Genomic DNA, 144,179 nt, shown 5'->3' with positions numbered 1-144,179 from the left:
GCAATTCAGGGGGTTGTTTGCAACCTACTAGGGCTAGTTAAACTTTCGGGGCAAATCGCCTGTATTTTGTTAATTGTTTGAAACTCATTTCACATGAAAGATGGAGGCAGTGCATTTATTTGTTGGTCAGTACCTCCACTTTGTGATAACTTCTAGGCCTATAATTCAAATTCAGAGTTGACAGTTTGATAGTCATCGTAGCATCAGAGGAGTGAGAGGACAAATTTTTTATTTAGATATTTTTTTGTTGTGAAGACACTTCACAAAAAACACCAAAATCAGAGTCAGAAATTAATAATAATAATAATAGGCATTTATATAGCACCATCTATCTAGAAATACTATTTTCCGAGGCGCATTGTTTATTATTATTACCCCGGCTTTAGCTCGAACTGCCTTTCAGTGCTCGGTGCATTCAAGCAACTAATCCTGCCGTCTACCCGTTCACCTCACCTGGGTTGAGTGCAGCATAATGTGGATAAATTTCTTGCTGAAGGAATTGATGCCATGGCTGGGATTCGAACCCACAACCCTCTGTTTCAAAGTCAGAAGACTAATATAATCCACTGGGCCATATCGCTTCACATTATCACATCAACCAGGTGCTTGGACCGTGTCTAGTTTCCATTTACATTGAATATTTTTGATAAATGTCACATGCCCGAAGGTAATTGTCGTGTATTAGAGAGTTCAAAGTTTGGCTATGTTTGATGTCCCAGGTGTGTTCAGTCTCATAACTCATAATTGTAGTTCAATATGTTTGCACATTTGAAATACAAATCCAGTCATTTTAGCTGCATCATGGTCGAATGATTCTGACTCATCTCTTGTAAAGAGGGTTGTGTGTTCGAATCCAAGCTGTGGCATGCTTTCCTTCAGCAAGTTATTGATCCACATTGTGCTGTACCAGACCCAGGTGAGATGCATCGGTATCTGGCATTTCTGTGAGCTGCTAAGTGGGCAAACCGCGTCAGCTCAAGCTAAACAAGCATCGCAGAGATGGCTCTTGGTGATATAGGACCTTATGAATCGGATTAGATACAGAGTAATAGGGGTTTCATGAATTGCTCGATATCCGTTTTGAAAGGTAGATGCCTCTAGGGAACATCATGGAATGCACCTTGAGTGAATGTATCTACCTTTCAGCTATGAGGATCTATAGGTGGTTTCAGACCGCCTCGAAGTTCACCAGTTCCAGGTATTCTCTGATCGGGAAATTTACCCCGATCAGAAAATACCAGGTATTTTGGCGGTGTGAAAGCAAACTACGCGTAATATCCCCGAAAGAAAATACCCGATAAATAGTAGGTACTTGGCGAAATTACGAGAACTTTCGCGGGGATTTTTCCAAGGTCGTGGGTATTTTGGCGGTCTGGAAGCAAATTACGGGAACTTTTAGCCCAGCGTGTCGTTGGGTGCGGCGCCGTGCATGGGTTGCTGCTGGGCTAGTGATTTTGAATTTCGCGCCTTGCTGCTTATCAGACCATACTGCGCATGCTCGTAACTTCAGGAACTTATTCCGAAGGGTATGTTTCAGGGCGGTGTGAATGCAGGAACAATTAATGGGTATTTTTCAGCCTAAAAAAGTTCTCGTAATTTAACGGGGATTCTTGTGATCGAGGCGGTTTGAAACCACCTATTGAGTCAATGCATTCTCTTCACCAATATTTTATAGTCAATGAGTCTTGATATTTGGAATACAGTTTGCATCAATCAAGTGTTGCTAATGTTATGTCGGGCAATCCTCACAGAGTTTTATGTCGGTGGTTTTTAGATTTTGGTACAAATTATCCAACCAAAAAATTACACGGGGGCGGCGGGCGAATTCGCCCCGGAAAGTCCAAAAAGAGCCCCAGAAAAGGGCTAAAAACATTCACACGAGGGCGACTGCAAAACTCATAATCGCCCCCGTCAACACTGTATATTTCACAGTGGCAAATTGTCCATAGACTGTGTACAACGAATAGACCGTCTCGGCTCAGCGAATCGGAGACCGCTGATTGGCCAATCGCGCAGATCACGTCATGACTACGTGGTCGCCAAAATAATTCCTTCGGACTGCGTGCGAAAGTATCGATAGCGATAACAATATCCGGTCACATTGTCAACGCGGGAAATGGTCTTGGTTCGTGATCGGATCGCTTCAGTATCGATCGAAAATTATCGAGACTCGGCAATTTCATGCATATTCACGCGACGCTCCGAAACCCGGAAATCAATTGACTTTGTACACGTTGCGATAGACTCTACAAACTCCAACGAACACGATGCTATATCAACGCTAATTCGTAAGATTTTGACCGAAAATCAAGAAGTAATCGAAATTCGCTTACCTGTTCGGTATCGGTGAGAAAATAGATCCTCCGAGAATACCTTTCATAATTCATATAAATTATAGGAAAGTGAAATTCTAGGTCGATTTTGGTACGAGGTGATAGAGTATTGCACACTTGTTTTGGTGGAATACTGTGTGGGGCTATGGAAGGCTTGCACTGCGCATGCTTACTATATTTTCATTCATAAATTGGCTCTCGATCTCGGCAGTGGCTGGATGACGTCATGTAATAAGCAAAATATACACGCCCGCTAGCGTTGAACGCACCGCATGTACAGTACATCTTGTTAAAGCAGAGCCTGCCCTGCACTGCTGACCACCATCCCTTCAATGTGGCACACACACACACACCCTCACACACACACACACACACACACGCAAAAAAGCCGCGAAATAGCTCAAGAAATTGTAGCCCTGGAAAGTGGAAAAAGAGCCCTGGAAAATGAAAAAGTAGCCCTGGAAAATTTTTAAGTTTCTCCAAAAAGAGCCCTGGAAAGAAAAAAAGTAATTTTTTGGTTGAAATTATCCCATATCTGCCCATGCTCATGTACAAATGCTCATTAGGATAGTCTACTTCACTTTGATTTGGCATGGAGGCTATTTATAGATTTTTAGTTACAAAAAAAAATCTCTCAAAAAGAACTGGGATATACATGTATGCAGAAGTCAGGACATTAATTTACTCGCGTCTTGTAAGCGGAGGGCTGTGTGTTTCAAATCCCACTGCGGCCAAGTGTCCTTTGGGAAGGCGTCAATCCACACTTTGCCACTCTCCACCCAGGTGTTAATGGATACCTGGTAGGATGCAAAGCCTTTGCCTAGCAATTATTAAAGTCTTGTAACTCTTGTTCGAATAGCTCCAATTGATCGTCTATGTAGGTAGATAAACTGTCAACTGCTTAAGAACCAAATTTTAATTTACCATAATAAAAATTAATACGAAGATGAAGTGGAAATTAGGCAAATCAGGCATGAGACTATATGAGAAGTGGACAAAGTGGGTTTTATCCAAGTGTAATGTAGATGAAACGGCAATAAGACCAAATGGGTTTAGCAGTTTTAGCCCATATGGACTATAGTAGACCAATTACTTGTAAACCAAGTGAATATCAGCCGTGTGAACATCGCCAAGGTGAGATGATGTCAGGCTCTGTCTGAAGCCGACTACTAATCACCTACTTCCTGTGTCCTCCAGCGAGGGGGCAGGCTTCTCCCTCGCTCAAAGCCTGTCATCCAGCGTACTCGTCATCCCGCGATGCATCAAGAACGCTTGGCTCGCAGGGCTGCCATTGAAAGCCTTCAGTCACATTCTTGGCATGTGCTATAGTTGCTTCTCATGTAGAAACAATTGTTATCTCTCATGTAGGAATAACAACTCATGTTTTTAATGAGAAAGATTTCACATGTTGTAAGAATCGTTCCAATGATGCAGATTGAATGATGGCATTCTGTGGATTCAAAAGTACCTTGATGAAATTGGTGTCCACTGCTTCAGTGTAATTCCACTACTTGGCAATTCTAGGCAATGGACTTGACACTTAACACAGTTTCAAATCATCACTCTTTAAAAATTTACAGCATTCAAAGTTTTTTCTTCCCCAAACAGTTCTTCCTATGGTTATTAGACAGTCAGTCACATTTAACATTCAGTTATACACATGTTGACTTTTACAAAATATTGAACAGTGGTGGAGATTGAGAAAATGCCCAAGTTGCAGTGAAGGAAACAGAGACTTATTCTCACTATACTTTCTTTAACTGGTTTCCCTTAAAACCAGTTTTCGCTTTACTAGCATTCCAAAGAATGGTTATGTCCTCATCTACACCTAAACTAGTTTAAGCACATCGCGAGGTGGTATTCCAAACTGGTTTGGAAGATTGCTTCCAAGGCCGCTTCCAACGTTCCAAAACTAGATTCCACTAAACTGGTTTTAGGACTGTAATGAGAATGGGGCCAGACGTCATGTCATTCTTTATCATGTCCATTATGCTCATTTTCTCTCCAACTGTCAGTAGTAATTTGTAAAGTTCTTTGTCTCGGCAGAACTGGAGGGTGAAAAGAAAAAAAAGTTTCTGACTACATGTAGGATTCACACTGAAAAGCCTGGTTGAAATGGACTTGGACATTAAAAACAAGTAATTTCATGCTTATTTCAGTTTGAAATAATACAAAAAAAAAGTAGCAAGTAGACCAAAAGGTTGAATCAGTTGACAAATTGGAATAAGACCATCTGAGCCCCGTCTTACAAAGAGTTATGATTGATCCGATCAATCATAACTCTAAAAAACTTGCACAATGTCCTCTGTTTGCAAAAAGAAGCGCAGTGAATTTTCAAGAAAACAATGAATGCATGAATATGCATCATAGCTAAAAAATATTATGAACAAACATGCATAATAGATGTTGACGTTGCTGGCCGTCAATAATTACGATTGATCGGATCATTCATAACTCTTTGTAAGACGGGACTCAGGTATAAACAGGCCGTAGACAGAGTGGTGGGGGACCAATCGGCGATATAACGAATATGATACCTTCATCACATATAGTTATACGTCATTGACAGGTTTGATATATGTCACTCATCGACCTTGTGACAGTTGTGTAATGACAAATACTATAGATGTATGTGCTACACCGCAGAGGCGTCATAATTTCTGACATGTCTACCATCAGCATGTGTTGTCATAGTGTAAGAATGTTTGTTCATTCATAACATGTACAGAAAGGAAGAAAGGGGAGTGGAATAGATTAGAAGTGAGAGGGGGGGGGGGTTGATGGAGCCCACAATGTGAGAACAATGCACATCTAGAGATTACATGTAGTTGCTATCTGAATTTCTATTATTTAGAGGTGAATTGAAAATCTATTGATAAGTTAGGAGAAAGTAAAAAAGGAGAGAGAATCAAAGGGATCTACAGAAACAAGAGACAGAGAGGCCGTTCTCATTACGCTTTCGAAATCTAATTTACTGGAAACCGATTCTGGAAACCAGTATGGAAGATCGCTTTGCTAGCGTTCCCACTTGATCACACGAAAGTGGTTTTCAAAATCACTTCACGTAAAGCGATCTTGTTACTATGGAAACGCTCTCAGTGGGGTGACACATTTCGCGCGAAATTCGAAACTGCAGCGTAAGCATTCTACACCTGTCGTGTGGAGTAGCGCGCTCAAAATGTGCGAAGATCGTTTCCCGAAGAACGGTTGCGTCCTCATGCTAAAACCAGTTTGACGAGGCAAAGCGATCTTGAAAACTACATTGCGAGGTGGTTTTCCGAACTGGTTTGGAAGATCGCTTCCAAGACCGCTTCGACCGTTCTCACTACGCGTTAAACTAGTTTCCACTAAACTAGTTTTAGGAACGTAGTGAGAACGGTGTCAGAGAGAATAAATGGAAAGGAGTAGAAATTAAGGAGGAACGAGTGAGAAGAAGCATGAGGAGGAAAAGAGGAAGCAAGGGAGAAGAAATCGGAGAGAAGTAGAAGAGGAATGATTGAGGAGAAAAGAGCAGAAGAAAGGTAGAGGGGTAAAAGTGAAGATGAGAGGTAAGAGATGGGAATATTGTGGGGACAAGAGAGAGAAAGAAAGAGGGGAAAGAAGAGAGAGAGAGAGGAGAGGAAATAGATAGGGGAAGAAAAAGCAAAAAAGGAGAAGGGGAAGAGGATAAAGAGGGGTAAAGAGTGAGAGACAAGAAAAGAGCAAGGGGGAAGAGGGAGAAAGGAAAGGGAAAGAGGAAGATAGAGCAAGAAGGTAGGAAGGCAGGGAATAGGGAGAAGAGAGAAAAAGATATTGTACTTTGATAATATTTTGTTTGGTACAATTATTGTATTTGTTGCTTGATGAGAGACACTTTGGAATAGTTGGTGGCTGTTTGTGGGATTAAGTTCGATTATAATTATAATTTTTCCAATCAAAACGTATCCGGTCTCTACCCACTTATAAAGCAGAATTGAATTGAATTGAATTTATTGTCCAACTAAATGGAAATTTGGTGCTCGCTGGTTACCAACAAATTTACAAATACAATGTATACCAATAAATGATTGGTACTGTATTGATAGAAAAAGTAGCAATTATTGCACTGATCCATCTCAAACAATTATTCTTGATATTAATGTTTTATTGTGTTGGAACAGTTGGATGCAGAATGTACAATAAATTTGTATAAATATCTTTTGTTGGTCATTTATTATAGAATATCATACTTGATAACAATTATGACTGAAACATGAGACATACGTGTACATGTATATTTGTAAAACTTAGATCCTCTCATTCATTTGTTGCTAATAATATACTTTTTTTTTTGTACACATGAGTGGGTATAAGTACACCTAAAAAAAGTGTACCAAAAATTAATTTGGCAGGTGGTATCTGAATTTGAAAGTAAAAAAACCATCATATTGTACTTATAATTTATATTTCAAACCTGCACTTCAATATTACACCATAATCAGGAGAAATACATGTAAGCAAATGAAAAAATGTAACAAAGGCCTATGATAACAAGTATAATATAATTCCACATGAACTATACTGTATTCACGATTTTGCTTCAAGATGGGAAATTAAAAAACTATATTTTCTTTTTGCCTTTTCATTCACTTTGTATGTATATCGTGGATGCAAAGTTGCCAAAATGAAACCACCATGAAATATTCATACAGTATTCAGCGTATAGTAGAACCTTATTTCCAAAATAGACCGTATAAAATCATGTTTGTCTATCTCTGTTCTCTATTGTCACAGATAATTTCATTTTGTGATGAGTTGACCAAGGAGAAACCACAACCTGTACTGCTGGCTTCACCGATATGAATGAGCAAGCACTCGAGGGACTTGGGTCTTTCGCAACCGCCGAAGATCGCAACAGGGTAAGAACAGATGTAATAGGGATTGAAACTGTATTCAAAGTGATTTTCAGCCTGTATTTAAGTAATTTCCCAGAAATGATGATTCATGTTTTAGTCAAATTGGGAAACATGTTTTGCAAAAATGCATTAATTAACAAAATTTATAATCTTTATTCTCACTGAATTTTGATCTTTGACTTGGTATCATGCACAGCAATTTCATTGGATTTTGAGACCTTTGACAAACAAGAGAGGATCCCCTTCCATATTCCTGTAAGTTGCTGTGCAAAATTGGAAATTTGAGGGGGGGGAATGTCTCCCACCCTCCCGATCGCTTCTCATGATTGCTATACTTTGACCCCTGAATAAAATTCAACCACGGATCATTTTTATACATATGTTTGAATGAATGCCGAATATAATGGAGTGAAGTGAGGTCATCGACTAATAAACATGATTGCATTCCAGCCCTCGAGATTTGGACAGAAAAGGGCTCAAAAGTCTATATTCTTGATAATGATTATATTTGCTGGAACATGCTTTAACATCGTGATTCTTTGGACAGTGGTTATTTTAGTTTGAACACACTTGAAACAGAAAAAAAGTACAGTTTTTAAGTTGCTTATTCAGAGATGCCTGCTCAAAAATATTTGAAAATATGAATCATATTTATTGTCATTCCTTGTATTGGAAAAGACATTAGAAATCTCTTTCCGGGAGAATCCTGTCCCTTTCAGCACTGTGTTATTGATTGTTTTTAGTTTGAAAGAAAAGAAAAACTTCATCAACTTTGACATGGTGCATATATGCTTTAAGTTTAGTTTTGTTTTGTAGGGAATTAAAAAATCATGATAGATACATGTACACTGTATGGAGTGAGACCCAAGAGGCAATGACAAACAAGATCAATCCAAATGGCAATTCTCTATTATTGAAACGTCTTGCGGATGCCTCTCGGGGTTTGCCCAAGTGCCTGGAGGATGAGGTGAAGTCCTCCAACAGGTAGAAAGCGTGGGAGGATGGGAGGCAAGGCAAAGGGAAACACTACATTGTTACTGAGAAATAGACAATGAAACAGATATTGTAAAGTATACAGGAAACTTGAAGAAGGGATTTTGTTTTAATAGAGAGAGGCAGACGGAGAAGAGAGATGGATGAGAGAGAGAGAGGAGGGAAGAGAAAAAACAATAGAGGGGTTATCCTTGAGTGATTGTGGGTGAGCAAAAGTGAGTCATGCCTTATCCAGGCTGCTGCCTCATCTGTAGTAGCAGTAGTGCTGTGGGCATCCAACCTACATGTAGCTAGCAAGGTGATCAGAGAGGCCCCCTCTGTCTCAGTCACTCTTCCATTGGAAGATGTGCTCTGCCACCTGTTGATGTAGTGACAGCACGCCCCTCAGTATCTCACTTGTTTGGGCAGTAGTTGCTTTCCAGACCTTCCTCACGCAATTTAGATTTCAGTCCTGTCACTGCAATCCTATCAAAATGCTTAAAATCTTGATTTAATGTAAAAAAAAGACTTGTTATACACATATCAAACCATCTTTATCGTGGCACATGAGGCTAAACACAAGGTATAAAAGGGCATCATGAAATTGCCTTGAGGAAAGTACAAGTTATGGTGTATTCAACCCCTCAGATTTTAATTGAATCATATAATGTGTGAATATGCTTCTCAAATACATTTCAATCCATCATTTCCTGTAATGGGATCAGTAACAGACAAACGAATAAATACGTTTCCACAACTTCTTAAAAGTAGAATTACAAAATAAAAGAGAGACGAGAAAGAGAGAAGAAAGACTGAAAAAAGAACAAGGTCTGTATGTGTGATCTAACTTGTAGCAGCGGGTCTCTCTCTCTCTCTGGATTGGTTGGCTTGATGACTGGACAGTCGACTCATCCTTTCCACAAGAACCTCGGCCGCTCTTTTATCGTTCATGCACCTCACTCGCGTCATGACTGGTCCTCGACAGCCAAACTCTCTCAACTCTCAGCCGACGCTGATTTTACTCTGAAATGACAGGGCCTCCTCTGGACTACACTGGATTCTAAATCTGGACCTTAACTACCAACTGTGACCCTTTTTCTTCTTGGTTGTCGCTCAGATGTTCAAGGGCTGTGCCGGTTCACGTATTTCATTTGATTATCGTTTTTTGTTTGACCACTCATGTTTCCTGTACAGGCCTTGGCGTACTTTGAGCAGTTGAAGCAGTCTGACAATGGATGGAAGTTATGTGCGGAAGCTATCACTCAGGGGGTCTATGAGAATGATCACATCAAGTTCTTCTGCTTTCAAGTTCTGGAACACTTCATCAATGAACGGTAAGTCAAAGTATATTTATTTGCCTTGTTTTAAGGTGCTCAATTATTAACCTTCCTCATTAATTTTCTGTGGTAAGCTCAAGTCCATATTTTCCCTACGAGAAAAGAAAAATTCTTGGAATGGCATGGGTAAATTATTGGTCTTTCTCACCAATTCATGTCTTGTTTTTCATCTCTGTCTAGGAATTATATCATCAATTGAAAGGTCAGTAATAGCAAGGTTTTGTGTGAAGGTATATTATGTATATCATACAGATTGAACTACATCTCTACGATCCTTAAACAAATATTAACCCTCAATAGACTGGACTATTTCGACACCTAAGAAGACGGGGGGGGGGGGGGAGGGGGGGGGGGAGGGGGGGGGGAGGGGGGGGGGCTGATTCAGCCCCCCATTATGATCTCGGTCTCTAATTAACTTAATGCCCCTAACAAATACTCTTTATACTCTTTATATCTGATCAAATGTACTTCAAAAAAATTTCAACATCACATTTCTTTTATTGTTTTCAAAATTTCTTATGTATTTCTTTGTTTTTTGACTTTTTGTTTTTATTGTTTTTTTTTTCAATGGAAATTGTCAGGGAGTTTATTTTAATCATAAACAAGATGAAATTACTTGATTATATTTATAATTAGGAAATGAAAAATATTGATACATTATGAATTTTGGCTAAAAACACTTTTTGCATTGGATTTGTATACAAATTCACCTTTTTGAGCAATTTGGGGTCTGCATGCACTTATGAAATGTTGTGTGATTTCGGAACCACGTACCCGGGGGGTCACAATCATGGTCTCAAAAGTTGTGAGAGACTTGTCGTGAGAGAAGTGAAAGGTCAGTGAGCGATGTGGTCAAATAATTTTGCACGGCGGATTTATCACAAAGATTACAAGGGGGGCTGAATCAGCCTCCCCCAGTCTTATTAGGGTTAAAGGAGAATGAAACTCTTGGAGCAAGTAAGCTTTTGTGAAAGCAGAAAAATCAAAGAATAAGATCAACAAAAGTTTGAGTAAAATAGGACTAGCAATAAAAGAGTTATGAGCATTTGAATGTTGAGATCACTAATGCTATGGAGATCCTCCCATTGGCAATTTAGATTTGTCATGGAAATGAAATAAATTTCTTGAATCTACCTATGAAGGAAAAAATGTACGAGTAATCCTAATCTATCACAAAGTTGGATTCTCATTATGAAACTCTTCTTATACGACATATCTAGCCCCCTCAAAAATTTGGGCCCATTACGCCACTGTAGATGAGTCATTTTTTATTTGCTTTTAAGACAGTGCCCTTTTCGAAAGAAAAAGTGCCCTTTTTCCTTGTGCCCCCCCTACTTTCAACTTCGCTCCGCTGCCCCTGAAGAGACATCTGCAGGGTTTTTTTGGGGTCATTTTTGTTACCTATATTGATGACTCTTAAAGGAGAATGAAACTCTTGGAGCAAGTTAGCTTTTGTGAAAGCAGAAAAATCAAAGAATAAGATCAACAAAACTTTGAGTAAAATAGGACTAGCAATAAAAGAGTTATGAGCATTTGAATGTCGAGATCACTAATGCTATGGAGATCCTCCCATTGGCAATGCGACCAAGATCTGTGATGTCACACACGTACAACTCTCCCATTTGGACACTGAAAATATACCCCAAAACATCTCTTTTTGCTCATTCTAATCATATGACAAACGATTCATCAATGATATAATGTTGTGAAACCTCTGTACTTGTCATCTCATAAAGAGAACACCTCACCTTGTGATAGACTCTATAAAGTGAGAATATAAGTGAAATAAGTACTATAGTAATGAGGGAGTTGTACGTGTGTGACATCACAGATCTTGGTCGCATTGCCAATGGGAGGATCTACATGGATTAGTGATCTCAATATTCAAATGCTCATAACTTTCTTATTATTCATTCAATCTTCCTCAAACTTTCAACAATATTTTTCTTTGATTTTTCTCTTTGAAATGGATTCAGCTGGTTTCAAGGGTTTCATTGTCCTTTAAAGCTGATATACTGTTGTGCTAAAAAAAAAAAAATTAGCGAACCCCACCACAAAATACACTCCTTCATGCTGAGTGTTGAATGTAATATTTTATCACCTGTCTTCACAATTAAGTACACAAAACTTGAACACTATAAATATGGTCATTTTCTGGTGGGGCTCACTATTAAATTTTTAAGCGCCATTGTACCACAGTTGCTTTTCACTTTGCACCAGCTCAAGACCTAAACTACTCATCTATTCTTTAATGAATGTGTTGCAGAATGATGGCTGTACAGTTTCTTACATTTTTATTGCAGATATGTGACAGCTGACCCTGCCGATCAACAACTCTTGAAACAAACCCTGATGACATGGCTTCATATGCAGGTATGTCATGCAAGTAATCCTTGAGAAAATTTTGGTAGCAGTTGCTTGGGAGTCCTTAAGTCACTGTCTGCTTGGCCAGCCCTGTCAGTTTATAGGTATAACCAAAGTAATAGATCCCTATTCCACTTTCTTTGCTTTTTTTTTGGGGGGGTACATACTCTCTTCTGGGTAATAGGTCTTTGACATCTCTGTTCGTGTACTTTCAAAAGCAAAGTATAAAGAGTCCTATTTCACAGTTTTTCATACGTATCCATACCCTTAGATGGGGGATCATATATCATTCACTTTCTCTGCTGTTGTCAAACTGTTTCACTCTTCACTATCTTCGCTCTTTTTGTCTCTAACAAAAATTCATAGTAGAATATGCCCCCAAGATGGGAGGGGGGGATAGGATTTAACCAGGGGCGGATACCCGAAAAAAATTTGACAAGCAAAAAAAAAAAAAAGGTCTTCAGTTTCAAAAGAGGGGGCACACCTCGGTTACAAATTTTAATTTTTCTTCTCAAAAGGGCATGTGCCCCCTGTGCCCCTCCCTGGATCCGCGCCTGGATTTAACAAAGTATTAAGTCTGGCTTTAAATCTTTTTGAAACGCCCCCCCCCCTCACCCAGGACTGAAACATCCATGAATTTGTATATCCTCATTTACCGTGAACCAGTCAGTCGTTCAATCGCATATTTTTAATAACCATTTTTATCCAACCTATCTTCCAGACAATGGCCACCCAAGAAGAGAAGAGTTTTGTCAGAAACAAGGCAGCTCAGCTCTTCTCCCTCATGTTCATCAACGACTTCCCACACCGGTGGCCGACATTCTTCTCTGACCTCCTACAAATGCTTCAGGTCGGCGAAGCGGCCATCGACATGTACCTAAGGGTACTGCTGGCCATTGACACCGAGGTCGTTGACCGGGAGATCATCCACTCGCAAGAGGTATATTTTCAGGTTTCTGTAACTGAAAGAGATGCACACCATCTTTACAATTGATTTTAAATTTCTGTGAAGTAATACTTCTTTGTGCTTTTGAGTTATATATTTTATGTTGCAGGGTCAATAATACCACATTCCGCACCTGGGTCTTTAATGTCAAGTCCACCCCAGAAAATTGTTGATTAGAATCGATAGAGAAAAATCAAACAAACATAATGCTGCAAATTTCATCGAAATCGGATGTAAAATAAGAAAGTTATGACATTTTCAAGTTTTGCTTATTTTTCACAAAACAGTTAAATGCACAACTCAGCGATATGCAAATGAGAGAGTCGATGATGTCCATCACTCACTATATCTTTTGTTTTTTATTGTTTGAATAATACAATATTTCAATTTTTACAGATTTGACAATAGGGACCAACTTAACTTAACCATAAACTGTTAAAATAATGGTAATATCCACATATTCAGGGAGAAATAAAACTTTGTTTCACTTGACAAGGAGGAGAAAAATGGAATATTTCATATTTCATATAATAAAATACAAAAGAAATAGTGAGTGGGTGACGTCATCAGTCTGCCAATTTGCATACCGACCAGGATGTGCATATAACTGTTTTGTGAAATTAAGCAAAACTTTAAATGTCATAACTTTCTTATTTTACATCCGATTTTGATGAAATTTTCAGTGTTTTGCTTGTTGGATTTTTCTCCTTTTTTTCAAATCAACTTTTTGTTGGGGTGGACTTGTCCTTTAAAGAAATATCAAAACAAGAAAAAAATAGGCTGAACTAAGCCCCCACTCCTCCCTCCAAAAGAAAAACAAAATAAAGACTGTATCCACCATTTAAAAGTCCATTGATGCACTGATTTTATCCAATGTAGATACTCAAGATATTTGAGCAATTTGATAACTTGAGGGTAGGGTATACATATCAAACTTATTTTGCCCTTGAGGTTATGAGAAAAAGATAGTTCACTATTTGTGAATGAAAGAGTTTATTCATTTATTTGGAAAATGTATGTCCTTGCATACATGTTTGTATTTACAGAATCTCAATCACAGATTGATGCTTGATGTTATAACATCATAAGGTTGATGCTATAACATACCATCCACCATCATGTTCCTTATTCCTCCAGTATAAAATATCTGAGAATGTATATAGACTATTACAAGAAAGTGCCTCTCTCTTCCATAAATTTCTTGTCTTTAAATCTTTCAAGTATATAAGATGATCTACTTCTATGTTACATTCATGTGAGATGTAAACTTTGATGAATAGACCTTACACATTGATGTCAACGCGCCGTCATGTTAGAAGCTGAACCAATTACCTTGCATGCATTTAATGATTAGCAGCTAGGGCATCTCTGACAAATCTGTTTTGGCGTATTCCTATATCTGAGGGAAGGCGCTATGAGATTATGATAATAATAATGATAATAGGCATTTATATAGGGCATCTATCTAGAAATATTCTATTCCGAGGCACGTTGTTATTATTCCGGCTTTAGCTCGAGCTGCCTTTCAGCACTCATGCATTCAAGGAATTAATCCTGCAGAGTACCCATTCACCTCACCTGGGTTGAGTGTAGCACAATGTGGATAAATTTCTTGCTGGAGGAAATTATGCCATGGCTGGGATTCCAACCCATGACCCTCTGTTTCAAAGTCAGAAGACTAATCCACTGGGCCACAATGCTCCATGGTGTCATGTGTATAAGGTCTGTCGAGGTTATTTATATCTAAAAGTTTTCATTTGTTTTGAAATTGTTTTCCAGGAAACAATAAGGAATAATCAACTCAAGGATGATATGAGAGAAAAGTGTATCCAGGACCTGGTCAACTCTTGGTTCCAGATACTTGTAAGTAATTGAAATAGTTAGAGTATTCTGGAATTGATGCATAATTTACACATAATTGATTGTGACTTAGCATACCAAAACGAGAGCCTTGTCAGAACTGAACATTTTTTAGAAAGGATATTAATATTTTCAAGAAACGATCTTAGCTTTTCACATTTCCACATGTGTAAAACTTGTGTCTCATTTAAATTCTGGAAACATGGGTAATTTTTCAGTGTATAAATTTGTGTTCCATTTGCAAGGTTTGAAAATTGTGCAAAAGCATGTGATGAATAATTCAACTTTGCATGTGAACACAGAACTTTGTTGAAAATGTGCAATATTGTCTGATTTAGCTGAGCATTAAAATGTATTTCTTTGAAAATATGAAATTTGACACTAAACTATTAGTAAACTTGAAAAAAAAATCATAATCTGTGGTATCTTCGTATTCAGCTTTCTTATGCCAGTGATTTTCTGCAAGAATAAGAAGAATATCACAGAGGTTTCTCAGGTCAATTAGTCATGCCCATCATAATAGTCCCTCCGATTGATACACTATAAAATAGTGCCTCACGAGATCAAAGAACGGCCTTTGAAGAACAAGTGTGATCACTCATTGATGTCATCTGTTATGTAACGCAATTGGCCGAGGGCCGTTGTCTGATGTTCAAACAGTAGTGATATTTACGTGCGTGTGTGTGTGCCAAGTCATGATTCACGGAGAGAGGGTGCGTCTCATGGGGGCAGTGTTCGAGGGATGATGCCATCCCTCGATCAAGAGGACCTCAGAAAGACGAGACCGTCGTGAAGTGATCGATTGATTGATGGAAGGGAAAGACAGCGTGTGGCCTGTAGAGAGATCGTGTTTCAGCAACACATATCTGTTCCAGATTCCAAGAAATAGAATAGATAGGATGTGGGAAGTGAATTGGAAAATAGAAATTGAAAAAGTAAAGGAAGAATTAAAGTAAGCCGGAAATGCAAAGAGTCGTGAGCTGTTGTCAGATATACAGTTGTGCTCAATAGTTAGTGAAACCCACCACAGAATGTGCTCCTTCATGCTGAGTGCTGAATGTAAGCAACAACACTTCAATGTTTGGCGAGCCCAGAGAAACAAACTTTATTGAAATTTAATGGAATATTCTATCACTTGACTTCACAATTAGATATTTTAAAGCTAAATTACAGTAGTTGCAGTAAAACACTAATTTCTTGAGAAAGTCTGTAAAACCAAGGTTAAGTATGACTATATCATCGTGGATCTAGATCTGGTACAGTTACATAAACTGAACTTTGTGAAATCATAAAATCTAAGCTGAAATACGATCACACTGAAGATCGCCAGCACAGATAGGCACACGTGGGACAGTGTATTATTATTGCTGGAATAAAGACCTGACGGAAGTGACCGAATCCGCGCTTATTTTGCTTATTTCTCAGCAATTACACAATTTCTTCCAGAATCCTTTGGCACATATTTTCTATTCATACAAACAGACACTTGGGTGGTCATTATATTAGATTCTGTAAAAAGTCATTTTGAGATTGTTACCAGAACTGGAATTTACCTTTAAATGTGGCAGAACTTGAAAAAATTTTCATTTTTCTGGTGGGGGTTCACTAACTTTTGAGCACCTCTGTGTGTCATCCATTCCTACAGCGAGGCAATTATCATTGTTTCATCAATTACAAGAGGTAGTGACTTGGTGGATTTAGCACTGATGAACTTGAGTTCCTGGTTAATGATGTATGTCTTCAGTAAAAGTGTTTAAAAAAAAATCTTATGTTCGATATACTTTGCCAGGGCCCCGGTTATGAGTTTATGAATCCTTGCAGTTTCATTGAATTTTTTAATACAGCAGACTTGTCAGTTGTAAGTTCATGGTTAATGATGTATTTCTCTAGATAGTAAAAGAATGTAGAACATTCCAATGTTGTTTATTCTTCTTCTTCCTTGTCCTGGTTTCATGAATGGCAGGTTTGAAGTTACCATGATAAGATTCTGAAGTCCTACAATCTGATTTGCCTAGAACAGATCACCATATATTCATAGCATTTGGTATTGATAAAAAATCGTATGAAACATTGCTCTACCTACCTACACTAGATCAAAGACACCTGTTACTCTAAAAGATATTAAGTTTTTATATTGAACATAGTTTTATTAATAAATATGAAGAAGTAGTTTAGAAATAATGTAACAAGTCCAGTGTATTGCTGTACTTGGGTTACACAAGAATAAACTTGTGTTATGCATTCTATAAGCTTCTCTGTTATAGTTGACACAGACCTTAAGGGATACCATTCTCCAGTGAAATCAATTGTGTAATGAGGGGTCCTGTAATAGGCTTCGTTAGACTACTATTGATACATATACCTTTTTGATAACACAATTGAAATTACATCTTGAAGTTTGGTCTGAATTGTATCGTTGAAACAAACTTATCCACCAATGATTGTCAAATTTTTAAATAGCACAAGTGCAGAAATTACCTACTATTTAAGTTTTGTGCGACATTGGGCTACACATATTCAACCACAACTGTAAACCATGATTTAAACCAGAGCTAAGGTTACAGCTTTCAAGCAGTTCCACCTGAAGATTGAACCACTCTCTCTTACACTCGAGGAGCAACTGCCTTCTCCCCCACCCTCAACCCTCTCCCCCTTATTCCTCCCCACATTTCTTAGAATAACATCCCCTTATTATCCCTTGAGAAATACAGATAAGTGAGAAGTATCAAAGGAACATCAAACCAGTTCCTCAGACCAACTTCTATCACCAAGTGCACAGGAAACTAAATTAGGAAGCTATCCATTAGATCGTAATCTTCAATTTGGTTCCACTACATTCGCAGAATCCTGCTACGAACCAAGAGAGCAGTTGGCATTTACTTCCCCCAACAAGTTGTGCTGTTTAAACAGAAGGGGGATGATCGGCCAACCTTCCCCTTGCCAGAGCGGATCAGAGAACCGTTTTCTTGATGTTCATTGTGCCAGGGAGCTTTTTTTTTGTATTGTGCGGCTTAATTGAATTTCCTCCTTTTCTCAACGACTTCCTCCCTGTCTGAAAGGTGTTTCGAATGCTGTAGCCGTTAGTTGCAGGAGCTGTCGGAGTTGATCGGCAGTGCCAATTGGGAAGAAACAAGGGCTTATATTTGAAAAGGGTTATGCAGGGTTCAGCCCCTTTGTGTCCGGAATGATTTCATCACTTCGCTATCGAATTACGGAGGCAAGCTCCTCGGGGGTTGAAACAAAAATCTGTTGGAAATCAGAATCTTCCCCCTATCCCCTCATTTTTGCTGATTTAACTTCAAAGGTATTGAGATATTTTGTGTCCTGTCATTTTTTTTTTACTTTGTTTGTTCCTTTCCATGTTTCAAGATCATTTTCTTAACCGATTTAGTCCTAGGACAACTCAGCCAAAGGTCTTAAGAAAATGTGTGATTGAAATAATGTGGTGTTCTACAGGTTAATTCTCATGATAGAAGATTGAGAAACAATGCTTTTCATTATCATGTCTGGTCATGCTCAGTGACACATTATTAGATATGGAACTTATCTAGATAGGTCAGCAAAATTTTAGTATGCCTCTATGAAATATGTAACTTTGTTGATATATGTTCAGTGTTTTCCGAGTAAAACCAAGCTCTTGGGATGTTTCTATTGAGAAGTGTTGCATAAATAAAGTTTTGTCAGTTTTTTTCACTGACTAATTTGCTATCAGCCAATCAGAAGGATTTGCTTATAACAATAAAGAATGACGGAATCAATACTGAAACCCAGATATTGTGAAAATCACCAACATAGATAAGAACAGGGCACATGCATTGTCATCATTGCTATCATCATCACCATCATCACCATTACCACCATCATCATCACTCATAATCATCATCGTCTTCTTCTTTGTCATCGTCGTCATCATCATTAACATCATCATCACTCATAATCATCATCGTCTTCTTCTTTGTCATCGTCGTCATCATCATCATTAACATCATCATGATCATCATCATTATCATCATCATCACCATCATCATCACCATCATCATCATCATCGTCATCATTATCATCATCATCATCATCATCGTCATTGTCATCATTGTCATCATCTTCCTAATAGGATCTAGTATAAAAAGGACGGTTATTTTGCTTAAAAAGGCAACCCATCTCATTTTTTTTTTGTAGATCTCTCTTCTATTTGATGACTGTATTAAACACTATTGTAAAAATCTATTACCTCAAATCATGCTTTGGGGCTGCATGCTATGGTACACTAAGAGTTCAAGGTGAACAGTTATTGAGGGATATCAAGAGGATTTGGAGGATGTCCCGAAGCATATTCCGTATTTCCTGTCTGTGATCTCCGACAAGAACCTACTGGCTTTCACAATCAATGCTGTGTCTTGTGCCCGGGAAATACTCCTGCTATTGTCATGGTCTATTCTTGAATGCATGGCTCATATTCTCCTGTATGTGTGGGTTGTTTGTGGCTACATTGGACCAGTAACTAAAGACCTTGTGAATCTTTATGGTTGTGTCATTAAATCAAAAGAGAAATGTTTATATATTGTCATACATTATATGATTTATGGGATTATAAGAGTGAGGAAAAGTTTTCATTTGTAGACAGTGATATTTTTTGTTGTCTACCAATTTATCCATGGTTTTTTGCCTTGTGGATCTTTAAAAAAATATATTATTCATCTTATCTTGAATCATACAGTATATGAACATTGGACCAGTAAGCAGGCAAACAAGCTCATGAGATATCATAAATGACTCATTGTTCGCTATTATCAATACTGCTATTCAAGCAATAGGAACAATACTTCCTTAATTGAAATTTCAAATATAACATATAGATGCATATAAATCAGTGGTCACCTGTTTTGGAGTGTAAATAAAAAACTCTGTATTGTAGTACAATATCAGGAATTCATCTTTTTGAATAAAAAGGAGTTCTGGAAAATTTTCAAACATATCTTCCAAAAATGCATTATTACATTGATATCACTGTCACAATGCCCCTTTCTTACAATGAAGAATTATATTTCTCATATAAACACATTTTTTTTATCGAACAGAAGAACTATGAATCTTCAAACCCCGAGCTTGCCTGTCTGTGCCTGGAAGTTGTCGGCGTGTATGTATCGTGGATCGACATCGGTCTGATCGCAAACGAGCGTTTCGTGGGTCTTCTACTCCATCACCTGTCCATCGATGTTCTCCGGGAGAGCGCATGCGATTGCTTCCATGAGATCATTGAGAAGGGCATGGATCCTGTCGCCAAGACGGAGCTGGTGGAGTCTGTGACCAAAGTCTTGCAGGATTCCGGCGTCATACCACCATCAGGGGTAGGTCTGATCATTGCCACAGAAATGCTGAGTGATGGATCGTGAGTCTATGTGAATCTGTAGTCTTGGAGTCATGACCACCCCTGTGCTTATGACTATAATCATAATGATAATGATAATGATGATGGTGATGATGATGACAACGATGATGATGATGGTGATGATGATGATGACGACGATGACGTTGATGATGATGATGATGATGATGATGATGGTAGTGATGGTGATGGTGATGATGATGATGATGATGATGATGATGACGATGTTGATGATGATGACGATGATGACGATGCATGTGCCCACCTGTTCTTTATCTATGTTGGTGATTTTCAGAGTATCTGGGTTTCAAACTTTATTCCATCATTCTTTAGCATTTGATTGATGCAAGCTAACTCAAAACTCACTCAATCTTTCTTAATATAGATATATTGACCATAGCTTAAAGTTTTCTCTTAAAAATATTGTTCATTTTCATGATTCAAGATTAGCTCTAATGCATGTTGTAACACATAAATGTATTATGTGCTTTCGTTTATAATTTTAACACAAATTGATATGAATATAATAAATTTCTGCTTTATTTTCCTTCTTTACCAGGAAGAGGACATAGACTTTGTAGCAAAACTATCCAAACTCACCAACGGCATCGGATGCAACCTCATAGCATCCTGGCAAAAGTGAGTCCTACCTTCATTTTCATGATCCAAACTTTGCATCGGATATACAAAATGTTACTAGTGTGAAGGCCACCGCACACCTTACGACTGGTCCGCGATCTGATTTTGGAATAAATCACATTTTGCTAATTTTTCTGAAAATGTAGATAAAAAGTATCTTTTTATTTTAGGTTCAGATTAACCGAAAGAATACTAATATGAATATTTTAGGAGATTGCAAGCCTTTATTTTGGAGTAAATGCCAAATTAGTTTCAAATTGTAGCCAATCGTACGATTGATAGGACATCACTACGACTAAATATCAAATTTGCTTTTATTCTCCTACGGATGATAGCATCGTCACAGAGCTGAACATAGGTATTCGTTCCATGATTTAGAACATTGCACAGTTAGATATTCCATGTCTCGGTATGAGCATCAAATTCTACTACGTTATATTTCAAAATCGGGTTGCAGACCAAGAGTAGAGTGTGCGGTGGCCTTTAGGTGTATTTTATGGGTAACCTAATTGCTCTTGTATCAATTTTTTAGGATAGATGGTGAAGGTTTAGGTAATAGAATCCTAATCTATCTCACCGCGTTGATCCTGAATCCAGTCTATGCCAAGACTCGCCAACTGTTCACACATAGCATCTGTTATTCTACATCCAATGTTGGCTAAACCCTGATTGGTTTCAAGCCATACTGGTGTTGATCTTGTTCCAATCGATAATTTGCTTCAAGGCAGTGCTGTTGATCAAGGGATAATCAAGTGATATTAGTGAATACTGGACTTGCAGAACGATGCAGTGGCAGATGGTAATAGAGTACCTAAGTGTGACATCAGTTGCCATGGTGTCATGGCAGGCTGGTTCTAAACAGAGTCGCAGCTGACGATTGTTTGTACACATTTGTATGACTTTAGCTCGTCTGAGAAATTCGGTTGCAAGCGATCAAATTCCGATAGCAGCCATTTTCTCCTATCAGAAACACACGCTTTCATTCGGCGGAATCATTTGTTTAGAACCAGGCCGCCATGACACCATGGCAACTGACGTCATCGCTTCGGTACTCTATAGAATTAAAAGCTCCCGAGTTAAGCATACATGCTGGTGTAATGATATATCCTCATTCCTTATTACATCTGTATATATATGGGCATACCTTTTATTATGTGCAATGGAGACATTTCAAAATCAATTGGTTTGATATATTATTGCTATGATATAGTGATAAGATGACTTTTTTGACATCTTTATGTTATCATTGAACTTTTTGTCTTGTACAAAGTTTCAAGAAGGCAATTCCATAAAATATGTATGTCCGACCCCCTATGTGTGGGACCTTCATGAAATTTCTGTCTCTGATTTCTTGTTCTTTTGACAGTATGTTATGTTCTCAAAGGACCATGACTTGGTCACTTTATAAAGTGAAGTAAAATGTGAGAGAAATGTGGTCGGACATACAAAAAGGTTGATCATCTTATGGAATTTCCCAAGAATGAAAACTTTATCTCAATCAATTATCTGTGTTTAACATTGGTATTCCCTGCTACATGCATTTGTTAGTGGAAGCATTATGGTGTAGTGGTTCTGACTCTGGCCTTTCAATTAGAAGGTTGATGGGTCTAAATCCTACTTCAGGCATTAATTTTCTATCCACATTGTGCTGCACTCAACCCAGGTGGGATGAATGGGTACCTGGTAAGATTCAATCCTCCAAAGCTTTTAGCGCCTGTGTGGTGGCTCAGGTACATCCGAGTATTGTGCAATAGAGTGTAAGCATATAGCACCTGTGCTATGTAAATTGACCGATAAGTAAACCTTCCTGATCTTCAGTTCCGTTACCTCTGAATATTATGATGTAAAGACTGCATCGCTAACATAATATCTTGTTTCCTTCTGCTCTTTCCTTTCATAATCCTTTACAGATTGGTGAAGAGTAAGAATTCTGTTGGAGCACTGAACACATTACAAGCCATTGATAGTAAATTACCCCTACTCTTCATGTTTCTCGGTCATGAGGACGATGACATCTCATTAGCTGTATCAGAGTTTGCCAGGGATTATATGGGTATTTTAAAACAGGTCAGTATGAGAAATTAGATCCCATTTTATTTCACCTGTGGTAGTTTGTAATATCTTTAACTGTTGTAATCAACATCCGATGACCGGGGTAGTAATAATTACAATGTAAAGTGTTTAGAAACAAAGTGTAATAAGCGCTATATAAATGTAACTTTAGCGCTATATAAGTGTAATAAGCGCTATATAAATGTAACTTTTTATTATTATTATTATTATTATCATTAATCATCATCGTCATCCACCAGCTTCTCCACCTCTTCCTTATTTTCATCATCATCTTCATGAAGATTATGACTTCTCATTAAGATGTATCAAGAGTTTGTTAGGGATCGTCTAGGCATTTTAAACCCCCACAGTATAAGAGACACTTCTGTTTCATTTTCCTTATGTGGTTTTATTTTCTTATTTATACTGTAGTTATCATAAGCTGTAGCATGAATTTCTGCATCACCATTATGATCATAATCATCATCATTCTTCATTACCTTCCTCCTCCTCCTCTTCTTCATCTGCATGATCCTCCTCATCTTCCTTGTCATCATAACTCTCATCATTGTTGGGATCATCCTCCCTCTCCACCTCAACATCTTTGTTATCTCTATGATCACTTTCTTCGTCAACATCATCATCTTCATCATCACCTTCATCATTATCATCATCTTCATCATCTTCATCATCATCTTCATCATCATCATCATCATCTCCTTCATCATTATCTTCATCATCATCTCCATCATTATCTTCATGATCATCATCGTCGTCATCATCTTTATCATCATCATCATCATCATCTTTATCATCATCTTCATAATCATCATCGTCATCATGATCTCCATCATCGTCATTATCATCAACCTCTCCCTCGTTATCAATGTCATTCATGATCACCAATGTCATCATCCTGCTGTCCCACCATTTCCACCTAATGAACATCATCATCTTCTTTCTTTCCTTCCTTATCTTTCTGTTCTTCCACCTCCTGTTATCATCATCATCTTTATCTTTCCATTCATTCATAAAATGAATAATTATCATATGAATATAAAGTGTAAGGGAAAATCTGAGTAAAGTCATATTGAGTTCAAATTTATCTATTATTTCAGACCAGTTTTACATCGTTAGTTCTTGAAAATGGTCTGAAATTCAAGACAGAACATTTGAACTCAGCACGACTCAATCTCAAGTCTTTTCCTCTTGTTGAACATTTGAACTAAACATGACTCTCTCTCGAGTTTTTTCCTCATGTTGAACATTTGAACTCAATCTCGAGTTTTTTCCTCATGTTGAACATTTGAACTCAACATGACTCAATCTCAAGCCTTTTCCTCATGTTGAACATTTGAACTCAACATGGTCTCAAGTTTTCCTCATTGTTGTCAATTCATATGTATTTAATATCATTATTTTTTCATTTTTTACAGATTGATACCCTGAATGAGAGCCAAATTGCCAATGCCCAGAGGCTTCTCCTGATTCTCTTTGACAAGTTCCGTTACGACGAGACGTACAACTTTGATGCCCAGGGAGAAGATGAGATTATGTTTATAGACTACCGCCGTCAGCTGAAAGTCCTCTTTGACAACCTTGCACAGCTCAATCAGAACATGGTCCTCTCAAATGTCCATTCTGTTGTCATGGAGACATTAGGGTATGCAGAAAATTAATTCTTTCTTTATTTGTGTTGTCTTGGAGACATTAGGGTATGCAGAAAAAAATAATTCTTTCTTGATTTTTTTGTTGTCTTGGAGACATTAGCGTATGCAGTAAAAAAATCATTCTTTATTTTTTGTTGTCTTGGAGACATGGGTATACAGAAAAAAAATCATTCTTTCTTGATTTTTTGTTGTCTAAGTGGTTGCTAAATGATAATTGGCATAGAACTGATTACAAAAGGCCTCATTGTTTGAATTCCATGAAAATACCAATGTGAGATATCAGTTGATATATATTTAATACTGGTGACTTTATTGTAAAACAATTCAAATGATCACATCTAAAATGTCACAGTACCCAGCAGTCCAGTCAATTCTGGGGTACATGCACACGTAACCCACTCATAGTCGCATGAACGCAAATCTCATTTACATACGAGTGGCTTTTTGTATGATAGCCATGCCAAAAACTTGATGTCAACATGAAGTAATTTTGTTCAAACAAATGTCCCCAGTGAAATTTATGATCTCAATATATGAAAATGAAAATCCATATTTTATTGTTCGAAATAGACAAAAATTTGTTTTGCCCAATTGATCATGGGCCCGGCAGCCGCTGTGCAGCGCCAGATCGACAAGGCTCTATCCCTTTAATCATTGAACTCATAACAGGGTAGCAGCAACTCCCATCTTTTAACGTCTTTTGGTCTGACGCGGCCGGGGTTTGAACCCATGACCTCCCGGTTGTGAGAAGGACGCTCAGCCAAGTGAGCCAACACACCGGTTGATATGTAGTCATTTTCATTCTATTTGACAAAGTGATCGATTTATCCAAAGCGCCAACTCTCCATCTTCTGATCAGTTACATTTAATTTGGGTATTTTTCTCTTTTTTTTTGTTATTAAAACAATTTATGCATTTGTACATCAGTGGAATCATTTAAGAAAAAATTTAAGACATGTATTTATTCTTTTGTTTTGGTGTAATAATATGGAGAGTTGTATGGAAAGTGCATAGAGCTGAGTATTCTTTTATATGATTATTAATGCTTACTGAAATATTAATACTTTTTATGTTCCAATTTTTGTATTTTAAAAAAAAACCTGATCACAGACAATGGAGGAGTAAGAAGTTCACGGATGTTGAGTTGGCTGTGAGATTACTGTACATGTTAGGTGAGGCCATTCCTGCCAGAGAAGGAAATCACTTCTTAGGAGACTCTGCCAAGACAGAACCCATCAAAGAAATGATGAGAATGGTAGGTCTATGGGAGCAGTTCATGAAACGATGATTTTCACTGACTGTTATAAGCTACCAAAATCCTTGCTTCTGATTGGCTCAGAGCAAATGTGTCAGTGAAACTGTTTACTATTTGTTTCATGAAACACTTAATTTTTCTTTATTTTTCAAAATACTTTTTATAGGTCAGGGATTTTTTATTGTCAAGACATTTGAGATACTCTCTCTAAAAGCTAACATTTCAGGGGAAATTATGAAATCTTTTGGAAATTCATGGAAATTGTCAGTATTTATTATGTTTATTCTATATATAATTGATCATCCAATCAGTTGCAAAGTTAGGCTTGCCATGCTTGCATTGTATAGCACCCACAATGATAAGTCATGGTCAAGTCATGGTTCGCTTCTTCAAAAATGATTAAAAGTCAGGGATTATTTAAAATCTGTAAAATCTGTAGGCGTATAGACCCAGCAATTTAAAGAGAGCTGAGAGCAAGATTTCCACTAAATATAACCAAGCTTTGATGAAATTCATTTTCTTCTTATATCAACCAATAGCTTTCTGATATAATCTTAGAGGGTGCTTCAAGAAAATATTTGGAATCAATTGCCAATTTTGGTTGCAATATTACAATTAATTAGATCACTTAAAAAAAGGTAAAAGAAAGTAGTTGCAGCAAACAATTATTTAATGGGAAAGTCTTTTAAATCAAGGTTAATTGTCACCATATTATTATACATGTATATCTAGTTCTGGTACATTAATATACTCTTATCTTTGCGAAATCATGAAATCTTAGCTCAAAATCGGTAATTCTAATGATCACTAACACAGAAAAGCAGATGTGGGACAGTGTATTATTATTGCTCAGAAAAAATACCCAACATTTGGTGCAATTCCGTGCTCATTTCTCAGCAATTACGCATTTTCTTCCATAGTCAGTTGCCACTTATTTTATTATCTATACATACAAACACTATGGTGGTCCTTTTACTGGATTCTGTTTGAACTCATTTTGAGATCATTACCATAACTGGTATTTATCTTTAACTGAATCAAATCAGTTTACACTTCTTGTTTCAAGAAGCTTATCAGCAATCAAAAATTTTCAAATAATTGCAAGATAGTAATTGATAACAAATAAATTTGTAATTGATTGCAAGTTTTATTTTTGCAACACCCCATGAGACTGTCATCCTTTCTTCTTAATCTCTCTTTTGAGCTCATAAATAAGGACATGATAATATTTTGTGTGTCATTCACTTAATCTAAAATGGTATTACCATTCAAATCTGTCCTTTCATGTGTGAGGCTTGTGTCCAACCTATCCTGGAATAAAGGAGATAAACATTCCATGATCATTCATCTACAAGACCTTGTCATGCCATATACACCAGCTCGTAGCCTGAGATCATCACACCAGCAACTTCTTAAGACTCCCAAGACACATGTAGCATATGGTGCGCGAGCTTTCTCTGCCTCAGCACCTTCTCTCTTGAATAATTTGCCATTAAAATTAAGAATTATACCATCACTAGAGACCTTCATATCTAAACTGAAGTTTTATCTTTTTTTAACAGTATTAGTTATTGGCACTTTGACACTCATCCAAACTTTCTTATTCTTTCTTTTCTTGTGCGTCTCGGAATATAATATTTCTAGGTAGATGGCGCTATATAAATGGCTATTATTATTATTATTCATGAGATTTATTTGAAAAAAATATGTGGTGATTTGATTTGATTTGTTTTGCATAGTGTTCATTTTAGTTAAGATTCCTTTTCTTTCTCTCTTTCAGTTGGTATCATCAGGTGTAGTAGGACATTCTCATTGGGCTGTCACATTACAAGTAAGTGCTGAAATGGAATCGATAAGTTGATCTTGTATCCGTATGATGTGAAAATAGAATCAAGAATCTTTGGATGGTCCATTCGGAAGGGATGAGTGGTATTGTATATTCTTTGTCATGCCACATGAAGATATACAGCATCACAAGTTACTGGATGCAAATTCAAATGGCTCATTACAGAGGTAGTTATTTGCAAAAAAAAATTTAAGAGCAGAGAATGATCTTCATTGTGAATTAATACAGTTTAGGGGCTCAAAGAAAAAAAATTCCTGGAATTGGCTGTATTTTGATAATACATTTACTGAAAAAGAAATTCCAGACAAATATGAAGTTTACTTTAATGGAAGAAGGAGAGAAATGGGCTAGTTACAGTTTGTTCCAATGCAAATAAATTTAACTATGGGATTTATAGGATGTCATCAATCAAACACAAGCCAAGGAGACCTTTTCATCCATATAGTAGTTTTGAGGGTTTATATTAACTTTGTCTGTCAACAGGTAGTTGTTATACATTTCAGTCTAATAATCTTGGTATGTAGGGCTTTTCCTACTCTAAAGTCTTTGTAATTAATAATCTACTAACCTGGTTACCAAGGTGTACGAGGCAGTTGTCTACTGTGAGTTCTTCAACACCACTATATCCCTGATAATCTCATTAAATTTAGTTTCTTTTTTTTTTTTTTTTTTTGATGGGTGTACTTACCTTATTCCTATTGATAATGTTATCTTGATGTTCTAGAATTATGAGACAGTTGTCTCCTCAAAACCACCACATCTGTGATATCCTAGTAAGATCCTAGCCAAATTTAGTTTCTGAAATCCTTTTTTTTTCATTTGTTTTGAACTTACTGAAGTCTTATCTTGATTGTTTTCTTTATGTTCTAGACCTATGAGACAGTTGTCCGCTACGAGAAGTTCTTCAACCAAGAGCCCCAGCACATCCCTGATATCCTAGTCACGTTCCTAGACGACCGAGGTCTGAGGCACCGTCATCCCACGGTCAGGAGCAGATCGGCATACCTCTTCTCCCGTTTCATCAAGTCCCTCAAACATCATCTCGGGAACTTCACAGAGGAGATCCTCAAGAGGATACAAGACCTTCTCATCATTGTATTACCGGTAAGAGAAAAAAAATCATACTTACCTGCAAAGTGTTCCTATTAAATAGAAATATCCATATTTTGGGGAAAAGAGAAATTGAGATTGCTACCTGGGGCCCCGTTGCATAAAAGTTACTACTATGGTAACTTTGCCATCCGATGATAACTACCATGGTAACGTTGATCACCAACCAATCAAAATCAAGGATTCCATGCAAGTTACCATTGGATGGAAAAGTTACCATAATGGTAACTTTTATGCAACAGGCCCAGGTGTTCCTTTTTTTGTGTGAAAGTTTTTATGTAGTATTGAATAGGATATATAAGAATGTTCATATTTTCTGGAAATTTCTTAGTAATCTGTTCCCATTTTCTTGCTGTCAGGTTTGGCAGATATGGATTGTGTTTGTTTCTGTTCTTTTTCTGGCTAGTATGTGATTTGATACCCAAGTCAGAAAATGAGAATTCTACTTAGACTTCAGATTGGATAGTTTTTGGTATTCAATTTATGATATGTCTACATATTGTACCTTATAAGATTATAAATAATTAAGAAATCATGCCTGGTGGCAGTTTATCATACGAAAAACCTGTACCGAATCCTGGTCGATCAAGAGAAAACAATGACTTAATTTAGACAGGAGTGTATGGGTAGTGGCTGCTTTGCAGACTATTCATAGTCTTCCGCATCGATCATTGCACATTTATCATCACAGCAAAGATGTAACTGCAGCTTCCGCCTAGATTATAGGCTACCTTCCCCCATGCACAGGATTCCTGATTGTTGCTCAAACTGCTTTGCTTTACAAAATTATCTCCAGAAATGCAGACCCTTCATTATTAATTTATTGTGCTTGATATCATTATTACACTAGCCGTTCACACATCTGTTTTTTCTTTTCCTTTCTACACAGGAGAATGGTCATCCGCCATTATTGACCACAGATGACCAGCTGTTTCTCTATGAAGGAGCAGGAATCATAATCACATGTAGTGCCTTTGAACCTGAGGTCAGTACAATGATTGTTGTGTAACTTTATCTGTCGATAATTTCATCCCAAGTGGAAATAACAAATTGAGCCAGTATTCTGAAGGTTTATGTTTTGTATGTATTCATTAATATTTGTAACAGAGATATTGACTCCTAAATTTTTTGAATCTTTGTACAAATCAGATAGAGGCTGCACTTTGCTTTGAGGTCGAGGCAGAAAGAATCTCCCATTTGAGAATATGCTCGTGGTCAGGGGCGGATCCAGGATTTCCCAAAAGGGGGGGGGGGGCAAATTTTACGGAGGATATTTCGTCCTCGAAAATATTTGACAAGCAAAAAAAAAAAAAAAAAAAAAGGTCTTCAACCCCCAAAAAAAGGTTTTCAACCACAAATTATGAAAATTATGGGTTTTTTTCGTACCAAAAAAATTTGACAAGCAAAAAAAAAAAGAGGGGGTACACCTCTGTTTTCATGGCATTTTTACATTGCAATTTTTAAATTTTTCCCCTGGATCCACGCCTGCTCGGGGTTGCATCTGTGCTATTATTGTCACAGCTGAATTTTAAAGAAGTAATTTTGATTGATTTGAACAGTGTATCCTTGCAATAACTTGCTAATGGACCGATGTGCAAGTCAGTAATTTGTGATTTAGCCTTGAGCCAAGGACTTACCTACTCTTTGATCACTAGACAATTAAGAAAAGACATAAATCCAACAGTACCAAATCCCAGAATTGGAGGGTGTTTCACAGAGAGTAAAGTCTGATTATCATTGATTCGCACTGGAGTGTGATCCAACGAGTGTGATCTGGCCAGTGCAATAATGCATTATTTACCACATGCTACTTAAAATCTTTATTTTCACCTCTTGAAACACCACCCCCTCCTGATAATTCCAGATGCCATGTCCTAAAACCCACTTTTTCTTCGAGATATCAGTTTGATGAACAATTTTTTACAGGGAAACAATACAGGGGCTGTTTCATCAAGGTTACACATGACTTTACGACCGACCGACCGAAATTAGGTCTCCATCATATTTAATCTGATTAGCCAAAATAGAAATAGTAATATTGATAAATTGTTATTATTACAAATTATAGTCATTTGTCTTAAAAAAAACATAATGAGGAAAAGTTTAGCGTTTTGTTAAAGGGGAATCCAGCCTTGGCCATAAAATGATGTGTTGGGACGGAGAAAAATCAATTAAACAGAATGGTGAAAGTTTGAAAGAAATCAGACAAACAATAAGAAAGTAATAGCTGCTTTAAAATTGAGATCACTAATACTATGTAGATTTTAAATTGGCAACTGGGTAAGTAAATTATGACAAGGGGCAAGGACAACTTTCCCATAGGCCATGTACTTTATTATCAGGGATTTGTGGTTTTCTCCTAAGTGCCCATTCCCCTGGGGCAGTAATCTAAATATAACCCAGGTAGTATATTGTTTTATGTCCTCATGGAAGAAAAATATAATTTGAAATAAAACTTTTGGGAAAAATGACATTTTAGCCATAATATGTATTGGAGTACATGGAAGGGTAGTCCTTGCCTTACATCACTATGACATCACATATGCGGCCAATTTGAAGTCTCCATGGGTAAAGTGATTACCAATATTTACAACTTTTAAAGTTCATAACTTTCTTGTTGTTTGTCCAATATTGTTCAAACTTTCACCTATCAACTTGTCTGATTTTTCTTTTCCTTACAAAAACATTTTTTTTATTTGGGTTGGATTCCCCTTTAAATATCAAGAAAAAGACACTACTTACGGTTTTGCACTTGATACATAAAGTCACATGTCATGTAATTTGTAAAGAAGCCTTGAGTCACTTTACAAACTCTTTGTTTTTGTCTCGCCTGCATAGCAGAGCGAGACTATAGGCGCCGCTTTTCCGACGGCGGCGGCGTCAACATCAAATCTTAACCTAAGGTTAAGTTTTTGAAATGACATCATAACTTATAAAGTATATGGACCTAGTTCATGAAACTTGGACATAAGGTTAATCAAGTATTACTGAACATCCTGCTTGAGTTTCAGGTCACATGACTATGGTCAAAGGTCATTTAGGGTCAATGAACTTAGACCATATTGGGAGAATTATTTTCAAAATCTTAACCAAAGGTTAAGTTTTTGAAATGACATCATAACTTAGAAAGTATATAGACCTAGTTCATGAAACTTGGGCATAAGGTTAATCAAGTATTAGTGAACATCCTGCACGAGTTTCAGGTCACATGACCAAGGTCAAAGGTCATTTAGGGTCAATGAACTTTGGTCAAGTTGGGGGTATTTGTTGAATTACTATCATAACTTTGAAAATTTATGGATCTAGTTCATGAAACTTGGACATAAGGTTAATCAAGTATTAGTGAACATCCTTCCTGAGTTTCAGGTCACATGGCCAAGGTCAAAGGTCATTTAGGGTCAATGAACTTTGGCCAAGTTGGGGGTATTTGTTGAATTACCTTCATAACTTTGAAAATTTATGGATCTAGTTCATGAAACTTTAAAATTAGGTTAATCAAGTACCACTGAATATCCTGTGCGAGTTCCAGGTCACATGACCATGGTCAGTGGTCATTTAAGGTCAATGAACTTTGGCCAAGTTGGGGGTATTTGTTGAATTACCATCCTAACTCTGAAGGTTTATGGATCTAGTTCATAAAACTTAGACATAAGAGTAATCGAGTATCACTGAACATCCTGTACGAGTTTCAGGTCACATGACCATGGTCAAAGGTCATTTAAGGTCAATGAACTTTGGCCGTGTTGGGGGTATTTGTTGAATTACCATCCTAACTCTGAAGTTTATGGATCTATTTCATAAAACTTGGGATATAAGAGTAATCAAGTATCACTAAACATCCCCTGTGAGTTTCAGGTCACAAAACCAAGGTCAAAGGTCAGTTAAGGTCAATAAACTTAGGCCATGTTGGGGTAATTGTTGAATTGCCATCATAACTTTGAAAGTTTATGGATAGAGTGAATGAAATGTGGACATGGGTGTATTTGACAAGTCTTAAGTCACCGTTCAAATGTCATCTATGGTCAATGAACATGGTATTATGTCATTATATGAATGGTGTGTTTTTGAATGATTATTTTATAGTAGTTTTCAAAGTTAGCACTGCTGCTATATTAAATTGCGTAATGCAGGCGAGACTGCCAGAGGCGTTCCACTTGTTGTAATAATCAAGATATATGAAAATGGTCTAGTTTTTCAGGAACTGAATAGAGCGAATCAGTCAGTAAATTAATTAGCCAAACACCAAAACAGAATCATATCGGGAATTCTATGGAAAACTTCATTTTTTCTTCTTCAATTTGTTGTTTTATTTTGCAGAAGAAGCAGATTCTTCTGAGGAATGTACTAGCACCCATCATAGATAAGTTCAACACCCTCTATCCTAAGTTATGTTCAGAGACGGACGAGCAACGGCAAGTCCTCTTGGCTGAAATCATTGCTCACTCCATAGCATGCACCAGGTAAATATACTTCAGATTTACCCTTTTTTAATACCCTGATTATGATGCAGGGGGCGGACCTAGGATTGACTGGTGGGGGGAAGGGAGGGGGTGGCAACAAGTTGGATAAATATGGTCTGTTTTTTATTAAGATGATTATTGCTGATATCAGCAATATATATTTTACTGGGGATATTTGAGTCAATATAGATACAATGCCAAGCAAATTGATGATGCAAAGTGCAAGGGGTCAAGTAGTGCAATTGCCACAATTTTGTGAGTACCTTGAACTTATTCATTTTGTCTCCAACACTACCACAAGGGCATAAACAAACGCTGTTTCCTTGAACTTGTTTTATTCAGTTGACTCCTGAATTCTCAAAGGATTTACAGTTTGCTTGGAATTCACATGGAAAATGTCAATCTCAAACAAATTTCGTAGGAATACTGACGCATCATATATTCTTCCTACTTAGTCTACAAACAGTTGGCCTACTTCTCAAAGGCTAAACCCATTTGGTCTACTATCGATTGGTCTAATTGCTATTTAGTTTGCATTTCACTTGGTGTAATACCCAATTGATCTAATTCTCATTTAGTCCAATGCCCAGTTGGTCCAGGACACAATTTGAGTGTATCTGGCAATGAGGTTATCTATTACATTACTGAGGAATAAATTTGTTTCAGGCACCAATTTTCCTCAAGTTTGTCACGAATAGCAAATATTTGTGAAATTGTAAATAACCCTTTTCTCTGGTGATTTATCATGAAAACTTTGGCTCACGGCTGTCTGTTTACAGTGAAAACAAATCCCAAGGCCTGGCTGTCATCTCAGTATTAGCAACAGTTGATATAAGCTACGGAAATATTTGCTTTTGATTGGCTGTTCCGTGTGAAAGCTTATGTGGGAACATTTTTAGTCATAACAAGTATTGCGCAATAGCGCCGGGTGTTCCCCAACAGGGCCATGGCCCAGTCTTATGAAATGTTGGTAACAATTGAAATCGAATTCATTGATCTAAATTTCCTATCTCTATAAGTATGCAATTTGAGATCGATCCCAGTTTGAATCTGTTGCAGCTCATTGTTAAACAGGGCCCCCAGCGTGTTGCAATGCCCTTCTACCTACCACAACATAACACCAATCAATGCCAAGGTTGTGACGCAGAACCAAAGGAGGCTTTTATTTCTTCCTGGGCTTTGAAAACCTCAAAGTTCATCAAGAGTCATAGCAATTTCTTTTGGACGATGACCATGTATCATCAGTACCAGCTTTCGAAGGTGTGATTATGAACACCTTATTGTTATGAATTTTTTTTTTTGTAATTATCTATAATCCTTTGTATAATGAGTAAAGTCATAGCAATTTCTTTTGGACGATGACCTTGTATCATCAGTATCAGCTTTCGAAGGTGTGATTATGAACACCTTATTGTTATGAAACATTTTTTATTTTATTTATCTGTAATCCTTTGTAGAATGTGTAAAGTCAAGTAAAAACATGTTTTTAAATGAAGAAACACAACATTTTTCAAATACTTTGATATTGTTAAGAGACACTCGTGTGATCCAGTTGGTAAATAATACCACAATCGTATTTGCCTTGAGGCAATTTTTTTGTTTAAGATATGATTATCAAACAAATATGAATTACATGTTTCACTCATTTATTCTCAGGACTACAAACAGAACATTCAACATTCCTGAAATAATTTATTAAGAAGTTGTTTTCATATAATAGTCACAAAACAGCAAATATGCTGTATACTTTAGCTCTTGGATATATGTATTTTCACACTTTTGTGTATGCGTGTAAAATCACTGGAATGTGACCCTTTTGCATCATTGTCTTTAATATGTGGACTCATTCAAACGATTCAATATTCAGGCCCATTTGGTAAAATCAGGACATTTATTTTGAAGTCATAGATTTAGTGCTTTTTATGTACAAAACAACTCATTTCAAGGCACAAAATGCCGAAAATTTCATCAAAATCGGATAACAAAGTTATTGAATTTTAAAGTTTAACAATAGTTTGTGAAAACAGTCGTCATGAATATTCATTAGGTGGGCTGATGATGTCACATTTCCACTTGTTCTTTTGTATTTTATTATATGAAATCAAGTTTGTCCAAATTTTGTCCTCCAAGAACTAGAAAAATTTGATTGACAACTGATTTAGTGCATTTAATATTTATTACTGCAACTTATTTCATTATAAGGGAGACATATTATTCACCCAAGTATGAAATAATGAAAAAATGATGATTTTATGTAATAACATAAGAAAACGGAAAGTTGGGATGTGATATCATCAGCCCACCTAATGAATATTCATGATGACTGTTTTCACAGAATATTGCTAAACTTTAAACATCAATAACTTTATTATTTGTTATCCAATTTTGATGAAATTTTCAGCATTTTGCTCCCCAGTTCTACTCTTTGTATTAAGATATAAATATTTTCAGCCCGGACCATCCCTTTAAAGCACAGTAATCACACCTAATAAGCTAGCCTTGTAATTGCTTGGTAATTCTGTTTGAATTGATTTATGAGATTAGAAAAAAAAACTCTTGATGACCAAGATGCAAATCCATTCTCTCTCCCCCACATCTAGTCGCACCAGTAAGGCATTCCATTCCCAGCTGACCATCAAGCAGTGCGGCGTGGAGAACTGCTACACCGAGGCCTTGGACGTCTTCCTGAGGGCGCTAGACGTACCCCACCAGCACGGCATCGTCCATGCCTCGGTCAGGCAGTACCTGCACAGGATGGTCGTGTGCCTGGAGGAAGCAGTGTTACCGTATGTACCCGTGGCCGTTGAGCATCTCCTGAAGAAGTCCGAAGCGAGGGATCTACACAAGTTCATGCCCCTGATCAACCAAATCATCTCAAAGTTCAAGGTGAGAATGGGGGACTGAGGGGCATGTTTAGTCCGCTCTACATTTACATGGGGGTGGGATAGCTAAGTTGGTTTAGTGAGGGGTTTTGGTTGGATTCTCACCTGTGGCGCTAGTGCCTTTTTTAAAGGCATTTATCCTCCTTACCAGGACCCTCAGAGAGGGCCTCAAGCCTTAAGTCCTCCAGATGCAATCAGATACCACATACCCACCAAAATGGAGCATCTAATCCTAAACTATAAAGAATACCAGTGTAATAGACTTTTAGCACACATCTGAAAGTTATCAGTCTGAAACCCTGTTTTCATAAAGCTTGTTATTGATAGCAAGTTACAAGCTACTGATAATGTGTAGAATTATACTATTTGTCATTGATTAACAAGGTTTATGAAACGGGCCAGAGGGTGCATTTCCTTGTATACTTCAATAGGCATCTTGGGGTTGTTTCATAAAGAGTTGAATATGACTTTAAATGGTTGCGAATGAGCCTATAGCACTTAATCTTGGCGATTGATATGTGGCAGTACGCATCCCCTGAGCGTGATGGTGATGACGATTACGATGTCAACAACATCGGTGACACTGATGATGAGCTTTTTGCCCAATGTACTTTTGTGAATTCCTTGTATTTTTTCAAAGACACCCTATCCCACTCTTGCCTATCTGTATAGTGTTTTATTAAATTAGTTTGCCCAAAGAGTTTTCAGATAGTTCAGGGAGGTGGGGGGGGGGGGGAGTACACATACTTTCCATGTGATTTTATTATCACTTGGCCTTCAATTATTATTTTGATAGATGGGGTCAAAGTACTCCTTTATTATTGTAGTATCATGTGCTGTGTACATGATATTGCACAATATTCTGGTATGTCAAGTTGGTACATTTCTTCACTGACTACAATACCGATAACTATTTCACATCTGATCGATACGGGTACCTTCCGGTTCCCACAGCCAATTGGTTAAGTTTCCCATCAATCTCACTTTTATCTTTGAAAAGCATGACAGGTCATGGGGATTTCAAACAACCATTTCATGTTTCATCAGATCTAGACAAAGTATGATGATAAGTACTATCTTAGATGATGGTAGTTTCACGTTCCAAAACAGAAGAGGTCGAGTGATTCCAATTGATGCATATACCATGTCATGTATCTTCTATCAGGGCCCTGTCTTACAAAGAGTTACGATTGATCCAATCAATCGTAACTCTATGGAAATCCATCAGTGTCATAATTTTTTTAACAGGAAATGTGCAAAATGTCCTTTATAAACAAAGGAGAACATACCAAACTGTCAAGAAATCAATGAATTTACGGATATACATTCATATTTAGAAAAAAAAATTGAGCAAACATGCATTGAACATGTTGACTTTGCTGGCTGTAAGACGGGCCCTAAAGTTTGCTTGTGTGTAGTACTGCATCTCAATTCAATTTCATTTATTAACCAAATAAAAATATTCAAATACAATGTAAAATGACATACATAAAATGCATAAATGTAGCAAAACATACATACAACAACAAACAAATATAGTTTATAAATTGATGTAAACAAAAAAAAATCAATATATGGTAAGAGACAACCAAAAAGACTTACATTTTGTAGGCAGGTGCCCCTTTACAGGTATGAAATTCAACAGAAATAATTCCATTCATCTGTCCATCGTTTGATTTTGTAGGCAATTCTGCCGACCCTTTCATGCATACATGTTGATGTTCTTTCCTGGAACATACTCAGATGTATGGAGCTGGCTTTCATTGGAACCTTGTCACTAGGTGTTCCACTAATCTGTTTGTAATGAATGAAATACTAACATCTATGTAATAGACCAGGGGAGCGGCATTTCATCATCATTTATTGTTTGATTGGCGGAGAAGCACTTAGTGTTACTACGGTAACTGTCAGATGAAACTGACTTTCACATTCAACATATCCTTTTCATTAAACGCTCCACAGAAAAATAATGGATATCTAATTCAGGTTGTCACGAGCAACCTCAATTCAGAAAAAGAAAGATGATTACGTTTACCAAATAAACTGGTTCATCCAATCAAATTGTATAACAAACATATAGCATAGAGTTCTATCATTTCTAAGATAAATTGGTTATGATGAAGATGTGCACTTTTTCGCCACTATAACATGGAAGCATTTCATGAGACAAATAATCACTGATTTAAACTGACACGTTAAAAGCTACTGAAATCCTGGCATCTGATTGGCTCAGACCAAGTTAGTCAGTGAAAGTCACAGACAAGTAGCTTTTTGAAAGACTCCCCGGAAATGACATGTAAAACGGCTCAAGTGCTGCAGTAATATCTGTTGAATGACTGCAAACTACAATGAGACAAGCAGATTTTAAAAGAATAACAAAAACAGTAAAGAACATTGTCATTTTAGATTAAGAAAGCAAAGTGCTGAACTGTTTATGCTTCCTCTTTATAAACTTTATGAGAGTTAAATTTTTTTAAGCCAAGCATGGATCACAACAAAATGACAAATGGGAGTAAGGTTCATGTTCCAATGTGGTCATATGATTTCTCAAGTCATTAATCAATGATGTAATCTTAGTTCGAAAACAATATGTAGATAATTATATGAAAACAATGATGTAAACATGATGTAAATATTGGTTGGTTAGAAACATCCTTGACTCTATTTCAAACTGATATCTTGTCACATTGTTATCATGTGCGTAAGAAACTATTGTTATATTGTATCGCAAAAACAATGAAATAAAATGAGATAAAATGCCAGGTATAAACAATGGCTTTCCTATGTGATTTAGGCACAATGCCAAATTCACATTGTTTATACATGTTACTGTATGGTTACAATATTTGAAGATCCTCATGAGTTGATCAACATAATTATCATGATGGATTTTAACTTGTGGACAAACAAATCATCAAGCCTTGGTTTAGAGTCTGGATTTATTTTGTAGTATAATACTTTATTAATGCAACAAAACATCAAGGTTATTGTGAGGAAGTAATTAAAAAATGCTACATGTAGTAGGCAAATATACCTTTAGTCATGACAATATGATATCTGTGTTATATTGTTATTAAAATCCCATCAGGTATTAAGGTGCTTGTCTGCAAAAATGAAGTCCATGTCAAGGTCGTTAGTGGTTTCCACTTCATGTTACATTTTACCCCCATATTGCCAATTTGAGATTTGAATACATGTAATCTTGAATAGTTTTCTCCTTTTTTTTTATAGATTTCCATAGCTTTGTTATTATGTGAATTTTTAAAACAAATTTCTGTTTTATGAGTTTTCTAACTTGATATATGTCTAATGGTTGGATTCCTCTAAAAAAATCATTTTAAAAAATGATTGGGGATTTGATTTGCTGTAAAATGCTGTCTATGACTGTTACTATGGTAACTGTCAGAGAATGACAACTTGCCAGTTCTGATTGCTGACAAGCTTCATAGAATTGAATTTGAAAATGTTCTCCTTTTTCTGTTTTATGCACAGAAAACTATTATCCGTTTCCTGCAAGCAGTGTTCATGCCCATCGTAAGGACCATTGACAGCGTCCTGAAGCAACCGGCTGAAGAAGCAGATACCCAAGCCACCATAGACAAACAGACGTTGAGGAGATGCTACTTCCAGTTCCTTCAGTGTATCGCTATGAATGATTGTCTGGAGGTCATCAGTCACCAAGGTAAGTCTTTAGCAGACCATGACTTCTATAGTTACATTTTTTTTTCATAACTCTTTTATTGACACACATCAGTGTCCAAAAGAATTCTCTTTTTTTTTAATTGTACATAGGCCTACTGATTTATATTTCTGTATATAGTGGCATTGGTTCTTTTATAACAATTTGCTAACATTTTGAACATAACTTATTATCATTATTATTATTATTTTTTTTTGCCAGAGGTCAAATTGAGTAGCACATCAATGCATTCAAACTGATCTGCTGTAATCCCTCTGGCTCTATAAAATCCTTTGTGCATGTTTTATTAAAAGATATTAATCATGTGTAGTTGTAGTTTCTATAATAGATTATAATTTGTAATGATTAATTATCTCATTGTATATATACTCATTGAAACTGAAAGGTATATTGTAAGGGAGATTTTATCATTTACAATACAATATGTTTTGTTAGAAAAAGAAAAAGAGGATTTATATATTTAAGATCCTTAATTAAAGTTCACTGTACATTACTTCTTTTGAGGAGGGCAAAGTATGATTTTTTTTTCATGGGGGGGGGGGGTAGGTTTGGTTACTTCTGGCTTAGATATAACTTGTTCTTAAATCCAACCTTTAGTTTTAGTTGTAATCAAGAGTTCAAGTGAATTATATCGCAATGAGATTGGTTGTTATAAGCAAGGTTCGTTGTTAGTAATGCAGTAATTTAGTTTACAGGGGGGGAGGAGTAGCAATTGAATAATTTTCAGTGCTGGAAAAAGAAATATTTTCAAACTTTTCCAAGTATTGTTCAGAAAACTGGCAATAGTTTCTCCATTCTCACATTCCTCCTAATTCTTATATCGTTGTTGGGCTGTTAAAACCTTGTACCGGGTATCTCTAAATCTAAAGATTTTTAGGACAGTCCCCTCAAAAAGCTGTAGTTTATGATTACGGCTATGATGGCATATTGTCAGGAAACTGTCTCCTAATTTTTGTAGAGAGCACTTTCTATTCAGAAGAAGGTTGTTTTAACTCTAGTCTATAAATAAAACCTGTGGAGACTCAGATAATCAACTATATGGTATTAAAGACAAAGTATTGATACTCGTAGAATGGTACCCTTGTTTCACATTCACGCCCATTATAACAGTGTTGTAGTTGATATTCTTTAAATAAATTTTCTTTGAATAGATAGTACCCTTAGAAATAAATAATAATCAAATGGTGCTTGTGATTATGATTGATGTGTATTTTTTCCCAGACAAAAACAAAAATAGAATCTCTACCAGGAAGTATTATTGCCTGTGTCCCTGTGTGGTGATATACATGTATCTATAAAATAGAATATAGAAAATATATGAATTCTGAAGAAAAAAATATGTTAATTACAAAAAAATAAACACAAGAATGCACACCAGGAAATGTTAATTGTGTGATAATGGTTTTGCATTGAATATGAAATGAAAATGAATGCAGTGCAAAAATAGAATTTATATTTGTCTCAGGGGAAATAGAAAATTAACCATTTAACATGAACCAGGAAAACTTTGAAAAGAGGGAAATGTTGCTTGCTTTGTTGTTGATAACTTTAATGATGCAATATGGACTTTAAAGTAATTGAATCTTATAAGTAGAGCCTTTTTTAAATCAAATTTAGAAGCATTATTCAATTTGTAAAATACTTCCTCACTATATCAAGATTGATGGCATGTTGCAATCAATTGCAGATTTCTGGTGTAAATTTACAATTGATATCAAATAATGTAATTAGAGCACAATTTTTACTGCTTATTGCTTGAAGGAGACCAGTAAAAAATAAAAATAAAAATTGCCTTACTCATTATATCACAGCTTTTAAAGAAATTGAGTTTTTATCAAACTGATAGAAGGAAAGGTCATTTTGCTGTATTGTTGAGCTGATTATGAAAAGGCTTAGAGTTCCTTGAATAGCTATTGTTATAATTAAGGTCAGCAGTATTGGTTTATTATTGTCTCTGCCATTGTCAAAATGACCTTGTTGATAATAAAGGTCAGTTTATATAGTACGCTCTATATTTGAATGAAATACAGTACGAATTACACGGACACCCACAAATTTCCCCAACCAATTCTACCACAAAATGATATTGTTGTAAACTGTATTGTCACGTTAGGAATTGAAGGAAACCGAGAGAAAAACAAACATAAATGTAGATTTGGTTATATTATGCATTGAACAAGGCATAGTTTTTGTTTGTGTGCTATTTGTTTATACCTTCAATTGTATATTTCAAACTTTCTTTTATATCCTTGATAACAAATTTTTGCATAAGGTCTAGATATTTATAATTCAATTTTTACGATTACTGCATGGGATATAACATCAAGATATTAACAATATATTGCTGTAGGCATGCAGTTATAGATATGCATAATACAAATTGTTGTATATGTTTTGTTACAAGGCTCAGTACTAAACAGTAATATTGGCGATGTATATGTATATTCTCAAAAAATTTCTTGATGGCAATAAAACATGGGGTAGAATATGATGGGCCGTATGGCCTGGTACTGAATTGCATTTAGAGTGTGGTTTGTGCTCTTGTGAATAAATGAGGGTGTTTTTTGTAATGTTGTAAATAGAATTCATGACTATTTTGGTTACAGCATAATAGCATCTTTGATCGAAAATGTTCACGCTGCTTGCAGTTACAAGTTACCACAACAGAACATATATCCATATTTCCTCCTCAAAAGTAGAACTTTGTATGAATGAGTGAAAATTTCAGTGATATTACACAAAGAATTTGAATATTAAATGTGCACATGTTGTAATGAACTCTTTGACAATGATGATATTAATGGTCTTAATGGTGATGTTGATGATGGTGACAGTGATATGATGATAAGGAGAATAATGATTATGATGATGATAAAAATAAAACCGGTAATGATACAAAGTAATGATAAAAAATAAAAAATAAATAGAAGCAACATTGATGGTATGAATAAGCAATGATGATATGCAACACAATGATGGCTATGATAAATGTTGATAATCATTGTGATAAATTGTGATAGCAGTACATGCAACAACAGTGTTAGAAATATCAAATTATTTGAAATTATTTTTGTTTTGTTTCATTTCAGAACAACCATGTTTTGAAGAGGTATTACTGAGTGTGGTACGTGCTACGATCGAGGAACCTGACCCCTCGGTGAGTATTTTAATTTTCGTTCATGACTTATTGACGGACACTTCTAAACATTTTTCTCCAGGGAGCGATTCATGAAAGAATTTGTCGATCGATCTTTTATCTGACAGTTGCCATAGTGACCAGGCTTCTCGGCCAATCAAAACCATGAAAAGTTGTCAGATCTGACAAGGTGTCAGACAGCAACTGTTGATTAAATACTTCTCATTCTCCGATCTTTTGATAAGATATTGATGTCAGCTTTTATGTAGAGAAGATTATTACATGCTGACCCTAGAATTATGAAAATGAATCAGAAATAATGGTTACCGGTATCTAATTACATAATTGGAGCCAGCCACAGGCTGTCCTAGTGAAATGCATTTTTTTTTTGTCTGGCCAAAGGCATGATGTAATGTTTGTTTGTTATTAACCTGGATGGGTAAGCATCCAAATGGTATCAAATTCCCCATGAGGAAACCTTACAACATTGCATTAAAACCTATATAATCTGTCCCCATACTTCTTCATCTACCTCTTATGTTATATCGTCTGTTTCTTCGCATATTTTTCTTTGAATAAGAGTGCCGTAAAACCCAAACAACCGCAACAACTTTCTAACTTATATTTTGTTTACACAATTCCCAGCACTTTGGATATTTTCTTGGAAATTAATAACGAAAGCACTAGGAATAGACTTCCGAAACCTTTGGATTCCATCTTATCCAGACTGTCTGGATTTTTCCCCTCCAAGTCTGTAACTTGTTTATTTGTTTTTCCTGATGAAATTGCATAATATGTTATGTATTTTATGTGATATCAACACAGGGAAGGAAATTAAGTTTAGAATCGCTATCAGTATGAACTCGTTTCACTTTCAGTAATTCTTCCAATTTTGGGTTGTGATTAGATTGTCTATTTCGACCAGTCCACGCCTGGTGCTGATAAAAGCAATGCTTTGATAGAGTTCACTCTCTAGCCCATGACCTTTCAGTAATACCTAGTTAATCTTAGTATAGCTTTGATGCGAAACTAGTATTTACACTGAAAACGGTGATGGTCATCTCTCTATGTTTTATGTAGGATATGACTTATATCCTTTGTTTTGAGGGAGGGGATTTATTGCGTATTAAACAAAAAACCTAACTCACTGTTTGTAATCACTAAGCAGTTTTAAAAGATTCTCTTGTAACCTCTGTGGTTTCTCCCAAGTTGGAAGTTGCAAAAATGTCTCTTGCTTCTGCTATTTTTCTATCGAACTTGAGCAATAACATGATCTCATCATGGAATTTCAAATGTTGAAGCCATATGGGATTATATGTAATTCCAAGCCATGAAATCAATCGTTTTCAGGGCCTTCTGGCTTGACAAAAAAAAATTGGATTTTATAAATGTCCTTGTGTAAAATCATTTGATCTATCACTTTAATAATGGTAGGTTGCCCAGCCTATGACCCTTTAAATTGACTGTGTGATGTATGTTAGGATGTAAAGATTTTGTATGGGGCAATACAATTTGTAATTGTAGATTTTTTCTGATAAGATGTGGGAGAGGGGATACTCGAGTAGTTTGTAGTATTGAGTAGAACGACTCTTTCAGATAATTTTCAAGATTTAGATTATCTGTGATTACCAAATGAAAATTTATAATTGTAGATTTTTCTGATAAAATGTGGAGAGTGATACTCCAGTATTTTTGTACTATGGGGAAGGAAAATTCCTCTTTGAGAAAGGTAGTTTTCAAGATTTAGATTTGTGATTACCAAATATGTGTAAGTACAGGTATCATTACCAGGTAATATATTATCGGTTTTGAGGCTAATGGTCACAAATATTCAGGAATCTTGTACCAAATTGCTCATTTTAGATAAAAGATACATTTTTTAATCTCAATTTTGAGCCCCATTCCCCTCCCTAGTAAAGTAAAAAAAAATATTGATTATAAATTATAGCCTATGATCATCGCTGACATGTTTATTTTCATCATTGATGTTTTCATCTTTGTTCTATTATTGTAATTTATGTAATTATTATCATCGTCTTTATGATTATTCTGTAATGTTATCCAGATGATCAAGACTTGCTTCAACATCTTGAAGAGATTGATAGAGTCTTGGGGTGGGAACGGAGGGATGCCTCTCTTCAGAGATTTCATCTACAAGTACGTCGTCCCCGCCTGTTTCTTAGCGCCGCTTCAGAAGACCTTTGACCTCGCCGATGCACAAACCGTCTTGGTAAATGAGACTTTTATTTTCAAGAGGGAGAGAGAGAGAGAGAGGGATTACAAAAACAGATGAAACATAGCCAGAGAGAAAGTGAAAGAAAGACAAGTCTTTAATAAAGAAAGATTATTTAAAGAAGGTATAAGTAATAGGGGTTAAAACAGAAAGGAAGAGAGAAGGATAGAAGCAAAAGAAGGATGAAAGAAAAAGAACAAAGGGAGGAGAAAGAAAGGTGCAATTATTATTTTTATTTTTTAATTCTGGTATTCAGAGGTAGACAGAAATGGACTACCTTTTGCACAAATTAAAATTGTCCTTATAGAAAAAAAAAAGATATTTTAATAGACCAGTTCGTAGTTACTTCATGGACAATTTTGGTCAAATGACCTTTCATTTCGTTCATTAAGATAGGCAGATTTCAAAGCAAGATATGTATGCATGCCTTACATAGCGGGATGATGAAATTGAATAGACCAGTTGACTAGAATAGCACATCAATGAACACTCTATGAAGGTATTTGTTGCATTTCTACTTTGAATGCATATTAGAGGATGTTGTACAATGTACTTGGCAAACTGTGAAATATACTAGTCATTCGTGGACGCATTTTTTTTTTGTGGATGTGAATGAAAAACACAATTCATAAGAATATATGAATAATCAAGACATCGAAGTTGGTGCTTATCTCATTAAATTTTAAACCGCCATGTCACTTTCGTACAAATGACCTTCCTCTGATCATGCGCAGAATCTTCTGATCATGCGCAGAGTGGAACTACGAACTGGCTTATTAAACATTACCCGAGTTGAGAATTTTTTATTAGTCCCAGTATAAATACAACCATCCTTTAAAAATGAAATGACATGAGTCAATGAATTGTAAAATTAAAGTTTATAAGAAGACTTACTTGTTTGTGAGTTTTAGGCCATATATATTGGATATTAGGCCTTGAGATTATGAAAACTTATCCAGCCTTGCATAGATTACTATTGAACGATTCAAGTGTTCCATAAATGGAAAAAAAAAGGAAATTGCATAATTGAAACTAATCACAAGACCTTGTTATTGTGAATCATACTTCTGCTTTCTTTATCAAAAATATCATTGGCATTTATAGTAAAATAACTCTTATGAATATTGAAAATTAAGTAATAATAAAACAGTGCTTTCTCTTTCCCAATGACAAATCTCTTGACTATATTAGTTGATCTAATGATGTTTTTCATAATTTTCTAATTACCCAACAAATAAATGGGTTATTAAATTATATGAAAATGACTTGTACATTAATGATCCATTGAAGTATGACTTTGAATACTATTTATATCATTACGTATGTCTGATTGGAATTTTCTGGAAATGTAACTATACAGTAGCTTATGTTAGAATGTAGGCTGTATTCAACAGACAATCCATTACTCTGTACACATTTTTGTTCAAACTATGGTTTCGTTCAAGAGATTTTTCACCACTTATAAAAATGAAAAATTTTCAAATGAAAACATGGATGCTGGAGATAGAAGAAACATTGAAAAATGGTATCATTATATTCATATGACTGACCAGTAGTACTTTATTACTCCCACAAAACAAATTGAAGTTCCTTATTTGTTTTGACAGAAGGATCAAAGATGTTGTGTGGAATTGCCCTGCAGCTTAACATCTATCTATCCACTCTGCCGCTCTTCACCCAGGGGTAAATGGGTACCCAGTAGGATGTAAAAGCCATTGCAGTATGCTTATCACTTGAACTCAGAGGCCTGTATTCTTAATTCGGGTTTAACTTTGACCATGGTCTAACTCTGTGCTAAAATTATGTGAAGCCAAACGGTCCAAAATTTTGTTTACAGTGAATGCTTCTCATGTTTACTGTGCTCTTTACCAATTTGTTAATGGTGAAGACAACTGTCATACTTATCCTTCCCACGCGGTTAATAATGTTTTGGGAGTCAAATGAGCTGATACATCGAACCTCTACTGTTACAGATTTGTGTAACAACTGGCTTTCCATAGTTAAACCACAACTTAAAACCAGAGTTCAGATTAAACCCGAGTTCAGAATACGGGCCAGAAGCTCTTGCTGGAATGCTTCCAAGGGAGCGGATAAAGAGCATACTTTGGGTGAAGGCCTGCAAGAATCCGATGACCGGGTTAATAATATATCTGTAAACCTATTAGAGATGTTATTGTTGTTCCAATGTATTATTAAGTGCTATATTAAACAAATGAATATATTTGTTGTTGTTATTAAATATTATTTCCTTTTCTCTTCCTCTAGGCCTTGGGTGAAGCCTCAACAGTACTTAAGAGTATCTACACTAAGGATGGATTGAACCTGATACAGTTTCTCCAAACGGAATGTTTTTTGTCTCTGCCAGTCCATGTGGACACGGACTCCGCCCAGGTGAGTTCACACAATCCTATTATTTTGTTTTTTTTGTCTTTCTGTCTGTTTGGATTATTTGTTGAGTGTAAATGACCATCTGCTGTATACTGTCAAAATCAATAAACTACTTACTATATAGGAGGAATGATTCCAACATTGTAGCCATGGTGCCAGGATGGTAGACTCCTTCTCTTCTGAAGTATGCTTTTTTATAAATATATACAGAGTATACTTTTAATCTAATCAAGCATGGATAGATTAAAAATATTTGCCGCAAAATGATGGGGGTGGGTGTAGTATTAATTCAAAATTTTTTTGTTGGTATGGATGATTGTAATACAGTTTGAAGATGCGTCAGTAACTGAAAACTTTGTGTCAGGACGGTAGACTCCTCCTCTTCTGAAGTATGCTTTTTTATAAATATATACAGAGTATACTTTTAATCTAATCAAGCATGGATAGATTAAAAATATTTGCCGCAAAATGATGGGGGTGGGTGTAGTATTAATTCATAATTTTTTTGTTGGTATGGATGATTGTAATACAGTTTGAAGATGCGTCAGTAACTGAAAACTTTGTCATGCAGCTGTGTCAGATGTTGTTTGAAGGTTTGCATGGTGGTATGTACAATCGCTGATGTGGTTTACGGTACACCATGTGAAGTGTTATAGAAACAGTGGATAGAAGAAGAGAAGAAATGGATAGGCGAGAAAGTGGAGATTTGAGAGTAGAGTATTCTTTCTTGAAAGTAGTCCTGAAAAGGACTGTAAACCAGGAAAGATTGATGAGTTGAGAACAGCTTGAGTAGTAGAGCTAATGAGGAGATGCTGGCTTGAGTCGGCGAGTAGAGATGATGAGTAGTAGAGAGACTCGACGTTTCGGGCAGGTTGACTGTCCGTCTTCAGGAGTGTGTTTGTATGATTCTGTGTTTTGGGATTACGGAATGGTTAGCTGGATTGCTTTGAAGTTGTGTTAAAGCTCAGGGACTTAACAGCTTGATAGATTTAAGTAACAACTTCTAGCCCTGGGGCCCATAACACAAAGCATAGTAATGACCGTATAACTTTTTCTACGATTGATTCCATTGACTGCGATGTACAATCAATCGTGAAAATCAAGCCTATGGTTGATTGCTAAACTTTGTGTTACAGGACCCGAATAATGTCATGATGATGATGGCCATAATGGTGGTGGTTGTGATTTTGGTGTTGGTAATGACGATGGTAATAATAATAATAATAATAATACATATGATTTATATAACGTCTTGTCCATTTTGAGTAAATGCTAAAGGCGCTTATAAGAGAGCAAAACATAAAAGTAAAGAGAACTAAGAGAAGTACAAGAAAGGGTCAATTACAAATGAGGAAAAATGTCCGTCTTCAAACCTAGTACCTGCTGGTGAACAAATGCAATTTTAGGTTGCCCTTAAAGGATATTGCAGAGTTTGAGTTCTTCAGCTCCTGTGGTAGTGAATTCCACAGGGCTGGTCCGGCATGAGCAAAGGCTCGATCGCCCCAGGATTTATTAGATTGTGGAATATGTAAGAGACTAGATTGGGATGATCGCAGTGTGTGTGCAGGTTGATAGTGGTGTATAAGCATGGACCTATTACGAATGGACATTCAACGAGAGCATTTTATGACCACCACCTGTTTCCAGCTGTCAAAATTGCTGTCTAACCCTTAACTTTCTCTTTACGCGGTTTATACGACGACCGCCCGGGGCGATTGTTTACACAAGCTCCTTTCGGCCGATGATCGTCACCGATCGATCACTGGCCCTCTTTTGACCAAAGACGGTCATGTTGTAGCCCTGATTGCCAATAGGGAAAGTCCCTACATTACCTAGAATGCAATGCGCAATTCATATCCGGTTTTTCAGTACATTATTTTAGGCTGTCTATAATGTGCGACTGTCGTCTGTCCATCAAAAAAAATCCCGTTAAATTTCATCAATCCTGTGGAATTTTATGCCCAAATGAAAATCAACTTCTGACCGAAGGTAAGCGCTTCTATCGACATCAATACTGTCCGAAAAAGATGAAATTTTAACGTTTTTCCGCAGATTTTTTCGTCGAATTTCAACTGCTTTTTTGTCGTAGATATACGGATCTGCAAGGTGATGTCAATGCATTTCATTTCCGGTTGTTAGCGATGTACGTAAAAAATACGTTTATGCATGCCTGTTTTCTTGTTTCTGCTATCATTTTCATAGCGCTAACGTTCGCTGCTGTGCGTTGCTTTTGATAAAGTGAACGAACAACATCGCAATGGGTAGGAGCAGCGTACAATTGATTTCCGCTGTCCATCAGTGAGAGCGTGTTTTACGACCGGCTTGATGGGTGTCAGCTGCCAGCGCTCTGTTTATAAAAGGATTAGCGGCGACGGTCTTTGGGTCAAAGGAGGGGATTCGTTGAATGTCCATTCGTAATAGGTCCATTGTATAAGAGACTTGTTGTGATCGGGTGCTGATCCATTGATATGATAAACCAAAAGTAGAATTTTGAAAACTATGCGATCCTTTATGGTCTTCATCATGATGGTGGTTGAGGCGGTGGTTATTATGATGACAATGTTATAATAATGGCATTGGTTATTTTGATGATAGTGATGTCAATCACCATCATCATAGGAATTATCTTTTTTTTTTTATAATTAAGTGTTTTATTGATTTCATGATCAGTAAAATAACAAGCAAAATCATCTTAGGAATTATGATGATGATGATGATGCTGGATGATTGTTTCTAAGTGCACTGCTTTAGTTTCCTTTGCCCTGTTAGAAAAGATATCTAGCTTCTTATTAAATACCGACGGCATAACAGCACTCTTGGAATAGCATCTCCCTTTTAGTTGCAATTAATCGCACCCTTCCAATTGAAGATATGGCAATACAATCAAGTTCAGAGTAAAATCCGACCATGTTAATATTTATTGCGTATTAAAAGTCATATTTCATCCTAATCTTCTATAAAATTGTTTATAGTCATCAGGCTAGTCCTTTTCAGAATGTTGGATTTCCTTCCTCCTTATTTTTTTCCATGAATTGATGTGTTTATAAGTCTCATTGTATTTCAATGAAAGCCCTGTCCTTGTATATATACTTGTGGTAAGCACTGACGTTATCTTCAGAGTCTGATACAAGTAATAGTAATAGTATGAAACCCTAATTACATTCTCTTGAAATACAACTAAAAGAAAAATCCCCTGTGTTATGCTTTCAGTTTCAGGAAATTTGCTCACAATTTTGTCTTTGTTCTGGAGTAATCTTTCTCACCCAAGAGGTTTTGAATTAAATTTCCTCTTCACTATAAGATTTGTTTTCCTCATATTACTCAGTGTATCACCTCCAATTAATTGATATCTTTCAGCACAGTATGGGAAACCATTTCCTTCCAGGCTCAAGGCTTGTAGAATTCAATTCCAAATTTCCAAATGAACTTTGGTTGTATTTTGAGGAATTGGAACAGATGCATGCATTAAAATCTGATGATGGCTGAGTTTTTATTGATACTTTTTTTTTCATTATTTGGAAACAGATTAAAGTGGTAGCGATATTCAAACATCCAGCGTTTATTTTAGGAAGTTCCTTCTGGAATCAAACTAAAGTTTTATTTTATGATGGCATTTTTTTTTATTACAGTATGGTTGCAATCTAAATAGAATAGCTGGAATTATCTTTGGATGAGGAAATGTAATAGCCCATATGCATTTAACATTTTTGTGTTAAAAAAATTCCTCGGAGCAGGTGGATTGTATTCAAATCCTGGCACCTCATGTGAATGTTGGCGATAACAATGCTATTTAATGGAAATAATACATTTTTTAAAAGGTTTTTTAAAACAAGCTTCTTCTTCCCTCATTGGAGATGGATTGAGTCATAGAAGGAAATGATTTCTTTTAAGTACCCATAATTGGAATAATTGTCAAGAGGCCAAGGTATAATTTTATATTTCAAAATGTTGAAGTGTTTGCAGATGTATATTCTCGGAACAATTGTTAAACTTAGTGCCATGTTATAAATATTTATTTGGCCCAAGAATGTAGTACAGGGGAGGAAATTACATTTTTTAGGGGTTATTTGTTTCCACATTGGGGTGATTGCTGAATTTCTTTTAAAGGCTACATAAGTTGTGCAACCAGCAATTATACAGTAAATGCAAATATCAATATGCCGCATACATGTAGACTTTTAAATTTTTTAGATATTCTTGAATATTGTTTGTGGCAGATCTTGAGGTGATTCTAGAAAAGGCGGTCATCCCAAAGCATTCCATTTTCACGGGGAAACTTTGGGATGATTTAGATCATCATGAGGGCAAAATCATCCATCGCTCTCATGTATTTTTTGTGCTGTTATTGTATGATATTTGTGTATTTACTAATTTTCATGAGAAGAGAATGTTTATAAACTTATAAAGAAAACACACCCACACATTTTTTAAGTATAATAATCTATAAAATACAATTTAAATATATTGATTGAAATTGGGAATTCCCACTTTAACACATTTAGACTTCAGTTTGTGTGTTTAAGGACCACCCTGTTAATAACATGTGCACTGTTGTACATCTTAATATACCCAACTTTGCTATGTGGGTGTGTCAAGATAAACCCACATATTGGTTCCTTGGGTGTGACAACTTTAAAACATTCAGGTTTTAAAAATCAGTTTAATCATAAAATTGATTGATTAAATGATGATTCAAGATGAATTACATGCTTATCTCTTTCAACCTATGCCCTTTGGTTACTCATTGTAAAGAATGCGCAAAATAGATGCACAGAAAGTATATAATTATGTACTGATAGATAAATGCATTGTAGTAGTGTTTATAAAATGGCATTTTGGCATAGAATAAAGAGATTAGAGTGACGAAACAGGATGTGTATTAAACTTTTAAAGCTTTTGAAATGCCCTTAGGGCTTAGGTGGAGGTTGGGAAATACTTAAGCAATTATTCTAATTAAAAAAAAACCCAAGTGCTATCCTGTTAATATTCATTTGTATACATTGCCAGGAAATGACAGCCTCTTTTCTCCTTATTATTGTATAAATATTTAAAAAAGATTAATTAACGATATGAAATGTATGGTATTTGAGGTTAGTCTGTATTTATTGATAATATCCGGTTTTAAGAAAGCTCTGGAATTAAAGAGAAAATCCTTAGCTTTTATTGGTAGCTTAAAGTAGAGTTACTGGTACAATGATTTTGTTTTCATTAATTTACGATGACATGGGTCTGGTAATGCAGTGTTTGCAATCGATCACAAATTTGATGGAAACAAATTCTGATTAGTTATTGGTTAAAATTTTGCACAAAAAATACATGCAACAATGTACTTGATTGGCCATGGCAAGTTTATTTGATCGCTACTTCCATGCTGAAAGGACACGTCCACCCCAATAAAAAGTTGTTTTTAATAAAAAGAGAAAAATCCAACAAGTATAACACTAAAAATTTCATCGTAATCAGATGTAAAATAAGAAAGTTATGGGCCATTTTCAAAGTTTTGCTTTATTTCACAAAACAGTTATATGCACATCCTGATCGGTATACAAATGAGGAGACTGATGTCATCCACTCACTATTTCTTTTGTATTTTATTATATAAAATATGAGATATTCCAATTTTCTCCTCATTGTCAAGTGAAACAACAATTAATTCCTCCCTGAACATGTGGAATTAGCATTGTTTAATACTACATGTATATGGTTCAATCAAGTTGGTCCTTATTGTCAAATCTGCAAAAACTGAAATATTGTATAATTAAAACAATAAAAAAGAAACAGTGAGTGAGGGACATCATCGTCTTTCTCATTTGCATATCACTGAGTTGGGCATATCACTGTTTTATGAAAAATAAGCAAAACTTTAAAATGTCATAACTTTCTTATTTGACATCTGGTTTTTGTTGAAATTTTCAGTGTTATGCTAGTTTGATTTTTCTCTTTTTATTCAAATCAACATTTTTCTGGGGTGGACTTGACATTTAAGGGACTTACATGTAGACCTACAGTCAATTGCAGAGGTTTGTTCGGTACTAGACAAACCTCTGCAATTGACTGTAGGTCTGAATTTTTGGAAGTTACGATCAAGTAACACAAATTTTCAATTCTGTTCTATGTCATGCCAGCTTACCTTCCATTTATTCTGTACAAACTTTTCAATCTTTGATTTTGCTGGAGTTTTTTTTTGTTTCAATAAAAGTTTATTTATTATTGCAATGGTGAAATTGAGGCTTCACCCAAGTAATGTACAGATGGGGGGGGGGGGCTGGGGGAGGGCAGGAGAAAAGGAAAAAGAGGATGAAATGTGGTATTGATTTCTGAATATTATGTCAAAATCTATCAAAAAATTTAATTTTTGTTATAAATAAAAAATTTAAATTTTTCCTTGCTTGCTTCGCTTGCTCCCAAATTTTAAAAAAATAATTAATTTTGGCTGATATCTTGCCCTCAAAATTTTTGGCTCATTACGCCACTGCCTTCACCTATGTGGAAATTTGTTAAAATTAGTAATCACTATTCATCATAACCACTTCATTTTTTATCAAATTTTTCTCACTAGTTAACCAATATCTCTGCTCTGCTTCTTTATTATAGCCAAGAAATAAAGCTAGGATTGACTATTGTTGTAAGCTTTGTATTTACTCTTTAAAAGTAAAGTTTGTGGTTTAGTGTAGGAATGTATAAAGTGACTGCTTTCCTGTTCAGAGTATAAAGATGTATAGAAATTCCAAAGGATGTCAAATGAAAACTGAAAATACTCCATACACGTAGGTTAATAGTGATTTCAACATCCACCGCATTAAGGCCTTTTTTATTTTCTTCAAAGAGAAAATGAAAGATATGGTGACATTTATCTAATTTGTGGTTCCAGGTTTACCCATCAGTGAATTGATTTGAATTTCAGGTATGTGTAATATTTTAACATATAAAGAAATCTTCCCTGTAAGTAGGAGTGGCTATAAATGGGTGATTTTGGGTTTTACTCTGGCAACAGTTTTTTTGTATTTTACCTTTAATATCTCAACATGAAAGGACAGTAGTTTTTGTCTCGGGTCCGAGAAAAAAGTGTGGCGGGCCAAAAGACAAAATGGAAAATGGCCGCCAAAAACCCCCAAAGTCTTTTTCTCTGGTTTTGGCGTCTATCCTTATGTTTTGGGGGCAGGCAATTTGTTTTTCCTAAAATTAGTACTTTTAAACCATTATTTGTAGAGTTAAAAGGTGATTTTACTAAAATTTACCAATTTTTAAACCCTTTTCCAGCCAAAAATTAGGTTTCATCGTCTCGTGGTTCTTGGATAGTAGACGATACTAGTTGACCAGTAGTAAGCAGCTTAATATAGAGCTCTATATTGCTTTTGATATAAGTAAAGGATTTGTGATTTATCCTGTGATGGATGGATACCACTTTCATACTGAAGCGAAGTGTAATTTACTCCTGAGTAACTCCGGATTGAGTTGATACGCTTGTACTGCGGACCGACATGACACCCCCTTTCAGGTGTATCCGCAGTCGTTTCCATGGCTCCCAATTGAGTTTGCGCCATATGTGTGGTGCGCAGGATCTCCCCCAAGGGGCGATGAATGGAGTTACGCACAAGATAGGCGATACCGCACTCCCCGTGCGGACTAATTAATCCGTTTGTAACCATCTTCTCGAAGTGGTTTGAGTACTCTGCTTTGAATCTGGATCGAAATAATCCTAGAATTTTCATACTGCCCTCCAAAGTGGAGTAACTCCTGGACTCCAGAATAACTCCACTTCCGCTGTCAGTATTAAAACGGTATAATACTTTCTTAAGCATACTGAAATATGTTTGCAGAAATAGTGCCTTTATGCACTTCAAAGCAGAAAGAATCAAGGGACATTAATGAAGATTTTATGCTTGTTAAGATCTACATGTACTTACAATCAGTTTTGATCTAGAAAGATCATATCTCAACTTTAATGGAACCAAACTTTAAAATCTGAATCTGCACATGCGCGTAAAGTCATGGACTTTGCGCACATGTGCAGATGTACGTAAACAGTATTAAACAGGTGCCAGTTTAATACTGGCACCTGTATGAAATGGCCCACTTTGAACTGAATTAGCATTGTTTATTTGTATGAATGAAATCGGAATCGATACTTTGTGGTTTTTCTTTGTAAGCGATATTTCCGGTTTCAAGTGTAATAAGAGTTAAAGGTGTAGTGTGAAGTTACTCTTTCCTTTTTTTCATGATATGTACAAAAAATTGAATAGAATCCAACGTAAACAATCATCTGGAAAAATAGGGAAAGTAAAAAAAAAAAATAGAACAGGATAATTATATAAAAAAGACATGAGCAACTCTACAATAAAAAACATTTACTCTTTCTGTTATATGTATTTCCTAAAACTTTTACACCGGGTGATTTAAGATACAAACATCTTAGTTTTCCTACACTCCTGCCCCTACCCATGGCGTAATTTCCTTCAGCAAGAAACTGATCCACAGTGTGCTGCACTCAACCCAGGTGGATATGTGCGCAATATAATAATACCCAATATTATTATAATCCCCCAAACAGGCCTGAGAAGTAGTGCATATATTCATTAAATGTTTTGTCTATATTAAAAGCCATTTCTTGGGCAAGGAATAGGCTGGAAATTTCAGAATAATGTTGAATGTGGCTTGCACTATATTGATGATGGGGGTGGGAAATTGTCCCTATTCGAATAAAAATGATTTAAATACTTTATTGAAAGAGGGCGCTTAATGACTTCAAATGTAAAATTGATAAAGAACCAATTGATGGAATAAGTATATAAAAAAATATGTAGGGCTTAATAGTCACTAATTATTAAGTACTAATTATGATTCACATTATTGAACATTCATGTAGACATGCACGTTTGTGATAAATGACAGCTTTGATCACATCACAAAGTCAATATTTCTTTTGTAATCTGTATTTTTGCAGTAAAAAAAAGAGCACATTGTTTAAGCATGTCACTCTAACAAGTTGTTTAAACTTTTTTGTAATTGTTTTAACTGTTTAAACAACTTGTTTAAAAAGTTTGAACAGTTGTTTAAAAAGTTTAAACAATAGTTATTAGAGTGATGGGCTTAAGCCGCTTAACTAACATGCTTAAAATTGTAAACATTGTTTTTACAGCGTATAATATTAAATACGAATGTTTCAATTGTGTAGATGTAGTAACAAAGGAACTATTGACAGACTCATAATAAGTTCCGATAATGTCAATTTCACAAGGAACGGCCAATAAACCATGTTTTAAATTTATGAGGCCAGAATTTTTTTTTAGATTGAAATGCAAAATAAAAGGTGAATGTGGCATCAATGACTTGCACATGTGCAAACTACCTGTGCTGTGCGTAAACTGCATTGTGAAATAAAGTTAACTGCATTATATTGAAGTCAACTTTCTATGAGTTTGAAAAACTTTGAATATCTGCCTTTAATATTCAAATCATTTTTTTCAATCCAGATTATGCAAAACAAGTGTGCATTCTTACCTCTTCTAACTCGTTGAAGTTGCACGGATTTTTTGTGATTCAAATTTATTTGACTTTGGTAATACCTTTTAGAATATTCAAATCATAAAACATGTCTGAAAGGGGCGCTGTGTATTGATGAGCTCCATAATAGTAGAACTGCACCCTATTAAAGTCCTGGGGTGCAGTTCCGATGTGTGGAAATACCCAATTGCGCAATCATTGGGTAGATTACGTAGTGTCTACGTTTCACCTTGCTAAATTATTCTGGATCGATTTAAGGCCTTGTAATCTGATTATATTATACTTTGAATAGAATAACCTTTAGGTTATTGAGATAAGCTGAGTTAATCTTGTCACGCAAGCCGTTTTCGACTGGATTGATATTGGCAATCGCTACACTTTCAACATCACCGTTATAATAACCCATTGCCTGCGGCTACCTTGTTGTCCATGTATAAAGTCTATCAGAATTATAAAGAGAATTTTATATTTAATGTGTTATAGAATGAGAAAGGGGGATAAGGGGTACTACGAGAAGAAGTTCTTTTAAGGCCAAGCTCATGCCAATAGCAAGACGATTTGAATAAATAGAGAAAAAGATCAAACAAGTATGATACTTGAGATTTCATTAAAATCACATATAAGCATGGTAACAGAAGGGAATTATAATGTGTTTTGCAATAAAGGAGTTAATTTTTTCTGTAACCTATCCTTCCTCCATTGTTCTTGGTGGTCCATAGAAAGTGAAGTGTATTTATTTTAACCACAATTTAAAAATCTGATTTAGAAAGTACCTAGTGGCTCTAGAGCAGCGCTTCTCAACCTTTTTTTACTCGAGGACCACTTTGACCCTCAGATTTTTTTGAGGCCCACCTACCAAAATTAAAAAAAAAACCCGTCAATTTTGATGAATAAATTTTGATGAGAAATTTGAACACAAAGCTGTGAATCACATTTGAAACAAACATATTGAGAACTAATCTGCATTCGCAAATGTCCGGTAAATGGGCGACAATTGCATTGAAACCATCATAGTGTGCATGTGCATGCTTTGCAACATGCATGATACCCTATAAGCGTGCTTCAGTTTTGCTTGACCCGCCATAGACTGATCGGACATACCATATTCGGACAGGTCTGTGAAATTATACAACAGTTTTTCTACTATTTTTTTTCTCACCCTGGAGCTTTTCGCGGCCCACCTGAGAGAGCTCCGCGGCCCACCAGTGGGCCGCGTCCCACCGTTTGAGAAGCGCTGCTCTAGAGGAAGGTTATTGGAGAGAGGTGCATTTTGTGCAAGAACCTTAGAACTAGGAGGTTAAGGGTATTTCTGACTTGGTAGGGAAGGGACATATCAAGTAAGAGGAGAACAGGAAGGATGAATCACAAAAGGGCATTGTTCATCATCAGATCACTAATTAATTTATGAAAAAAGAATAAGCTAATTGGATGTTATATACTGTACATACATGCAATATCAAAAAAATATGTAAAGTTAGTGTGTAGTATAGTATATTTTTAGGTGCAGATATGAAGATTTATTTATGTACAGGTAGGGGAATTCAGTTGATGTTTCTTAACAGACTTTTATTAATCAGACATATTTTTTTATCTCTAGCATGTCTTTCATGTCTTTTTATATCTCTAGCATGTTAAATAATTCATGGCTAAATATAGGCTGTCTGGACATGGACAGCCATAAGAATTTTGAAAATATATTGCACATTTGCAAACACTTTCATTTATTAGGTTAACCTCATTTTTAGGATGTCCTGAATGCCCCTGATGTTATTAGAAGCACAGATGTTATCGTTCATCCGTGAAAAGTTCATGGTGTTTTAAAGAAAGGGAAATTTCCATGACGCACGGCTTGAAAAATTTCATCACTTTGATATCATGCCAGGAGGAATGGGAGATGCCAGGTCTGGGAGATGCACTCCGAGCGAGCTCCGCTGAGTGTGCATTGTCTTTTGAGGCTCATAGAATTACCCATGTCATTGTTTATCTCTAGATACCATACTTAATGTACATACACAAAACTAATCTTGTTTTATTTCCATCCAAAAGCACATAGAATCATCAGCAAATAAAGAAATCTTTACCTCGTGATCATCAATAGGAATGTAACTATGTTGATTTATTTTAATAAAACATACAAAAAAAAAACAATATATATTTTTCTTATTTTATTGCTCTTGCAGCGAGTACACCTTTTAGATTTTCACAATTTTGTTTAGTGTATGGATACAGTGGGGGTGGGGTTGGTGGTGGTGATGATGGTGGTGGTGATCATGATGATGAAATTGAACGGTTTATGTCCACATGATAATTATTTTAATCCAAAGAATTTTCACAAACTATGCTAAAGTTCAAATTTGTGAAGTACCTTTGAAGTTAGCATTTTCCAACACCGGCAATTTGTCACATATTTAAACCCAATATTAATAGACCGTGTCTCATCACCAGATTTATTTCTGCACATTAAGCACAAATTTTCTTCTTTGAATATGATAAGCAGTGATCTTTCCCCATATAAAAATGATTATTGATGATCTGTGCAGAAATCTATTATAATGTATTGGATATCACAAAACTAGGTTATGGTAATGCAGGATTTCAGGAGCTGGTAAGAGTATGTTATTTTTCTTGCCACTGATATTTGCTTTGTGAAATGAAGTACCCCAGGTATAAACTTTTGAACTCTGAATGTACCTTTTCTCCTCCAAATGTATCTTTTTACAAATACTAATTCATTGACTGATGATTGATTCCATTCAAACCACAGAATGCTAAATTAATTTTGTTGGTTTGTATTTGATTATTCTTGGATTATTTATCTTCATGGCTATCATTAGCAAGTTTAAAGTCACAGAACTACTTTGATGGCCCTTTGCAGAAAGAGTTGTGTTTCAAATGCAACCTCAACAAATATCAGAAAAAAAAGAGTTCAAAGTGCATGATTCATAGGCACTAGCTATGTTTAAAATAGTGAATATTCTTGAAATATGCTTAAGCTTAAGTCACAAAAACCCTCAACAAATGTGATGGTGAGAGCATCAAATTGAAAAAAAAACATGTTTTCCGTGTTTGCAATCTGATTTTGAAGTTTCAGGTGATGATTCCAACAGAGATGCAAATCTGAATTCGCTCACACTTCTACAAACTCATTAAAACATTCTGAATGAAACAGGCCATTCTCATTATGCTTTCTAAAACTAGTTTACTGGAAACGCATTCAGGAAACCAGTTTGGAAGACCGCTTTGCTAGCGTTCCCTCTTGATCACACGAAAGTGGTTTTAAAAATCACTTCACGCAAAGCATTCTTGTTGCTATGGAAATGCTTATAGTGGGGTGACACGTTTCCCGCGAAATTCGAAACCGCAGCATAGGCATTCTACACCTGTCGTGTGGAGTAGTGCGCTCAAAATGTGCGAAGATCGCTTCCCAAAGAACGGTTGTGTTCTCACTTATGCTAAAACCAGTGTAACGAGGCAAAGTGATCTTGAACACTGAGGTGAGGTGGTTTTTCGAACTGGTTTGGAAGATCTCTTCCAAGACCGCTTTTACCGTTTTCACTACGCGTTAAACTTTTTTCCACTCAACTAGTTTCCAGTAAACTAGTTTTAGGAACGTAGTGAGAACAGCCTCAAAGTTTTGCCATTCTGAAGATCAATCACATTTAGAAATGAGCGGATGGGTGGGCTGTTTGATATCACCTCGGATGTGGGGATTCCCCCATGATGTATAATTCTACGAACAGATGGTGTTCATTCATTGGTATATAATGGAAGTCAAGCATACCATAAAACAAAAGAAAAAATGTGGAAATATTAAATGACTGTCTTGTTCATCTCCGGCTTTTTTTTTATCTGTGCCAGGAAGCATGAAGATGATTTGATCATCATTGTCCTGTTGGAGCCATATTATGTTTGCTTGGGTATCAAAGGCATCCCATTAAACAATGATATTTTCTTATCTGTAGCAGATTTAATGAGGAACACAAATGTAAAGAAATAAATTCATTTCCAATGACATCAGTATTGCACAAAAGCAAATTGAAACTTTTTCTCACACCCTTGCTGTAATATTGGTCCAGTCTTAATATAATGCAATTACATTGATATTGCATTTTAGCAAAAATAGCATTACACATTTGGCTGAAGAGGCAATCCTGTCACATTGTCACCTGTAATACATATCAAATTCATCAAACCATGTTCAATTATTTTAATGATCATCATTGAAATACAGCTCCACGAAGATGATATAATGTCTGAAAGCAAGTTCTTTTTAGTTGACAGATTCGTTAATTAATTAAATTATTCTTTGAATGATTACCAATAAATGAATGGCTCTGAAATGATTCACTTTTCATTCTTTCCAATTGAATTGTTTAATAGTCATTTACAGTTCAATGTCTTTTGCTTTCCAGACATGATATATAGTAGTTCTGAGTTGTATTTGTGATTATATTTAATGCCCTTGGCTCAGTAACAGCCAAAAGTAGTAATGATATCAATTAAGTGATGAAGAAATAAGAAGCATAAGAAAAAATAAGAAATAAGAAAAACAAAAATAGATATGATATTGAAGGGATGCTCCAGGCTGAAAATATTTATATCTCAATAAACAGAGTAAAATTTGCTGAGCAAAATGCAGAAAATTTAATCAAAATTGGATGACAAATACGAAGTTATTAAATTCTAAAGACTTGCATTAGTTATTTCTTGCAACTTATCTCATAATAATGGAGACACATCATTGACACACTTATGAAAAAAAATGAAAACAATTACGATTTCATGTAATAACATAAGAAAAAAAGAATAGAACTGTTTCTCCGAAAAATGCAAATCTCTGAAATTCAATGACTTTGATATTTGTAATCCGATTTTGATCAAATTTTCAGCATTTTGCTCTGAATTTTACTCTATTTCTTTAGATATAAATTTTTTTCTACCCGGAGCATTCCTTTAATGATGATATTTGATAGGTGCCTACCTGCCGCTCCACCCTGTTTAATACAAAAGGATGAATATGAGGACATTTCATGTTTTGTGACTTCTCTTTTGGGAATGTCTGGAGTTCAGATATGGTGTCTAGACGATGTCTTCAGGCAAAAATCTTGCTGTAGATGCAAATTTGAGCGAAGAAAAAAAAAGGGGGAACCTTGAAGTTTAACTTTTAATTTCCTTGTCTGTATAATTGTGTTTGTTTTACATTTTCTTAATATCACAGGCATTTTGTCAAGCTCTTCAAGAAATGGATGGCAAAAATTTCAAGAGTTTTTGTAAGGTAAGTAAATTAAAAGATTGGAATGTATCATGCAATTAAACAGCACAAAATAAATGATATACAGTACATGTTTACTATGTATTGTTTATCATGTATCATTCCATGGGGAAAAAGTGAGCAAAACTGAATTGTGAGTCCATTCATAAATTCATTTTGTTTGTAAATCTTTCTGATGCATTGTAACAATCACACTTAAAACCTCAACTTAAATTTATAACAAAATGACATGTACCATAAAGGACCAGTCCACCCCAATGACAAGTTGATTTCAATGGATAGAGAAAAATCAATTAAGTATAATCGGATGTAAAATGAGAAGCTATGACTTTAAAATTTTGCTTGTTTTGAAAAAAAATATAAAAAAACTATTAAAAACGAATAGATATATATACCCTGTATTCTTTATATTAATTATTCTGATTTCATCCGATGATCTGAAATATATTGGCATTGGTTCAGGTGATGATTGCCCTTTAACTTCATTGCACAAAAGGCAATAAATTGTTAAATTTTCTGAATATCTCATATGACCTCATGAGTTTCCAGCACAGCTGAAACGCTGATATGCATGTAAGGCTGTGGTTTATTATGCCTTCTGAATATTCTAGGCATGACTGACAAATTTGTATACTCAACAATTATTACTTTATTTTTCTTATTAATCATTATAGAATCAAAAGTGTGAGGCTCAATAAAATTACAATATAAGACAACTTCTTTTGTCAGCCACAAATAATAGCTGAGTCTGAAATTAGCCAGGTGCAAAGCTAGGTCTAGATTTGATCAGCTGCTCCAAAGTGAACGGATTATATTCTTGTCTTTTTTCATTGGGTTACATGTTTGTCTATTTGCCCACCAGGGACGTGTTTCATACATGTTGACTCTGAACTGTAGAAACTTTGCGTTTGATAATTAAACTTTAAATTTAATCATTTAATAAAGTTTTTATCAGATTCTGTCTGGTACTAGCAGGTAAATATCTCTGTCAGTGTCTGGATAGATACATGTCAAGCACAAAATACGGGGGGGAAAATGGATGCAACTGCTTGGCATCAAAAGATTTATAAAAAAAAAACTTCAGTCAAGTTTGGTTGGAAGGATTATGATATTAAGGTAAATGATAAAAAGTGTTGAGAAAGTGGGCTCTGTTTTTTTTCCATGTTCAAATCTAATATCCCCCCCCCTGCTACTTTTAAAAGAATAATATGTGTAATGCACTCTCTGTGTTTTGTTTTTTTTTCTTTTGAGAAAAATAATTTAGCCCTTTGAAAACTTAAATTCCAAATTTAATGATTGCATATAATATGGGCACCACTGGAATAGTGACTCACTTTTTTTTTAGGGGGGGGGGATTGAACATAATATGAGTAACAATGAGTTTTAGTGTATGAACGAAACTCAGCAGCATCTCTGCATGATTCAAATGTTTTTAATTAGAAATGTGTAGTTACGTGACCACAGTGTGAAGCCATGATAAAGTGTGGTCAAACCATGGACAATGAACCAATGTGACAATGGTATGAATCATGCTTCTTTGTATGACTATTGTATATACTAGGGCAATGCAAGAATACTTTGATATGTGGGGGAGGGGGGGGGGCAAGATGAATAATTTGATTTTCTCAATTGAATACAAGGGGTATTATGAACTGACATAACCTCTCTTTTTAGTCCTCCCATTTTCTTCCCGATTCATTCTCCTTTTTATCCCTTTTTGTCAAATTTTTCCTCCGCTACTTCAAAAATCTCAGGAGTGGTGGTTCCCCGGCCCCCTGTAGCACTGCCCCTGAATATCTGTTTTGACCCCAAAAAGTACAAAGTGAAAAACAATCCATGAGCCATAGTGTCCAAACCTCAACACTGCTTCAATTGCTATCTTTAGGGCTGTCTGCACCAGCCCGATCTTTCAAATTAGCGCGCTATTTCTGACCTGGCAAATTAACCCGATCTGAACAATATCGAGATTATTTGTAATGGAGATGCAATTATCGCGCTAGTTCGCTGGATTAATCTCAAAATTGCAATCCCAAGTCAACTTGGGATTAATTGCAAAATAGCGAGCTATTTTACGAATTATCCCACTAATTCGCAGGTGCAGATGCACTCGGGATTATTTATTCATGGCGTTAGACCATAATGCAGGGATACATCGCTCTTCTTGCGATGATGGAGACGGGGGTTTCTTGAATCTCGAGATTAATTGCGAAGAGGGCCGATCGGGCTAAAATCTCAAGATTGAGCAAACTCGGGCTGGTGCAGCACCACCTTTTTAGGCCTGCTTGTTCAAGCAGCAGTAAAATGTAGCTGCCAATGTAATTTGAGATGCTAGGAAAATAAAAAGCATATAACATTTTGCATGTATGACTCATGGTTCATGATGGTTGTTTAAACTAGGGAATATTATAATTGAATTAAATCTAATTGATGATAGTTAAAAGAGATTTGTTTATTTTATTTTGAAAAATGTGATGATTTATAGCATTCATTAAGAAATAATGAAAATTGCCAATTAATTTAATAGGTTTGCATTATATCAGTAAAAAAATTGTTTATGTGATTATTGAATATTACTGTACATAAATTGTGTGTACATAGAAAACAAGGCAAAATTGCTTGTTGAAAAACAATTTTTTTTTTCTTTCACATTGGATATTATGAGCAATTTCCTAAATATTGAAGAAAAAAAAAGAAAACACTAACTGCAAGAAAAAAAGAGAAAATTATGTATGTTAATCTTAAGCATGTGTCAACTGTGTTTGAAATATGCACTTGTAATTCAAATTGTCACCTAGTCAAAATTCGTAAGACATTGTTAATGTTCCATGAAATTGCACTATGCTATTTGAATGATTCATAACGTAGGTGTGCTCAGGTTGGGAGTGTTGCAATTCCATCATCTTTCATCTTTCCCTCATCGTAATGCATCTTTCTTGGCACAAGGGCGATTCCGATAATGAGGGCACTGTTATTAAAAAAAAAATTGTTTGTTTCCTTCGGGCTGTAATAACTTGGCTAGTCACGAAGAAATTTGAAGTGATCCGTCTTCAAGAGCAAACTTCCCCCGCAGTTTCCTTTCATGGCTTGTCATAAAGTAACATCCAAGTGTTGGAGTCGGTCAAACAATCAAACAAGAAACTCTTGTTTGACCAAAAAGCTGTGGTCTGAACCACATCCCTGAAGATTGATATCAATATTCATTACAATGCTATTTGAGAGAATGAACAAATAGTTGGGATACCCTGAAGACTGAGTGACTCATGTAGATAGTATGATTGGGGGATTCCCCCTGTCATCACTCAGACGGAGAAAGAGAGGATTGCATCAGTTTGCTCTGTGGAGATGGAGGATGTCAAGTTAGGTTTTTGGATCCTGTGACTAAGAAATAAGGGAACTTTTTGTTCACCTTGTCATTAAGCCAAGTTAATAACGAAAGCATAACATGAGAAAAATATTTACTTTCAATGAAAATGTTGTGAAAATCCATCAATTTAAATAAATACGGTGTTACAAATTTCTTCAGTATTGTTTTTATGATGTCACATGAGGAGAAATCCCCCCCCCCCCCATGTGTCCTGTAATATGAACTCCATAAACTTTTATTTTAAGGGTTCCTGTTGATTGAAAATGTTTTCAGAGAATTGTGCTTGAAATAAAGTGTATGATTATGCATTGACAGCAACCAGTATATCCTCATTTTTTTAATGGCATTTTTTAAATCCGTAAATCAACGAAAACTCATGAATATATATCTCTTATTTTTCTGCTGATTACCATAGTGAGCTTAATGTCGGGGTGACCTCCCCCATTAACAGAGGTTTTATTTCGTACCATCGTCCAAAATCTAATATAGTACAATCATACTTTTTATTCTTAGGTTGACAAAATATAAAGGAAAATTATAATGTTGCAAGAAATTGGAAAGAAGATTGGAAGATAACACTGTATACCTCTTTTTTTTTCAACAAGAAGGTAGTGACTGGTAGGGTGACACGACATATGCTCTGGCGACAATTGCTCCGGGCTTTATTTCGTCTAAGATACAGGGTTAAAGTTGCAATACGGTTTTACATGTTAGGTTTAGGATAAGGTACAATTGGTAATTCGATTAGTGTGTGGAATTTACAGCGGAGCAATTGTCGCCGGGGCAAGTGCCATGGGACCGACTGGTAGGCCTGTACTTCTTTAGTCACGATTTTAACATTGATTCTTAGCATTTATTCCACAAGCAGTCAATCTGAGCACCTGGCCCCCTTGCTGGTAGAGTTAAAATCAATTGTTAATTGATTTTCAACCAATCAAAAGCACAGATTTGGGACTTGTACTTGATTTTCTAATGAAAAGTTGCTTTTAAACGCATATATCTTTTTCATGCAACAGAGCCCATCTTTAGGACCAAAAAAATATGACTATCTTCTAATATTTTTCAAATTATGAACTTTCATCATTACTTTTCCATCAATGATAATAAAAACAAACATGGCAACAACCAATGAAGTCAATTTTTCTATGGAAGTTTGAATTTTACCACATTGAGCAGGAAGAGTTGATGATATTGTTCCAAGGATGATTGATGAAAAAATAATATTTGGTTTTTTTTCTTTTTGTCTTGTTTTTTTCTTTCAGATGTTCTTTGAATCTGCCAAAAAGTCTGTGATAGCTTCATGACATAGGGAGAAAGCTTAAAGCCAAGTTAATCTTACTCTGGCTATCTAAGAACATTACAAGGCCTCGGAGCCAATCCTTTTAGACTTCAATGCAAGCCTGTAAATAGAAAGTTATTTTAAAGCATTGTACGGTGAAGAAGTCGTAACCAGGGACCTGCCTGCAATCATCGATTGATGTGAATATTTTTGTAAGGAGTGCATCTCTGGCCTTTGCTGCAAAGTATGATGGACGTTTTACCAATGTCAAGTTCATCGTGAGTCAAGGACGAAGAGTGAGGCCTTGCGTGAGGATTGTGTGGACTATGACGATGGCAGGTGATGACTCACTGATTGGCTTTGAGTCATACTTGAGGCGAAACCACAGGGTTCGCACATGTTCATCACTCCTGCTGACAAGTCATGGTGAATCAGACGGGTCATGATGCATATTAATACATATATGCATGAATCTTTTCACTCCTTTCATATGAACCATGAATGTTGCTGCCGATTTCAGAAATGATGATTCTGTATTAGTATAATTCTCTTTAATGAATACCAAATGGCTTCTTTTTTTTTATATGGTGATTATTTTATTGCACACCTCATTGTCTCAGAGAAATAAAGTAGAAATAACAAATTTAAAAATGGCAATCAAAGGATTCATGCTGAGTAGATGACGAATATTATTTGTGAACCAATATTTTTGTTATATTATGTTCAGTACTCTTTTATTTTCTTATCATTGCATTCTTTTTATTCTTCCTCTTATGAGCAATATACTTCGTTTGCAAATGCTAGCATTGTGCATGGTAATGTTTTTACTACATCATTATTGTACATGTTATGTTTTATATTAGGAAACATATAGGACAAGGCATTATTTCTTGTGTAGGAACTATATCATTTGTAAACCTTGCTTTTAGATAACAACATACTTTTGAATAGGTCAAAGGAAATGACTAGTTTGTTTTTTGTTTTTTTAGTCATTTAATGATTAATTCTATTTTATTGCATTCTGTTGCAATTTCTTTCAGGTCTTAGATCAAATCAGCAAAAAAAAGTACTTTATTGGAAATGGTTTAGTTAATTATTGCCACTTCATGAGAAATATTACTTCAAAATCCTGGACCAGTTTCCACAATGAATAACAGTTAAATGGATCGCAGTTGAAAAAAAACCGACCCTTGTATTCATCTGTTTACATACTTGGGTTAATCAGAATATGAATTGCTTGACAAGTGGTTGCTAGATTGGGCAAATGTAAATGCCTTTAAGAAGACTTGCTGAAGTAATTGATCTTAACAAACAAATACAGTCATATATGTCGTAGTCACAAAGGCCTATGAATGGGGTCTAGGCTAGCCTTGGCCCAAGTCATATGTGCAAAGTCTACGGGGGAAGCTTTCTGGCTGCTTTTTGATTTGGAATTATGGTCTCGACTCCATCCTGGGGAAAATAATTTTTTATTCACACATGGAATTTTCATGTCTCAGAAAGTTGAATTATAGTTGTAACATGGACCTACTCATCCAATATGCAGGGAAAATGGAGTAAAAAAAGTATTTTTTAAGCTCTCTCAGTCGTAGTATTATGTTACTTGCCAATGCCATGTGTATTTTTTTTTCAACGTAAAATCATGAAATATATATGTTATATATTCAATATTGACGATCATCTTATGAGATGCTAAGAGGCAAAATGATAATAAAGTATTTGATTTTTGGATCCACAGTATGGTAAAATAATTTGACAACCAATTTTATTTATTCTTGCATTCAAGATATTTTTGGTTGTGGTCTTTTGCTATTGATATCTGAAAAAGAAAGTAAACAAATTATACATTTTCTTCAATGATTTGATTATATGTAAACATTAAAGGTATGTATTATGAAGACAATGCAAAATGTATTTGTATATCTCTTTAGAATTTTCATTTTTTATTATATTTTTTTTCAATATGAGAAACACATAATGACAGCTAAGGGAAATTGGTCATACCTCATTCTGACGTCTGTCTATCCACTCTTTGTTTACGCTGCCCATTTATTCTTCCTTAATTGACATCTGAAATCAGTGCAAATAATGGACTTATATTGTAATACCTTTCCTGTTTTTAAGAAAAAATATTCTTCATTGTGTCACAGTCCATAGAGCAGGGGTTTCAGATTCTGGTGACCTGGGTTTGATTCTCATTTGGTGCTCTAGTGCCCTTTGGTGTATAAAGGTAGTCCAGATGCTGGACCTTCGAGATTTTGTTTCCTCCACACACTGCGCTCTAACCACTGTTCGCTTTTCCCATTGATCGCGCGATCCCCCAATTTCCCCTAGGGTTAATTTGGGGATCGCGCGATCAATGGGTTAGTGCAGTGTGTAGGAAAAGCGAACAGTGGTTAGAGCGCAGTGTGTGGAGGAAAACAAAATCTCGAAGGTCCAGCATCTGGACTAGTATAAAGGCAGTTCTCCTCATCACCAGGGCCGTCGGAGAGGACCCTAAGCTGTTGGTCCTCTCGTTGCTTGCTTACAAGCATTCATGCTTTCTATTATGCTTTTCTCACTGCACATATTTTCCTTCACCCCTGGAAATTGGTGGGGCTAAGGGGGGTCTTAGCCCCACCAATTTCCCGGGGTTAAGCTTAGGCCACTTCGTGTTCACACTACGTTTTAGAAAAGTGGGCTAGCATGGTAATCAGTAAATAGTACGGACCTATCTGGCCCTGCAAACAAGCAGGGTTAGCCGGCTAATTGCGGTGCTAGCACCACAATTGCGTTGCTGAGAGATGCAGTGTGAAACAAAACCGGGCTAAGGAAGAGTGGGGCTAAGCATTAGCCAATCACAGAAGTGGAACTTGCACGTTAATCACGCTCTGTGTGGCAAAATTATCAATATTCATGAGCTGTGTGATAGTCCGAGGTTCAGGCATTAACCCCCGCTAAGCAAATATTATTGGGTTAAGAAAGACAGTGTGAAACAAAAAAAAGATAGTATGGGGTTAAGGAAATGCAGTGTGAAAAGTGTATAAGTGATCAGGAAAAAATCACCACCACCACCATTTACATTTCTAACAAAGTGGTTGCATGTCGACTATGTCGAGCTATGCAAGCAGAAAGGCATAGGGGCAAATGGCAAGTGCCCCCTCTCAAAAAAAAAATAGCACCCCCCATTGTGAAAGTGTCATTGATGGCATAGTTAACATCGATGTTAGTATTTATGCAGCAAGGTCCATGGCCCTGTTACCCGTTTCCATATATAGCTTGTTAACAGTGGCAAGTTACAAGTTTATATTATTAGTAAATCCTGCAATTTCATTTTCCATGAGAAAATTCCTCAAAGATTTATGGTTATTGTCATAGATGAAAAGTTGTATGAAACTGGGTATCCTTTTTATCTTAGTGTTTTATTATTTGTAGTCATATCGGCAAAGATCTGTATGTCGAACTTTGCAGATGACACTAGCAGTAAATCAAATCTTCTGGTCTTTTCACATCAAGAACATGTATGAATTTTCTTGTTCTGGCTTTTCAGTGAGTCCTGAGGTGCCTTAATTCACACCCGCCAGATATCACAAAATTCCTGCAAATTTGGAGATACTTTCACAGGAAGGTCAGAGACGGCCATTTACAAACAACTGTTGATGTGATTATATGGAGCAAGAAGAAGCCATAACACTTTCAATAAGAAAGCAAGAGTCATATTGTCTTGTTCGTAACTACAAGAACTTTATCTGGTTCACATATGTGTGAATGCACTTTTAAGATAAATTATCAGGTATTATGAGGTCAGAACAAGGCCTTAAAATCTACAGATGGGGAGAGTATTGTGATTGGACAGATTTTGAATTTTCCTGTTACAGCTCTTTTGGTTGATTGTTGCACATTTCTGTCACCACTGAACAAGTTGTCTAGCCTCTTGACACAGTATGCCAAACTTGACCTTGGGATACGTATTCGGGGGCAGACCCTCAAGTCGGTGCTTACTCGGTTCTTCTTTCCTGTGGAACCATGGTCTTGATGAATGTCATCATGGACTTTATCGATCCATGATTTGATCCATTGTACTTTCCAGTTCTTGAACCTTTTTATATTTTCATTGGATCTGGAAATGCCAAATGGTGATTATACTTTCCACAATTACATTGTGATGATGTCCTAAAGGGTGAACTGTGGGACCATTGTGCTGAATTTTACTTGACTTTTGATATCACTTATATTGTGTTAGAAGTGGGGATATAAGTCAGATGAAGGTAGCAAGAATGATGATGTATTGGCTTTTTTTGGGGGGGGGGGGGTTCCCCCCCCCCCCTTTATGATGTTTCATAAGATCATTTGAGGGAAAGTTAAAGGTGTATATTTTCGATTTTATTTTTCTACTCTTTAAATATAAATGGGACTGACACTTGTGTTTCCATTTCCATTTTAAAAAGCTTTGTTATTTAGAAGTGTGTAATTTAACAAAACTGACAAAGTTTAATACCTAATTGAGGGGGGGGGGTCCCTTTCCAATTAAAAGTAATTAACATATAATCAAACTCATCACAATTCTAACCACACAAGAAGGCATGTGATGTTTGACTTATGCCAATATATTAATTTATTTTTGGAACCAAGCCGAAAACATGTTTGTGTTCTCACTTGCATTAATCCATTTAAATCTTGTTTTAAATCCATCCAAGCTTCACTATTCTGTGTGGGTGTTGTTGTTTTTTCCGTCTATATATCGAGCGTTTGTGTTTTTGCTTGTTCAACTATCAATAAAATAAATTCTCGACTCTAACCATGTGTAAACTTTCAAATACCAAATTTAATTTTTTTACATTGCATTGCCTAGTTTATCTCACAAGCCAGTAGTGAATATGAAAATAAATTACTAATTTTTAAAACATTTTTCTGTATCCTACACTAAAAGCTTTCAGGACATGGCAACAGTAATTCAGACATAATAGCTCAAATTTACCATGTTGCTTTTGAATCTATCATTTTATGTAGCATTTCATGCTTTCTGTTATTGTTTGGGGCCACTTTTTATTATCAGACCCTTTCTCAATTAACTCATCAAGCTTCATTATTCCTGCAATGTGCATAAACCATGGTTCTAACAATAAATTCAAAACCACCTCTGTGAATTCAGGCCAGTGAGTAGTTAGCATTTCATAAAGTGTATTGGTGGTGATTTTCACTGATGACTTTGCTGTCAGCCAGTCAGATACAAGGAATATAGTAGCTTGTAACATATATTAATCAAAATCAATGACAATTCACTTCATGAAAAAGATTCTCAGGATAAGAACATGTATGGAAAATTTGGCTTAGATGAACTTTCTAGCGTTGGGATGTAGCTTTTTCATAAACTTTTTCATCACTTAACATTTTCACTTGTCACTCATACATCATTACATCTTTTAGATATCTTTATAGTGCCATGAATTTTGTAGGCTTGTAAGAAATGAACTCAAAGACAACATGATTTTACCGTATATGCATGATTAAAAAAACTACTAAATTCATGCTTGTTAATTTATGTAATAAACACTTACATAAAACGCAAATTAATTTCTGAAGAAATTAAGAGTTAATAAGTTATTGAAATTTGCATATTATTTTATTATCGAAAATATGTGATTTTACATTTCAGTTCCACACAGTCGTATGGAAATAAAGTAAATGCAGAAAATAAAATCATCCGTAACCAAGTTCCGTAGATGTACTGATTTTGATTTAATCCTTGAAAATGCCAATCAAATCTCGACTGGAAGCAGTGTTTCTTCAGTTATGTCAATGGTGCATCAAGTTTGTCTGATTATGTGTTTTTGTCTCGATTGTAAAAAGTAATTTTCTTGTTATTTCATGCAATGAAATAGCTATCATTGAAATATTTTAATTTTTAATTTTGCCCCAAAGTGTACCTGATTCTATGGATTCAGAGCTGTAAGTGAAATACAATGCAATTTGTGGGCAAACTGTCATATATGATTTATATGTGTATATTTCTTTTCCAAGCTTTTTTTTCTGTAAATGAATTAAGAATAAAATGCAAAGTGAAATTCACTTTTGACCATGAATGAGTGGTGTCTGTTAGTCTTATATGTATGTTATTCATGTAACTGCTTAAAATGCTTCCCTCCTCAATTTCAGCATGCCCTCATTCTTCTTCATTTCATTTTCATTTATTCTTCCACTTCTCTTTCTCATCCTCATCTCTTTCTCATCCTCATCTTCCTCTTTTATTATTTTTTCTTCTTTTTCTTGTAGACAATCCACACAAAATGTTCTCTTTCCAAATTACGTCTTCCTTAATAGTATTGTGCGCATGACAAATTTGATGTGAAACAGTGGCGTACCTAGGATTTTCCACAGGGGGGGGGGGTCAAATTCGTCCGCCAAAAATTTGACAAGCAAAAAAAAAAAAAAAAAAAAAGGTCTTCAACCACAAATAAAGGATTTCGTACCAGAAACAAATTTGAGACAAGCCCCCCCCAAAAAAAAAAAAAATCTTCTACTACAAATAAAGGATTTCGTACCAGAAAAAAAATTGACAAGCAAAAAAAAAAAAAGGTCTTCAACACTCGTCAGGGGGGGCAGGGATATGTCCCTTGCATGGGTTGTGACTCGTCAGGGGGGCAGTCTGCCCCCCCCCGTAGGTACGCTAGTGATGTGAAACCAAAGATGTGTTCTTTCATCCAATATCTCAGGCTGAAATATAACTCGGTATGATTTGTTTTTCTAAATCAAAATCAATTTTGGATTATTTTCCATACCAAAACATTCAATTTTTTTATTGACCGATCCGGTGATCTTGCCACATTTTATCTATGAACTCACAATTATTAATTTTTTTCTCCAAGAATAAAGAAATAGAATTGACTACTGATTTGATGCGACTACTTTATTACAAGTTAGATATTGCAATACATATGCATGGAATAAAATAAAGACAAAAATTGGAAAAAATTAACATTTCATATATATAACAAAAAAGCATCATCATGTCGCATATTGCACAGACGTAAATCTGAGGATTGGGATATACTTCCCGCTCCCACGCACAAACTTATCAAGAAAAAATAAATAAATTACAGGAAAGTAGTGAGAATTCATCTTTACTGCCACCAAGTGCTATGATTAGCTAATAACTTGTTAAATAATCCTACCGCCCCCCTCCTCCATCCCCAGCACTTGTTTCGTCGCTCCACTTTCTCGCCCTAATAATTTGAACTTACACCATACACTTTATTGCACGATTTCTAAAGGAAAGCTAGCTAAACTAGGATAAAAAATTAAGAATCGTTCGAAAAAGATAATGTAAACTACATCCGTAATAAGGATTTTCTGGATAATGCTTAAACATGTTAAAGGTCTAGTCCACAACAGATAAAGTTTTATTTGAAGCAACAAATAAAATCCAACAAGCATAGTGCTGACGATTTCATTAAATTCGGATGTAAAATAAGAAAGTTACGACATTTTAAAGTTAGGCTATACTTATTTTTCACAAAACATTTATCAGCACAACTCAGTGATATGCAAATGAGAGAGTCGATGATGTCCCTCACTAAATTTGTTATTTATCCTTTGCATTATACGATATTTAAAGATTTGATAATAATGACCAACTTCACTGATCCCAAAAATGTTAAAACAACGGTAATTCCACATGCTCAGGGAGGAATAAACATTTGTTTTTTAGAAGTTATTTAGAAAAATGAAATACAAGAAAAATGGTGAGCATGGTGAGTGTGTGACATCATCAGTAACCCTCATTTGCATACCGACCCGCATACCGATCAGTCACTGTTTTGTGAAATTGAGCGAAACTTTAAAATGTCATAACTTTCTTATTTTACATCCAATTTTTCAATAACAATTTTCAGTGTTATGAATGTTGAAGTTTTCTATTTTTATTTAAATCAATTTTTGGGGGTGTTGTCTTATAAAATTAACCTATTTCAATGATTTTCCGAATTCCGCTCTCCCAAACTGAGTTCCTAAAATAAATTCAGAAACGCGCCTGCGTTACAGCTGACCAACTTAGGGGGTAGCCTTTGGGCAAGTCCTCGCGCGCTACTTGTCCGTCCATTATAGGGTTTGGAAAATAGACTAGGGCACTGTGCATTAACAGGGTTGATGGCTGGTCCGCGCCTCAGATGCTAGTTTTTGTATTCAGATGCATTTATGGCGCATTCCGCGAAATATCAGAGCCGAGGGCGTTGGCCAAAGGCTAGGGGGGGGGGGGAACTTTCACCTCCTCATTTTATTCTTTTATTTATTTATTTTTCTTTTTGCGAATTGCCACGAAATTCATTGAAAGTTTCCTTGTATTTTCGCAGGTATAGCCTACTCCTTTTTTTTTTCTTCTTAACCATAACATATTTCTATTTTCATCTTGCATTTTGTTTGATCAGTGAGTTTCGGGCAAGTATCACATGTTTCATCCCCATTTTGTTAGTTTTGATACTACAATACAAATATAAAGTAAAAAAAATCATATTACATACTTCTTTTCATATTTTGAAAGGCCTGTTTGTTTATTGTGCTCCCTGTTCCTCTTTAATATGTAAACCTAAGTTGAAACAACTTTAAAGGTCAAATCAACCGGGGGGGGGGGGCACTTACATTGACGAGTGGATACCATGCGCGACCCAAAAAACACGTAAAAATATGTCTTTTTCAAGATAGGGCACGTTACGTACGTAACGTGATAAGGGTGTCAAAAACACACAAAAAATGAAAAAAGGGTATCTATTTCGCTCGGAAAAATATACGTGTTTAGGGTCAAATATGCGGGGATGATAAAACAAAATAAAAATGTTTTATAATGGATGTCCTCTTTGCCCCAACAATACGTGTTTAGAGTCCGATTTGCCATGTTTGCGCGAGGTGTGGAAGGTGGGGCCGTACTAAACCAAAATAATGGTGTGTATAGGTAAAACCGACGACCGACGGACCCTTGACATAACAATAAAATATCGCTGTACTTGTTTAGAGGGTTCATTTCAGGGAACACTTGCCAAGAGTATCATTTTGTTTCCAATACTTGTTAAGGGGTGCATTTTCAGAATATGGAAAATACATCGCTGTACTTGTTTAGGGGCTCAGTTCTTGCACTTGCACACTCGCACACTTGCACTTGTACTTTCACTTTTATCAACATGATTATAACTTCCTCATTTCAATTTTTCTTTCCCTATATACTTTTTTGGTAATATTCCTATTTTGTGCAATAAAAGATAAGTCTCTTTTATTGCACTGTTTGTCTGATTTTCCTTCCCCTTTCCTTTGAGGCCTTTATCAATTTCAAGCTCTAAGCTTAAGATGAAGGTCTCCCACATTTCAAAATGTATTATGTCGATATATGTATATATATAATTTTTTTCTGCTATTTGTTTTTATGATTAAAAAAAATAAATTTATCAGGTATAAATATATTTCAATTAGATTGTTAGATTGTATATATGCATATGTTATTAATTATGTAATTTGCTTATTGTTATGTTATGCTAAGAAAAAAAAATGATTACACTCAGTGTATATACTTTTGTTATTGGAATGTGAAAATAAATAAATCAAATCAATACTTGCCAATAGTATTTGTTTCCAATAGGCCTACTTGTTAAGGGTAGGGTTTCACACGCCAATACTTGTTAAGGGGTGCATTTTCAGAATATGAATACGTGTAATTTTAGGGTGCTTTTCAAGACCCCGTGGTCGGGCATGGTCCGGGGGCATGGTATCCACTCGTCAATAGAAGTGGCCCCTTCGGGAGTCAACCATAGATAAATGTTGATTTTAATCAATGTAGAAAAATCAAACAAGCGAGCAACGCTGAATTTTTTTTTCAAAATCGGATGAAAAACAAGAAAGTTATGACAATTTAAAGTTTCACTTATTTTTCACAAAACAGTTATATGCACAATTCAGTGACATGCAAATGAGATAGTTGTTTTTTTATTGTTGAATTATACAATATTTCCATTTTGACAGATTTGACAAGAAGGACCAACTTGACTAAACCATGCAGGGTGGAATAAACTTTTTTTCACAGGACAACGGGGGAAAAATTGGAATATTTCACATTTCATACAAAAGAAAAATAGTGAGTGATGTATGGTCCCCTCATTTGCATACCGACCATGATGTGAATATATTACTGTTATATGAATTAATATAAACTGAAAAATTCTTACATTACATCCGATTTTGATGAAATATTCAGCATTGTGCTTGTTGGATTTTTCTCTTTTTATTCAAATCAGCTTTTTGTTGGGGTGGGCTCGTTCGCTACCCTCTCTTGCACTAGTGTAATTTAATGTGGAGCATGGACTCGTATTTTTTTAGTGATAATCAAATTTATCAAAATCATTATATATCCTTTTAAATACAATTCGTTGCCTCTCTGTGACCTACACAGAGTACGCTGTGTGTACGTGTAAACATCCGAGTTTCAATTGCAATTACGCACGATTGAAAATCCCCCAACTATCGGACATTGCGCAATGTCATGTCGTGACGCACGGGGACTTACCCATTATACAAGCCTGGGGGCGTGTCCAAAGAGACTTCACCGACGTTGATAGCATCAAGGGGCGAAAAAATATCATTGAAATCACTCACAAATCGATACTTGACACACCCCCTATAACATGTGCGATGAAACGTGTTGGTGAGACATTACGCAGACTGTGAAGTGATGAAAGCTTATCCACCCTGGGATATGAAAATATACCCAGATAATAAACGAAATTAATGTTATATTGTTAATACGCTACTCCCCCTTTGAACTTTATATCAAAAATGAAAAAGAAAAATCCGGGGGGGGGGGAATATAAAATGCAATCCAGCATATTCTCACTTTACCAACCCGTGTTCTGCGTATATATCATTACTTCGCTCTGGGGTAAAATGAGCTGAAAATGTCGAGGGATAGAAAATGACATACGCACAACAACGAAAAATGCGAAAATGCAAACGAGCAAAATTAATAATGAACCTTTTTACTTCCGCTGAAAACATATTTATCTCTTTTTAGCTTTTATGTGTACCAAAATTAATTTTAAAATCTTATCATAAGAAATGATCTATTTCATTAATCATCTTTAAAGTTAAACAAAATGCATTAACCCTAAAAGAGCCAGGTTATTTGGACCCCTTTTATAGCCGGGGGAGGGGCGGATTCGCCCCCCCCCCCCTGAGATTTCTGCCTTCGATCGCGCGAGCACCGCGAAAATTTGCACAGTGGTAGTATAAATAAAATCTACAAGGCTGTATGGTTAATTTTTTTTAAATAAGATTTTTCATTTAATAAAATAATTGCTAATTTATGCATGAAATAAAATATCTGCTCTTATGTATTTCTGTGTTTTTACTTTTTGTTTTTTTATTGTTTTTTCGATGGATATTGTTGCAGACTTAATTCTGTCATAAACAAGACAAAATTAATTAAGTTTAATCAGTAAAAGTATAAATAATGATACATTTATGAATGTTGCCTCAAATACACCCTTGCATTTGATTTGTACATGAATTCACGTTTTTGAGCAGTTTGTGGTCTGACATTCACTTATATAATTATTGTTGCGTAATTTCGTAACCGCGTACCCGGGCATCGCAAATTTGGTCTCAAAAGTTGTGCGAGATTTGAAAGTAAAAAGTCTGCGAGCGACGCGGTCGAAAAATTTCGCACGGCAGATTTATCGTGAAAAATGTAGGAGGGGGGCGGGGGCGGGATCCGCCCTCGGGCCTATTAGGGTTAAGGAAAAAGGTGTTTGATCAGAGTGACCTTGTTTATATTTCTGTCAATGTCATAGGTCTACCAGCAAGTTAAGCTTTATATTTGATATTATATGTCGCATGATTTGAAGAGCTTACGATAGTGGTCTTCATTAGAACCGAAGAATTTCGACATTAATCATTTTAATAAAATTAATCAAATTTTTACGAATTTCAACAAAGAATTGTCTCATCTTGAAGTAAAATGAAATACAAATGCATAGAATTAAATCGAATTCCAAGCAGAGCTTGTTCATTTGTTAATTTTCCTTGGCATTAAATATATTTGGCGCATGCGAATGAGACTAGCATTTAGGGACTTCCCAATTAAAATTTCGCAATCTTGATTTCGAGCATTTCAGCTGTTACGATCGTGTTATCAATGGACCCTGGATATGCAAATGAAATTAATTCCACGACAGTAAATACGCTTTTCTTGTTTTAAGAAAACGTATTTGGTGGGAGTGGAATAATTACAAACACGCCCTCATGACAGCAAATAAATGGCATAGTTCTTTCTCAGATTTCAAAAACATTAAAACGTTTGTTTGTTAATTTTCAAGAGTATTTTTCTTACAATTGAGGGTATATCAAGGTCTGGGACAAGGTTAGCTCTTTAATTATTTTTTTTCGAATATTTTAGAGTGAAAAAAAATCCTAATCAGATAAACATTAATTTGAGCAATTTAATACATGGACTTTTAAAACAATCGTAAAAAAAGTTTACTCTTATAGGTCGAGGTCGTGTAACTTTATATTACCCCCATAATTTAATTGATGAAAATAAGTAATCTTGCCCCCCCCCCCCTTCTTATAAAAAAGCACCATCCCGGAGAGTGTCCACGGAACACCCTCCTTGGTGTAACAGAACACCGCGCATTAGACCCGAACAGTTTTCCTTTGTTTACAAATTTTTTGTTTGTTTTTGTTTTACAAGGTTGCAGTAATCTTGCCCCCCCCCCTCTCCTCCTTATAAAAAAGCACCATCCCGGAGTGTCCACGGAACACTCTCCATGGTGTAACAGAACACCGCGCATTAGACCCGAACAGTTTTCCTTTGTTTACAAAATTGTTTGTTGTTTTGTTTTTACAAGGTTGCAGTAGACTCGTTGTCTAATAATAATTACAAGCAGTGAAATAGATAAATCAAACCAAAAAAGATTATATTAAACAAAAATGAAATAGATAAACAGATGAATGGATAACGAGAATGTATAAATCAATTAATAAATGAATAATACTAAATGAATAATTAGTGCCTCAGTAAGAATAAAAAAGAATCAATTGAAAATATGAAATTGGATAATATTCAACGAAAATGAAATTGCTACAAAATAAATGACATGAAAAATGAATGTATTGTACAAAATTTAGATAAAAACAACGAAATGCGTTTTCACACGTTTCAATCTAACCGTTGAATACTAAAGAAATAGTACTTACCAAATGGGAGCCTAGGGGGAAAAAGGGCGCCATGCATCCCCTTGTCATGCTTGTGGTTTACAGCCAACCACGGAACTAATTACATTGTAATTTGAAATTTTTTTTTTACAAATTCATGATTCCTGTGAGGATCCCGATGCATGCCCTGACTTCACGACATATGACAGAGAAGTGACAAGTCAGATGTGGATATAAATGTGTAGAAATTCATTGATCTCTTTCTCATTTAAAATCATTTATTTATTTTATTTTTTTGACATGGCGTTGATGAATCATCACATTGACACACTTTTAGATTTCTCAGTGAACATGACGTACGCTGTATATTTTCATGCATCTTACCATAACCATGATAACCATGGAGCCCTGGAGTTGAGAGTTCCCTGCCAAATCATGGATCCTTCTGGCCGAAGGATCGCGCAATATTATTGACATTGTAGTCTACATATATATAAACCGAATTGACAGAAGATGAGGGATTCCTGTTTAAAAGAAAAAAACGTATCGGAGAACACTTCGAAAGAATGTTCTTGTGTTTCTGTTCAATCAAAAGATACATTGAATCAAGGTTAGATGCGTTATCTCCTGTCTAATACATCATGGGTCTGAAAACGCAGAATAAGCATACAGGGGAATCCCCTCGAATCCGAGTATTTCGCAATACTAGTACATCCGAATTCTGCGGTCACACAGACGTGCGAAATCGACACCATGCTGACCGAAAAGCTATTGTGTTCGTTGGAATGGGATCCTTGGTGTGACTGCAGCACAATTGTGATTCGCAGGTTCGCGAGCATATTGATTCAATGGACAATGGATATCTATGGGAACATATATTTACAAGGTTACTCTGCTCTGTTGATAAAAGGTTCGATCAGTGTCTGTGCCTGCAGACTAACCGACGGATGGACCGACGGATGGAGATATGGAAGACCACAAGGGCCTGAATGAAAAATGAAAAGAAGCCAGGTGATGAGGCCCCGATGAAAACTTTCGTGTTTCGCCGTTTGAATTAGTTTAGATCATCAAATACCAGTGTAAGGATTATTTAATAATAGCGATAAACGAAATATATTTTGATATATAACAGACATCCAATATGATTTTCTTTTGCGAATAATGACTCACCAATTTAGGCCTTTATATTCATCAAAACCACAATAACTCCCGTTATACAGGCAAGATGCATCCATGAGGCAAAACTGTAAAATGAAATCGAAGCTCGTACCTCGAAACATCGTCATCATCATCTTCATGTCAAAGTTTGTACATATCACTTTACACTTTTTAGAACATAATTTATGTGCATTTGGAATTTCATATACTTGTTTCAGCTGGATGCTGTATATAAGTCTCGAACCACTAATATGGAAATTTCGACTGGCGCCCCCTGCAGGAGTGCGATAATAAGAACATGGAGATTCTAAGCATCTCTGCACAGAAAGTGTAACTCATCCTTATCGATTGCACAATCATCCAAATATGACAATCGGCCCAGGACAGTTTGTTCGTAAACACCTTGCAGATGACAACTCTTTATCTTCGCGTGTCAATCATCAATTTTGTGAGGCACTCATAAGCCAAGTGATATCACCAATCACATTCAATGATACATCCAATTCACCATCCAACCCTCATTGTCATGGGATACCTCGCGTAGACAGTCTCACCCCGGCCTGACGAAATTGACCAAAAAATGCTCATCTCGCTGTTGCCTGCAGGCTTCAAGTATATATATTTTTAAATAATAATTTGTGCAGCAATCAATTAAGTAATGTAAAGACGATAACCATGGCAACCGTCGTATAAATCGAATGCGACATAGGACAATGACCCCCCCCCCCCTCATTCTCTCTTTCTTCCTATCTTCAAATTGTTTCAACTTTGATGTTAGTTAAACATATTGAATGTTGTCAAGCGCTTGCCTATTATAGCAACATCTTCCCAAAAGAAATTAAGGTTATCCTTCATACACAATCTATCATTACGGGTTTATTCACCATGCAAAACATCCCGTCAACAAATAAACCCTGAGCAGAAAAATAAAAACAAAGTCCTTTTTTCTCGTGCAAGTTACTCGATATCGCGTTCACCGGGGTCTCGCTTAGTCTGCAGGCACAGACCCTGATTGAAACTTTGATCAACAAGCGTGTCTCCACGCAAAATACTAGCACATATAGAACTTGCTGTTTCAATTAAGTTCTGAGCGAGAGGACCTTCAGTACACAAGGCAGAGTAGGCTGCAATTCAGACCCTTTACTCGAGTGAAGGGTTTGCACAGCAGACTGGGCCTCGCTCTACTCAGATTGGTTATTGTCATGGGCTTCTACAAACCACGCCTTAAAACGTGTCAAACAGCTGAATGCGGGGAGTTTGGCTGATCGGGAGTCTCGGTGTCTTTTCGAGTTTTCCCTCGCACTGCACTGGATCCAGATGAAGGTAAGTCCGTCCTATTTCCGAACTATTAGTGTAGAAATATAAGTTGATATACCTCCATGCATTGAGTATAGGCATGTTTTTAAATAAAAAAAACATTGTATTTGTATTTGAGATCAGTGTTGTATAAAGCTAGATGATCTTGGATGATTTAAGTTCAAATGTTTTCTTACACATGTCAATGCTTCCTACAAAATTAGGAATGGAAACGTAATTATATGAAACTTTGTAGCTATATATCGCATAAAAATTATAAATAAAAATCATGCTTTATAATAATACTGGAACATATCAATTATATATTCCTGTATTGGTTTTATTTTAGCTACTGAAAGTTTAAGGAGACTAAAAGGTTGATATGGCCATAATGATGACAATAATAATGTTCAATGCTCATTTTACTGTTGTAGACAATTATTAGAAAAGTGATAACGTTTGCATAAAATAACGTACTTTCTCTTTTTATCTTGTATTTATCAGGTTTTCAGTGCCTCGGTTCAGATGTCGGTAGTGTTAGCTCGGTCCTGGATATATTATTCAGTTATGATACGATATGATATGAGGCCCTGAATCTTTATCTTCAGCCTGTGTAAGCCGGGATATAGTTCTTGACAAATTAGGATCTCCTTCACCACGACTCCCAGGAATTTATGTAGAGTACTATCTAATATGGAATCATTCATTACGTGTTTCATCTGTATCTAATACATGCAGCTTGGTGAATTTCGCAAAAATTATTTTTATCATAAATGGCCGTCGGAGAATAACGCAACCACGTGCAAACTACGTTTAGAGTTACTGTATTCGACAGCTTTTAGTGGAGCAAAATACAAGATAAAGTAAGTATTAAGTTATAACTGGTATTATCACAGTGGTAAGATTTTTCCTGTCATTAATAAATGTGATCTCCCAATGTCGTTACATTACTACAGGGCACTGTGGCAACGCGCAACGGTTCATGACGGTCAGAAGTAGGGTCTACTCTCATTTGGTATCACATCTAAAAATAAAAAGTGGTCAATCATTCCAACAGACTTAGGAAAGATGAGTACCTATCCCTTTATAATATTCAGGAAGGGTTTATTGAATTTTGAACGGTCAAACAAGAATAAAGAAAAAAGAGTACGATGGTGATTCGATTAACGTATCATTCGTTAATATTAGAAACAGTAAGGGACACAAAATAGAACCATGTGGGACTCCTTGTACAATTCGCAAATGGTAGCTTTATATAAACGCGCAGTTAGAACTTTGGTATGGCAGTGTATCCTATTGCCGGACACCTTTATTTCAGTGCTTTAAAAATGACAACTAGAGGAAATACAATCAAGAAAAATTCACACTTGCTATTCCAAATATTATGAAAATTATGAATATGATAAAATTATTTTATATTTACCAACCATTTTCTTTGCATCGCACTTGCCGCATACCCCTCCACGAAAAACAATTATTTTCGTGCGCGACAATTTATATCATGATTCCGGACGCGCGCCGGACGGGTAAAGATATCCTTGATTATAATGATGTAAGAACAAATTGTGTGATTTTTTTTCTTCTTATATCATGAGTAAATTCTAAGTTTTTATTTGCTTTTGTATATCGAATCTGAGCAGATGTTGGTAATAAATTCGTGTTTGATAACTTATTTTATTTTTTCTTGTTAGCTGCATGGGCTGCATGTTCCATGGCACTTTCCAATAATAATATGCTCGCGTTCGTATCGTGACGCTCTTCAAGTTCTATCGATGCGCTTCTATCTATCGACGGCTCTACTCACGGTAAACCTCGCGCACGGGTACCTTGAGAACTAGCCGTCGACGATCACCCACAATACACCACACCTCATCATTCGATCGAAGGAGTGGACGAGATTGAGACTGAAATTCGGAAAATCAGGCCCATATTTCCGTTAGAAAATAAATTATATCAATCGTTAATGCAAAACTATATGTTATATGATATTTTAAGCATTTTCTGTCATTTAAGAGATAAATAAGGTAAAAGTTGGATTTTTTCGCCTTGTTTTTGCAATCTTGTTCTATGTATTGCTCTGTGAAATTGAATTGCGGAAGTCTTACGGTACGAAATTGTTTTCGAACGCAGTAATATGCGCGTCCGGAATCATAATAGTGTCCTGTAATACAATACGTGACTATATATATATTTAAATTTGGGCATAAGAATGGGATTATTGCCTCGATTTGATTAAATTCAATTTTCATTTTCTTTTCAACATAAAATAAAATAATATAAATCAGATACAAATTAACGGATTAACATTTTTTTTAAGTGTACAAAAACAATGTTAAAGACAATCATTAATGTACGAAAGTAATTTATTGTTGTAACTATAAAACGATCTGCATTTTCTCCGGACCTGTTTTTTTTAAAGATAATTCCACAATTCAGCCAAGTAACTCCAATATCTAAACCTATATGAAAATTTCTCTCCGGATTCAATATCCCCATTTTCATCTCTATCACATTGGTTACATTTTCCTTCTCTCTTTTGTATGTTACTTTGATTTCAATGTAATTTACAAATAGTTTTGTAATTTATTGGGGAGATTTGTCCAAGCGTTATGGTCCTTTTGATCCCTCCACATGTTTGATATCTGCGTATGTCAGTGATTTTCGTTTGTATTATTTTTTTCATAGTGGAAATAAAGTTGAATTCGAATTTCAATTTGAAATGTCGTTCAATCGGCTTTTAACGGGATTCGCAGAAGCAACATCATCATCCCATCCTGTAAACAATGTCTTGTTAAGTTTCATGATATCCATTTTTTTTTTTTATTCTTCTTCAATCTGTGAGCGAGGTATATTATTATCAATGGAGTCTATCGAAATTAAGAAGTATTTTCCTCTACATAATCAGAACTATAAATATACAGGCCTATGTAAGAAAATATATAAATGCAAACAACTCTCTTGTAAATAATAAACTACACACACACACACACTCACCCTCACACACACACACATATATATATATATATATATATATATATATATATATGTGTGTGAAGTTATACATGTACTACAGCTTTGGCAACTCTTTTATTTAAATATTGTGTGAAAGAAATGGATGAAGAGAACAATGGTAGGCGTAGCTTAAATCAAGGTTCCCCAGAGCTATCTACCCTTTTTGGAAAAATTGGTGATGCCGAAAAAAATGTCTCTGCCGGGAATCGAACCCGGGCCCGCAGCTTTGAACGCCGGTGCCTTAACCACTAGACCACAGAGACGGGTTAGTGGCTAGGGCGACCCCGATCCGATTGACCGTCAGATAGACAGATTTTCGACACCATACCAATTGTAATTTCCTTTGTCGGGTGAAGGTGGGTTTTGAACAATGACAAGCCGCCATGCCTCAGCTGGATCAAAGCTATTGCTTTGATACAGTACACGTATGGGAGAAAGTATACAAATGTGTGAAGTTATACATGTACTACAGCTTTGGCAACTCTTTTATTTAAATATTGTGTGAAAGAAATGGATGAAGAGAACAATGGTAGGCGTAGCTTAAATCAAGGTTCCCCAGAGCTATCTACCCTTTTTGGAAAAATTGGTGATGCCGAAAAAATGTCTCTGCCGGTCTGTCTGTCTATCTGACTATCTGACGGTCATGTATACCATGATTATTATGATCATTACTATTATTATTATTGTTGTTGTTGTCATAATCGTCGTCATCATTATCACTGTCATCATCATCATCAGTGTCACCTGGGGTGGGGCCTTTTTTCTCTGAACCATACGTTATTAAACCAAAAATCTGGTATGATGATGTATGCATATGAATTGGGAAATCATAAATTAAACTAACGCGTTTGTCAGGTTTCAAACATGTTGCACAGCTACTATATAAAATTTTGATCCGCTTTCTATTTGTATTTAATTACATATTGTGTGATTTCACGATTACCATCTTTCCTAATATTTCCTCTCTATTGGCTTAGCCCTTTTTTATCGTTTGGTGAAGACCTAGAAGGGTAGCATTCACAGCAAATATTTGGATTCTGATTCCTCCGTCGAGTGTATACTGGATTTTATTTATCGAATATTTCAAGGTTTTTTTTTATCGCAACTTACGTTTTATTCAGGCGCAGAGGGCAACCTACAATTTGCAGGAAATCATTCGTTGAGCCGACTCGAGGCACAAATTGCTTTTTTCGATTTTGCTCTCTCGTTCAGCATGAGTGGGAATTGTTCGAGTATTGCAGGTATAATTTTCGGGAAAGGTTTTTTCGAAAGAAATTGGAAATTTTGCAACGGCAATAACATATGTATAGATAGAAAATAAATAATTGACAGTGATGATGGAGACGGTTGTCCATCACTATTTCAAAGAGTGCTCCAGCCCTGGCAAGTTGCAGAGACCTGTTAAAAGAGATAACGTTGATGCAGGCAAATTCGAATAAAGCAGCGTTGTATAAACATTCCTCGACATACAACTTAGAGCAATGTATAAGGATTCCCATCTTTTTTCCCTTTTTTTTTTGGGGGGGGTGATCTTTTGTATTCTATGCTCATCAAACAGAAGTTAAAGGGACCCTCATTTCTCTCCCCCTTACCACACCAGTGGTGTTCCGTAGTTAACGATGTGTGTAAGGGGCCCGGGGGGGGGGGGGGCATCGAAAGGTGGCGTGTATAGTGATCGACGTACCGTGGCCGGTATCTAAGACTAGATATTTGAAAGTCCGGGGTTGGTACACTGAGAATTCAAAGTACCGAAAAATTTGCTAAAATGTTAGCCCCTCTTGTTAGAACGATTTTATCTTATATAATATCACATAGGTCGTCGATCAACGACCTTTATCGTTTTTTTTTTCATATGTATTAAATGTTTAGTTTTGTTAATTTTCTAATAGAAAAAAAAATGAATATACAAGAAATAATAATAAAAAAAAGGAAAAAATAAAAAATAAAAATAATAATAACGAATAAAATTGTTACCCTACTCTTTATACAGTGAGTGGCAAAAATAGTCAATCATGACTTATTGCCAAATAAAAACAAGGAATGGAATGGATGGGTGGAATGGGGTTCGATCTCCGGCTAAGGCACCTATACCAGTGAGCAAGGTATTAAATGTGCAGTGCTCTTTTATCCTGAATTCAAATAAACACTTATTAAAAAAATTGACCGGGAATGAAAAGCACCCAGGGCTCGTGATGGAATCGGCCCCTTCGAGCACCTCATGCTCGGGGGTTACACAGTCCCATTCTCTCTCTCTCTCTCTCTCTTTCCCTTTCTTCTCTCACCCCAAGAAAGTGGCACCGACCGGGGGCATTGCCCCCTTGTACCATACGCCAATAAGGAGAAAATAGCTTTAACTACATAATCAACAGACAATGATTTACAATTCATAGTGCCTGCATCGAATATTGTTTGCTGCTGGATTTTTTTAAAATATATAATGGAGTACTTTGTGAGAAATTATGTTAAAGGAGAATGAAACCCTTGAAACCAGCTGAATCCATATCAAAGAGAAAAAACAAAGAAACATATTGTTGTTTGAGGAAGATTGATTGAATAATAAGAACGTTATGAGCATTTGAATATTGAGATCACTAATGCCATGGAGATCCTCCCATTGGCAATGCGACCAATATCTGTGATGTCACACACGTACAACTCCTTCATTACTTTAGTACTTATTTCACTTATATTCTCACTTTTATAGAGTCCATCACAAGGTGAGGTGTTCTCTTTATGAGAGGAAAAGTACAGAGGTTTCACAACATTATATCATTGATGAATCGTTTGTCATATGATTAGAATGAGCAAAAAGAGATGTTTTGGGGTATATTTTCAGTGTCCAAAAGGGGAGAGTTGTTCATCTGTGACATCATAGATCTTGGTCGCGTTGCTAATAGGAGGATCTCCATAGCATTAGTGATCTCGACATTCAAATGCTCATAACTCTTCTATTGCTAGTCCTATTTTACTCAAACTTTTGTTGATCTTATTCTTTGATTTTTCTGCTTTCACAAAAGCTAACTTGCTCCAAGAGTTTCATTCTCCTTTAAACATAACAATGAGAGCAAAGAGCACAAGCTTTGAATGTTCGTAACATTTTTTGAGGGAGACGCTTTCAGTATAAAAAAACGGTTAAGAGTCCACGATCTGTACTTGAGCTCCCTGCATCAGCACTGTCTATTAAAATCTGAGAAAAGGATGTGTGGGATATCGTAGTTTCTTCCTCTATTCGATGGTGAACAACTATGATATTTTACACATAATGATCTTAATTGTATGAATGAAATTGCTGAATCTCTTATCATTGAAATTCGGGTAACCACACTCTAAAAACATAATGATCGCAGTATTTTATATACCTCCTAACTCCAACACAAATATTTTTTTTTTGATACTTTCAAGATTTTCTACAAAATCCGTTTTTTTGTAATAAAGATTGTATGTAGTATAATGATTTTAATATAGACATATCTAAATCTAATCACAATAGGTCACATTAATTTTTGGATATCATGCTTTCATCATCCTTTTTACCATTGATAACAAAACCCACCAGGGTTACTAACCAATCCGCAATCCTTATTGATAATATTTTTGTAATGTTTCTCCTTTACCCGAGTCTGGAATAATTTTATCTGATATTTCTGACCATTTCCCAATATTTTCAAGATATCCGTTTAGGTTAGCAAAAAAAGATACCCCGCAACATAAATTCCGACGAGTAACACCAAATAATTTACAGAGCTCTCCAAGGCCTTTGACACTATAAATCATGAAATACTTCTCTACAAACTTGAAAATTACGGAGTTCGTGGGAAGGCCTTGGAGTGGTTCAGAAACTACCTCGCAAATCGTAAACAATTCGTAAGCATAAATTAACAAAATTCTTCTCTACAAAATGTTAACTGGGGTGTGCCCCAAGGCAGCCTCCTGGGCCCACTTTTATCTATAATCTATATAAATGACATCCAGAACTCCTCTGAAATATTATCTTATGTCCTTTTTGAAGATGATTCAAATGAAATGGTCTCATAATAGACAACAAATTATCTTGGAAAACCCACATTGATTTTATATGTCATACAATTTCACGCAATATTGGTGTTATCAACAAAGTTAAGTTTTTTCTTCCAACTTCCTCCCTAAAAATGCTTTATTCAACATTAATTTTACCATATCCAAATTATGGAGCAATTGTTTTGGGAAATACACACTCAACCTACTTAGATAGAATATTGCTTTTACAAAAGAAGGCGTTGCGTGTTATTTTCAACTTGTCCCGGAGATCCCACACAGATCACCTGTTTTTCAACAATAACATTCTAAAAATAAAAACACTGTACCAATATAACTTAGGTCAATTCATGTATCAATTAAACAATAATATGTTACCACCCATATTTAATTCTTCATTTAACAAAAAAACAAAACTCTTCACAAATATCCCACACGTCAATCAGATGAATTCCATTTATCACTACCCCGGACCATCCTTGCAAAATCAATTTGTACTTTTGAAGGCCCTAGACTCTGGGGAACTATTAATAATAACATTAAAGAATCACCATGCCTAAATTCTTTGAAATATAAGTTCAAAAAGTTTCTCCAAGATAACCATTGAATTAACTCTTCCTCACTCAAACTCTTTACTTGTATTTTTTAAAAATCAAACATGAATGTCATTTGTCGTACACTTTTCCTGTTGATCAGCGAGGTCCGTTGGTGAGTACTGGGGCTGGATTCTAGAGACCTTTAATCTCTCATTTTCTTATTTCCTTTTCTATTTCTATTCCCCCTATTTCTTTTTAATTTAACTGTTGGGTGTTTCATAAAGCTGTTCGTAAGTTAAGAGCGACTTTAAGAACGACTGGTGATCCTTTCTTGTGGTAAATAGTATATTCATTGGCGACGGTTTAGCGCGTAAGAAAGGATTACCAGTCGTTCTTAAAGTCGCTCTTAACCTTACGAACAACTTTATGAAACGGCCCCCTGGTTTATGCTCAAGTTGTTATTTTGAATTTATATGCTATGTATATAACTTTATACAAGAATATTTATTAGGAGGCTGCACTCTACAATCTCCGCTTTTTAGCAGCCTTCTCCATTTCCAACCTGATATGTAATAATCTTGAATATAATTTTTGTACAGGGATAGATGAAATATGTTTTGAAAATGGAAATAAATGAAATGAAATGAAAATGAAATGGTGCATTTTCATTCCTACCCCCTCAACCGCAAGTAATTTCTTTTATTTTCTCATAAATACAATTCATTCCACTTTCGTGCGTGCAAATGCTTATGTATTTTTTTCATGGGGTGTGGTCTCCCCCAAGACCTCGATTTAGATATCAGGACAATTTCATCGTAATTATCGTAACCGTCATTTAGTAATGATGGCCATCATTTTTTGCTATTGTTTTGTTACAATTATTATTATTATTATCGGTATTATCATGAATTATTATTATGGTCATTAATGAATCAATATTATTCATCATCGTGATCGACACTTCATCTACTTTGGTGATGATAAGGATGATGATAATGATGCTGATGAAGATGGAGTTAGAGATCGTGAATATGATGATAAGACAAATTGCAACCATTACTGTTCTGTCGGTCATCTTTATCGAGTTAAGCAATCATTTTTCCCCTGGAATGTTTCTTTCGTGCAAAACAATTTTTTTTTAATCGTTCAGAATTGTGTAACGGGGCAACAGGCTGAGTTGGGTAAGTTAACATTGTCTAAATGCAACTATTTACCATCTTTCACGAGTTTGCGCAAGAAATTGTCTGAAAAAATCGTTCTTTGTGCCCTTTGAATAAGTAAAATCGTTTATGCAGGAGTTTCATTAAATTGCAAGCTTATTGTTTCTCAAATTTTTACGTTTATAAAAATTATATTTGCGCGATTTCGAATAATCTTTTTCGTTCCTGAAATAATCATCACTATGAAAAGAGATAAAGAAATAGACAGTCATTAATTGCTCAGCTGAAATTAGAAAATCTTCTCTGATCATGATGATGAACACCTTGGAACTTATAAGGTATTTGATGTATGTAATCAATGACAATTATTAATGGTTTTTACCTGTCATTTTTACTTTCAACAACAACAACCAGCAACCCCGGATTAACAGGGAAAAGTGGTGCTTGGATCAGATGCTTGTCCCCACAGCCTGCATGTCGACCAAACTCCTGAAATGGTCCACTGAGTTCGAGCAGTTTCCTCATTGGTCTAATTGTACCAGGGAAAAGTGGTATCTGCACCAGATGCTTGCCTTCACAGGCTGTCGACCAAGCTCCTTAAATGGTCCTGGAGTTTCGAGCAGTTTCCTCATTGGTTTAAACGAAACAGGGAAATGTATGCCAACCAAATCATGCAGATATAAGCGTCCATACCGCAAACCAACCAAGCTCCTCAAATTGTCCAGGACGTACTAGAGTTTTCTGTTGGGTTATGAACTCCGAGAAAATGGCGTCTGCAATAGATGTCTCAAGAGATCGCCTGCCGACCTAGCTCCTCAAATCGTCTGGGAAGTTTAAGAAATTTCCACATTAACTTTGCGGATACATTCAGGGAGGGCTACAAGACAATGTAAGAAGGAATGACGCTTCGGGCTTCAGTTGCAAATAAAGCCTGAACTACGAGAAAACAAATCTCGGAGATAGGAATAAGGATGAATCTTAGCTCTGCAATTGGCAGTTGCAGAAAGATCAGAATGACTAAAGAAAGAAAGGTTTTGTGTAATGCTACGTATAGATCCAGGAGAAGAACACTGCACTAGGGTCGGATATAGGAAAGAGAATCCTTCTGTTATGGAGAAGTTTATCTCAGTGCTTCTGTCTACAATTATTGTTTTCGGATAGACCGAAAGGATTAGAAAATAAAATGTTACATGAAGAGATAGTAATTTCACGAGATTTATAGAGACTTTGCAAACGAGATGACCATTAGATAAAGTTCCAGCTGTTCGTGCTGATAGATGCAGAAGGGCCAGAATAGGATACTATGTGGGTAGCTTGTAATAGCTGGATCTGAACTATACGTGCACATCTATAGGATATTATGTTCAGATGATCGCGGCAAGATAGTTATCATGGAGGTTCTTTTCATAAGTATGCAAAATAACAACGAGATGATTGGCTACTACATTCAGAAACGAATTCCTTTTTCAATGATCCCAAAGAGCAAACACATCAAACTCGCCACTGTCATCTACTCATGATGTACATGCACATCTTCCACCTACGTCACGGGAAGAAAGATCCATACTGGGTACTTCTAAGGATTTAACAAAGAAGATAATAGGGACTCCTCCCGTCGTGACTAACGACGGATTCAAGAACATATAAAATATATATTCTTAAATGCCCTTCATGACAAATCACAACCAAGAAGCTTTTGTCGAAAATCGGTGAATCAAAACAGCAGTTTTGTCCTGGATTACGATTGCGATTTTTCGTCAGCTCCGAAAAACGTAGAGGACGTTCCGTTTCACCAATTTTCGTCAAAGACCACCCATCTGTTCTTTTTCATTCGACAAGCATTTTCACTATATTATCTGTGTTCTTGAATCAGTCCCCGTTGCAGTTGCGAGAATTCCCTAATGCCAAATCATGGACTGAACCAATGGGTAAAAACCGGTATAAACTGATTTGCATGTACAGTTTATATAAACTAAAAAGGTATTTCAAATAGTAACCATCTTTATTTCGAATAAGAAACATTGGTTCGGAAGTTGGACTCACAGATAGAATTTGCAATATCATCAATTTGCAAGTTCCCGTCCAATTTTAAGTTTTTTTTTCTTTCTGAAATTATCAATATTTCTTGCAATCTGTATAGGGTAGTTGTCAGGGGTGTAGATTTGTGACGTAACGCTTTTTCGAAGAAGAGGAAGACATGATCAATCATCTTTATGAACCAATTCGATGTTGATATATGACAGTGCTTACTGTTAATAAATTCATGTAGGCCTACCTACAACTCGTAAATGTAGAAAAGACTCAAACTTCATAAGTGTGGTGGAAAACTTTTTTTTACTAGGACAGTGCCAAAGTTTGCATGCATGGTCGTATGAAGTGTGCGTGTGGGAATGTGAGCAATTCCTCATCCCCTGAACTAAAATTATTTAAACCTTTTTTCTCTCAACTTTTCACAAAATCCCACCCTAATAGTGCATCAGAATCTTTTATTTCACTTTAAAAATCCGCTCTCTTGTTTAGCTCACTTGCTTTTAGCAATGCACTCATGGGCATTCATCCCGATATGATATATATCACATATTAATTAAGTGTGGCAAATAAATTCATTTTGTTTTTTTATTACTTTACCCACTTCTACTTCATAGAGGTAGAAGTAACTGGAGGCATGTTTAACAACTATAGAGGAGCTAGATTGGATGTATAGTTGTGTTTACGGCGGTGAATTCAATTTGTAATACTATGCTCATGATGGGTGTAAAATGGTGACCGGCATTGGTCTGTTGGCCTCTCTGTGAAGCTCTAGAAATACCGAACTGAAATGCTTTGATGATGCCCGAGAGAACTATTCACAGTATCTTAGGATTTTTTTTTATTTCGTAGGAGTTATATGCTTTAAGCATCCAAGGTAGATCCAAGTCTTATGAAGTGCTGGAGTTGGCTGCTTTGTGTTATTTTTGTCTGTTTGAGGTATTGTATCTAAGATTTTTTTTTTAATTAGCAATAGTTAAAAAAAAAGAAGAATAAAAAGAGAAGGTAAGAAAATTACTTATTGATAAAAAACCGTTGACACTGAATTTAATCTGCCAGATATTTGGACCAGAAAAGTGGGTCCAAGTCCGTCTATCATACAAGACAACCATCACCGAACAGATTGATATTTAAGTTCTCTCGTGGTCCCTGACGCTTTAGTTTCATGAACAGGATAAAATATCAGAGGCCAAATGACTGTGCCTTGGGGTACATCTCAAATTACATGGAAGGTATTTGATGCTTCCTCCATCAACCATCACTCTCCGAGTCCTTATAGCAGGGCTAGTGAGTCATGTTTATCCTAACATGTAATTCTACTTGTGACCAGTGATAGGATCGGTCATGGTGCCGATATCTAACGTGGATCAACATCAGTGTCTAGTCTACACGTGATTGTTTGGGCGTTAGTATAACAATTCCCACAATCGGGATGTAATTTGACTATTGTTCAATATGGAAAATAGTTATGAATTTCCAAGTGTTAAAGTGAGATTCTCTTGGGCGGTGTAAATATGAAATATGTTTAGATAAAACGGACATATTGGTAGACTATAATATTAGCCTATATTGTCACTGTCACTTAAGAGTATCAAATTATGTAATTTCATTGTTCATGCCACTGAAGGATCACAATTATTGGATTTCCCTAAAGATGGAGCAAGGATCGACTTTACTATTGTTGCCAAATTAAATACCTGGCATTTCCGCGATAAACTCAACTTTTTACTTTGATATAATGCTTGACGGGTCCTATTTTGCAAGCTAAGTCCTGGATTTGGAAAATAAACAGAATAAACAATTGATTTTCGATAGTTTAATATAACAATATAAAAAAGACAGATACTAATATGACCTAGAATAAACCTTGAGGGGAAGTGGGCTCCTTCGGCAATACCGTATCTGTTTCATGCTCGAATGATGGGCCTAAACCAAATTTTAATTTTAACGGAATTTTCTTTTTCATTTACGTTAAGGTTGTTTGAAAAACCAAAATAATTGTAAATTTAGAAAATCACGAATTTTGAATCAAAAGATGATATGGTAGTTTGTTATTGTCTCTTCTCTCCATGAGGACAGGGGTATATTTGAAAAATCGCTTTTGCGTATAAAATGAATGTAGGTGAGGATACGAATTTTCATAAAACTTTAAAAGTTTAGAAAGGGGCTATAATGAGGTTGATATTGATCATTGAATCAGTGACAGCGGTGGGAGGGGGCAGTCGGGGAGAGGGGGCATATGAAAGCCCCTCACCTCCAAAAACAAATGAGAATCAAAGGCAAAGTTTCTTTATTACAAAGAAAAAATGGGGACGTGAAGAATGAATTAAGAGAAATCAGATAAATGGGAAATTTTTTCCGCCTATAGAAACTATGTTTTAATATTTGCTTTTCATATCAGGGACTACTAAAACTCAATTTTCTATTCAATTAAGCTTTACGAAAATGTAAATTGAGTTCTCGAAAATACGATCGCATGCCCGTAACCACGTAGCCAGTGGGGGTCCCTGGGTGGCAACAGCAAACAAAAATGTGAGAAAAAGAATAAAATAAGATAAGAAAAGTGAATGAAACAATGGGCTTATAACATCCCGTTTTTAAATCAATATGCTCAAATTATTCGGCTTGCTATTCGAGTTTCATTATTTAGTTTCAGGGAGATTCGCAATTTCGCATTCTGTTCATGATTACAAAGATTGATGAATATCAAAATGATCACTGAGCTCGCGCAATGCGCGCTCGTATTTTGATTAGCGAGATATGTATCCCATTCCTAAATTCCAAATAGCAATCTTTGATTTATCCACTTTTCAGATCTGAAGGACTATATCAATTTTTTTTCAGGGCTTTGCATTTGCGTTAATTGTTTAATTATATACTCACCCTGTACATGATTACAAAAGGTGCTTAAAATGTCCGGTTGTTAGGTCTAAATCCACCAACCAAAATTCAGCTCGCGCTTCGCGCTTGCATCATCATAGTAACAAAAAGTCCACTTCATACTGGTCCTACATGTTAAGCAGTGCTTAACATGATTAATTTGATCTTTACGCTCGCATTAATTTGTTTATTGAGATACACAGCTCTAGCTTCTTTATTTAAAAGCGTGATTTAATTTCCCGGTTTAGAGACTGGACAATCTTTTCTTTAGAAAAACACCCATTCTTTCATGATTACAAAAAAGTTGATATAATGTCCCGTTTTCAAGGTCTAAACCTCAAGAAAGCTCGCGCTTCGGATTTGCAACAATTATTGATATATGTTGTTTTTTATTTAAAAATTCCCTAAATTGTCATTTTTTTCCAGATAGAAATAAAAAAAAGCTCGCGCTTCTAGCTCAAATTAATAGTTATAACATCCTGATCATTGGTACAGAAATTGCTTAGAATGTCAAGCTTTCAGGTCAGAATACGCTGTATCACTATTTTTCAGCTCGCGCTCGCATTATTTGGTTGGTGAGGTATGTATCCTCCGCATGATTCACTTGCACAATCGGTCCTTTTCATTTTTTTAGGTCAGTACATGACAAATTTCAGCTCGCGCTTCTTGCTCGCATTATTTACTTAGATACGCATCTACAACACCCTTACAAATATTGCTCTGAGCGTTCACTTTTCAGGCCTGAATACATAAAATATCCAAAAATTTGAGCTTGCCCTCGCATTATTTAAGCGGCCGATCGAAGGAAATGTAGTTGAATTTGTTTTCTTCTCCCCCCCCCCCCCGTATTGGCAAAAGCTGGATTCGCCCCGGGGAGAAAGAGAACTGATAATGCAATTTTCACTGTTTATAATTTGGACCCCCTCATATAAAAAAATCCTGATTGCGGGCCTCGATCCATTATTTCAGCAATTAGGATAGACCAATCATTTTAATATAAATTGAGTTAAGGGTCTATATACTATTTTACATCCTATAACCGATGATTCTTCCATGAATCTTATGTCCATACATTATCCAGTTACAAAATAATGTCAAGGGGTAGACATTTATCTATATATATATATATATATATATATATATATATATATATAACTCTTTTATATTGTGTGAAAGCAATGGAGCACACACACACTATATATATATATATATAATATATTGTAAAGAAATGGATGAAGAGAACAATGGTAGGCGTAGCTTAAATCAAGGTTCCCCAGAGCTATCTACCCTTTGGAAAAATTGGTGATGCCGAAAAAATGTCTCTGCCGGGAGAGACATTCCCGGCAGAGACATTTTTTCGGCATCACCAATTTTTCAAAGCGATCAAAGCGATTGGTACATATATCCACGCCTCTCTCGTTATATATATATATATATATATATATATATATTAGTGTGTGTGTGCGCCATTGCTTTCACACAACATAAAATAGTTGCCAAAGCTGTTGTACATGTATAACTTCACACACACACACACACATATATATATATATATATATATATATATGCGTATATATATATATATATATGGGGTGCTCTTTATAAAATACCAGGGAAAGAAGTTTGGTTTAGTTTTTTTAAGCAGGGGTGCCTCTCGTTTTAACACCTTTACCAACGTCCCTTATGAAGTTTAACCAAAAAAAGAGAAAAAAGTCTCCTGAGTATTCTATTATGCGCTTGTAGACTTACATTTTTTGATTTCTTACTCTTTCAGATTCTGAAATTAGAGTGTTCGGTGATTTTTCTTAAATTTGAGTTGACGCTCTGTAACTTCGATTTCTTGCCAACGTTTTTTACGGACTTTTGGAAAAGGTAACATTTGGGTTTGCTAAAATGCCATTTTCAGTTTCATATAATCACGATATAAGAGCTAACATGCAGAAAGGGACTAAAAATCTTTTTTTTTTTATCATTTTGATTTTTTTTTTGCATGTTTATTATAAACATTCACCATGTGCATCAATTTTGAAGAAATTTATTAAAAATGGACATGAAATTTACATTTTCATGCAAAAAGGACTTAATCCGCCCTTGCTCAATCTTCATAAATCAATATTTTCATTTCACCCAAATATTTTTCCATTTAGTAAGTTTTGTTCCTATGTTTGAAAATCATAAATATACGTATGTTATAAAAATGACAGTTTAAAATATCCAGCAGATTTCTTTTATTTTTTATTTGAATTGTTATATATATTTTGAATTTAGTCCCTTTTGCATGAAAAGTCAAGAGGGCTAATAGATCTACAGACGGTTCGACATTAATATAATAGTTCTTCCCCCCTCCACCACCCATCCTATTGTCAGCTTAGATGTTAAAATGGTGGTTTACTGATCTGTTTACTACTTACATGTATAAGTTTTGCCTGACATAGCAAGAACTTGAAATTAGTTTTTATGCAAAAGAGACTAAATCAATAAAGAAATATATAAATGTAAAAGAATCATATGAAATAAGAGACACAGGGGCGGCGATCCTGAGGGGCCGGGGGCACAGTGCCCCCTACATTTTGAAGCCTTGAAAAAGCATCCTTTCTTTACGCAAGGAAAATGTCCCTTACGAACGTATAATGTACCCCTTTCACCCGTTTTAGGTGTTACAAAGTGCCCTTTCTCGTATGAGGAGGACTCGTTTTAGGTGTTACCAAGTGCCCCTTCTCGTATAAGTGCCCCGGATAAGTGCCAATTTTTACAAAAAAGTGTCCCCTCTCGAACGTGTTCTGTGCCCCTTTCACTTGAGAAGGACCCGTTTCATTCCTTTAGCATGTGCCCCTTTGCCTTCTTATAGATGTTCTTTCTCGTATCAATTACCCTTTTTACCTAAGAAACGTATCCCTCACAAACGTGCTCTGTGACCCTTTCACCTATATGAAGGACCCGTTTTATGCATTAACGAGTACTGTTTTGAAACAAGAAAACAATATTCTTATTTTTATATGTTACTACCAATAAGATGAATTACAAAAAGTCCCGTAGATTACCTTGGATATCAAAATCCATATACTTCGGTCAATAAATCGGAAAAATAATCTGTATTATAAATATAAATCAAAAGGAACGCAAAAAACCCAAAGCAATATACACATCCTATTAAAACACTTTAACTAAAATTATTTGTATTGAAAAGAAAAAATACTTTGAAAATAAACTACAAATACATAAACATGATATGCGAAACACTTGGAAATTCTCAAGCAAGCTATGAATGTCTCAGAAATATAGATGTTATATCGGAAATTAGATCTAACGACGAGATCATTCAACAGCCTGTTTGCATTGCTAATATATTTAATGACCATTTTTCATCGATCGGAAATAACATCGCGAAGAATATAGCGCCCTCAAACAAACATTTTGCCGAATTTCTTGGCAAGATGAGGCTTGTGAGGGCGGTAACAAAGACTCTGTGTGCCGTTCAAAATAGTAAAGAGAAACGGGGACAACAAACACCCTTGCGGAGCCCCTACATTTAAAATTTTCTCACCTTCACGAACAGCTATTGATCTGTTTGTCATAAAATCATCTATCGAAAGAGATTGATGAAGATTAACATGCATAATATTGTGTAATACCTTAACCAGATACTGTGGTATGGTTGTTTTGAATGCTGACGAGAAGTTAATGAACAAAACTCTGGCATAATGTCATTGCCTCTTCCAAATGTTTACAAAATGTGTGTGTTAAGAATGGAAGAGCATCTACAACACTTCTGTTCCTTTTATATGCAAATTGGAGGGGGTCATGATACTCTATACAGTGCCTTATTGAGACTTTCTTCATCAATAATTGTTCAAAGCACTTCATGATTATATAGAAGTCGGTGCAACAGGTCCGACACTTGGTTTTTACTTTTTAGGAATTGAAATGATCTTAGCCCTTTTTCCAGAGATCTGGAACATGTGAGGTACCGGGTGAGGTATCAAGAGACCACTGAAACAAAAGACAGAGAATTGGGGCCAGTTGTTGTGAGCATATTTTAAAAAGTCTGCCAGATATGCTATCAGGACCCATGCATAGACTTAGTTGATATGTGCAAAATGGGTTAATGGGAAAGAGGCAAGAGGTGTAGGTGAAAGTACCATTTACCAGATTCATCTTGACTGTCTCCATAACCATTCTAAACATCAACAAGTATTATTTCACTTACGCATTCCTCCAGACTCCGAACAGGAGAGTTTCTCTCAAAACGACAATACAACTCATTTAAGTTCTGAACAAACTTTTTAAAAAGGTGACACGACATTTGCTCCGGCGACAATTGCTCGGGCTATATTTCGTCTAAGTTATATAGGGTATATTAAATAGGGTTGCAATAGGGTTTATGTTAGGTTTAAGATAGGGTATAGTGTTCAATCCACGGTTGAAGTTGATCGTTCCATTAGTGTGTTAATAATAATAATATAAAAATTTATAAAGCGCTTTATACGAAAGTTTCAAAGCGCTAAGTGTTGAATTTACAGCAGAGCAATTGTCGCTGAAAATTATTTTTCCGTGTTAAGTTATAGTTTATTTACGTTTACCATTCATTTACGGAATCCATAATATTTTGAAACGGACATGGATATCTTGTTTAGACGTACTATGAACATAAGAGGTGTTATCGTCTGCGTGGTTATAGTAATACTACAGAGCTTGAACCAAATCATCGATAAATATCAAGAACAGGAAAGGTCCAAGAACGGACACTTGCGGTATTCCTAACGGCACAGATTACTCATCTGAGAGAGTGGCTCGTATAGCGACTCTTTACATTCTTTTATTAGATAAGAATAAAACACATAAACCATTTATCTGAACAGCCAATGGGACGTATCAATGCTTTGGGTCAACGTAAACACACATATAATTCCCCATGCCCCCCCCCCCCCCAGTGTATTAACCATAATCTTATCATTGAGGGGCACCAAAATGACGTGACTAAGACGTGTGGGTGCCCATTTGATCTTAAGGTTAGGGACGCCCTATTGATGATCAACTTTTTTCAAGTTCTAAGGGGTCATGTATTCGAGCTGTCATTATTTTGTTTAGTGAGATATGCATAAAGTTCATGATTACTAAAAGTGCCTAAAATGTCTCGTTTTCAGATCTTAATCTCCTAAAATGTTAACTCATGCTAAAATGCTCATATAATTTTAAATAAACTAACATGCTTATTCTCTTCATGATATTGAAATAGTTATGTCAAACAGTGATTAATGTGGATTTTCTGAAAAGTATTTTGAAAAATCAGCTTGCGCTTCATGCTCGCCTTATTTATTTAGTGAGATACGGATCCTGTTCATGATTTAAAAAAGTAATTGAAATTACCAGTTTTTAGGTCTTCATGTAAAAATAATCAACTCGCTCTTCGCATCCGTATTCACTGATTGATGAGATCACGCATCCTCTTCATTACTTCCTACATTTTCTTAATGTCTACATTTTAGGGCTGAATATCAAAAGATTCAGTTCGCGCTTCACGCTAATCGTTTAAGTGAGATCCGCATCCTGTTGATGATAACAGTCAAGTCTTTCGAATGTGCCCTTCCAGGTATAAATACATAAAGTATTTCAAAAAAATCAGCTCGTGCTTCACGCCTGCATCATTCCTTACGAAATATCTAATATTACTGTAAGAATAAAGCAAGAACATGCACCTTAACTATAGTCTTTAGGGCTACCCCCCCCCCCCTCGTGCAGCCGATCGGAGACAATGCTGAATCCGCCCCTAAAACACTATTCATTTATTTCATTTCATGGTTTTATTTCAATTAAAACAATCATATACATACTTCAGCTAAAAGGTTGAAATGTATATGCATTTACAAAGGTATAACCATTTCACAATACATGCAGCATAAAACAATAATGTAATAATGATAAAACTTATGGTACATTAATAAAAATTCAGTATACAATATGAAATTATAGTGAAAGGTGCAGTGCAGCATTTATTTAGGAGATTGATAACATTAGGTATTGTACTATATGTTTAAAACGGGAGGTCCTGCATTATTGCGGAGAATCATGCCAACAACATTTCTTTCCGGTAACATATACATATACTGCAAAATCATAACAATTGTTCACGCCTATCTTTTAGTGTATCCAGTTTACATCGTTTTAAGGCATCTTCATAATTTAAATAACTTTTGCCTTGGATAATTTTACAAACTTTTTTTGGATTCTTTTTTCTTTATTTGTACATGGTCTAAAGTTGAACTTCCGTTAACAGGCACACAATATTGTAAGACAAGGCGGATATATCCGATTTTGAATTTAAGTCAGAAATTGGTAATTTATATTTTGTCACTAATCTAAACATATAGAGCTTTTGATTGCACTTTTTTAACATTTCATTTATATGAAAGTCCCATTTTGAATTATGTTGGATACAAACTCCTAAGATCTTTAAAGGATCAACGTACGGCAGTTCTGGTTTTCCAATATGCAAAAACTGGCAAAAGGGTGCATTTTTTCAGTTAATATGTTCATTGTTATTTACTTATTAGGATTTAGCTTCATATGTTGACTGTCAGTCAATTCTAAAACCATCTAATACATTTTTTAATATTGATTTTTTTTTCAAGTACAGTTAGGTCATCAACGTATTCAAAATATGGCAACATTGTTTTTGACAAGCATCATTAAACATAATAAAAAATAAAATGGGTCCTAATTTCGTACCTTGGGGCACTCCGGCATGGGTGGTTACATATTCTGAAAATTTGTTCTGGTATTTTACACACTGATATCCTATTTCTAAAAAAAAAAATAATCCAATCAATAATAAACGGCCTAACTCTTAGATTAATTATTTTTTAACTAAAATATTGTGGTCCAATTTGTCAAACGCTTTGGAAAAATCAATACATAATAATTGATATAGATTTGGGTTTCTCACAATTTTCTAAAATACTTTGTAATGATTTGATAAGATAATGCGATGTTGATAATCCAGGAATGTTACCACACTGGTTAAAATCAATACAATGAGAAACATCTTCCAAAAGCCATTTTGGCAATAAAAGACGGATAAAAGTTTAGTTCAGTTAAAGTATAGCAATATTCCTATTCACCTTGAATACATGTATATATAAATAAGAATAGTTACATTATTATGTAAAAATGTTACCTTTTTCATTGTATTTTATACACGTTTAAGAACAGTTGGTCTATCACTCATGTCTGGACCCCCCCCCCCCCTTCCCTCGGAAATAAAAGATCATGTTAGCATGTTTTGGTGCATGTATTCTTTTTTTTTATGAGAGCGCCGTTAAAAAACCAATCAACAACAACAAAAACACGGCGCTAACTCGCCAAAACTTGGTCCAGCTGTGTACAAAAAATGCTGCCAACCGAAAATATAGCTGAGGTCAAATTCACATAAAAGAAAATATTTTTCTTTAAATCACTAATTTGCATCAATAAAAATTGACAAGTAAAACAAAAGAAGAAATTAAGGTCCGTTGCCCCCCCCCCCCACATCCCCAAACACCGGATCTACCCCAGGCCTGTTGATAACACCATGGACCTATTACAAACAATTTGTTAATATTGCTGTTATATACCATGTATACAGTCAGTCGGCAGGTCCCAAGAAAGTGGCTTCTTTCATCCAAGTGATATTCATGACTTGAGATGTTTTGCATATTTAATGAACTTGATGCGGACCAAAACACTTCTTTTCATTCGGTCATTGCTGCTCTAATTGTGCATCAAATTTCATGATTTTGATATCATTGTAAAGAAGAAGAATCATTCTTTCAGGTCATGTGTTTGAATTTATTCGTAGATTTTGTAATATAGGTTAAAATTTTGATCTAAAATATGCTACAAAATAATTATTTTCACCTGACGAAAGCTGCTATTTTCACACTTTATTTTTGTTTGAACCCAAATGATTTTTAAATCATGATAAATCTGAATATGTGTGCTTTAAAATGGTATAGGTTTCAAAATAAGAATTGGTTTAATCGGGTCAAGATCACACTTTTCATTGGCCAAGTACATAAAGCAGCTTGAAAACAAGAATACTGTACTCTGATTGGTCAAAGAGACCACACACTGGCTAATTCCAACGGTTCCAGTGCCTGGGTTCATGGGAAAGTCACACTTCCCATGTGGTAATCTCCTCAAATTTCCCGCGTCTGTTGTTCTGTGAACCTTATCCAGCCAATCAGAACTCTGGATTTCATGCAAGTACAAAATTTCAGAAATCTCGTCTTGTACCTTGGTGGGAAAAGTGTGATCTTGACCCGATTAAAAGGTGCCGCATATCAAAAGTGGCATTGTGAGAAAGTACAGAAGTTCAGCTTTATGGTGATATATATATCACTGAGTCTCAAAATAAATTTTTTTTGCACAATTTGCAAAAGAACACAGAGGAAGAAAATTCAGTTTTGAGGCACATTTTCAGGCCAGAAATTTACTTATTTATCAAAATATTGTATACAAAATAAATGACCAATATGAAAGAATAACATTTACTCTATCTGATGTTGCAATAATATTTCATTTAACTTGAGGTTAAAACAGGTATATTCTTAGAGAAAGAAATTCTCACGAATCACGAGATTTTGCAAGGAGGAGGATTCAGCCACGAGATGATTTGTATGAATCTGGCCTTTTTGCTCATTAGAATAGGGACCTGCGGTCTGACTGTAGACGACCGGTGCAGGTTTTGGTCCGACTCCTCTCGTCTTGCCGAACTTCCACAAGTGAAGTAGCGCCATCACATGTTTTCATCAAAGCAGATTATCTGTAAGAAACAGGGAAATGGTTAGATACATTTACCTAAATGAAGCTTATATACGTTTGAAGAATTATGAATAGCTTACTTCCTTCATCCAGTTTTTGGGGCATAGTAATTTGATGCAAAGTCAGATTTTTCATAATCATCCAGGTTATTTCTTTTTCTTCTTGAATTGATTATATCATTCGGTTCCTGATAATAATCCATAAAAACATTTGCATTTTTCCCCAAAACATTCAAACTGATCACATTTGGTTGTTTCATTGAGTCCGTTCTTTTTTTATTGAGGAGAGTTGTTATGAACAATCCCATAAACACTTTAGAACTCATATGCACATTCATAACGTAATTGTTGCTGCAACCAGCGCATGATTATTTCATCATTTTATCAAATACAAATTGAGATTGCACAATCAATATATTTACTCTCAAATTATAACGATGTCACTAGACGTGCTAAATAACATATTTGGCAGGAATTTATATCTTTTATTCATAAATCAATAATAAATTAACATATCAGGCTATATAATAAAAAAAGATATAAATTAATACATTTTAACTGTGACAATCGAAGAGATAAATAAAACTGACAAAGACTGATAATTATATATTATACATAAATCATGTTAAATAATATGTAGGGTATAATACAGGTGTCAGCTAATATAAGCAGAAAACTGCTTGAAGCAGTAGCATCCAACACTAAAATATAAGGATTACTAAATATATATATATATATATTTTTTTTTTAAATCATGAATTATGATTCAAATCATAATCCGGAGTGCCATAGGTTACTAACCGCAACCGGTCAGATTTTATTTTGAATCCATGAAATTTGTAGTCATGTTAATTGGCTGTTATATTATTGAAGGAACTTCGCTATATGATTGTCAGTTGCTGCTTGAAGAAATTGATGAACAAGTTTATAAAGTTGAGCTGAAAAATAAATAAGATTTTTAAAAAATATTTATTATTGAAGTAATAAACCCATTAGTGATGAATATGTCAGCAGCAATAAAATTGTCTTGAACTTTATCTTGTCCTATGACATGACATTAAATGAAGAGCATATATATTAAATTAATTGTTGGAGTAACGATTAATTATTGCGTCGGGAAACTATGATGAAATATTCATTAATAGAACATACTAATAAACGTAGCATGGAAAATGCATGTCATCCTCTGAAGAAAGCACTCGATAAATTAGTTTTTTCCAAAGTGAGTTTTTGCCATTGTATCTCTATTTTACATGAGCATGACAAAAAGGACTTTGGACTGTAGTATTATCAGTGACTATACTGCATGTGATTGATCACAATGCGTCACAATGAATAAATAAAGTATACGTATATATATATAATACAGCAGTACATTATAAGGCATAAATTGATAAAATCTTCAGGAATCTAACTATTTTACTCATTTACATTTGGTGAAACAAAGATTGATTAAAAGCCTATATACATTGTCATTTCAATTACATGGACCACATCCAATGGAAGAAGATAAAATCAATTGAAGTAAGTAACGTTATCATATTCTTGAAAGTGAAATACACATGTCTATCCCTATCAGTATAACTTAGTTTGTAATTAGTTATGTACTTTTCTCTGACATATTTCGATATATCATGGTTTAATACACTAGAATTTGGACTTCAAGTTTCGCAAACCGCAAAATAGATTTTGATAAAAAGAGGGTTCACTCTGTGTTATATTTAGAAAATAAAATCCCCCCAAAAAATATATCGTATAATAATATGAAGTCTAAACATAATGTATCGGTGTTCTGCTCGTATTGGGTGTAGTTTGTGTGTAATCACTGACCCCTTATTGGATAACTGTATATAATTATGGACATTTAGAATTATTCTGCCACTACAATTTTGATTAGGAATTTTTGAAAGTCTGAAGTAACATTATTGTATAAACAATTAGTGATTGTGAGAAGGGTTTTTGTTCGAATATTTAGTACTTGGTTTTCATTTTTCATTATTTTTTTAAGGAGGGGCAAAACTGCGCGTAAAACTCAAGTAGGCCTATTTCATTTTGAACTTTTGAATATTCCGTTGTTCTTGCTTTTTGTGTTTTTTTCCCCTTTTTCACGATTCATGACGGGCCGATACTCGTTGATTTATCTCTCTTTTTTTAAGATCAGGGGCCCATAACACACATCTTAGCAGTCTTCGTAGAACATGCTTTAATGATTGATTTGTATTGACTACGTAATCATGAAGTTCAAGCGTACGATAAATCGCAAAACCTCTTTACGGTGCTGTGCCATCTGCTGTGATTATGTAATCATGGAATGTGCAGTTACCCTGAATATAGGGAAAAGTCGGAAATGGAATTGTTCAAAATTGCATTGTTTTCTAATTAGGTCTATTACATTTGTTACGACAAGCATGATAGTGCAGCGAAAGTGGAAATCCTTATCCGTATCCACACCAGTGGCGTACAGAGGGGGGGGGGGGGGGGCTTGGGGAGCTCCCCCCCCCCAATAAAATATAAAAATAAACACGACCAAGAAAAAAAAGCGAAAAGGAAAGAGAGAAGGGAGAAATATGATATCATTTTCTGAATATTATGTAAAAGTTTTGCTTGCTCGCTCGCAACGTTTTAAAAAGATTTTACGCGATGTGCCATATGGAGCCCCCTCATTTTTTTTTATTTTTTGCTCATTACTCCACTGATACACACGTACCACCAAAACCGACTCCGGGTAGATGAAACTATTTGGAATGTCTACAGCGGTCGGTTTCATTGGAAAGACTGCAACGTAATGACTGTTTTTAATGGTTTTGATTGTTTATCATTGCACACACCCACTAACCTTTTATCAACGATTCCCCAACTGTGACGCGCCAAACAAAGCTCAAAGTCAAAGTTGACGTAATAATACATGTATTGTAGGTTCACTTCATGATGACGTTAGAAGTATATTTTGCATTGCTATTGTGTGTATTTTCGTATTACATATGTAATAATGATTTACTCCCATTATGCCCATGATCTTGATTCATTTAGTGATTAATTAGACTATGATTACTGAACATAAAAAGGGCGTTTTCGAGGTCGTTTAAAGCTCAACTCCTTTCAGAAAGGAGGTTCATCTGAATCTTAATGCAGACCCACCCAAGCGGCCGAACAAGTCAAAACCAAAACAAAAATCATTCGGATGAAAAAGGCATTTCATGTTTTTTTTTAATAGGTTTTACTCATCGAACTATACAAATATGAATATGAGATAGGCGGTGCCTACGAAAAGTTAATTTTCTTTACACGAATGGAAATAATGACGATAATTCTAAGGTCCTGAAGGAACCATGATGTTTTCCTTTATTATAAAAATCTTGATTAGTGGCTGGGTGTTCATAATCATTATGACAACATTAAAAGAGGCTCACGGTTCGTCATGCTTGTGTTCAGTCTCGATTCCTAAAATATATCTTCTAATAACAAATTTTCTGTGTACTCCTTCAGTCCAAAATGACATATCGAGGAGCGTTATGGTTGGTTCTTTAGTTTTTGATGGAGGTCTCATCGAAAAAATTCATTCATTCATTCTTTCATTAGAATGTAAGATCAAAGCAATGACGGATCTAAGGGGTTAGGGATTTTACCCCTCCCCCCTTGGGCTCCCTAAAAAGAGGGGGAAGTCAAACTCCATCACAACCCCCCCCCCCTCCTTCCCTGCTTACGAGGGTCGTGCAAGCAGAATATTGGCTCATCTCTGGGAGGGGGTTATAACAGGTGTGGACCAAGAAAAGAGCAGAACTCAAAATGTCTTCATTGGGAGGGATAACTTTGTTTTTCTTTTGCTTGTCAATTTCGGTTCAGGAGACCAAAATCCCTTCATTTTTAAGTGATAACCTTTTTTAAACCCCTTCTTAGCTAAAAGGCTGGACTCGCCACTGCATCTTTTCATATACCTTCCATTACCTAATTTTAGGAAACGTACCTATTTTGATCATGCTGGCATTTGTATACTGAGTATTGTTCAATTTTCAACATTTATGTGCCCCCCTCCCCCCCCCCCAGGACACCTTGTCACGACCCGTCGGCGTGCTGAATTATCCGATTGCAAAACCATGAACTCTTTATAACAAAAGTACATACAATTAAAGGACCTTTTTAACCCCTCCCCCTCCACAAAAAGGTGTTGATCAATCCTATACATTGAATCGGCTGAGACATATGTAAAATTAAGTGCAAGGTTGGATTGTGATAATATTACGACAGTCCTATAAAATTCATATAATTGAACGTTTAAATATAGGTTTTTCCGTCCAATTTCATCAAAGTTGGACTTCAATTACTAAATGGGCGTTCAAGCTCGAACGAATTTTGTCAGCTCCCTGCACCCATGGTTCATTTTCATTATTCAGCATTCAATTAGCTTTTATACCGTTCTTGTAGAAATTCAATATAGGGATAAATTCGTTCTAATTAATGAAAATTGTCATTTGATGTCGCGCCATCATGCAGAATGGTCGTTCAATTTCGCCCTCGATACCATTTTCAATTTCATCTAAAGGAGCATACAAAAAAATAATATGACATGTTTCCGTGTTGATTTTCCATCACCTCATATTACCTTTTTTTTTAAATATATTTTTTTTGTGTTGTCGATAACTGAATATCATTATTTCTGATAATGTATTCAGGATATGGTTATAAATGTTTGTTTTCGTATGTGGGTGACTTACGGTGGTTTTTTTTTTCTTGTTTCTTTATCTTCCTTTTCTTTTTTTTTAATTGATTGGGTTTGATTGGCCACAGTCGTGTATAATTACTAAATAGTTTTGAACGTGGAACAACCCCCCCCCCCAAAAAAAAAAAAAAATATATATATATATATCAACGAGCTCTTGCTTCGAAGATGGTTTGTCAGAGGAAATATAAATTTCGGTAATTGGTAAAGATCAAACACTTTCTTCGGCTCTTTTGCATGTTTGTAATCATCGCATGCCAACAAAATTAAATTGAAAACATTATTAGACTTGTTAAATGTTGATCTCAAATATCATTCAAATTCGTCCCAAGCTGTTTTATTACATTATTAAATCCGATGAAATTTTGACGAAGTTGGACGGGAAAGCCAATATTTAGCATCAGACACTAAAGTTTTACGTCATCATGAAACCAAAACATTGCGGAAGCAATTGCATTGTACTTTGTTCCGCTCTGAAGCCTGCTTTGACAAGTCGATGGCTGTAACCAAGGCTTCACAAAAAAACAAACATATTCCATGTGTCAAGATATATATGTTCCATTGAAAATGGATATCACGTCGAATTCTCAGGATTTAGGGGAAAGAAACGGGTATGTCCTTTTCAACTTTCTTTTTTTTGGTTTGCTTGTTTGTTTTTGGTTTTCGAATTCAGTATCATTTTCTTTGGTGTGTGAATCATCGGAAAATTGTCGGAACTTTGAACTATTCTCTTGGTGTCATTGTCATTATAATAGTGACTGAGGTTTCATGAGTATTATATGGTTGCATTGGGTATCATGACATACATTTCTGCACTTTCAATTTAAAAAATTGGCTTATTTTCTCTTTATTCTTTCTTCATTATTTTATGTACTATCATTATAATGTTATTATTATTGTCGTTGTTTTTGTTTGAAATGCTTTTGCTATTGATATTTTTTATTTTTATTTTATCATAATCACATTTATTTGTTGTTTTTATGCTTTATTACTTATTTATGGTTGCTTATGACTGATAATGCTGTTATCGTTCATATAATCATGTATGATTATAACGATGTTAACGTTGTTATAATCCTAATACTGATTACTATAGTATTCATATTGAAATTGTCTCTTTCGAAATTAATTTGCATTATTGTATTATCGTTCTTGATACCATACCCACTGTTAACAACGTTCATTTCATAGAATGCGTTCGTCTATTTTGTAAGCAAATACTAGAAATGAGCCACTTACATTTGTTACTGTTAGTGTAAATTCACATAACTATTGTAAAACAATAACTTACTCCCATTTGATGGTTTATCAATTTATTGATTATTTATTATCGCGTCTATTTGAATTTATGAATATAATGAAATTATATTCAACTACGATGCTTTTCAAGTGTATCAATAAGTAATTATTATGATCAACATTTTTATTCTCAATATGTAAATTACATTTGTAAAACCAATCAGAAATCCGGCAGAAATCAACCCATTCACATTTTGTTATGATTTGTGTTCTCCGTGGAATTTAATACGGAAGTAGGATTATGACAGCGGCATCGTGATACATATATAATTTCTATATGGATATTAATTAAGCTTTAATATCCTTCTTGTTCGTGAAATACCATTTTATGTTTTTGTTAGATACGTGTGTTTAATTATGTGATTGGTGCTAGTGGATGAATACACCCCGAATACACACAATGTTTTTGTTGTAAACCGGTCGACTATTACCGCATCGTATAAAACGACAAAAGCCATATTATATACTTAAATGTATGTCTTCAAAATACAATCGAACAGTTAGGCTACGTACTTACCATGTTCAATTGCGTATATCCGACAATACATTAAATCCATTTTATAGCCAAACTCAACATGATCAACTAGATAAATCCAGAAGTGAATCTGCGCGAGGAAAAAAGGTGTCACATTTCCACACAGAAATCTAGAGCAGAAACGGACAAGCATTACCGTGCACGTAGCGAGCGCAAGCTATTGGGAAAATGCATGCTGAAGGAGACTGCGCGGTTCCATGTAGTGAGGCCCAGTGCAGTGCCAAGTGCAGTTCGATTCGTGGGGAATCCCCTAAAATAGACTAAGCTCTTCAGACTCGGCAGAACATTTCGAATAAAATGCGACTGTCGGTTGCATTACCAACTCCTTAATTTTGAAATTATGACATATATCATATTCAAGTTTTACATTACATATGTGATATAATTGAAGTATAACCAATAATGTTTTCAGGTTGATTTTATGTGATATGAAACCTGTTATATCAATTGGGTCTGAATAGCTAAACTATGGAAATTCAGATCGACCAATGAGAGCGAGCTTGTTATTGTTTGAAATAACATGCAATTGAATTTGATAGGAAATTTATGGATTTTAATTTTCGCCGGGAAATTCAATCATCGAATATTTACTGGTACGGTAATTATGATATATTTCTCATTGTTGCTATCTTAATTTTTAGACAGGCCTTATCTATTTGGGGATATGTTTGAATTTTATTTCATGTCGCTCTACAAAATTCCCTAATCAGTTTTGGAATAGTAGTCTAGTAGACCGCTGCACACATGCTCAATCTGTGGACAGAGTAGATCATAGAGTTGTAAATACACTCGAACGTACATGGACCCTACCACAAATGGATAGACTAATTACGCACATGCTCAATCTGATGGAAGTTCATCGAATATTTCTAATGTATGATGGACTTTTAATAGAACAGTAAAGGATGATTGAAAACAATACTATCTTTAGCACTAGCGTACAGATGGGAGAGGGGTGAAAAATGATATTATTTTCTGAATATTTATGTCAAAATCTATCACAAACTAAAAGTGTAGAAAATTTTGTTTGCTCGCTCCGCTCGCTTGCAGCTTTTTATAAATTTTATGCGATGTGTCATATCTAACCCCTAATTTTTTTTCCGAATTTGATATACAGCCCTACCATTCCAGGGGCCGCGGAATGGATTTCAAAGAGTTTGGGGACGGGCTGGGGGCACTTAAAAAACACAGATTGTCTTTTTTACCATTCTGTACACGATTATTGAAAAACAAAGTGGGGGCTGAATCCCTGCCTCCCCCCCCCCCGTTCCCACCCCCTGCATTTGGGTATTTTGTTTAATTCTTTCCATGAAAGCCTGAGATACACGTATAAACTCCCCTGATAGCGTTACATAATTATGTTGCATCATGTTGCATCGGGTGTATGTTTTTTATGTTGTACAATTTGAATTTGAATATGGAAATAAATGAATTGAATTGAATAGAATGAATTGAATTGAATAATAAAGCATATCATATTGATAATCAATTAAAATGTACGCCCTCTCTAAGCTATGTGATTGTTAAAAAGTAGCATAAAAAATATCTATCTCCGAGTCCCGAATTAAGAGAGTGTATACTGTGCGTCAGTTGGTTGAGGGAAGTGGTATAATGAGCCAGAGATTGACGCGGGCACAACAAAGTTTGGGATCTGTGACAAAATTTCTTAAAAGCTCCGAGCGAGTGAAGCGAGCGAGTAATTTCTAACTTTTTAAATCGGGTTGCACCCAAAGGCTGCCTTCATTGCGCACCTGGTGAAAAGAGCGATGACCCTATTTTTATTTTATCTTATTGATTATTTTATTGGGGGCGGAGGGCCTTGTCCAAATTTCGGGAGACGAAATTTCATCCATTTTGGACTGATTTTTTTCTTTAAAATTTTCAGACTGATTCATAACCAAAAATATCCCCATATCGCATTCAATTAATAGGATTATGATGATTTTACAAGTACCATGGGAAATCAAACCAGAATTATTTTTGGATGAACACTAGAAATATTTCATATTTTACATTATATAATGAGATACTTTCACAGAGCAGGCTTCAAATTAAAAACTCATTCCTTAATAATGTATAGTGGTGGGGGAGTGTTCTCAGTCAGAGGAACGTGCACTGGGTTCGAATCCTATATAGCCATGGCGCGTTTTCCTTCAGCAAGAGGTGAATGGAAAGCCAGAGTGTTAGTGCACCATTGAATTGGAAACCTGATAATTGGCGTCTCATAAACATGCTATAGGATATAATAATATTATTATTATTTTGATTTTTATATGCTATGTAACTACAAAAATATTTATTAGGAGACTGCACTCTACAAGCTCCGCTTTTTTAGCAGCCTAGCTCCTCCATTTCCAACCGGATATGTAATAATCTTGAATATAATTTTTGTACAGGGATACTTGAAATATGTTTTGTTATTTTCATATGTCAAAAAAAATATAGTAATATTATTATTATTATCATTATTTGTATTGTTTGGTTAAACAGAAAATCTTTTCTTGCATGGAAACACAAAAGAATTTTATCAAAAATTTATCATGTTGTCATGCCAGGTGGGTGTTTCATAAAGCTGTTCGTAAGAGCGACTTTAAGAACGACTGGTGATCCTTTCTTGTGGTAAATGGTATATTGAATTGGCGATGGTTTAGCGCGTAAGCGCATACATTCGTATTTCCGAAGCTTCGTTATTCCGAAGGTTCGTATTTCCGAAGGTTCGTAATTCCGAAGGTTCGTTAGTCCGAAAACGAAATGAGGTTCATAATTCCGAAGGTTCGTTAGTCCGAAAAAGAAGTGAGGTTCGTAATTCCGAAGGTTCGTTAGTCCGAAAACTGAATGATTAACTAACCTTATTTCGTTTTCGGACTAACGAACCTTCGGAACAACGAACCTTATTTCGTTTTCGGATTAACGAACCTTCGGAACAACGAACCTTATTTCGTTTTCGGATTAACGAACCTTCGGAACATCGAACCTTATTTCGTTTTCGGATTATCGAACCTTCGGAATAACGCCACAAATGTTCAGATTAACGAACCCTTTTACGTTTTCGGATTAACAAACATCGAGGTATAGGCAATTTGCGTGTTTCGGAATTACGAACCTTCGGAATAAAGAACCTTCGGAATTACGAAGTGTAACCGCGCGTAAGAAGGGTTCATCAGTCGCTCTTAACTTACGAACAGCTTTATGTAACGGCCCCCTGTGGCATCTTTCTAGCAATGCGGTTGGTCAAAAATGACTTTTCTTCAAAAGTTTCACCTATATATTGAATTTGTTCGTAAATTCATTTAGTCGATTTGAATTTATTAAATGACTTATTTTGAATTTGAGTTTGTTTTCACTTCTGCTTTCAAGCAAAAAAGGGATATCGACACTTTACAAGCATTGTCTTTAGTGGACCCCCCCCCCCATTTCATTTCCATATGCTCTATTTTATACGGCTTTTCTTTAAAATGTCAATGTATGAATTATATTTCTTTATGTTTGGAAGGAAATTAAATGAAGAATTGATCCATCTCGTTCAATCGGAGAATATTAAGATTGTTAGGCCTACACTGTTAAAAAAACACGATTTTACAGAAAAAAGAGAAGGTTTTGCAGAAAGCAATAACGGAATCATTCTGTAAATTCATAAAACAGGAATTTTCTGCAATTTAACAGAACAGGTATGTTTAAAAACGGGGAAAGTGTATTTTATTAAAGGAAATTTGTAAGGTTCCATACACCAAATACCAATTTTCAGTAATTTTACAAATAATTATATAATGTATAAGATTACGCAATCTGGTAAGATTACAGGTGTTCTCGATCGAGACTCTGCTGCGGGAACTTCTTTTATAGATTTTCTAACAGTGTACAATATAATGCATGGACTTCATAATAAAAAAAACATGTTTATGGACAAAAGTATATAGGAAACGCCATCGTGAGTAGTCTTATATAAGGTTAGTTTCGAAGCGAGTGCATCTGATTGGCTATGAGTGAATTCCATATATTTGTGTATGTAAATCCTGTCGAGCTATTCAAAATCATTTTGTGCCAGTTTTCATTGTTTATGTCATCCGCAACGTCATGGTAATACATTGATGACGCATGGTTGCGTAAACATTCACGGCTGATTGTGCATGGATTGCGAAATAACGGATGGGATGGAAAAGTACCCATCTTTCTATTCGGAAATGCAATCAATATAATCGTTAATTAGGAAAAGGTTTCACAACGCAGCAGTATATTAAGAACAACAAAATGACGCAGTGAAAGTCCCGCTAGCCTTCCAATAAAACGACATTATTGCAGTCAATAAGGAACCTACAGTATTTTATAACAGGTTTCCGTGATTAAAAATAGCATATAATTATAGTTCACAACTTCCCAATAGACGGCACATCCGTAAAGGCCACATTTGTGAGAAGATTGTATACATTTTGTATTTTGTATCTGTAAAAATCAGTATAATTAGGCCATATATATTATACAGGAACTAAGGAGAGTAAATGACAAGCATAATAGTAATACAGAAACTGTATAGAAATCGATTACTCACTTACGGATATGATGACAACTGAGCTTTCTCTTATTTTGCACCACCGAGTTATCTTTTTAAAAATCGTGAGATGACGTCTATATTCATGACCATGAAAGAAAGGCAGACAATGCTCTTATCGCGGTATTTTTTGACAAATGCGACCCCGCATTCATACACAAAGCTACTCCCACGATTATTTCTCCCACCAATGATAACAAGGTTACTATATTTGGTCATAGTCTTATTCAATGTGACTATATTTGGTGAGCTATGAATTCTAACATTACGTTGGTTTACCCCCCCCCCCACATCCGTCCTAGATCTATTTCGTAAAGTATACATAAGAGACAAAAGAGGTGAACATTCCCTCCCACTGGGCGTTGTGGCGTGCGCCCGTAATCCAAGCCGTGGGGAAGTAAAGTTACAAATTGATGCAGAGGTTCGAGGTTCGAGTCCTGGTCACGTCTTTGGGTTGGTGACGTTAAAGGTCGCTCCCAGACGTAAATAATCATATCTGATTGATACACGTCTGACAAAACTCAAAATACATACATACATCCCCCCCACACACACACACGCACACACCTCCCCGCCCCTTGAATTCTTGTTTCTCCACGATTATGCATAAAGGCATGAAACATTATGGTTAAAAAAGGGAAAAGCTTGAAAGCTTTTTTTAACATCAGTTTTCATTTAACGTTTCACAATGCCATCATTGTCATTACCTTTATTAACGTGCTAGGAAAGTTATTTTAACCCACTACCATGACGACCTAGCTGACGTCACGAGTCACATCGCCTATTAGCGAACGGAGAACCATTATCGCTTAGTGATAAATATCATAAGTAACACATCTTTTTGGACGTGTACAATGCGGAGTGATCTGTGACCTTTTGCGTCGGTCACTCATACAGAAGAGATCATCATATACGGGATCACATATATGAGGCCTGACATAATTATATGGTTTGCGGGATTTCGCAAAATATGATTTGTCCGTGGTTATTTCCTCCTGATCCATTCGCAATCTCATCGGTCATGATTTTTCATCTTAAAGTTGGGTAAGTCATAGGAATTGCTCAGGATAATTTTGTCAAGTTCATAATTATGATAACAAGGAAATTATTTGCCTGCATGTTTGCATATTATAGAGTCATGGTCAATTTCTATTATGTATTGTTAATTCTTTGTTCTCTGATTTTTATTCATCATTCTTATCTTCATTTGACAAATAAGCAATAATGATAATAATTAAGGGGATGGGCTGCATCCTGGTTCATCGATAATCGGTATCAAGCGATTGGCGCCAAAATCATGACACCTCTTTAGTCACGATAGAGAATATCCGGAAAAAAAGGAATCGAAACGTCTGAGTATTTCATACATCGGTACACGCAATTATCAGTTTTAAGTCCGACATCAAAGAGGTACTATACGTATTCAAATACAACAAAAGCGTATCTCTCTTTCCCCTTGCAGAATAGAATAGGTTAAATAAATGATTTGATGCTTTCGGTATCGAAATGCATCAGAAGGGGAAAAGGGTCATGTGAAATTGAACTGCCTTTCGCAAATATTTAACATCCCTTAAATTATGAAAAAAAATGAGGTATGTAGATAAGGGGCCATCAAGATTCATTTTGCAACCAGTGCCGGACATTCTATAATAATGATAATAATAATAGTAATAATAATGATGATAATAATAGTAATAATAATAAAGATAAAACTTATAACAATAATAATAATAATAATAAAGATAATAATAATAATAATGATAAAGATAATGATGATAATAAGCATAATAATAATGATAATGATAATAATAATGTTGATAATAATAATGTTGATAATAATAATGTTGATAATAATGATAATAATGTTGATAATAATAATGATAATAAAAATGATAACTCTTCTTTACCCAGGGTATAGCCACTCTCAGCTGTAAATTGTTCTTACAGCAGTGGGCCCTGCATAACATAACACACAGCAAAAACTGTGGTGTTAACCGGTGTACATAGAGGACCACACCAGTTATTTTACTCCGGTGTTAAATTGATGGTGTTAGTTTAACACCTATAGGTGTTATTACAACACCTTTGGTTGTTGCATTCACACTCTTTGGTGTTATGTTCAATCTCTAGGGTATAATTTTAACACCTCGGGGTGTGGTCCTCTACTAATGCCTAGTTGACACTTTCACGATTTTCGGTTCCCGCATAGTTCACGCACTGATATTGCGTCATGCGTGCCAATGCGTCGACACTTGCGGGAAGGGGCGGGACGATGAGCGGCAATGCGCAGCAATGCGTGAAGAGCGAAAAAAAATTTTCAACATGTTGAAAATTTTGCCACGCACTTCCCGCATTGCAGCAGTGCGTGAACTGTGCGCAAACTATGCGCAAACAAGTCGTGCCAATGCGTGCCAGTGCGTGGCGTAAAAACAGTGGGTACCCCACCCCCGGGGTAGTGGCACGCAGTTCGCGACTAGTTCACGACAGGGTCGCGCATACTTTGCGCATAGGTCAAGCATACTTCACGCATAGTTCGCGAATGACATGCGCAAAATTGTGAGTGCAGACCACGTGATCAATGTGAGTCGTTCTAATCAACGAACGTAGAGGGTGTCAACACGCGAACGTTGAATATTTAAATTTGCGCTAGATACGTCACAGAAATAGGGTGTCGAGAATATTTGCTGAAAGCACGTCGGGACAGTGCGTGAACACTGCGTGAACTATGCGCGAACTATGCGCAAACAATGCGCAAACATGTCGTGAACGTGTCGGGACATTGCGTGAACTGATATAGCCAAGTCGTGCCATAAATACCGTGTTTACACTTAATCGGCAATTGGTTCTGAACCAATTGCCGATGCAGAATCGGCATTTGGATTGCGTTTACACGTTGTTACAGCTCACGGTTCAGAACCGCGAGCCGATGCAAAAACTTGAAATGATACGCATACCTACAATATACGTCATAATAAAGACAACGCTGGATCAGTGCGCTAACAATTACGTCACAATGGTAAAGTAATTGAAATGCGCACAAATTGCCGGTGCAGAATCGGCTTTCTGTTTACACGTAGTAAAAAAGCCGATTCTGCATCGGCTCGCGGTTCAGAACCTACTACTTTGGTGGTGCAAATTGCCGGTTCTGAACCGCGAGCCGATTCAAGTTACTCGCGTTTACACGCTATGAAAAAGCCGATGCTGCATCGGCTCGCGGTTCAGAACCGCGAGCCGATTCAAATGCCGATTAAGTGTAAACACGGTAAAAGTGTCCCGCACTGGCACGCATCAATGCGGGGCAATGCGGGCACCACAATGCGTGCAAGTGTCAACCGGGCATAACACCAACTGGTGTCAGTTTTAACACCACAGTTTTTACAGTGCATGCTATTATTACCCTTCTCCATTCTCATAAGTTGAGCGCCCGAGAAGAAGGCAGAAGGTCCCATTTTTTAAGTCTTTGGTATGACTCGGCCGGGGATCGAACCCACGACCTTCCGTTCATGAGGAGAGTGTTCTCCCACTGAGCCACCATTCTGATGGCAGATATGCATGTAAACGTGTATTATGTTACGATTACAAGATAAGAAAAAAAGTCATTATTCAGCCACAATGCACGAGGTATTTCCAGGACTCATTTTCTCCTTTTTTGTTGTTGTTGCTTATTTTGCTTTATGAATATTTGGAATCGTGTATCGGAATGCATGCAAAAAACAGCATCAACAAAAAAACAAAGACAGAAATCGCAGTGGTTTAGGATTGGTAAATGAATGGCAACACAATGATCCCCTGTTTCACAGTCCCGTATACAATTATAAAATTATGTTACTATGTAAACATGACTTTATATAATTATGATGAAAATTATAAGATTCCATTAAAAAAACGATTTGTTTAAGCCAATAATAAATAAATAAATTAATTAATAATATACTACATGTATATCGAACGATATTCTTTCCATCTGATTGATCAGAATGGGTCTCATACGTAAAGGGAATTGGGTAAACGAGGAATAAGGAAGCATTTTTTTTTTAGTTTCAAAGTACACGTATATGCACCGATGCACATTCTAAAAGCAAGTAATTTCAACCACTCCCTTGTAAAATCTCGCCTGAAAGAAACAGCCATTATGGTTAGATCAATAATTGTCGCTTCCTAATATAAATGGTGACATTCTTGATATCCTCATATGGGATGATAATGGGATGAGCCTCTTGTCATGATGGTATCTCCATCAGTTTCGGAGATAATATCCTGATGCATCACGTTTTCTGTTGCTAATGGGTAAGTCATAATCTTCAGTTGTCAAATGATAGATCCTATATTATCTGGAATTATTAGGGGATATTTTCCAGCAAGGTTTTGCGAACATACCCGTGTTCGGGCACTATCATGACTATGTCACGTTCACATAGAGTTAAATCTATGGTTCTAGAATATTCCCATCTTCTGCCCATGATGTCAACGATTTTGAATCACAATATTTTTGGGATGATGAGTTGCATTTCGCAATTATACGATTTGACAATTTGCTTTGCGTATGAAATACCTAATTCAGCAGCAAAAATATTTATGAAAGTTGGGTTTCCATTTCTTACTAATAGTGTCCACAACATAGATTGCATAGACCGTTCCAGGAATTCCAAAAGGAGTTATTTTATCAAGTCGAAGGCCTATTATATGGCTACATGGCTCTTTACCGCGATTATTCCTGGCGATATTGGCGTAAAGATGGAGGCTTGCCCCCCCCCCCCCCCCCCCCTCTGTAAAAAAAAATAACATAACGACCGAGGAAATGAAGAGGAATTGTGTAAAATATGAAATCATTTTCTTGATTTTGTATCAAATTCTGTCACAAAAGTTCACTTCATTTTAAAAAAAAATCAATTTAGAAATTTTCCTCCGTACGCCAACTTGTGGTGAGACTCCTTTTGAAGACCATGAAATATCTAAAAATCGTGTTGTAATTCAGGGATGATTGATTTTGTTAGAAAGAAAGATAGATAGATAGATACGTAGATAGGTAGATAGACAGATAGATAGATAGATAGATACGTAGATAGGTAGATAGATAGATAGATACATAGATAGATACGTAGATAAATAGATAGACAGATAGATTGGTTTGTTGAAGGATTATCTCGGCCAATGCCCGAAATTGTGATCTATTGTACAGACGTGTAAATTACAAACAGGCTTCATACAAAATATCATGACATTTTCAAAATGTTGAAGATCTGACAATTAAGGCTTATTATGATAATGCATTATGATCCCCGTAATTGTTATATAAGAAGCTTCTTTGATGAGGGGAATAAAATACATATATGATGCCTTTTGTTTCATTTACATAATCTTTATCAGTGGTTTGCCAAGCCGGAAGTGGTGGGAAAGTACCGAATATTGGCGGCGGCAATAAGGCAATACCGGATTTCAATGCGGTAATTGTGAATTTCCCTATTACCTATTTTCGGCATTCTCAATGCTTACATAAATAAGTGCTGGTATAATAAGTCTTGAAAGAAACATTGCTAAAGATGGCCACTCATAAAGAGAATATACTCGATGAAAACGTTCTTCTGCTGTATCAGTTTATAGGTAAGATTTACAAAAACTATAACATTCACGAGAATGTCTATGTAGCTTGATTCACATTATATTCACATACTACTACTACTACTATACTACTACTACTACTACTACTACTAATAATAATACTAATACTACTACTACTACTACTACTGATACTACTATTACTACTACTACTACTACTACTACTACTACTACTACTACTACTACTACTACTACTACTACTACTACTACTACTTCTACTACTACTATTTCTACTACTATACGTACTACTACTACCACTACTACTACTACTACTACTACTACTACTACTACTTCTTCTACTACGTACTACTACTACTTTACTACTACTATTACTGCTGCTGCTGCTACTACTACTACTACTACGTACTTTTAGTATACAACTGTTTTCTAAAGTACGTACTCTTTTTATTCTCCTTCTCCTCCTCCTTCTTCTTCTTCTTTCCCTTCTTCTTCTTCTTCGTCTGAGCTTCTTCTTCTTCGTCTTTTTCTCCTCCTTCTTCTCCTCCCTCTTCTGCTTCAGTGCTGCTGCTGCTTCTACTACTGCACCCCCTCCCAATCCGCAAGATGACATAGAAGTGGTGTCATCTTTGTCTAAATTTAATTATGGGTACGATTTATACAACCCATCCACCCATTTCTTTTCAACACCTTTCTTTTCTCTTCCTTTGCATTCCGCCCTTATATGCCCTATTTCTTCAGTTTCAATCACCTTGAAAATTCATGAGGGCGGTCGTCCCCATGGTGCCCCCTGTGTAAAGAAAACGTGTTTGTATAATTAGAACAATCCAGCATGTTCCTCTGCCAAGAGTATAACATACCTGACCTAGAAACTTGTTTACAGGAATCCAGAATGCGCCAGTTTGTGGGTACTTCTAAAAAAAAATCTAGAATATTCTATTGTCGGTATGTTATAAAAACAAAATCCGCTGCATATGCAGGCAGAGCCTTATCTAGACAGCATACAGACAAGTTCATAACTATAAATTCGTTAGCATCTGTGGAATCACCAATTTCTTACTCATTCTATGATTCGGGGGAAATTATCGCTCATCGTCAACTTCGCCGAGGATCTCATTTTTGTGGGAAAGTAATTGTACGTATCTCAATCTTCGATATCGTCTTTGTCGTCATTGATGCCTGCCCGAGTAACATAGTGATTTATATTGGAAATAAACTTTTCAAGCATCTTGATCTGGAACCATCTATCGTCACCTAATGGGCACCTAATTTCTTTGGAAATACGTGAAGACTCGTGACAAGGCTCCTTCGTTCTAGCCTCTTGGAAATTTTCTCACTCATGATCAACTTCTGTTTGTAAATAATACTGCGTTGTTGAAATTAAAAAAGGGATCCGATAATCATATTCAACACTGACTGCCATAATTTCTTACTGAACGTCCGACTTTGGAGGATTGCGCTTAGATGATCCGACTTTCTCGTAATGCATGCATTATTAATGAGGAGGTGCGTGGCCGTTTGCGGATTTTCCCCCTCTGGGGTAGGGGCAGGCCAATACATAAAATAGTCAAAAACACATGTGAGCGACGGAAGAAAGCGATCGAGCTTAATAGCATCGAAGACATAACTTTGCATTAAAGTTGAAGATGAGGTCAGTGGAGGATTTTAACATGATTTTTTTTTTTTTTTGGGGGGGGGGGAGTTTGCAATTAAAAATATATGTCTTGGATTTTTTGTGGGGAGGGGGAACGCTGCTCGCTGCCCCCATTGCTGCCTTATGCGATCCGTTGCGATCCGAATTTCAAAGTAATTGTATTAACATTTGATATGAACATTCCAGTTAATAAGAATTAGCGATCAGAGTTCAGATTGGTGGTAGGACTAACTGAAATCGAAATTGACTCAAGTTCGAGCCTCTTTGTAGGAATAAATGCAAATTCAATTCCAAATCGTAATGACGTCATCATTGGCTGCAAATTAAGTTGAAGCCGATTTAGACATTACTCCGACTACATGGCTTGTCGCAAAGTAAAATTATGATTTTATTATTCCTAACGTTGGGCCAAACTTCAAATGAAATAATTTTACTTCTTGAACTTTCAGAATTATATGAAAAATATGCGATTTACATGTAATAACAATCGCGTCGTACCGGATCGCATAGTGTAAATTATATGTTTTCCATTTCAACCAAGTTTACAATTCAAATTCTCAACGTCGAGTTGATTTCAATGTTAACAAACACGACACTGAACATTTAATCAAAATCTTTTAATGAATTTTCATGCATAAAAAAAATGTGAATGTGTAATTACCATCATAGCGCTCTAATGTTGCTTAATTATGTCTTATTAAAGGGATGGTCCGGGCTGAAAGTATGTATAGCTTAATAAATAGAGTAGAATTCACAGAGCAAAATGCCGAAAATTTCATCAAAATCGGATAACAAATAACAAAGTTATTGAATTTTAAAGTTTAGCAATATTTTGTGAAAACAGTCGTCATGAATATTCATTAGGTGGGCTGATGATGTCACATCTCCACTTGTTCTTTTGTATTTTATTATATAAAATTAGTTTTATTCAAATTTTTTCCTCCAAGAACTAGAAAAATTGGATTGACAACTGATTTAGTGCATTAGATATTTATTGCTGCAACTTATTTAATTATAAGGGAGACATATTATTCACACAAGTATGAAATAATGAAAAAAATTATGATTTTATGTAATAACATAAGAAAACGGAAAGTGGAGATGTAAATATTTTCAGCCCGGACCATTCCTTTAAGTTTTAACAGAACTTTATTCCGTAATATCTCTCATCAAAATATCGGTTATATGCCTGTTAGATTTTCTCGGTTTAACATTGTAATTCAGTTTTAATTATATTTACTTTATGTTGAGAACCAAGCTAAACAAATAACGTTTTTATATATTTTGTGTGTCGCGACCCCCTTTCCTGTTATGCAAACATGATGACAAATTCAAACGATGCATGATAAATGAATTTATTTCACAACGAGTATGAAATATTACTAAATTCACACAGTTGCGAAAAGAGTTGCAAACAAACGTCAAACCAACGTTCAAGTGATACTTCATTTTCCAGCAATCAATACCGCGCATTTTATTTTGGACAGTCACGGTCACGCATCTCTTACCGTTACGACGAATTTCTCATCACTACCGAGCAATTTTGTTCTGATTCGTGGAGGAAGAACTTCTCTGGCGATATAAGTATAACTACAGTAAACACACCAAAAATGTAAATTTATATTGTTATGCCGTGGATTGGACGTGTAATGAGCTTAGTTTAGGAGCACAGAAATTTATATTTCCACGGAAGGAGCATGATGAAGGCTCCCCAATACGGAGACAAGTCGAGAAAAACAGCTGATCGGATCCAAAGAGGGGATTTCCCCAAATGTTGATTGAACTTGTCTATTTCCAAGATTTTGTATTCAATATAGTTAAATTAAAGTATGTGAGTTTAAGATGGTTTCTGTCAAATTTATGTTAAAAAATATAATGGAATTTTATTACTGATTTTGAAAAGTACACTGATGATCAGTAGATGCATAAATTTATGCAAGGCCTCTAAACTAAAGTTAGCTTTTGATGTGTGTCGACGTCTGACCGCAAAAAGGCTAGCCATGGCATTATTCAAGGGATTTTGGACGCGGATCGACGTCGACGTTAACAACGTACTGAACTTCCCTTAAATACGTTAATCTATCGAAAACCTTTCGTTTTTACCTGCATCGAAATGTATTTTATATATTGAAGGTAATTCCCTGTGATATTATTTCGTTTATTATCCAAAGTTACCATACTTTGAACTTGATTGTAAGCTGAAAAGCGAGTTCGCTACGTCATGACGTCAGTTTGCAATTGCATGTTGTTGGCTGTTGCATAAAATGCATGTTCGAATCTGTTAGAGTTAGATGCGTTGCACTCGACTTGCTAGTTGCAGTGCATTGTGTGCGTACGGTATGTGCGAACAAGGACGAACGAGAAATAAAAGGCAAACTATACTATAGGCTTTTTTTGTTAACCTCCGGTGAGTCCATGGGAATTGGACCATTGATTCATGCCTAATGTAAAAAACAATGCAAAAAATGAACTTTTTTACCATGCTTTTTTTTTCTCCAAATAGTTCTGCCTGATGAGCAACTAGTTCCCAAGTCAAGGTTTTACAAACTAGATATAGATCATGTATGGTTGGAACTACACCTTATCGACCACCTAATTTTCTAAGCATCATATCTGCGATAATATTTATCACTTTTACCTAGTTTTCGTCTCATTTGTGCAGAAAATCGGCGGGGTTCGGGTCTAGTCTAGTCAAAACAATTTTGATAAATTCTACTAGATTTTTACTTTTTCCCCCTTCTTTTTCTCTTGTAAAATTGATTCTTACCGTTCCTATGGACACTGCGCCTACTCTCCCACGCGTATCGTTTGTAATATATGCAACAATTTAAATGCGCGCGAGGTGGTCGGTTTCAAAAGAGGTGGTCGATATGTGGTGGTCTCACTATACATTGATTTAACAGATTAACAAAATTTATAGCAGTTATTTCTTTGCAAATTAGGAAATAAATGGTAATAATGAGCCTCATTAATGATTGTCATTTTGATAGGTTATGGAACATCATGGCAGAGCAGCACGCCAACCGGTGCCAAACATACGAAGTACACCAAGTTTTATTATCTTCTTGGACACACCGCTTGGACAAGGAGCTACAAGCAAAGTATATGGAGGAAGACACAAGGTACATTGGATGGGGTTTGACATTTGTGATATTCAGATACTTAAGAATTAATAAACAGTCCTCTTTTGCTTTTATATGTCATAAATAAGCATCTAAGATTTTCAATAGTTGTTCCCAGTAATATTGTCCAACACTACTTTAAAACACTCTAAAATCTTGCAAAGTATGTGAAGTTGCCATCTTGTCTAGATTTACAACCTGCCCGACATCTATTGGTAGTGGCAATGCTCGAGACAAGAGTCGTAACGTGCATCATCGTAAGTGATGCAGTTATATCTCTTCCACACTTCTCATGTTCAGAAACAAATTTGAGCAGTTTCCAGATATTGTTGAAGATAATTTATGGAAAACATCAAATATAATATTTTGTTTAATTGTGGGTATCTGTAATTCCCACCCCCCCCCCAAAAAAAAAGAGAGAGGTGATGATTCCTTAACTATAATATTTTGGGGAGTTTATTTATAGAAGCGCAATTAATTTATAACAAGTGGGAATATTTTAAAAGAAAATATTATTACATATAATGATTTTTTATTATATTCTTGTTTCATTCTTATTCTAGTTCTTCCCCTCTTATGATAATAACGTGAATGATAAAAATGATAGTAATATAAATAGTAATGATAAAAATAATAATGAAATCTTAGATTAATTAGGATAATGAATTAACTAATAAATGGTTGTAAAAACGATAATTCTACAATGGTGATTTATTTCACAATAATGTATGTAATATTTACCTCAGGCATGTGATTGTTATTATTTTTTAATGTATTTTGGAATTGTTCATTTTCCTTTTTTCATTATGTTGTCGTAATTTTGATGTATATTTGCGTATTTGCTTTTATGTTTGAAAATCTATAATTCGGCCTTTGGGCCGCAAATGATTTTTGTTCAATACCTCATTTCTATTTCTGGATCTGTATGTTAGCCAAGTATAGAAACAAGTAGAGTTAGAAATAGAAATATCAGTGTTGTTGCCCTATAGTATTAAATTCAAATTAAATCACCTCTTTTTTTTTGCAGAAATCTGGAAAACGGGTAGCATGTAAAGTGCCGCACACACCGAACTTATTCAGAATGGGAACAGACATGGAGAGGGAATCGCAGCTATTGCTTGGACTACGCAACAAGAACATCGTCTGTCTTGAGGCTATAGAAAAAGATGTAAGTTAAAACCTGGGTTTTGATATAACTGTATTGCTAGAGCACTCTTCTTTATTTTCTTAATGTGATATTCATTTTATTGCTTCTTAAATTTGCTTCTTCCATGTCATTTTCAGCAAATCTCCAAAGAGAACATACTTATGATGGAACTTTGTACCGGAGGCAGTCTCTACGATGTGCTTGAAAAACCTGAAAATGCCAATGGTCTCGCCGAGAAAGTATTCTTTCAAGTTCTTGCTGACATTAGTAAGTGGCTAGATCCCACTGACAAGTTGGTTGGTGGGAAAACCTCCTTAAATATATTCATGGATATATTTTACCTGTGAAATATATCCATGGATTTATTTAAGGAGTTGAATATATCCATGGATATATTTAATGAATAAAATATATCCATGCATATATTTTATGACTTATATATCCATGGATATTGATAGTAAACTTATTACTGTATCTGTCATAACTTCATTAGTATTTTACCTATTAAAAATGGGTTCTGACTTTTTTTCTGCACGATATCCTCCTATGACGTCCTTCACTTAATACTACCTTATCTTTCAATAATGGATTCCATGCTTGTCTGAAATTACAGCATGGCTTTCTGGTCTGCAGTATGTATGGAGGGGATTGTTTAAATCTCCAGTTTTGACAAAATGTGTTTGCTCAACAGGTTGAAACTAATCTCAGCTTTGGGAAGAGGAACAACACTTCAAGTTTAAATCATTTTCACATCAAGCTTATTAAATCCACTATTGGGTTCTACTGATGATGGATGTTTCTTCTTTTCTTTCCATAGCTGCTGGCATCAAGTACCTGCGTGACAATGGTGTGGCTCATCGCGATGTGAAGCCCGGGAACATCATGTGCTTCAAGGATGAGCATGGTCAAACCATCTACAAGCTCGCAGACTTTGGTGCTGCACGACAGCTTACGGACGATGAGAACTTCACCAGTCTCCATGGCACCGAAGAATATTTAGTAAGTAGATTGTTTATTTGGAAGGGAAATTTTTACTCTGTATGTGTTATTACTACTAAGCCTAGTTTATATAATAACAGTAGAGCAATTATCTTGATTAAAGCAAGTCACAAATTATTTCTTATTCTTCAGTTGCAAGAATTTAACAACTGTCAGTAAAAGTCTCTGACAAATCGCTTCATTAAATGTTCTTTAGAATATTTTTGGAAAAACCTACATGGATGATGAAGATGATATTTTTCAGGTAAATAACGTATTCCTAGGTTTGAGCACTGATAAATTGTTATTGAGTTTTTTAATGCCATATATATATATATATTGGCTAGTGTTAAAGTGTTCTGTAGAAACCCTGCTTCATTTTACCTGGAAGGGTCCTGATAATTAATTACTGTGGCAGCGGTGGGATGTAAATTACACTTGTATGATAATCATTGCGGTGAATCCGCTTTTCTTGTCTTTTTAGCTGGTAGTCTTTATTGACAGGTTTTTTTTCTTAATACATGTTTCAATGGGAATTCTATTCAATGGAAACCAAATGTGCGATCTTTAGATAGAGGTGGTTGCTGAAGCAGGTTTGACTAGACTTAAGTATATACCTCTCTTTCTCTGTTGACAGCATCCCAATGTCTTTGAAAGAGCAGTACTGAAGAAACCAGCAGCGTTGCCCTTCGATGCTCGGATCGATCTCTGGAGCATAGGAGCCACGCTCTATCATCTGGCTACCGGTCAGTTGCCCTTCAGACCACAAGGAGGACGGAAAAACTCACGCATGATGTAAGTCAAGCCAACTCTTTGTCTTGTGGTGCTGGAAAATTTGATAAGACAATGGTTAGGAGGGGCGCGCTGTTGTGTGTTTACAATGGTTTGACTTTCCTTTTCTCTTCATTTTGTTATTATCATTTATTGTTTTTCATGATTGAGACTTTTCTCTATATTAAAGTTTTAAATGCGGCCATGCTAGGAAGGCTTTTGCTGTAGATTATTTTTTTTAGCGGTGCAATTGTCTGGTTTAATGAATGCTATCTGGGGTCCGTTGCATAAAACTTTGTACCTGAGAAAACTCAGGTTGTTTTTACCGGAGTTTTTGCCCTGTGTTAAAGTCAATGGCAGAAATCAGACTAACCTTGGTTTTCAATTTTTACCAGAGTTTTCTCTGGTAAAAAGTTTTATGCAACAGGCCCCAGGAGTTGATCTTGGCCTGCCCTGTTATATAAAGAGCTGTGATGTATTTATATCAAGCGCATAGAGACTTATTTGTTTTGTGTTATGCGCTATACAAAAACTGACGATTATTATTATTATTATTATATCAAGTACAGCTTTAAGATCGATCTGAACTCCATTTCTGAACTACAAAGTGGTGATTAATCTCATATTTGTGATTGATTACATCCCAATGTGAGACATGATCCTTGAACCCTTGGCTTCTGAATTCTTTAATTTCCAAAGACTTTAGCCAGGGACCACCTGGTTCAGTAGGCAAAGAGTTAATGCATCTTTATTCATTGTGCTTATGCACTCTTGATCCTGTATTATAATGAGATAAAATCAATCAATCAGTATTTACATTATTATTTGTTTTTTTTGTACTGTTTTACAACAAAAGTGTAGTTTTAGTTAATCATATAATTTATGTGAAGGGCCCTTGTCTCGCAGGGTTTGCTGCCCTTGTTGGAGCAAGATACAAGTTCAGCCAATAGTTTTCAGGTTTCTCTGCATTCATTTCCACTATTATCTTGATTATGTCCATCAGGTTTTATCTGACCACCAAGAAAGCCGAAGGGGTCATCAGCGGAGTGCAGACTGGTCCTGGCGACCACGAGATCACCTGGAGTCGGGAACTGCCAGAGACTTGCCGTCTCTCTGGGTAAGTTGATAGCCTGTTACTCACAGGGAGGAGGGGAGCGATTCATGGAGATTGTGTTAGTCATGTACTGACAACTGTTTTAAACTACTGATATCCTAGCTTCTGATCGGCTGATAGCAAAATTGCGAGTGAGATCAATAACAAGATGCCAAATTTGGTACCCTCCAGAGCCCCTTTTCATCAAAATAATTGATGACACGTTCCAAGCTACTGTTTCAAACCCTACATGCAATGAATTTAGATATTGTTTATCTGTGAAATGTTGAAATCAAATAGCGGGATTTTGTTGTTCATGTTAATTCAAGAAACAGATGGGTGCTGCATGTTTAGCCTGTTATGTAATAAATGACAAATACATGAAATAGTGGATTTTGTGTAGCACACATGGCCTGTTAGATTTGATACGGAGCAGGACCATTTCATTAAAGTTGTCAGCACAAACAAATTGTCATAATCCAACGGTTTCTATGGTAACAGACACCTGTGCTATCTCAGCCAATCAAAATCAAAGTAAAGTTGTCAGCTCTGACAACTTTTTAGACAACAAATGTTGACGAAACGCCTCGTAGATGCTCTCAAATATTACCTATACGTGTATGTTTTCAAAATTTCTGAATTTCTTCTGTAACATACTTGGACAATGACTTTTTATTTCAGAGGCCTGAGGAAGTTGCTTACACCCCTGCTGGCTGGCCTGCTGGAGTGTAATCCCACCAAGGTATTTTCCTTCCAACGGTTCTTTGAAGAATCTCAGAGAATCACCAACAAGACGGTCATTGACATATTCTGGGTCTGTGAGGCATCCTTCCTGAAGATCTACTGTAGTCCCACTGACATGTAAGTATGCAGTTGTTTTGATTATTCTTTTAAAGTTCGAAGGTCCCATATTCAAAGTAAACCATCGTGGTAATCATAATCTGCTTAAATTCTTCTCTAGCACCATCGGTCATAATTTGAGAGAAAAAAAAAGAGTAAATGAAATGTTCTTGCACAATAAATCCAAAATAATCAGCCATTAGAATTATTTATGCATTATCCCTTTACTGTTTGAGCTTTTGATACTAGATTGTTGTTGAAAAGTAGGGGTCATATTTGAAAATGAAGTTTTGATGTGAAAAAACACCCCCCCCAAAAAAAAAAACAACAACAACAACAATCAAACCAAACAACAAAAACATAAAGAAGCTCTTGCAGGTTTGACTATCATTCTAAATCACCATTTTATAGATTTCCTTGACCCTGTATTATAACAATTAGTGATTGATCGTATAATTCATTAATCATTTGCAGTGAAGTGCAAAATATGATTGTATGACAATTGCCAAGCTTCATGGTACAGGAGCCCTGGACTGCTATCACAGGAAATTACCACGTCACTTGTTGCTTATAATTGCTATGTTATTGAAATACATTTTTTTAAAAATTGTATCAGAAGCTTCACCATAAAATTTTTTTGTACTCTATCATCCAGGTTTGCTGAGTTTCAAGAGCACATAGCATCGCAAACCAAACTCCCAGCCACCAAACAGTCCATCTTGTATAACGGTGATGCCTTCAAACCGGATGGAACTTCCCCCGTCCATAGGTATCCCATCACCTCCGAAGCCAACCCCATCGTGCTGTCCAATAAGGAGCAGATCCATATCCCCCATCAGATCACTCCTCCTTTTGTCGGTAAGTAGAGATTGGTTTTTGTTTATTGGCCAGGGGTGTCTTGGGTGGTCACGGCATGACCATAACAATAAATTTCCTTCACCTCAGTATATACATTGTTGTTTACTCTTATTTTGATTTTTTTATTATTCGGTGAGATTAGAAATCAGTACAACGTGATTGTTTTAGGGTTTTTTTTTTGGGGGGGGGGCAATATTCAATAGATTCCAGCTTCATTACAATATTGGGCTTCTTTTCAGTAAAATTGTAGCCTTTCAACTAAAATAAAGATTTATTAGAGTTTGGAGATTGGCCTTCTCCTGAATTTCTCATTAAACATACTTACAGTTGTATTAAAGTTACAAAGTACAATTGAACATAATCCAACAAAGTAACTCTCAAATGTTTGTTTGTTTGTATAAATGGAGCATGTATGCCAAAGTGTTCTAGTTGGAAATTAGTATCTGTTGATTAATCATCAAAATGAGCTTGGAATTCTGTCAGGTAGAGAGGTCATTTTCCAAGCAATAGCAAAAATGTTTATCTATATCAATGTGAATAGCAACATGTAATAATGATTTATATACCTTATTGTTAAAACTATTGCACTCTGCTTTTGTCTGAATTTTGCTTTGAAATCCTTATATTTTGGTGATAAAGGAACATATGACAAAATAAGATGATAGTATTGTAGTTATTTGATCACCTTCAAAATTTTAAGTACTGCTTTTATCTGTAGAAGTACCAGGCGGTTATATGGTTTGTATTAGGTGTTTCAAATTACCCAATGATATTGAGAAATGAAGTGTATAGTATGTGACCGATATAAGCTGGTATTATCAGTGGTTTTTAATTTCAAACATTTGACCTTGATATGTTTTCAAAATTGTCTTGATTACATTATGGGATTATACTGCACATGTCTTAACATGTCTTGGATGCAGTTATCAGTAAGTAAAGTTCACGAAGGCAGCGTTGCAGAACAGTTGCGCAATACATTCTTTCTTTCAGACTTTAGACAAATATTTCATAATTTATATATTGCATTGTTGATTCACCTTTTGAAAAGCAAAGGAATATTACAAACAATTTTTTTTATGAGAGGTATGATGCAATATATTTTTGTAATTTGTTTCATTTTACAGCTACCATGCCTGTTCTTCGACCTAGATTTTCTACACAGCTTGATTACCCAATAGCCAAGGTAAATTTCCATGTCGATTCTATTCCCAACAATTGAAATACATGGTTCTTTATTGTAAATAATGAGATGAATAATGTTAAAGTCCATTTTTTTTTACACGGTGGTAAAAGGAGAGGGTGGTTAAAAATATATATGATATTATTAATATTTAAAAAAATCTGTGAAATATATTCTTTGTTTAAAATGGCCTCAAACTTTTCCTCACATGTATATATATACACTTTTAAATCAACTTGTCATTTTCCACTTTTGAGAAATAAATGTGAATAAGACATAATGAGGTAACGAGTCTTCTGAATAATAATTTTTAATGTGAATTTGTTATTGTAGGTGAGAAAAAGTTTGGTATATTTTTTAATAGCTTAAGTTATAAGATAAATTTATTCTTTGCTATTAACAGAGATGTAGGGAAACAAAATGAATCCTTGAAGATTACCCTTATTTTAATAAGGGTCTGTTAAGGTTAGGTTCCAGATTCCTGGTTTAGGTTAGGGTCACTTGACTGTATTATACAATGGTATTGCAGAGAGATATTATCAGTATTCTCATTTTGAGAGTTGTGTAATTGTTACCTTTCAGGGGGCTTTGGCCACGGGACACATCCTTCAGCTACGACAGAAGCTGATACACAACATGCATCAGCTGTTTGATTTGTACTTTGTAACAATTCGGTAAGTTTTTTTCTTTTTCAAAGAAAGACTATTCGATTTTCCTCCTCAAATCATGTAATCAATTACAAAATGCATGTAATATTCAGTAACTTGATAGAATGATTCATCTTGATTCATGTGGCTGATTAGTTTTTAGTGGTGATGCAGCACTTTCAAGGGTATACACAATGGTACAACAGGAAACAGTTGCTTACCACATGATTGCTTTGCTCAACCCGATGTGCCCCATCGCCATTAACATCGTAAACTGTGTCATTATTTTTAGTTTTACTGCACTTTTCCCCACTCTGCCCAAAAAGAGCTTACCATGAATTCATTTGTGTGAAATTATGAAATCTTAAACCTACAACACTAAAGGTATGAGTTTTAATGCATTTCTGAATATATTTATCGTTGAAGACTGCTTAATTGTAAGTGGTAAAGATATCTATATTGTCAGTTAATTTTCTGTTCTTATACATGCCACATGTTCTGTAAATGAATGAGAATGTAGGATGTTGTCTTGTAAGTTTTTGGAAATGATTTTTACTCATGTAGAATGACCTTAATGCCGCTTAGACTCGGCCGAATTTATTTCTTATCGTGCAATCATTTCTTCTTTCCAAATGTACCTTGTTTCTTTTTTAGCATTGTCACTCTGAAAAAATTCACTTTGATTTCAAATTCATGCCTGTTCTTTTCAGTACTCGGTTGAAGAAAGACATTCTGAGTTTGCAAGTTCATCACAAGGGCATTAAAGGGAAACTCTCTGTCATGTCAAGGGAGTTACAAGACGGAAGACGTATTGTTCGCCTCATGGGGAATGCTCAGGAAAGCCATACCGGTGACATCACCCACAGGCTTGAACGTAAACTTGAAGAATGCATTCATGAGCACATGCAGGTACAGTGTGAACTAAACTGTTTTCAAGCTAGGACTGTCAGTACTTCTGAAAAGAATCAATAGTCATATTGAAGTCCCCAGTTTTATGTGATACAGAATAAGAAGAAAAAAAAAACAGAAATTTTGAAGAACATGTGATTTATGGAATTTCGTGGAGAACGCAATTTTTTTCTCAAAATCTTTGGATGACGATAAGTACAGTGAAAATCTTGAAAATTGAAGCAAATTGACATCGAACAAAACCTTGCATCAGTGGGAAATCTACTGATTCAACCTTACGACCAGGTTACATCACTAGGTCTTATTTTTGGGTCCGCATTTGACTCTCGAGACTTGACCAAAGATTTGTTGAGCAAATGAATAGAGAGCATTGGATATTGTAATAAACATGTGTAATTGCTTTAAATTTGTATGTACATTTGTAAATTAATGTTCCCAAATATTTTGTCCATTCTTAGTATGAGCTACAGAGCAAGGAGATTGGTGAAATACTTGAATATCTCCACGTAGAGGTACATTTCAGTGATGAGCTTGATGTGACTTGGGACCCCGCCCAGGGATGCAATCTTCAACATGAAAAGTGGTGAGTTGAAAAGTAATCCAAATGGATTTGAAATACAGTCAAACGAGATTTGAAATGCAGTCAAAATGGAGTTGAAATTCAGTTAAAGTGTAAAATTGAGTTGAAATAAAAGTCAGAGTGGAGTTGAAATGCAGCCAAAATGGATTTGGAATGCAACCCAAATTAAGTTGAAATTGTTAAATCTTGGGTTAAATCTTGGTGTAGTTATGTAACAGCTCCCCAAAATAGACTCCACAGGCAAAGTCCCCAAGACACAAAATGACCTTCAGCGTTCCACTCTAACAGCATCTAGTTTCTGAATGATGCACATCACGCAGTATGCTACATCATACATCATACAGGTGTCATAAAAGTTGAATGTTATTTTTGTTATTCCCGTAGTATTGACGAGCTTTTGCATTTGACCAATGAAACTGAAGATATCTACAAGAGATTCACCAGGGACAAGAAGACTGGAAAGATCTCCTACAATGAGGAACAAATTCACAAGATGGAAAAGTAAGCATCTTCTAACCTTCAGGGCTCCGTAACACAAATTAGCGATCAATCGCTAAATGGACTGGCCAATAAAGATCAATGTTACATGGGTATTTGGTTTAAAATACTGACCAGAAACCAATCAGTGTAGTTCTTTCATATTTGTAATTCATCGCAAACCTTTGTGTTACAGAGCCCAGGATACACTTTATAGTTTCTCTTTATCCTTTAGTGCATTCTACAATTTTTTTATTATGATAATGATAATAATTATAGTGTTTAATACCAATGCTTCTGTTAAAAGCACTGCCTGTTATTTGCCCGGCTTTTAACCCTTTGCGTCTTGATGTTGCAATCTTGCACATTTGTACAATTAAATTAAAAAATCGTAAGAATTAGTTTTTTTTCCCTACCTTCAAATTAGATAAGCTAATAAAATGCAGTAGTTCTTGGATAGCGTCTAGTAATATGGAAATCTTGAATTAAAGAAAATAACATGGAAACAATTATTATTATCCCCCAAAAAGTAATTCAGCGTGCAAAGAGTTAATTATCATGGCTACTGTTATTAGGCTCTCCACTATTCCAAGAAATTTTTTAGTGGGTTCCCACTTACCACACCTGGGTGGAGAGAGGCAAATTGTCAATAAATTGCTGAGGTTGGATTTGAATCCATACCATGTTCAAAAGCCCATGCAGAGACTTATCCACAGATCCTCCACACCTCTATATAGAAAAGAAGATTAATGGGATATTTGGACATTGAACCCTTTATGTCCTTCCATTAATTTTCATGCTGAATACTTGAAAAGAAAGTATTGTTAGGGAATTACAGAATTGTACAGTCCCTGACATTGTCTTTTATGTCATTTTTGTCTTGTGTAGATTGAATCTTGGTGAACTGATGAAGAAGATCATGGCTTGTAATGGACAGTGCGAAGAAAGGTGGAGAGCGCAGCACAGAAAACTCATGGTTTGCCACAAGTAAGTACATGTACCACCCAAAACAAGCCCAAATAATTTAATCCTGTGGCTACTAGAACAAACTGATCAATGTGTTAACTGTATATTAATTTATCATGATAAAGTTGGGGAAATGGTAATGTGGAGAGAAAAGGTATAGTCATTGTTATTGGTTATTGGCCATTTTATTTAAAACCTTGCGAGTCTAACACTGGCTAAATATTTGTTTTATTTTTATTTATTTATTTTTACTATCAATTTGAATATCAATTTGGTATAATTGTGTTTTGATTCAAGTTATGCAAATGATTATATTTTCTTGATACTTATGGATATTTTGTCTTTCTCCTTTTTTTCTGTACAGCAAAGCCTACAGTCAACGTCAAAAGCTGATGGAGGCAGACAAGTGTTTGGCCCCGCTCGTTCAGCAGTGTAACGTCCTAGAACTTACTGTCAGTGATGTAGGTTGATTTTTGTTTTAGCTGGGATGGGAACGAGGGTGGGTAAAGCAGGCTAACTTTGTTACGAATGCGATATCCAACTAACTTTAGCTAGTCATTTCTTTCATCTTTCACCCATGTGTATGTTCTATTGGAAGTATTTCAGTATTATCTTACCTACTAAACTTGTAACTTCTTCATCCTTCCAATGCTACAGCCTTGATCCTACCCAAGATTTCATTTTGATTTCGAATGATATTGGCTGCACAAAATATGTTTGTTGCTTTTTACTTTGTAAATGTATGTTGATTGTAGTAGCTGTTAACGATGTAATCATATGCATGCTTTATTTATCTTGTTTGATGCAGCTTCATGCCCAGTGCTGGCAGATAGTGGAAGCCAAACCGACGATCCGTGATGTAAAGGGCCATCGCGTTTACGAAGCTCCTAAAGAGGTGAGTGCGTAATATTATTACAAGTTTTATATCTTGATGTGAAGATCGTACTATGCGTTCATCTACTGCCAAATGGTCAGCTTTCATGGTGTGTTGGATACCGCAGACCATTTTATGACATATGTAATGCACTCATTTTCATCATTTTGATATGACCTATTACTTCATGTGATGAAATCAAAGGGTCCTATTTTGAATTAGGCTTCATCTTTTAAAGGCGAACTATAGATAATACATAAACCATCTGAATGTTCAAATTGTATTTTGAAGGTTATTTATTTTATAAATATAAAGAAGAGGACCCACTAGATTGTCAAGTCTACAGGTTTTTTTCTTCCCCATGCACATTTTTTAATTTCTTAAACTGAGACTGAAGACATCTTGAGGGTGTTTCACAGTTATTAGATTGAAGGTCATGCTACATGTAAGTGCCGACCCACACTTGATAATTCAAGCACATTGAACAATACTCAGTAGCGTGTGTCCTTGATGCTTTCATGCCACACGTGGCTGGGATTTAGTCTTGACGAAATACCCCCAGTTGCACATCTTGAGTTCTCTTATGGGATTTATAAAAATAATTCATTCAATCACGTCCCTTCAATCTCCAAAGATTCTTCTCAGTGCCAGCACCCAGACCTCTCTCCCGAAAGAAGAGACACCGTCCCAGCGCACCAGTCTCTTGATCGATCACCACTATGACCAACTGACCAAGGGTGGCAAGCCCCTTGTCATGGGTAGATCAAGCAATGTCATCCAAAAGACACCCTATACAGCAGCGATTGATCGATCATCGTATCAGCACCCAGAGCCTTACCAAACGGCAACCGCTTTATCGGCACCCACTTGCGGAACGAGCCACTTTCGGTTTGATGCCCCTTCTGGTTTGGCGCGATCGTCTCCGCCTGTTCTGGTGGCCCGAGGCATTTCAAGAAGGTGAGCCAAGAATGGAAGATGCTAATTGAAGTCTTGATGCATGTTCAGAGAGCAATTTTTGGAGAATGGATGCAGAGTTTGCATCACTTGAGATTGTTGCTGTTGTCAGGATTATCCCTCATGTTCAATATGAGCACGGGAGGGGGGGATGAAAAGATTTACTGAAATTTTGCTACTGGTGACCTGATCTTGATATGAGTTTCAAGTGTAAAGAATTATGCTATCTGTAAAATTATACCATACTATACTACTTTTAGAAACTTGCTTATTATACTGCAACACTGTAGCACTCTGTCCAGACACCAGTCCTCATTTGTATGTCATCAGTGAGTTAAGAGAACTTCAAAGTTGTTGATGAAATTGTATTCCATGTCGAAGTTGACATGAATAAAATTACTCCCATGTTTACCAATGATGCTTTGATTTATATTCTTCCAGTGCTCCGGATCCTCCCACTGAGTTATACGCAGGGGATCCATCACGAGGAGCTATCGGAGGAATCCAGGATATGAGGTATCCTGCAGGAGATTATCGGAAAGCAGGAGAACCCAGGATGATCGAAGTCTCCAAGGAATTGAAGAAGAGGTAAGCCAATATCATCTTATATTCATTGGCCCGTATTCTGAAGTTGGGTTTAACTTTAACTCAAGTTTAAAGTTGTGGTTTAAGTATGGATAGCCAATTGTAACATAAATCACTAACAGTAGAGTTATAATATTTCACCTCATTTGGCTCTCAAATCATTCATAATTGTGTAGGTATAAATAGATTATTGTTTGCACCATCGATAAATGAGGAAAGAGCACAGTAAACATAAGAAACATACAGCTTAATAAAATATTTGACACTTTTGGCTTCCCATAATTTTAGCAAAGAGTTAGACCATGGTCTAAGTTAAACCTGACTTCAGAATCCGGGCCATAGATTTTTATATTCCATTCATGATGACGCCCAAGAATGTATCATTATCAATGGAAACCTGTGTATATAAATAAAGTTCAGTTGAGTGAATTTTATAGGGCAGAAAACTATTGAAGTAGATTGCATATGGTCGCTAGTTGAGGTATAGTCATATATATCATTGCCCCCTGCAAGTGTTCGTCTGTTTATCCAGATCATCTAGTGGAAACGCCGTGGTGTAGTGGTTCTGACTCTCGTCTCGTAATCAGAGGGTTGTGTGTTCGAATCCCACCATGGCCTCGCGTCCTTTGGTAAAGCGTCATTCCAAACTTTGTCACTCTCACCCAGGTGCTAATTGGGTACCCTTAGGAAACAACTGTCATTGTGGTTGGTTTAGCAAGTGTGTGCCTAACAGGCTGCAAGAAAAGCTGTGAATCCAGTGACCGGGTAATAATAATTGTGAAGCGCTTTGAGCAGTCGTAGATTGATAAAGTGCTATTTAAGAGCCAATTATTACTCATTATTATTCCTCCAAAACTGAGATTCCCAGATTGTAAATCACAAGGTGTAAGTATAAATATTCTTTTTTCCAATGGAACATGTGTCCATGGTCTCATTGGATTTACTTCTTCTATTCTCCTTCTTTAATCAGGGTCAGAGATTACACAAAGGAGTCTAATGATACCGATCGGCTACAGAGGGACCTTGCTCGATTCACTCAGCTAGAACTGGATGATCTGTCCTTAGGGGCACCACCTGAGATGCCTCCTCAGTTCACCGAAGATTCCAGTCTTCTTTATACCTTAACAGGAGGAATGGATGAAGGGGATGAAAGCATCTTGGCAGATTTAGACATCAAACGTCCTCCCGCATCCTATCTGTCTGGCACCGAGTGAGAAACGCTTGCAAATCTGTTCCGGGAGATCTGCACTGCACACCACGCACAGCGGGCGTAGTTTAGGATTTGCGAGTGATATCTTTTACTCATGGGAGTAAAATGTTGATCGTGTGTTAAAATTTAGAAAATTTAATATCTAAATAATTTCACTCGCAGACCACTAGGGGGGCATAAAAAACGCTACGCCCTCTAGATGGGCATTAAAAAGCCCATGACACCGACGACCAAGGACTGGGCCAAATTGGAAGGGTGTGTTGGGGGAAAAACATGCACATATTTGGTGTTGCTTTGCTATTAGAGTGCATAGACTGGACAGATTTTCCTGAAAAGGTATCATGCTCCAGAGAAGAAGTGTTTTACATGAGAGAAAACAAGGATGGATGAGCAGTGAATTAAAATCGGCCTAATCGGCCTGAATATTCACCAGAGGGTTTACCAGAAGGGGGTACAAAACCATACACTATGCAGATTTTGTGAATACATGCACCTGATTTTGCACCCGTAGCAAAAAGTGCACATGTATTTGCCGAGCTTTCTTAATGTATGCACTGAATTATATATGAAATCTGGATAGTCTATGGTTTCCTGACCCTTTCGGTTCCAAACTCTTTTGTGAATTCAGGCCGTTGATTTTGTAGATTTGATGTCTCTTGGCTAGTAAACAATATTTTGTATAAGTTTCTTGTTGTTGCTGCTGAATGATACAACAAGGTTTTTGGCAGGTATTAGTAGTATAGGCAAAATCGCAACACCAAAAAAGTATGTTTGCCCAGTAATGAAGATCTTGGGCAAAAATCAAAGATCTTTGAAGTCAAAGTCAAAATCACGGTAATGCACAGGAGCATTACTCTACAAATAAATTTTGGTGTAGCAGCGAATCACTACAGATATACACAAGATGTAGCGCATGAGAATTCATTATTTGTCATTATACGTTACCAATTTTTGCGATGACAATGTTTGTGCGAAGTCATTCTTGCGCGAGGCTTGATGGAAAATCAGATGCATGTCTGTGAAGGTGATTTGATTTGCTGCATTGGGGTGCCTGGCCAACGAGCTCCCCGTGCTGCACCCTGGATATAAACACCGTTCCATTCTCATCCTAGTGCGTGTATGGTTCTAAGTAAGGTGTAGGTGTTGGCGTTAAATGTTGAAATAATGGATAATATTCAACACCATCCACCATCTGTTGACATTAACACCAGAAGTACCTCATGATCCAGTATGACCTACACCAAAACTAGCTTTGCTTTAAGTTTGGTGTTGTAACAGGTGTTTGTGCTGCCCTAACACCAACACCAGCTTTTGACACCAGACTATACAGGAAAGAATATAAGCAATCAGTGAAATCAGCCACATCAATTACTTGGCTTTATCGCACGGTGCCCAGAAATGCAATGTTGGTAAAACCTTCATTGTTCATTTGTTGGTAGAAGTTCAAAAATTATCAAATCTGATTTTTTTCTTTCGTTTTAATGAAAAATGCACATTCTAAAATACGACTTTAATTCTGAACATGCGCAGTAAGAAAGAAAATGGTTTTCTTATTCTTATTCTGAATCTAGAGTTAACTGATTAAGCATGGTTATGTTTCATTATAATTCACATTTTTCTAATTTCTATTGACCCTAGTCTGAGTTATCATGGGCACAGGGTCTACAATGAATTAACAAATTTGTGAAATGTTCAGGATTTGAAAACTCCCTGATCATACTTTGAAGCATACTAAAACTGTGCTCAAATAGCACTTAATAGTACATCAAGGAGTAGACTGCATGTGAGAAATGTTGGTAACCTCTCATTCTGGCATGCCTGCACACACACACACACACAATGTATGAACTTTCTCCACTACCTGGGAGTATTCGATGTGCTTTCACCGATTGCTTTGCTGGTAGTTAACCTCACTGTGGATGAGAATGGAACTCTTTGACCCCTGACCTATGGTGTAGGTGAAAGAAAAATCTTCAGAGAAATATAACCTACACTGGGCAGAAATAATTTAATATGCTCACAGGGGTATCTAAAGAATGTTGCCATGAATTTTCAGGATTTTTAGGAGAAAAACAGTTTGTGCTAAAGATCACTGTTCATACCTACGTACGGACCAAATGGCATTTAGTAGCATCACAAAATCAAAAGGGCTTCTTGCCTGTAAAAGTTCATGTAAAAGTATTTTTAGGTTTTTAGGTTCAGAGCAAAGAGTAATATACATGTATTCTGCGAATATTTTCCTGTTTCCTACTGGATTGGGGAAGTTGTTGTAGCAAGCCTATTATAGTAATACTAATATATGGTAATTACTGAAATCAATATTTGATGAGTAAGACATAGACAAAATTTACAGCCCTCCCCCCAAAAAAACAACAAACAAACAAGTAGCCCATTATTGTTTAACACAGCCTGTATTCAAGTAAAAACCTGAAAATCCTGGCAATTTGTGGCAACATTCCATAATAACATTTACTTTTTTTAACAACTGAAGGTTGGTCACATAATCCTCATGAAAAAAAAAGCCATCTCGGCGAAGAATTTCAAAGATAATAATTTGCACGTAGTACCACTCTGATATCAGTACTAGAACTCCAATATCTTTTTAAAGGGTTTTTTCTTGCAAATTATGCAAGCTAATGATGAATGTACTTTCTTTTGCATGCAAAGTTCCAACGTATGGACCACATGTATTATAATGGAGGAATGGTGGGAATAGCCTCGACAAATCCGTTCCCTCTTTTTCAAGGGGTGAACATCATGTTTTCTCATCATCTGAATAACAAATACTGGATGATGAAAATTACAGAATAAGTGCAAATCTGAGAAAAATAGTTTTTTTTTCATGTGGATTATTGAGCATTTGCAAGCGTTTGCGAGCATTTGCTTGTAGAATTTTGCTCCTGTTAACTTAGCTGATCCGTGGTGTTGTCGCTATAGTACTGTCGTATTCATAAATTGATTTTGAACAAAGAGAATGATCCACCTGGGGGTGGGTGTATCATAAAGAGATACGATCCATATATACAATTGATTGTAACTTATTTGTACATGGTTTTCCATAGACTGACAGTTACATATAATTGTACAATAGATTGCCACTTTTGTTTATGGTTTTTCATAGACTTACAGTTACACTTCATTGTGCAATAGATTGTAACTTTTTGGATATGGTTTTCCATAGACTTACAGTCACGCTTAATTGTACAATGAGTTGTAATTTAAACTTTTATATTACAGGGCCTCAGACTCCTGACTTTGTCTTCAAAATTAATATTGAGGTCATATTTAACCATACCTTGAATATATAAATATAATCATGATCATATATCACTGTTTATAAAGCCTTTATGTAAATGAATATTATATTTTAGTATTCTTTTAAAACTTGATTGTAAAGTACACTGTATGCTCATAATATAATAAAGATTAGAATATATTTTTATATGGTTAAGCTATTATTACATAGGAATACTGTATTTGTTATTGTTATATGCATTTATGTATCATATACAGGAGTTGTAAGATGTGTTGCTTGTTTGATATACACAATCAAGGAGATCTAGCTTTCCTGTTGTACAGTTAGTATGTAGAATGAAAATATGGGCTTCATAAAATTGTTATATTTTAACTTTGTTCTGATACCATTCAAACTGATAGTTTCACTTCAAGAGTTCCAAATTGCAGTTCAAGAGATTTGAACGCTTTAGTAAATGATATTGAATTGTTTGAAAGCTTAACTTTTTGTTCCACTTATT

The 144,179-nt window shown here is 35.8% G+C and overlaps 2 protein-coding genes and 3 long non-coding RNA genes across 10 annotated transcripts; 4 read left to right on the top strand and 1 right to left on the bottom strand.

Annotated features, from left to right (window-relative positions):
* Positions 1–7,082: 7,082 nt before the first annotated feature.
* Positions 7,083–48,734, top strand: LOC129255955 (exportin-T-like). Its single transcript, XM_064096268.1, has 19 exons — positions 7,083–7,210; positions 9,374–9,513; positions 11,820–11,889; positions 12,602–12,820; positions 14,606–14,689; positions 19,762–20,031; positions 20,629–20,708; positions 22,619–22,775; positions 24,197–24,423; positions 25,541–25,685; positions 27,466–27,516; positions 28,402–28,635; positions 29,531–29,626; positions 32,959–33,101; positions 35,702–35,987; positions 39,476–39,665; positions 42,773–42,840; positions 44,885–45,049; positions 47,318–48,734. Exons 1-19 carry the CDS (start codon positions 7,151–7,153, stop codon positions 47,516–47,518), a joined length of 2,886 nt encoding a protein of 961 aa, XP_063952338.1. The 5' UTR covers positions 7,083–7,150; the 3' UTR covers positions 47,519–48,734.
* A 13,408-nt stretch (positions 48,735–62,142) lies between these two features.
* LOC135153507 (uncharacterized) lies at positions 62,143–69,831 on the top strand. Its single transcript, XR_010292888.1, has 4 exons — positions 62,143–62,219; positions 66,843–69,089; positions 69,319–69,421; positions 69,474–69,831. It is a non-coding gene; the product is annotated as an uncharacterized LOC135153507 (long non-coding RNA).
* A 10,889-nt stretch (positions 69,832–80,720) lies between these two features.
* On the top strand, positions 80,721–93,491 carry LOC135153506 (uncharacterized). The gene is made up of 3 exons (XR_010292887.1): positions 80,721–82,507; positions 82,985–83,343; positions 91,617–93,491. It is a non-coding gene; the product is annotated as an uncharacterized LOC135153506 (long non-coding RNA).
* An 8,583-nt stretch (positions 93,492–102,074) lies between these two features.
* Positions 102,075–111,809, bottom strand: LOC135153505 (uncharacterized). Its single transcript, XR_010292886.1, has 2 exons — positions 111,442–111,809; positions 102,075–104,910 (listed from the first exon to the last, which is right to left on the bottom strand). It is a non-coding gene; the product is annotated as an uncharacterized LOC135153505 (long non-coding RNA).
* Positions 111,810–116,963: 5,154 nt separating this feature from the next.
* On the top strand, positions 116,964–143,882 carry LOC129257906 (serine/threonine-protein kinase TBK1-like). 6 transcript variants are annotated; one of them, XM_064096264.1, is made up of 20 exons: positions 116,964–117,049; positions 126,224–126,355; positions 127,383–127,523; positions 127,640–127,769; positions 128,320–128,501; positions 129,118–129,275; positions 130,255–130,368; positions 131,026–131,205; positions 131,840–132,042; positions 133,167–133,225; positions 133,805–133,896; positions 134,580–134,778; positions 135,237–135,361; positions 135,743–135,859; positions 136,724–136,822; positions 137,166–137,262; positions 137,610–137,696; positions 138,310–138,632; positions 139,071–139,217; positions 140,185–143,882. In XM_064096264.1, exons 2-20 carry the CDS (start codon positions 126,227–126,229, stop codon positions 140,426–140,428), a joined length of 2,826 nt encoding a protein of 941 aa, XP_063952334.1. In that variant the 5' UTR covers positions 116,964–117,049; positions 126,224–126,226; the 3' UTR covers positions 140,429–143,882. The 6 variants fall into 6 exon arrangements, with proteins under 6 accessions (XP_063952334.1, XP_063952333.1, XP_063952332.1 ...); XM_064096263.1 differs by lacking the exon at positions 116,964–117,049 and adding an exon at positions 120,200–120,292; XM_064096262.1 differs by lacking the exon at positions 116,964–117,049 and adding an exon at positions 121,527–121,606.
* Positions 143,883–144,179: the final 297 nt, after the last annotated feature.

The sequence above is a fragment of the Lytechinus pictus genome, chromosome 3 (genome assembly GCF_037042905.1).
Source record: "Lytechinus pictus isolate F3 Inbred chromosome 3, Lp3.0, whole genome shotgun sequence".
NCBI classification, from domain to species: Eukaryota; Metazoa; Echinodermata; class Echinoidea; order Temnopleuroida; family Toxopneustidae; genus Lytechinus; species Lytechinus pictus.
Note: the sequence above shows the minus strand (reverse complement) of the source record. Positions and strands in the feature narration are given on the sequence as shown.

Coding starts and splice junctions, on each gene's coding strand:
- LOC129255955 (XM_064096268.1), top strand. CDS start 7,151: ATGAATGAGCAAGCACTCGAGGGACTTGGGTCTTTCGCAACCGCCGAA. Junction 7,211..9,373: donor CCGCCGAAGATCGCAACAGG/GTAAGAACAGAT, acceptor TTTCCTGTACAG/GCCTTGGCGTACTTTGAGCA. Junction 27,517..28,401: donor ATTGGGCTGTCACATTACAA/GTAAGTGCTGAA, acceptor TTTATGTTCTAG/ACCTATGAGACAGTTGTCCG.
- LOC129257906 (XM_064096264.1), top strand. CDS start 126,227: ATGGAACATCATGGCAGAGCAGCACGCCAACCGGTGCCAAACATACGA. Junction 132,043..133,166: donor GATCACTCCTCCTTTTGTCG/GTAAGTAGAGAT, acceptor TTCATTTTACAG/CTACCATGCCTGTTCTTCGA. Junction 137,263..137,609: donor TAGAACTTACTGTCAGTGAT/GTAGGTTGATTT, acceptor TGTTTGATGCAG/CTTCATGCCCAGTGCTGGCA.